The sequence below is a fragment of the Schistocerca piceifrons genome, chromosome 6 (assembly GCF_021461385.2).
Source record: "Schistocerca piceifrons isolate TAMUIC-IGC-003096 chromosome 6, iqSchPice1.1, whole genome shotgun sequence".
Taxonomy (NCBI): Eukaryota; Metazoa; Arthropoda; class Insecta; order Orthoptera; family Acrididae; genus Schistocerca; species Schistocerca piceifrons.
This window is the reverse complement of record NC_060143.1, coordinates 123,503,773-123,647,951: the sequence shown is the minus strand read 5'-3', so window position 1 is coordinate 123,647,951 and position 144,179 is coordinate 123,503,773. Positions and strand designations below refer to the sequence as shown.

The 144,179-nt window shown below is 43.2% G+C and overlaps 1 protein-coding gene and 1 long non-coding RNA gene across 3 annotated transcripts; one reads left to right on the top strand and one right to left on the bottom strand.

The window, feature by feature from the left end:
* The first annotated feature begins 23,057 nt into the window (after positions 1–23,057).
* LOC124803054 lies at positions 23,058–24,321 on the top strand. The gene is made up of 3 exons (XR_007017188.1): positions 23,058–23,547; positions 23,620–23,932; positions 24,006–24,321. It is a non-coding gene; the product is annotated as an uncharacterized LOC124803054 (long non-coding RNA).
* A 27,849-nt stretch (positions 24,322–52,170) lies between these two features.
* On the bottom strand, positions 52,171–139,872 carry LOC124802545 (transcription factor AP-4). Of its 2 annotated transcripts, none has more exons than XM_047263407.1 (6): positions 139,656–139,872; positions 128,490–128,658; positions 66,351–66,507; positions 65,450–65,727; positions 63,774–64,093; positions 52,171–55,228 (listed from the first exon to the last, which is right to left on the bottom strand). In XM_047263407.1, the coding sequence occupies exons 1-6, from the start codon at positions 139,739–139,741 to the stop codon at positions 54,955–54,957; spliced, it is 1,284 nt and encodes a 427-aa protein (XP_047119363.1). In that variant the 5' UTR covers positions 139,742–139,872; the 3' UTR covers positions 52,171–54,954. The 2 variants fall into 2 exon arrangements, with proteins under 2 accessions (XP_047119363.1, XP_047119364.1); XM_047263408.1 differs by having other exon boundaries at positions 128,490–128,752; positions 139,656–139,794.
* Between the last annotated feature and the right edge of the window lie 4,307 nt (positions 139,873–144,179).

Sequence of the window (144,179 nt, the reverse complement as noted above, 5' to 3'; positions counted from 1 at the left end):
GGCCATATTTGCCACGTATCTTGTAGACTTTGCATGTTCTGAAACCTGCTGCATCTTTAACTGGTCTCAGTAATTGCCGGATTTTTTCCAGAGGTCCGAAGATTGATTTGATCTTGTGTCTTTTCAACAGGTACCTTACGTTGCCAAAAATGGATCCACAGGACAAAACAGCAAGTTCATTTTTCTGCTCATCATCAGTGGCCTTACTGTGATTCTTGTTTGAGATCACTTCATTTATTCAGTCAATGTTGTACCCGTTGTTCCTAAAGACCTTGTGCAGCTGGCCCACCTCATGGGGCAGGTTATCAGCACCTGGTATTGTTCTTGCTCAATGCAACAGTGTTTGTAATACAGTGTGCTGCCGTGCTGGGTGATGATGGCTGATGGCATGCAGATACAGATTTGCGTGAGTTGGTTTTCTACAGACACTGTGGCCAAGGCATTAATTTAGTTTGTGGCAGACAAGGACACTGAGGGAGGGCCATGCATTGTCTTTTTATATCTCCACAGTGAAATGGATGTTACTGCTAATGCTCTTGAGATGTTTGAAGAACTTGTCACATTTCTCACGTCCACAGGGCCAAATGACAAACGTCTCATCAACATATCAGAAGAAATAAATAGTCTTTAATGGCATCATGTCTAAGGCAACATCCTTGAAATTCTCCATGAGGAGGAACTGGAGCTACTGGGCTTCCCTTCATAGCACTGTCAGTCTGATCGTAATACTGGTCACTGTATAAAACATAAGAAGATGTAAGTGTGTGCCTAAAAAGGGTGACCATGTCACTTCAGAAAAACTGGGATTTTAGATCCAAGAGTCTTTGACTGACACATTCATAAATAGTGCCACCAACAATAACAACCTTAGTAAAAACAGTGACCTGCACCTCAGCACAACATGGGACCCAGTGATTGCGAAGTTAAAGTGGGCATGTTGAATGCCAAGCAACAGTACTGTCACAGCCAGTGGCTAGTGTATAAAAGGATATAACAGCATTCATACCACTTGACAATGGCCAAGCAATGCTCATGGAATTTTAACCTCTTGATTTGGAAGCACAAGAACTTTCTTATTCAATGTTACCACCATGACACTCTGCATTCTTAGATTACTATCATGTGCTTCTACTTCCTTGTTTTGTAGCATGCTGAGACAACAGTCTCCTCACTGTATTTGTCTCTCCAAGCTGTGCTGCCCCTTTGCACTCTCAGTTAACATCACCTCCCAGGCACAGGACCTGTGCTGCAAGCCAGCCAGGCAACCATATGCCTCTAATAACATTACCTGCTTCCTTGCAGTTGGTGGATCTCCCTGACTGTTGACTGATGTCGCCGCTACCTTCTCTGGAACGTTGAGCTCTTGTATCTATCTGCTGACATGCCTTCCATGAAGTAAACCCACACTGTTGACATATCTTCCCAGCCCATCAGATATTGAACAGCCTCCTCTCTGGAATGGCACACAGTCATGCCTCATTATCGAGCCGCCTCAGGGTGCCTACACACCTCATCTCAGTCTTATCTCTCAAAGCTGTCAGACCTTTCCTGACTTTGGGGTGAGTAGCATCAGAAGTTAACAGCATCCTACATCTGTGCTCAAATCCCAGCACTGTGTACAGACACAGTAAGGCAGTGGCTATCAGACAACCAACAGCTGACAGTAAGGATGCCACATTTATGCCAAACTAACACTTGGCACCAAATAAATTTCATGTTGTGTTTGTAACGCCCTGCGAGCAGACCAGGATGAGCAGTAATGCATACAAGAACACATCAGCAAACCCACTGACAGTTATACCACTTGATAACTGCCAAGTAATGCTTGGTCATCCAACTCGTTCTCCCGATGCCTGAGAATACAACTTGGAAATATTTTCACATAAAAAAACTAGGTGGGAAAAGGGTGAAGAACTCTGATAAATAATGCTCTACCATTACTTGTCATTTCCCCTCCTGTTCCACTTGCAAATAGAATGGGGGAAAAAACGGCTGTCTGTACGGCTCCATAAGAGCCCTAATTTCTTGTACATTATCTTCATACGCACAATGTATGTTGGCGGCAGCAGAATCGATGGGCAGTCAGTTTCAAATGCCAGTTCTCTAAATTTTCTTGATAAGGTTTCCCGAATATAATGCGGCCTTCCCTTCAGAGATTCCCATTAGGGTTCCCGAAGCAACTCCATAACACTTACGTTTTGTTCGAACCTACTGACAACAAATCTATTAGCTCTCCTCTGAATTGCTTTGATGTCTTCCTTCAACCCCCCTGGTATGGATCCCAAACACTCCAGCAGTACACAAGAATAGGTTGCACCAACACCCTATATCCAGTTTCCTTTACCGACAAACCAATTTTTCCTCAAATTCTCCCAATAAACCGAAGTCGACCATTTGCCTTCCTTACCAGTTTTCACATGCTCGTTCCACCTCATATTGCTTAGCTACTTCTTAGCATCCCTGCTGAAGGTGGGTTATTCGTTTACCAACACACGCTGTGCAACATTATAATTCTGACTACTCACTCTTCATCACAGGACTCATTTGCAACAGTGCATTTGTTAATTAGAATGGCAATAGATTCCTATCTGGATGGTGGCATTTTTGTTGCCGTTAGAGATAGTTTGCCTTGTCGTGAAACTGAAGTTGATAGTTCCTGTGAGTTAGTATGGGCAGAGGCCATTCCTGAAAACTGGACTAAAACAATAATTGAATCCTTTTACTGACCTCCCAATTCAGATGATACAATTGCTGAAAGGCTCAAAGAAAACTTCAGTTTGAGTTCAAACATGTGCCCAACTCACACAGTCATAATTGGTGGTGACTTTAATTTATCCTCGATATGTTCGCAAAAATACATGTTTAATTCTGGGGGTGTGCATAAAACATCATCCGAAATTGGCTAAACGCATTCTCTGAAAATTATTTCGAACAGTTAGTTCATGAGCCCAAGCAAATGGTAAACGGTTGTGAAAACATACTTCGCCTCTTGGCAACAAATAATCCTGAGCTAATAACCGGACACAGGGGAATAGTGAACACAGTGTTCTTATAGCGTGATTGAATATTGTAGCCTCCAAATCTCCAAAAATAAACGAAAAACACCTTTTCAAAAAAAAGCAGATAAAATTCACTTAACGCATTCCTTAGAGACAATCACCACTCCTTCCCAATTAACAGTGTAAGTGTAACCATATGTGGGGTGAATTCAAAGAAATAGTATCGGCAGCAACTGAGAGATTTATACCAAATAAATTAACAAACGACGGAGCTGATTCTCCTTGGTACACAAAACGGGTCAGAACACGGCTTCAGAGACAACGAAAAAAACATCCCAAATTTAAAAGGGCGCAATATCTCCAAGATTGGCGATCTTTTACACAGGCTCGAAATCTGGCGCGGGCTGCAATGCGAAACGTTTCCACAAAGAGACTTTGTCTCGAAACGTGGCAGAAAATCCAAAGAGATTCTGATGGTTATTTGAAGCATGCTAGCGGCAAAATACAGTCCAATCCTTCTCTGCGCGATAGCATTGGAGATACAATAGAAGACAGTGTAGTCAAAGCAGCTACTATACACAGCCTTCCGAAATTCCTTCACCAGAATTTGAATCAAGAACAGCTGTCAACATGAGTAACGTAGAAGTAGATATCCTTAAATCACCTAACAAAAGCAAGTCTTCCGGTCCAGATTGTAAACCAGTTAAATTCCTTTCTGAGTGTGCTGATAAAATAGATCCGTATGTAACAATCATATACAACCGTTCGCTCAACGAAATCCATACCCAAAGACTGGAAAGTTGCACAGGTCACACCAATATTCAAGGAAGATTGTAGGAGTAATCCATTAAATTACAGGCCCATATCATCAGCGTCGATATGCAGCAGGATTTTGAAATATATATTGTATTCGAACATTATGAATTACTTCGAAGAAAACGGACTATTGACACACAATCAACACGGATTTAGAAAACATCGTTCTTGTGAAACACAACGAAATCTATACTCGCACGAGTGTTGAGTGCTATTGACAAGAGATTTCAAATTGAAGCCGTATTTCTGGATTTCTAAAGGCTTTTGATACTGCTCCACACAAGTGGCTTGAAGTGAAATTCCGTGCTTATGGAATAGTGGTGGGCAGGAAATCGCGTATCTGTTAGAAATCACAGTGACTGAGAAGTCGCAGATATCACAATAACAACTTTCCAGAATCTAACTGCGATTTCAGTCACAGTTAGCAGTCGCAAGTAGTATTTCACATTCAAAGACGTGAGCCATCTATTGGTCGAATTTAGCACTGCTTTCTGCGATTTCAGTGACAAGTCGCAACTAAGAGGCGCAAGTAGCAACTAAAAAGCGCGGTTAACAGTGGCATCTGTTGGCCAAAGTTTGTACTACGCTCATCTCTGCGATTCGCAGTCGAGTCCAACTGCGATTTCCGTGGCAAGTCGCGACTAAGAGTCGCAAGTGGCAACTAAAAAGCGCAGTTAACAGTGCCATCTGTTGGCCAAAGTTCGTACTACGTCCATCTCTGCGGTACGCTGTCGAGTCCAACTGCGATTTCCGTGACAAGTCGCAACTAAGAGTCGCAAGTAGCAACTAAAAAGCGCAGTTAACATTCTTTTCCTAGTGCCACCTGTTGACCAACGTACGTACTTCGTCATGAGAGCCTTGTGCCTCACGAGATGGGTGTGCTGCGTGTGCATATGAAGGACTTATTTCATTAGTGGTACAAGTCCATTTTTGTTCATTTTGAGATACAGAGTCGTAAAGTTAAATGAGCGCTGAAAAATCTGCAGTTGAGATACCAGAAATATTCAAGCATATGGCTTCTTGCTAGAGATGAACCTTTATTTATGTTTGTTTGGATCATTAATTTCAGAAGCATTATAGACAGAAAAGTGGAGGTAATGGACTTGTACCGCTATTGAAATAAGCCCTTCACATTATATGACGACATGCACATTCAGCATCAGTTATGGTTGGTCAAACACAGCTGTGACTCTGAAAGTATTATATTACTAAGAAGCAACATTGCCTTTTTCTCCTGAAAATATCAAGTAACGTAACAAATGTGTTTGATTCTGCTTCCAATACGACAGTTTTGCTTAATACTTCACATGCCTACAGGACTTTGCAATGTTAACACAGAGGAACTCAGACATCTGTATAAGTGTAGTGAATTGAAAACAGTATTATTGCACTTTTGTTCTGACACAGTTCTAGACTCGGGATAAAAGTTTTACACCTGGTGTTCTACATGGCAACTTCACACACAAGAACTTTTTGCCGACACTACTACCACCTACATAAGTAAGTGTTACTTTCAAGTAATGCACTTAAGCTATTCCTGATTTAAATGGAAGATCTATACTTCCCACTTTCATATCAACAGCTTCAAAATGCATATTGTAGACTTTGGGATATGTTACAGGTCAGTGTCACACCAAGATTGTGGAGACGGGGAGGGGGGGGGGGGGGGGCGGCATGTCACTCTCCAACTAGTGTTTACCAATAAATAAGTGGCGGCTAAATTACGGGTATAGGACGGCTTAAACATGTGGAAAATGAGATTTTCATTATTTACTCACTGTATTTAACATTTATTATTCCTTTAAAATCGCACAACAACTTCAATAAAACACAGTTTAATCACTCATCTGCACACTTATTTCACAATGATGTCACTTTTAAACTGCAAAATCTTCTAAGAGTTGTCTTGAATCTTCACGAGTCTCTCTCTCTACAGCCTTGATGTGGATAGATACGTACAGGAACCAGTAATAAGAGTCAGAACTGTGTCTGCAAAATCACAAGGATTATTAAACAAGTTTTGCTGTCACTAATTACAAATAATATAATTGACAGAGTAGATTGCTAAAATTTGCTCTAATGAAAGCCACTCAATGGGGTATATTTCACATTTGCAAGAACGATCTCACTGAAGTAATTAAGTAAAACATACTTACCAATGACAGGTTTGTTGAGATGCAATTTTCTGTGTGGACAGATGTAACTGTTTCTTACGATGGTTAAGTCGCAGAAGTAGCAGAAATCACAGAAGTAGCAGAAATCACAGAAGTCGCAGAAATCGCGGAAGTAGCAGAAATAGCAGTGGCAGAGGGATACACGACCTAGGTTCCTTAACTGCGACTCTTAACTGCGACAAATCACAGTTAAGAATAACAGATACTGAAAAGTAGCATTCACAGAAATCACTCATATCGGAAAATCGCAGTTTAGCCCATGAATATCGTCTCAGTTATGTGACTGGATTCGCGGTTTCCTGTCAGAGAGGTCACAGTTCGTAGTAACTAACGGAAAGTCATCGAGTAAAACAGAAGTGATTCTGGCCTTCCCCAGATTAGTGTTATAGGCCCTTTGCTGTTCCTTATCTATATAAACGATGTGGGAAACAATCTGGGCAACCGTCTCTGTCGTTCATCGACTAGTAAAGTCATCAGAAGATCAAAACAAATTGCAAAACAATTTTAAAAAGATATATGTATGGTGCGAAAATTGGCAATTGGCACTAAATAACGAAGAGAATGAGGTCATCCAATGAGTGCTAAAACGAATCCGCTAAACTTCAGTTATACGATAAATCAGCCAAATCGAAGGGCCTTAAATTCAACTAAATACCTAGGAATTACAATTATGAACAACTTAAATTACAAGGAACACTTAAAAAATGTTGTGGGGAAGGTTAACCAAAGCCTGCGTTTTATTGGCAGCGCACATAGAAAATGTAACAGATATTCTAAAGAGACGGCCTACACTACACTTGTCCGTACTCTTTTAGAATACTGCTCTGTGGTGTGGGATCCTTACCAAATAGGACTGATGGAGTACATCCAAAAAGTTCAAAGAAGGGAAGCACGTTTTGTATTATCGCGAAATAGGGGAGAGAGCGTAATTGAAATGATAGAGGATTTGGTGTGGATATCATTAAAACAAAGGTGTTTTTCGTTGCAGTGGGATCCTTTCACGAAATTTGAATCACCAGCTATTTCCTCCGAATGCGAAAATATTTTGTTGACACCAGCCTACATAATTATGGAGAAACGATCACCATAATAAAATAAGGGAAATCAGATTTCATACAGAAAGACATAGGTGTTTGTTTTTTCCATGTGCTATACGAGACTGGAATAATTAAGAATTGTGAAAGTGGTTCGATGAACCTTCTGCCAGGTACTTACATGTGATTTGCAGAGTATCTATGTAGATGCAGAACACACACAACATTCAATATTTTGGCCATTACTTCTTTTGTATTATATCAGTGATATGCCACACCAAGTTCAGTCCAGTAATATCCTCTAAACAGATGACTCAACAGCAGTAGTCTGCTGTAAAACTGATAAAGATGTAATCCACATTTCTGAGCAGGCACTTGATAAGGTAGAGGCATGGGCCAAAAATAATAATTGGAAGTTAAACTTTTCAAAAACATAGTATTTTAGTCTTAGATTAAGATCATTGGCTTGCAAATAGTGTTAGAACCGACAAGTCACCTGTGTCACAGTCTTTAATTGTATGGGGCATATTATGTGATAATAAATAAATTAGTTTGACCAACAGTTTATTATACAAAGATTATTAAGAACATCTTTTATGACGTTTGTTTTGATCATTAGCAAAGCTTTTCATTGCTCGTTCCTTAATTCTGATGCTATACCCTGACTTTTTGTATCATGGATGGTGTCTCATAATCTCATTTTCATCGTTGAATGCTGTGATGTTAATTGTGTTAACATTCTGTGTTGTGTAAACACGCCACCATTTGACAGCAACTGTGCCTGCCATTACATGCTGTTAATGTTCATGGTGAATCGGCCTTTGCCCAGTTTACTGTGTACTCTCTACCACAGTGCAACTTTCCACATTACTGGATTGACGACGTTGTTGTATGCCTCCTAACTACCAGCATACGTTGAATATGTCTTCATTAACAGTTTGCAATAGCAACAGTTCAAATGAAATACAAATCAAGGGGCGAACACCCAGCTAGTATTTGCAATTCTTAGCTCAACTTACAATAACATTATCGTGCAACATAAAACCAAACAAACAATGGAAATTCCAGGTAGAAATATTAGAAATGTAGGAAAAGACAGATCGCTACTTACCATAATGAAGACACATTAAGCTACAGACAGGCACAATGGCCCAAGATGATGGAGTTAGCGGTCATGTGTGCGTGGGGTGTGCTTGCTTGTCTGTACAAATGGTGTTTCCCTTTTGCTGATGAAGGCTGCAGCCGAAAGCTTTATGTAAGTGTCTTTTAACTGTGTCTGTCTGCAACTTAATGTGTCTTCTTTACAGTAAGTAGCAGTCTGTCTTTTCCTACATTGTCATTAAAAAATTCACAACAGCATCATTTATACAGAAATTCAGAAATTTTGATTCTCACAGTACCCAGCTGTCAGTGCCAGATTTGAAAGATATGTTCTACATACCTCAGGTCTATGACCCCATTTACATTCCTTTAAAACAGTTACATTAGATTTCAAATTCGGATTGGCCCCTGAAAGAATCAACTTCAAATGTAATCATCAGGGGCTTGAAGAAACACTGTTTAGTATAATTGGGGCAACTCAAAACACTGAACAATAAAACCGACTACCAATTATCACAGACATCCTCGGGAAAAACCACAAGTGCCATTCAACTGGCAACGTAAACTAACATGGTGCTTAAGGGTATTAGCCAATAATGAATAGAAAATAGTTGTGTAATTAAGAAGAGCACCATGCCATTTGACACAAAAAAAACACCCACACAGGCACGCCGAAGTGGGGCCTTCCTGTGGAATCAGCTTTTTGCATGTGTGGTGCTGTGTAGACTAAGAGCCATCTAGTACAGCTCTTCACCTCCAGCCACATGTACTGTGAGAGACCTGAGTGAGGACGACACCGAATACACTCGACATGGCCAATTTCTAGGCACCCAAGGAACATAGAATAGGCACCAATGTATAAACTGATGTCAAAGATCGATTTCTTTCTGTTGATTATATACTTTGTACTTCTGAAATAGAGTGCTAGTGGTATGTAAAGAACCATGAAACCATAACAATAACTTATTTTTGAGTTGTGGGTATAAAATACTTCAATAAATACAAGAAACAGAAGTGGGAGTATCCTGATTTGAAGCCAGCAAGACAACCTGTGCTACATAGCAAAGATATTCCGGTGCCAATATTTATCCTTAAGCAGGAAACGAGTGGTTTTTACCGCTTTCGAGTTCGTTATGCAGTAAGCTGGTTTTTACTGCCATGGCCACACACTAAGTTCAGGGAGTAGGCTCAGGCGATGGTAACTGATCAAACACATGATCAAATAACAATACATTTATTGGCAATTGTTAGTACACTAAAAAACTTGCAGAGGTACTGTTTATAATGTTCGCACTTCGTGGTCGCATGATCGTGATAAACAGCTGGACCACTGATCCCAGAGGCTTCACACTCCCCAGTGATCGAATGCATAACATGATCTCGCGACCGTGGAGAGAGAGGGGACCAATGTCCAGTTGAACGTGCAAATTACCTATCGTTTCACAGGGTGCCACTTAAATCGCAGATACGACGGGGCAAGCGAACGATCGGTACTTATTCAATTTCGCAAATGTGTCAGTGGGGAGTGTGCATTGTACTCGATCCACGCGGTCCGCGGCTGGCAGAATCTGCAGTCGCTGTAGACACCCACAAGGTACAAAGGTTTAGGATGGAATGGCTTTCGTTTTGTTTCTTCCGCGGCCCTGGGTACTGCACCGTTGGCCTAATGGTAAAATGTGCGCTCACAGACAAATATTGGTGCGCCGCTGTCCATGTGATTCGGTGGTGTGGCTGTCACAACCCCATGTTCTGAACTTTCATTTACAAATGTTGAAGAATTGCAGGTTGTTAAAAGTAGCACTGCCATCAGTGAACACGAAGTCACGAATCTCTACACCTCAACAGTTCTTCCAGGAAGACTCAGTCTCTCTAAGCAAGCTTCTTAACTCTTGGCACTCAGACTCAAAGTAATAAACTGCCCAAAGGCAGAAACTAACATTACAGATTACCAGACTGGAGGAAAGTTGCTTCTTCCTTACTTCATTGAATATGACGACATTGTTTACTGCAATGATATCCCCCCTGGGAATACTACTTGCAATTGGTCTGCCAGAGTATCAACCAGAAGACAGCGACTTTTTTTGACAAATCCATAAAATGCTTGAAACGCGTTTTCTTGCAAAATAGGAATCACTAAGCATCTAATGCACTTGCCCATTCCACAAAACTTCATGAAGAGTACAACAGTTTGAAGATGGTTCTGCATAAACTTTGTTTCATCAGCAGGAGTGACTTATTTGCGTTGATCTGAAAATTGTCAACATCTCGCTTGGGCAGCAAAGTGGCTACACAAAAGTACCGATGTTTAATTTGCATGTGGGTTACCTAAGCAAGGCCACTGGGAAAGGAAGTGACATGGCCTCTGAAAGAACGTATGACAGTTGGTGCAGCGAACATCATACATTGGGGTTTGGTTGATAGGGGCAAAATCATTCTCCCTCCGCTCCATATCAAGCATGTAGCGATTTGCATAGGTCTTGGACAGAAATTCTAATTGCTTCAAGTGCATTTGCAGATCCTTCCCTGGACTCAGTCATGAAAAACTTCTGCGTAATCTTTCATTGATTGTATCAATAACCGTTTTTACTGTGATATACTTTGAAATTTCGAGCATTCTCGAGTGGCTTAAACTGAATTGTGCTCTTTTAAAATTTCTGAGAACAGTAGGCCTATCCTCATTTAAAACAACAGTTCTCTAACTTAATTGTACAGTTACGTGAGAAATAAATTAGTTTGAGAATTTCGGACGCTTACAACACTCTATACTCTCTTAAATTACTGGTATAACTTAAGTGTTTTAGATACGTAATTTATTTCGTAACAAATTAGCGTTTGTCGTTCACAGTTCAGCCAAAGAGTACATCACTCCTGAATTTCATAGTATATCAACGCACATAAACGTGCGTTTTTGAGAATTTTCGGTAGCTGCCGTTGTTCTCTGCATAATTTACGAGCAGTCTGAAGCATATAGACTTTTGTGAAGTAGTTACTGCAGCAGATTTTCTAACATATTACGTGACATCTGGTTTTCCCTTGAAGATATATAACTCTATATATTATCTGCATTTATCCTAAATTAAGTCAGTTTTCAAGTCTGATAACGACTATAATTAATATCAAAACGTATTTAGGAAACTAGTAATTTTTACTACAGGTTTTTGTGTTGCCTTAATAGAAATCTCGTTTTGTGTATTTCCGCCAATTATTCTAGGGAAATAGAAACTTCTTAGTTCAACAGTGGGCTTCATTTAAAGTTATTTGTTCACTGCCTTGTAATACATTGCATTAACCAAAACGCAGCCCCACTGCAAATGATGTTCTTAAACACGGGATGATTTAGTTGATGTACGTAAGGAGCTGGAAATAGCCCTGACTAATGTCAAATGATTGACAGCTGCTGTGAATCAGTGTATCGGAAGAGCTCCCAAGAGTTGTGTACCTGTGATACCTGTACCAGACGTAACTCAAGTACTGTCCTCTCCTGTGGATCCTGTCTCCTCTGGCCGAAATACAGAATCTGTCATTACCTGTCCACCTGATTGTGAGTGGCATGTCAATGGTAGATCTAGACATCCTGTATAGGGTGGACGAGGATCAGGAAGGACTCAGGGTGTTGTCTTGACCTCCTAATTGACAAATTTGCTTTCACTGAAGCTGTAACTGAAACTGAGCCACTGGGGTCCGCCTGCTTAGCTGAGTGGTAATGTGCTTGCCTCCCATACAGCAGGTCCGGGTTCGGTTCCCGGCCGGGTTGCAGATTTTCTCGGCTCATGGACTGGGTGTTGTGTTGTACTCATCATCATTTCATCCTCATCACTGGCACTCGAGTCGCCCAGTGTGGCATCGACTAAAATAAGACTCGCACTTGGTGGTGGAACATTACCAGATCGGGCCTCCCAGCCAGCAATGCCATACAATTCTTTCATTTCATTTTGAGCCACTGGGACTCACTTCATCTGTCTTGGAGAAACCTGTCTTGTCTGGTGTCAGGAGGAGGCAAATGCAGAAGGGTAGGGGTCTATTAATCGTCAGCAGTTCAAACGCATGACTAATGATGGTACCCCTTAGGGAAATGGCAGCAAGGGGCAGGAAAGGACACTAGGTGCACTGGTTGTTTATGCCTGGGGGCCTGATGAAACATGTTGAGGACGCTATTCCGGTAGTCATTGAGGGAACAGGGTGCAACCAAGTGCAGATTGTGGCACACGTTGGAACAAACGATGCCTATTGTCTGGGCTCTGAGGTCAAACTTGTTTCATTCCAGCGACTGATAGAGAAGGTTAAGAAGACCAGCCTTTCAACGAAGCTCACAATTTGCAGCGTTGTTCCTAGAACTGATGGTAGCCCCTTGGTTCTCAGTCAAGTGGAAGGGCTGAATCACAGACTTCGAAGGTTATGTGACAAGCTAATAAGAGGCTGCTACTCAGGTAACTGACTGTGTGTATGGCGCACACAAGTGTTTTTTTATGATTAGGTGACTCTCCATTCAATCGAGATAACAAAAGATGTAGGAAACCTAGAAGTACCAGTGTAACATCAAAAGAAATGCCTCCTATGGGTGAGAGTATTAAAATTCTAGTAGTAAACTGCTGAAGCATTCACAACAAAGTGCCAGAGTTTGAAGTGCTCATGAAAAGCAGTGAGGCTCACATAATACTAGCTACAGAAAGCTCGTTGGAACCTGAAATTTATAGCAGTGAGATTTTTGGGGAAAATTTAATTGTATATCAAAAGGATAGGCAAATGGGAAATGGAGGTGGTGTATTTGTCACAGCAGACAAGAAACTGGGATCGACTAGGATAGAAACTGCATGTGAGACTCTTTGGTTGGTAGATTTTAGGGGAGGGAACCAAACAGTGAGGTCATGGGTCCCATCGGATTAGGGAAGGATGGGGAAGGAAGTTGGACATGTCCTTTCAAAGGAACCATCCTGGCATTTGCCGGAAGTGATTTAGGGAAATCATGGAAAACCTAATCAGGATGGCTGGGTGCAGGTTTGAACTGTCATCCTCCCGAATGTGAGTCCAGTGTGATAACCACCTCGCCACCTCGTTCAATGAGACTGTTTGGGCTAGACTCAGTATAAAGGGCAGGCATAAAATGATAACTGGATCCTTCTATCGCCCACCAGGCCCGTCTCCTGATGTAACCGAAAGCCTTAGAGAAAACCTCGATTATCTTGTATGTTAGTTCCCAAATCATACTATAATCATCGCTGAGACTTTAATCAAGCAACAATTAATTGGGAAAATTACAGTTTTGTTAGTCGTGGGTATCATAAGACATCGTGTGAAACTTTACCAGATGCCTTCTCTGAAAACTACCTAGAACAGATAGTTATAAACCCCACTCAGCGTGGAAATATACTGCATCTAATCTGCCTTCTTCAGGGATGTCCACATCAAAACTGGTATGTGACCATGACGCAGTTGTGACAACAATAGTTACAAAAGTACAAAGGACAGCTAAAACAAGCAGAAATATATATATATCTTCAGTACACTAGATAAAAAGTCAGTTATGTCATATCTCAATGAGGAACTTGAAACTTTCAGTGCAAGGCAGGAGCATGTAGAGGAACTCTGGCTCAAGTTTAAGAGAACAGTTGACTGTGCACTGGATAGATGTGTACCCAGTAGAACAGTTCGTAATTGGAGGGAACCTCCATGGTATACAGTCACTGTAAAGAAACTTCTAAAGAAACAGAGATTCGTGCATAATAGGTGTCAAGCAAAGAATAGGGCTATAGATAGAGAGTTGCTGAATGAAACGTGTTTGGCTGTCAAGAAATTACTGAATAATGCCTTCAATGACTACTATAGCATAATACTGTCAAGTGGCCTTTCATAGAACCCAAAGAAATTCTGGTCATATGTAGAGACTGTTAGTGGCACCAAAGTGAGTTTCAGTCTCTTAGCTATTGAGACATGGACTGAAATTTAATGTAGCAAATCAAAAGCTGAAATGATTAACTCTGTTTTCAAATGTTCATTTACAAACAAAAATCCAGGAGAATTGCCCCATTTTAATCCTCATACCACTGAAAAGGTGAATGAAACAAGCGTTAGTGTCAGATGTGTTGAGAAACAGCTAAAATCGTTAAAACTGAACAAAGCTCCAGGACCTGATGGTATCCTTGTCAGATTCTATACTCAATTTGTGGCTGAGTTAGCTCCTCTTCTAACTGTAATCTATCATAGACCCCTCAAACAAAGAACTGTGCCCAGTTCTTGGAAAAAGGCACAGGTCACACCGTCTACAAGAAGGGTAGTAGAAGTGATCCACTAAACTACTGACCAATATCCTTGACATAGATTTGTTATAGAATCTTAGAAAATGTTCTGAACTCAATCATAATGGCCTCCTCAATGCCAACCAATATGGATTTGGAAAACATTGATAATATAAAACCCAACTTGCACTACTCTCACATGACATACTGAAAGCTTCAGATCAAGGCAGCCATGTAGATGTTGTATGTATTAATTTCTGAAAAGCGTTTGACTCTGTGCTGCACCTATGCCTTTTGTCAAAAGTACGATCATATGGGGTAGCATGTGAAATCTATAACTGGATTGAGGACTTTTTGGTAGGATGGACACAGCATGTTATCTTTAATGGAGAGTCATTGTCAGACCCAGAAGTAATTTTGGGTGTGCCCCACACAAGTACGTAGGATCCTTGCTGTTCATGTTGTATATCAATGACCTTTCAGACAATATTAATAGTAAAATCAAGCTTTTTGCAGATGATGCAGATATTTATAATGAAGTACTATCCCAAAGGAGCTGCATAAATATTCAGTCAGATCTTGGTAAGATTTCAACATGGTGCAGAGATTGGCAACTTGCTCTAAAGCTGAGAAATGTGAAATTGTGCACTTCACAAAACGAAAAAAACCTAGTACTCAATTACTATAATACCAATGAGTCACTATTGGAATCAGCCAACTCATACAAATATCTGAGTGTAATACTTTCTAGTGATATATAATGGAATGATCACATAGGTTAAATCATGGATAAAGTAGGTGGTAGACATGGTTTGTTGGTAGAATACCGGGAAAGTGCAATCAGTCTACAAAGGTGATTGCTTACAAATCACTTGTGTGTCCAGTTGTAGAATATTGCTCAAGTGTGTGGGACCTGTACTAGATAGGACTTATAGTGGGTATCAAATGTATACGGGGTAGGGCAGCACGAATGGTCACTGGTTTGTTCAATCTGTGGGAGAGTGTTATGTAGATTCTGAAGGAAAGACTGATTGTTGGGAGATTTGAAAACCTGAACATTAAAGTTGTAAGACAGGGTTATGTGCAAGACAGAGATTACGGTATTGCTAAAACGTAGTGCACGAGTTAATAAGAGTGAAAAGCCAAGTGCATTGTATGTAACAGAGGTGGGAGGGGACGCCAAAAAATAGGCAGGTCAGACAATAAAAAAATGTAGAAAACTAAAATGGAACAAAGAAAGGCCATAACTTCCTAAAATCATGCACTGAAAAGAGATCCATTCTGTCTGAGATTTTGCCCAACACAAATAGAACAGCTTTTCGTTGCCCTCCCAATCTCTGCAATATCCTTGTTAGGCCCTATGCTCCTTCTACACCAGTCTCCCAACCCTATGGCTCCTACCCCCACAACTGTATAACTGTCCACACTGCAAGACTTCCCCTATGCACCCTCCTACAACCGCCTATACCAGCCTTGTAACTGCCAAAACATATACGATGAAAGTGAGAGGCACCTGTGAAGTGACACATGTCATAATCTACTTGTTATGTCGACAGTGTTTGGCCTATTACATCAGCAGGACTATTACCAAGTTATCAGGATGAATGGGCATATGCAGAGAGTGTATACCGGTAACACACAGTATCCTGTTGCAGAGTATCCCCTACAATATGACAGTTGTGACCTCAGTGACTGTTTCACCAGACATGCCCTTTGGATTCTCCCCTAGACTATCAATTTCTCAAAACTCCACAGGTGGAAACTAGCGCCACAACATGTCCTTGGTTCTCGCCACATACCTGGCCTTCATTTATGTTAATTTCTTCTGTCTCAGCATTTCTTCACAGTAATTACAGAAACTACAGGAACGCAGTAACTATATAAAAGCTGTTCTAGGTGTGGTAGGCCATATCTCAGACAGAATGGATTCATATCAAGGCACGATTTTAGGAATTCGTGGCCTTTCTTCACTCTGTTTTAGTTTTCTACATCTTTTATTTTGAGGCCTTTCTATTTTTCGCCTTCCCCCTTGTTATATCCTAGCCAGTAATGCCACCCGAGCCCGCTGCCAAAAGGTTGGCAGCATCAAAGTCCGGCCGCCGTCCGCATAAGCAGCGCCAGCGAGACAGCAAATCGCCGCAAGTCTGCGCGCGCCACCGCTGGCTTCTGGCTTCTTAAGCGCTGGAGTCGCGAGCGCTAGGACAGTTCTGTATTCGCCGCTCAGTTGTATACTCGCCACCGAATTGTGTACTTGCTAGTCAGTTGTGTGTTCATCGCAGCAGAGTTGTTGTTTGTCGTCAGCCGACGCTGACCTAGCCGCTCCGACTCGAACTAGACAGATTTCTGTAGACCCGGCGTTCACTACTGTTTCTGTATCTTCGTTAATAAAGATAAGTACCGACTTTTATTTAATCAGAGTGTTTGGGTTTTCATCTTTCTGTTCACTGTTCCAGCGGACCGGTCGGCCCGCTATTAAAAGTGTGGCGGTGACTTCGTAAGCCGTTTCTACAGCGAATTGCTTGTCGCTACGAACACCGCCACAAAACCCCTCCCACCTCTGTTACATACAATGCATCTAGCTTTTCACTCTTATTAACTCGTGCACGATGTTTTAGCAGTAATCTCTGTCTTGCATTTTACCCTGTCTTACACTTTTAGCCCATTAGGTTTTTAAGTCTCGTCCGGTGCAGTTTCCAATGATCAGTATTTCCTTCTAATCCCGTCCAGTAAAAGTTTCCACTGATGCAGGGTTCTGGGTGATTTTTCCAATCTCTCTCCCTTTTCCTAAACCTCTCCAGTCCTTTTCCTCGCCCTTTTTCGTTCCCCTTCAACCCTTGTAGCCACTGGCTCTGAAAGCTTGCATAAATAAAGCCTTTTTTATATGTCTGCTCCTGCCGCCACTTGGAGCGTAGATTTTTTATTTATGCAGCTACATTGTATTGTCAAAAGTCCATATGGCCATCACTCCATCTTATGTATCTCACTTGTCAGTCTTCGTTGACGTCTGTCTTGTCCAAATTGTCGTCTGTTTTCTTCCTTATGTGCTAGTCCATTCGCTTATTTAACCGTACCACCCAAGTTGTCCAACACTTTGGTGCCATATCTTTTCTAGTACTGATTTCCGTGCAACTAGGCGGGTCCATTGTTATGTACGGTTTTGCATATACCGGTACCAATTCCATTGTTATTTACGAATTTACCTGTAACAATTTATTATGGTTCACTACACTACAGGGCCTTATTTCGATCGTCTTTCGCCAATAATTTGCAAATTTGACAGCTATTTTCTTTCCCACCCTCCACTTTCCTTGTTTATGCGTAATTCTTTCACGTTTTTGTGTGTTTGTTTCTCGCCAAACCGCTCTGATCGATTTTTACTGCCGTCTCCTACATTATTTTTTTTTTGGCAAGCAAGGTAGTTTCCATTTTCTCCTACGACATTCTCTTTATGTTTGCCCAGTTTTTAAAATGTTGTCTCCTTTTACAACAACCGTTCTGGCGAGAAATTTTCTGTTAACCATTGTCCGTTCTCACGATTTTCGTACGAATCTTTCTGATTTTTCCGAAATTTTTGCTTGCTTTTCTCCCGTTGTTTGCCTTATTCCACCCTCTGCTTCTCTTTTATGCCACTTCCAGAATTCCAAACTGTCCTCTCTTGAAATGATGAACTCCATCACGTATTACATCCTTTCTTTTGGAAAATATGCTTTTGCACCATCAAAACTAAGATCAAACATTCTGTTTCTGCTTGTCCCTTGGAGTTACTCCCAAATCTCTTGGACATACTTAGCTAATCAGTGACCTATATGACTCATTTTGCAATTGGCCCTCCATTAGACTTCTCTCTTTCTACAAAATCTTGCTCCTCATATTTCTTTGGATGATATCATCCGCCAAGCCAACTTCAGACTGAAACAACATGCCACACTTCACCTCAAAAAGCTATTCCATCTTCTCATAAACTACCTCAACAATGGCGTTGCCCTTCCTGTCCCTCTGCACCTTCCTAAACGTCCATACCATCAACCAGCACTCCTCTCCTACAAACCGTGCTTGGCCAACCTCCTTAACATCTCACAGCCTTCACCATTGCTTACCAAATCAATAATCACAAGTGTCAGTCATTAACACTGCGGTGTTCTTGATGTTTTGCCTAAAGCACTCTCCCCTACTGAACTATCTGTGGTATCCAAGGGTCACACTTTCAGCTCTAACCCTGCATTTAGTCTTGCTGATTTGGTGAAGGACCTACTTTCCTTCACACATAATGTCAACTGGAAATATCACTTTGCAACCCAATTCTCAAACCTTTCCAACAGCAAACCAGATACTGAGTCCTGCCTTGAATGGTTCTGTCCATGATCACAACTTCATCCGCCACCATTACCTCAAAATCACCCCTTAAAAACCTTCCAAGAAACACTAACATCCAGCACTGAATCACAACCCTTTGTCAGGTCCCTGCAACATGACCCTAACCTGTCCTCTGCAGAACTCCTGGTTCTGCATTCCCTAAAAGCTGATGACTCCATCATTATACTCCCAGTACACAAAGGATCTACCACTATGGTACTTGATCAACAAGAATCAGTTATTTAAGTTCTACGTCCGCAGCTTGTGGTCGTGCGGTAGCGTTCTCACTTCCCACGCCCGGGTTCCCGGGTTCGATTCCAGGTGGGGTCAGGGATTTTCTCTGCCTCGTGATGACTGGGTGTTGTGTGATGTCCTTAGGTTAGTTAGGTTTAAGTAGTTCTAAGTTCTAGGGGACTGATGACCATGGATGTTAAGTCCCATAGTGCTCAGAGCCATTTGAACCATTTTTTGAAGTTCTACATCAGTTGTTTGACACCTCTACATACAGCATCCTTCAATGATGTCCGATTACTGTGACTCAAACCAACTTGCAGATCCTCCTTAGAACCTCAGGTCCCTCACAAGCACTAACTTTTCAGTCCATTAAACTTCTTACCTCTCCCAAACTACACACCCCACCATTTATCTTCTTCCTAAGATCTACAAACAAGTCATCTTGGCCATCTTATAATTGCTGGTTTAAAGCACCCAACGAAGTATACCTGCCTTACCTGATCAGTACGTACAACCCATAGTACCAAGGTGAAAGACACCAACCATTTCCTAGATCATCTGAAATTGATGCCCATCCCACTCCAACCACACACCTCGCTTATCACTATTGATGCCACCCCTTTCTAAATCAACATCACCCGTGTACATGATCTGTCTGCTGCTGAACATTTCCTTAGTCAGCAACCACCTGATTCCAAACCTATGACATCCTTCCCACACACCTTAATCAACTTTATACTTATCAACAACTACTTTACTATTGAGGGGCAAACATAAAAACAGATCTGGTGTAAAGCCAAGGAAACCAGAATGGCTCATTCCTATGCCAGCCTTTTAATAGATCAATTAGAGGGGTTTTCCTGGGATCCATAAGCCTTCAGTCCCTGGTTTGGTTTAGATACATTAATGACATCTTTGACATATGGACCCATGATGAGGCTGACCTGTTAAAATTCCTGAAATCTCTAAATATCTTCTCCCAATTAAATTTCACATGGCCTTATTCCAAGATCCCATGCCAGTTTCCTCGATGTTGATCTCATCTTCACCGAAGGCCAGTTACACACTTCCGTCTACATTAAACCTACTAACAAACAACAGTACTTACATTTTGACAATTGCCATCCTTTCAATGTCAAATGGTCCCTCCTATGCAGCCTTGGCATTTGATGCTAACTTATTAGTTTAGATGCAGACTCTTTACAGCAGTACACCACCATTCTCGCCAGAGCCTTCGCTGGGCATAATTATCCCACCAGACTTGTTCAAAAGCAGATTTCCTAGGCCATAAGATCATATCCTGTTACTGCTGATCCCTCCAAGAAACAACTTCGAAGCACACCACTTGTCACTCAATATTATGCTGGTCTTGAATGTGTTAATCAGCTGCTTTGACAAGGCCATGAATTACTAAAATCATGGCCTGAAATGAGATCCATTCTGTCTGAGATTTTGCCTAACACACCTAGAATAGCTTTTCATCACACTCCAAATCTCTGCAGTATCCCTGTCAGACCCTATGCTCCTTTTGCACCTATCTCCCTACCCTATGGTTCCCACCCCCATAACCGACCACACTGCAAGACTTGTCCTATGCACTCTCCTACCACCGCCTATACCAGCCTTGTACTGCCAAAACATGTACTCTGAAAGTGAGAGGCACCTGTGAAGTGACACATGTCATATACCAGTTGTTATGTAGACCCTGTTTGGTAGTTTACATAAGCAGGACTACCACCAAATTATCAGTTAGGATGAATGGCCATAGGCAGAGGGTGTGTACTGGCAACAAACAATATCCTGTTGCAGAGTATCCACTACAACATGGAAGTTTTGAACTCAGTGCCTGTTTTACCAGACATGCCCTCTAGTGTCTCTCCTGGACTACGGGTTTCTCAGAACTCCACAGGTGGAAACTAGCATTGCAACATGTCCTTAGTTCAAGCCACCCACCTAGCCTTAATTTATTTTAATTCCTTCTGTTTCAGCTTTTCTTCACAGTTACTACTACTTCCGTCACTCTATTTCAGTTTTCTACATCTCTTATTTTCTGGCCTGACTTGTTTTCCCTTTCCCCCTCCCACCTCCGTTACATACTATACACTGCACTTTTCAGTCTTGTTAACTAATGCATAATGTTTCAGCAGTGTTCTCTGTCTTGCATATTACTGTGTCTTCCACCTTTTGCCTCTCAGGTTTTCAAATCTCGTCTGGTACAGTCTCCAACGATCAGTCTTTCCTTCTCATCCCGTCTGGTAAGTGTCCCCTAACATGTGGTTCTGGGTGACTTTTCCTAACTCTATCCCCTTTCCCAAATCTCTTCAGTCCTTTTCCTTCATCCCCCTCCCTTCCCCTCCAACCCTTCCACTGGAAGAAGGAGCCACTGGATCTGAAAGCTTGCATAAGTAAAACCTTTTTTTATGTACGTTCTCCTGCTGCCGCGTGGCGTATAGATTTTTTTATCTATCCAATTACATTATTGTCAAAACTGATTATTTTGTATATACATTGGACTCTCTCTATTTGCTGCATGTGAAGGCTGATAATTTATAACATTTGACTGGCCTGAAAGATTTGAGAAATGTAAATGCTTACTCATCACACTATTCAGAATGATTAACAGAATGAACCTTAGGAAGAGGTCTACCAAGGATACATTCTAGATGAGAATTTTTTCCTAATAATGTTCTAAGAACGCTATGAAACAAGGTTTCGTTTACAATAAGCCAGAAACATTTACAGTGGAAGCCAAGAGATTGCTATGGAGACAGATTCAGAGCAGCAGATGGGCTATGAATAGAAATTTAGGTTGATCAATAGTGCCAGAGGTGTCTGCTATATCATTTAACAATGCTAAGACTTAGAATTTCTACACTATTTCCTTAATTGTCCTCTTCAAATTCCATACTGTGCACAGCTTAAAGCTTGTATCCAGCACCTGTAGGAGTTCTATAAATGGCTCACGCATACTACCACTTACTGAGCGAGTCAACTGAGGTAAGACCCCTGCCTATTAGACAGCGTGTCCTTCGAACTCCATCTCTAGATATGACAGGGGCAGGCGAAAATTTGGTTCCAGGTGTGGGCTTTTGTTAACCCTCTTGGGCCGCGAGGCCCATGTACGTGGCCTGACGCGGCAGTACTATGGGACATGAGGCCCGTACACATGGCCCGATTGTCGTGTCACACACCCAGCACTGTATCTAGGGACTGGCTTGGATTATCGACACGGGACAGCACCCATTCTGTTGGGGAAAATGTGAACTACACGTGGAGCACGGGTGATTGGCACATGCTCAACCCATCTCCCCCCCAGTCTTCCCCTCAGCGCTCTGCTAATTGGTTGCGCTGTTACTAGGGAGCTCGGGTGATACCTGCAGTGGTGTTTATGTTTGCACTTCAGTGATTTATTGTCTTCTGAATGAAGCGGTGATTTTTGTGTTACTGGCTAAGTAATTATGGCTCGTTTAACTAATAAGGACATTGAGAGTTTGCTGATTGACAGTAATGAAGAGTGGATTGTAGACGAAGATGACAGTGACAGTGAGTGGTCAGGAAGTAGTGATGATGACGAAAAAGATGATGAAGAGGAAAATGAAGAGGGAAATGAAGAAGACAATGAGGAAGAAAATGTCGTTGAAGAAAATGAAGAGGATGGTGGTGATTTAAATGACAGCAGTGGTGCGAATAGTGGTACTCCTCAGAGCGGTAGTGTATGGACAGATATTACATGAAAAGGGGAGCTTCCTGATCACTTCAGTTTTCTGCCACAAAGTGAAAAAATTTCTGAAGCAGTGACAAATTGTAGGAGTTTCCTACATTTTTTCCAACTATATTTTTCTGACGAACTTTTGAATGACATTGTGGCCGAGACAAACCGATACACCCACAATAAGATTGAAAAAATGAGCCCCCTGAAACCTCGATGCAGTGGAAAGGTTGGCATGATGTGACTTTGACGGAAATAAAAGCTTTTTTGGGTACCATTCTCAACATGGCGATGAATGAAAAAAGTGACATAAAAACCCATTTTTCTACTGATTGGACAACAAATCAAGACATTTTTACAGAAGTATTTCAGCATGCCCAATTCTTGTAACTTTACCGGGCCTTTAACATTTGTTGTCTGCCTCCTCGGGGCTCATCAGAATTTGCTACTCGAGCCCAAAAAGTGAAGAATGTTGTCGATTTCATTGACAGCAAGTGTCGAGAGCACTTTTCTCCAGGAGAAAAAATTGCAATGGATGAGTCTACTGTCGGTTTCACGAGAAGAACTGCGTTCAAGTGCTATAATCCTCAGCAACCGACGAAGTGGGGCCTACAAGTCTACATTCTGGCCGATTCTGAAACAGGATACATTTCGATGTTTGAGCAATACTACGGGTCTCCTATGACGGAGTCCTTGGTGCGCCCTGAACTTCCCTTTACATCCCGAATTGTCCTTCATTTGTTTGTTAGACTACAGCAAGATTGCTCGGCTCAGGGGAGGCACATGTACCCTGACAGATATTATACAAGCTTACAGCTTGTGGAGGAATTGAAGAAAGAAAAAACTCATTTAACTGGGACAATAAAGGCAAACCGAAAAGGTTTACCGGTCGAGGTAATTAGCTTATTTCACTAAATATTTTGCAAAATAGGACTTTACAAAATTTACCATTTTTTTTATTTGCAGGTAAAGGGAAAAAAGCTGTCAAAACTCAAAAAGGGGCTACGTGAAGGCGTTCGAGAACGAAGTGGCAGTTATTCTAGCGTGGAAAGACAAAAGGTTGGTTATCATGGAATATACTCATCACAAAGATGCTATGCAAGAAGTCACCTGGAAAAAGCAGGGAGGTGGTGAAAAGGTGATCCGGAAGCCATCAATGATTTGTGACTACACGGCAAATATGGGAGCTGTAGACAGAGCCGATCAGTACTGCGCATCGTAACATTTTACCAGAAAATCCCTCAACTGGTGGAGGAAAATTTTCTTCTGGTTATTCGAGGTACAGTATTCACTTTTTTAATAGGCCTTGGCCTACATAGTAAATTTTTATTTTGACAAAAGGGTAATTTCAGGTGGGGATCATCAATGCTTACCTGCTATATGTCCTCATAGGAAAGAAAAGAGGAGTGACACCAAAGAGACATTTGCAGTTTTGGAAGAGTCTTGTCAAGGAGCTTGTGGGCGACCTCAGGGCTCAACCAACCCCATTGAGGAAGAGGCCACACTCTGAGCATGGTGACCTACACACCTATCGCAATAATGGACACCGGAAAACAGGGTGACTATGTCGTTTGTGGTGATCATTCCAAGCCAGGAGGGCGAAAACGGTCCCCATTTTTTTGCGAAACTTGTCCGTCCAACCCTTCTCTTCATGTGCCTGAGTGCTTCAACTGGTATCACAAAGTAGCAAAGTACTGAAAGGACTTGTAAAATATGGTTTCCTAACGAAAAATCGATATGCTAAAGTTGTAAAGTTTGTTTTAAGCAAATTTTGTGAAATTTTGGAGTTTATTGATGTAAATCAAATTTTTCATCCCTCAAAATGAACTTTTTTATTTTTCTTCCCACAGACGTCCCATAAAAGATAAAATTGTATTTTATATGTCGTTTTAAAGCTAAAACTTTAACACTTTGGGCCCTGAGCCATTGCGCATGGGTGTCTACCATAAGGACTGGCTGATTTTAACGTCTTTTAAACTACTAAAACTCATGAAAGGTTTCAGTTATAGCAATAAAATTACTCTTATTGAAAAACATCTACATCTACATTTATACTCCGCAAGCCACCCAACAGTGTGTGGCGAAGGGCACTTTACGTGCCACTGTCATTACCTCCCTTTCCTGTTCCAGTCACGTATGGTTCCCGGCAAGAACGACTGTCTGAAAGCCTCCGTGCACGCTCTAATCTCTCTAATTTTACATTCGTGATCTCCTCGGGAGGTATAAGTAGAGGGAAGCAATACATTCGATACCTCATCCAGAAACGCACCCTCTCGAAACCTGGCGAGCAAACTACACCGCGATGCAGAGCGCCTCTATTGCAGAGTCTGCCACTTGAGTTTATTAAACATCTCCGTAACACTATCACGGTTACCAAATAACCCTGTGACGAAGCGCGCCGCTCTTCTTTGGATCTTCTCTATCTCCTCCGTCAACCCGATCTGGTACGGATCCCACACTGATGAGCAATATTCAAGTATAGGTCGAACGAGTGTTTTGTAAGCCACCTCCTTTGTTGATGGACTACATTTTCTAAGGACTCTCCCAATGAATCTCAACCTGGTACCCGCCTTACCAACAATTAATTTTATATGATCATTCCACTTCAAATCGTTCCGCACGCATACTCCCAGATATTTTACAGAAGTAACTGCTACCAGTGTTTGTTCCGCTATCATATAATCATACAATAAAGGATCCTTCTTTCTATGTATTCGCAATACATTACATTTGTCTATGTTAAGGGTCAGTTGCCACTCCCTGCACCAAGTGCCTATCCGCTGCAGATCTTCCTGCATTTCGCTACAATTTTCTAATGCTGCAACTTCTCTGTATACTACAGCATCATCCACGAAAAGCCGCATGGAACATCCGACACTATCTACTAGGTCATTTATATATATTGTGAAAAGTAATGGTCCCATAACACTCCCCTGTGGCACTCCAGAAGTTACTTTAACGTCTGTAGACGTCTCTCCATTGATAACAACATGCTGTGTTCTGTTTGCTAAAAACTCGTCAATCCAGCCACACAGCTGATCTGATATTCTGTAGGCTCTTACTTTGTTTATCAGGCGACAGTGCGGAACTGTATCGAACGCCTTCCGGAAGTCAAGAAAAATAGCATCTACCTGGGAGCCTGTATCTAATATTTTCTGGGTCTCATGAACAAATAAAGCGAGTTGGGTCTCACACGATCGCTGTTTCCAGAATCCGTGTTGATTCCTACAGAGTAGTTTCTGGGTTTCCAAAAACGACATGATACTCAAGCAAAAAACATGTTCTAAAATTCTACAACAGATCGACGTCAGAGATATAGGTCTATAGTTTTGCGCATCTGCTCGACGACCCTTCTTGAAGGCTGGGACTACCTGTGCTCTTTTCCAATCATTTGGAACTTTCCGTTCCTCTAGAGACTTGCGGTACACGGCTGTTAGAAGGGGGGCAAGTTCTTTCGCGTACTCTGTGTAGAATCGAACTGGTATCCCGTCAGGTCCAGTGGACTTTCCTCTGTTGAGTGATTCCAGTTGCTTTTCTATTCCCTGGACACTTATTTCGATGTCAGCCATTCTTTCGTTTGTGTGAGGATTTAGAGAAGGAACTGCAGTGCGGTCTTCCTCTGTGAAACAGCTTTGGAAAAAGGTGTTTAGTATTTCAGCTTTACGCGTGTCATCCTCTGTTTCAATGCCATCATCATCCCGGAGTGTCTGGATATGCTGTTTCGAGCCACTTACTGATTTAACGTAAGACCAGAACTTCTTAGGATTTTCTGTCAAGTCGGTACATAGAATTTTACTTTCGAATTCACTGAACGCTTCACACATAGCCCTCCTTACGCTAACTTTGACATTTTTTAGCTTCTGTTTGTCTGAGAGGTTTTGGCTGCGTTTAAACTTGGAGTGAAGCTCTCTTTGCTTTCGCCGTAGTTTCCTAACTTTGTTGTTGTACCACGATGGGTTTTTCCCGTCCCTCACAGTTTTACTCGGCACGTACCTGTCTAAAACGCATTTTACGATTGCCTTGAACTTTTTCCATGAACACTCAACATTGTCAGTGTCGGAACAGAAATTTTCGTTTTGATCTGTTGGGTAGTCTGAAATCTGCCTTCTATTACTCTTGCTAAACAGATAAACCTTCCTCCCTTTTTTTATGTTCCTATTAACTTCCATATTCAGGGATGCTGCAACTGCCTTATAATCACTGATTCCCTGTTCTGCACATACAGAGTCGAAAAGTTCGGGTCTGTTTGTTATCAGTAGGTCCAAGATGTTATCTCCACAAGTCAGTTCTCTGTTTAATTGCTCGAGGTAATTTTCGGATAGTGCACTCAGTATAATGTCACTCGATGCTCTGTCCCTACCACCCGTCGTAAACATCTGAGTGTCCCAGTCTATATCTAGTAAATTGAAATCTCCACCTAAGACTATAACATGCTGAGAAAATTTATGTGAAATGTATTCCAAATTTTCTCTCAGTTGTTCTGCCACTAATGCTGCTGAGTCGGGAGGTTGGTAAAAGGAGCCAATTATTAACCTAGCTCGGTTGTTGAGTGTAACCTCCACCCATAATAATTCACAGGAACTATCCACTTCTACTTCACTACAGGATAAACTACTACTAACAGCGACGAACACTCCACCACCGGTTCCACGCAATCTATCCTTTCTAAACACCGTCTGTACCTTTGTAAAAATTTCGGCAGAATTTATCTCTGGCTTCTGCCAGCTTTCTGTACCTATAACGATTTCAGCTTCGGTGCTTTCTATCAGTGCTTGAAGTTCCGGTACTTTACCAACATAGCTTCGACAGTTTACAATTACAATACCGATTGCTGCTTGGTCCCCGCATTTCCTGACTTTGCCCCGCACCCGTTGAGGCTGTTGCCCTTTCTGTACTTGCCCAAGGCCATCTAACCTAAAAAACCGCCCAGTCCACGCCACACAACCCCTGCTACCCGTGTAGCCACTTGCTGCGTGTAGTGGACTCCTGACCTATCCAGCGGAACCCGAAACCCCACCACCCTATGGCGCAAGTCGAGGAATCTGCAGCCCACATGGTCGCAGAACCGTGTCAGCCTCTGATTCAGACCCTCCACTCGACTCTGTACCAAAGGTCTGCAGTCAGTCCTGTCGACGATGCTGCAGATGGTGAGCTCTGCTTTCATCCCGCTAGCGAGACTGGCAGTCTTCACCAAATCAGATAGCCACCGGAAGCCAGAGAGGATTTCCTCCGATCCATAGCGACACACATCATTGGTGCCGACATGTGCGACCACCTGCAGATGGGTGCACCCCGTACCCCGTACCCTTCATGGCATCCGGAAGGACCCTTTTGACATCTGGAATGACTCCCCCCCCCCGGAATGCACATGGAGTGCACATTGCTTTTCTTCCCCTCTCTTGCTGCCATATCCCTAAGGGGCCCCATTATGCGCCTGATGCTGGAGCTCCCAACTACCAGTAAGCCCACCCTCTGCGACTGCCCGGATCTTGCAGACTGAGGGGCAACCTCTGGAACAGGACAAGCAGCCATGTCAGGCCGAAGATCAGTATCAGCCTGAGACAGAGCCTGAAACTGGTTCGTCAGACAAACTGGAGAGGCCTTCCGTTCAGCCCTCCAGAATGTCTTTTGCCCCCTGCCACAACTTGAGACGACCTCCCACTCTACCACAGGTGAGGGATCAGCCTCAATGCGGGCAGTATCCCGGGCAACCACAGTCGTAGTCCGATCGGGGGATGCGTGGGACGAGCTGGCCGTCCTCGACAAACCCCCATCCGGACCCCCACAGTGATGCCCATTGGCAACAGCCTCAAGCTGTGTGACCAAAGCCAACACTGCCTGAAGCTGGGAGCGAAGCGATGCCAACTCAGCCTGCATCCGAACACAGCAGTTGCAGTCCCTATCCATGCTAAAAACTGTTGTGCAAAGAACGTTTGAACTAATCTACTCACATTCGGGAGGACGACGGTTCAATCCCGTGTCCGGCCATCCTGATTTAGGTTTTCCGTGATTTCCCTAAATCGCTCCAGGCAAATGCCGGGATGGTTCCTTTCAAAGGGCACGGCCGACTTCCTTCCCTAATCCGATGAGACCGATGACCTCGCTGTCTGGTCTCCTTCCCCAAACCAACCAACCAACCAACCAACTAATCTACAGAGAGCGCAAACAGATCGACACAAAATTTAAACAGTTATTAAAATACAAGTTTACCTACTAATGCTGCTACTTGCGCACTGCTGACACACTGCTCGGCGGCGGGAGACTACGCGATTTTACACTATTCAGGTACTAAAACGCGATGCTACAACTCTCAAATACTATAATACGCCCGAAATTTATGAATTAAACAATGCAAGTACCAAAAACATGCAAAGAAATTAAGAATTAAACTATGTAACAAATGAGTGAGCTAGGAGTATACGACTTGCTGCTGCAGCTGCTTATCCAACGGTGGCAGGGAGCACACTGACCTAGACTTTCCTGTTTAAAACCATGTATAATACCTTTCTCTTGAATTAATACATACTTTTGACAAGCGCTATTATTATAACATTGTTTTTGAAAAAAGGAAAAGTTGGTCAGAGGTATATTCACTGTATTTTCTAGAAGGAAATATTTTTTATTTTACACAAAAATTGTAATTATGAGGGATACAGTATGTCTTATCTACAGTAACCTCCTGTAACTACACTCCTGGAAATGGAAAAAAGAACACATTGACACCGGTGTGTCAGACCCACCATACTTGCTCCGGACACTGCGAGAGGGCTGTACAAGCAATGATCACACGCACGGCACAGCGGACACACCAGGAACCGCGGTGTTGGCCGTCGAATGGCGCTAGCTGCGCAGCATTTGTGCACCGCCGCCGTCAGTGTCAGCCAGTTTGCCGTGGCATACGGAGCTCCATTGCAGTCTTTAACACTGGTAGCATGACGCGACAGCGTGGACGTGAACCGTATGTGCAGTTGATGGACTTTGAGCGAGGGCGTATAGTGGGCATGCGGGAGGCCGGGTGGACGTACCGCCGAATTGCTCAACACGTGGGGCGGGAGGTCTCCACAGTACATCGATGTTGTCGCCAGTGGTCGGCGGAAGGTGCACGTGCCCGTCGACCTGGGACCGGACCGCAGCGACGCACGGATGCACGCCAAGACCGTAGGATCCTACGCAGTGCCGTAGGGGATCGCACTGCCACTTCCCAGCAAATTAGGGACACTGTTGCTCCTGGGGTATCGGGGAGGACCATTCGCAACCGTCTCCATGAAGCTGGGCTACGGTCCCGCACACCGTTAGGCTGTCTTCCGCTCACGCCCCAACATCGCGCACCCCGCCTCCAGTGGTGTCGCGACAGGCGTGAATGGAGGGACGAATGGAGACGTGTCGTCTTCAGCGATGAGAGTCGCTTCTGCCTTGGTGCCAATGATGGTCGTATGCGTGTTTGGCGCCGTGCAGGTGAGCGCCACAATCAGGACTAGGACTGCATACGATCGAGGCACACAGGGCCAACACCCGGCATCATGGTGTGGGGAGCGATCTCCTACACTGGCCGTACACCACTGGTGATCGTCGAGGGGACACTGAATAGTGCACGGTACATCCAAACCGTCATCGAACCCATCGTTCTACCATTCCTAGACCGGCAAGGGAACTTGCTGTTCCAACAGGACAATGCACGTCCGCATGTATCCCGTGCCACCCAACGTGCTCTAGAAGGTGTAAGTCAACTACCCTGGCCAGCAAGATCTCCGGATCTGTCCCCCATTGAGCATGTTTGGGACTGGATGAAGCGTCGTCTCACGCGGTCTGCACGTCCAGCACGAACGCTGGTCCAACTGAGGCGCCAGGTGGAAATGGCATGGCAAGCCGTTCCACGGACTACATCCAGCATCTCTACGATCGTCTCCATGGGAGAATAGCAGCCTGCATTGCTGCGAAAGGTGGATATACACTGTACTAGTGCCGACATTGTGCATGCTCTGTTGCCTGTGCTATGTGCCTGTGGTTCTGTCAGTGTGATCATGTGATGTATCTGACCCCAGGAATGTGTCAATAAAGTTTCCCCTTCCTGGGACAATGAATTCAACATGTTCTTATTTCAATTTCCAGGAGTGTATTTTAGGATGCAATTTTGCTCTTTGTGTGGTAAATTTTGAAGCACGGCATTTTGCACAATGCTACTTTACATTCACTACACTGGTAGCTTGTGTCTTTTCGCCACACTTTTCCAGTCAGTTTTTTTCCTCTCAGAGAACACACTACACACTGTTTTTGTTTCTGTTTCTTACCTACTTCTGTCTCAATCTTTTCCAGGAAATGATTTCCAGTTGATAGTCTTGAGAGTCCAGATGGACCAGGTCGGGGTACAAGATCTTTGCTTTGTGCAAGATCTGCACAGACAACTGTCATGAAGTGAGATGTTGTGAGGCGTTTTCCATTAACCTTATTGTATAATATGCAGCAATTTACAATCGCCGTTAGTATAACATGGAATGCCAACTTTCTCCATCACTTCACAGTTCGATGTTCAAATGCGCCGTATGACAATTGCCGATCTGATAAGTCAACACCAAACTTGTTTTTATTGTAGTCCACCACACAGGCTGGCTTTCACTTCTCTCTTCCTCTCTGATCAGTGAAAGTGACCATCTCAGCAGTGTGCCTTGTACTTATCATATGCACATTTCTTTTTTTCCTTCCAACACAGTGCTGACATATTTCCTTTACGCCTGAAAATAAGTTCACCTCGCTGAAGGTTTGGATCTTTTATAGAACGAGGCAATCCCTGCCGAGATTTTCTTGTTGTTCCCACAAGACCAGTTTTTGCAGCTTCCAGTTCTGAAGCAAGTATTGGACTTGTGTAGAATCTGTCCGTAAACAAAGTGTAGCCTTTTCCTGACAGATTTGCAAGCAATGTCTTTACCAGAGTCACTGTGTCAGACCTTTCACCCGTGTAAACAGAGAAATTCCAGATGTAACCTGTGTCAGATTCAGATAACATGTACAGTTTCATACTGTATTTATTTGGTTTTTGTGGCATGTACTGTTTGAAATACACTCGACCTTGAAATTTACACATGCCTTCATCTATTGTAATTTTTCGAGATGGTGTATACGCACACTGGAAATTAGCACACACATTATCTAGGAGGGGTCTCACCTTGTGCAGTGGGTCACAGCCAGTTTCTCCTTTCCTCTTAGCTAAGGAATTATCACTAATGTGGAAGTTTCTCAAAATTGAAAGCTCAAGATGTTTGGACAGATATTACACGACACAACAGGGTTCTTGGACCAGTGCTCTCGTATATGTGGCCTCACACTTACACACATATGGACTACAATTGCCAGAAACTTCCTTATTTCCATAAGTGTAACTCCTTTCCACTTTGATAATGAGCAGGTGGGTGAAAGGGAATTTGTGCTTCGTAATTTCCTGATGCATTGTTGAGCATAGATTAGTTTGTTCCTTTATATGTTCCATCATACTGTCTGTCAGGAAATATGAAAAAAATTCTAGAAGTCCACTGTTCTGGTCTAAACTGACAACATTGCATATTCCGGATTGTCCTGAGAATAGATCGATATCTAGTGCGCGATCAGTAGTCGTCTAACCTTCCTCAGAATCGGTGCGGCGCGCAGGTCTCGGCTTCCCCCTCGCCGTCAGTCTCGCTCGTCCTTCAGGCACAATATCGACGGGATTACTTGCTGCTGAAGTGCTTGGACACCTGCTCTCCTCTTCTGAATCTATCAGAAGAGTAGTATTTGCAAATAAAATCATAATTACGTACTGAGAGTTTTTCAGTGAAAATCTGAACAAAAATTATACGTTTTGTTGTCAGAATTCTGTACCTGAACTGCCAGAAACTTCTTCCTGAACATAGTCCACATCATCATCAGAGTGATCTACAATATCTTCCTCTGACAAATCAACATCACTTTCTTCTAAATCACGATATAACTCGCGAGCTATTTCTTTGTCCGTCAAGCCACGCTTCGCCATGTCGACGCTACTGAGACCGCGCGGGAAATCGCCGCTCACAAAACCCGACAAATAAAAAGGGAAGCACACCCTTCCACGCACCATCTAGTGACCAATACTCGAACTACAGTCCATGCAGCGCCTCCCAGACAAGCGGGAGCCATAAGAACACACAAAGGAAGGAAGGGGAAGAACGAGAACACGCGCCCGTAAAATTACGGGCGCCGGATATTCGGGCAGGCCGCGCACACCCGTATTTTTAGGGGCTTCGGTGCCGAAGTGTTAAAGAATATGATGAAACTAATTTTAATATATCTAATTCAATGCATCACCTCTCAACTAAAAAAAAGTAAAAAAAATCAAAATTTTCATGTTTTTCTATTTTAACACCACCACCAAGTCAAAAGGGGCGTGATATGGAATAATGAAAATAGTGTGCCAGTAAAGAGCATGTTTTAAGCTTCATTAAAAAAAAATATACTGATAAGTCAAAAACTGTAGATTTTACAAGCGACGAAAGAAACCTAAGGGATATGGAACCTGCACAGCGCCGCCGAATTGCTCCACTTTGGGGAAACGCGTTCCGTCCCGAAAGGGTTAAGTGGTGTGTTAGCAAAGGCAGACAGAGTACAGGAACAGGTGCAGGGAAGATCAGTAGAAGTAGCCCAGCTCTGACAGGAAATAGGTGCCATTTGATATACAGGGTGACACACGGGAGACGGACGGTTTTTAATGAAATAATACTCGGCCAACTTTAAAATTAATGCATGTTTATTTACACAAATTGTGAGAACTGCCAGAAGAATAGAGCCAGAACCAAGCAACCTCTCCAACTAAAGTATATGCCTGAATTTATATTTGAATGCTGTGACATGGATATGGTAGGCCTCTATCGCAGCAAAATCAGGAAACAGGTATGTATTAACATTTCAAGATTAACTGACTAAGTCTGTTCTGGCCGAACTGATCGACAAAATACACGTACAGCAACAAGGAAAATAGTGGAAAACATTATCATAAGAATCAGAATTCAGACATCATTAGTTAAGCGACATGGGTAGCAATTTCATCAGTGATACAATAAGGCTTATGTGTAAATTACTAAAATACAAACAAGTAACTACCACCCAAAGATGAACAGTGGACCTGAACCATGCATCGGACCGTGATTGAGATGCTATGGCACTGTATTAACAAGGATCAAACCGAATAGGATAATTGGTGGAATTATGGGACAGAGATGCATCAGACAATACAGATCCTGCATCAGTATGCTGGGGACACTACACAACAGCATAAAGAATGAAGTAAGGCATACTATGATCAGCTCAGAATACCGAGATTTTCCGAGAGAATGACCAAGTCCCTTATTCGATGAAAGTGTAAAAAGGGGCCGTTCAGAGAAGTGTGATAGCCAATGGTGAGGACCATACACTGTTATTGACATAAAGGGACCTAATGTAGTAATTAGAATAAAGGGGCAAAACTGTGTGAAGGTCCACACAAACAGACTGAAAGAATTTGTCTGATTACAGATGGCTGGAATGCAGACACTGTGGGGAGTAACAGTTATTGGAAACATTATTGACCTGAGGAGATACTGAATAGAATTGGGGAGAAGAGAAATTTGTGGCCCAACCTGACTAGAAGAAGGGATCACTTGGTAGGACATATTCTGAGGCATCAAGGGATTATCAATTTAGTACTGGAGGGTAGTGTGGAGTGCAAAATTTGTAGAGGGAGGCCAAGGGATGAATACAGTAAACAGATTCGGAAGGATGTAGGTTGCAGTAGGTACTGGGAGATGAAGAAGATTGCACAGGATAGAGTAGCATGGAGAGCTGCATCAAACCAGTCTCTGGACTGAAGACCACAAAAACAATATTGGCCTGCCTAGTGGAACTAAGGATGATAGCACAAGATGTACAAGTGTAATGTTTCCAGCAGCCCCAGGGATTTATTATGATAACCAAGGGATGGTCAGTTTGTGCAGCACCACTCGGTGTACAATAAGTTACTTTTAATTTAAGAGAATTGCATGACAAATATGAGAACATGCAACATGTTGCAACGAGGGCAATATCACATTGTACAACAAGGCTAATGCCACCAAAAATTAAGCACAGCTGAGTGGGAGTACAGGAAACAGGCTGTGAAATGGCACATGGGAAAGATAACAGAGTCTAAAGAGTTGATAGGGCAACTGGCCAGACATGAGCATGCATGTTCGGAAAGAGGTATTTTGAATTTTATTGTAGAAACAAGTAAGATATTATTTTACTTGATGAGGAAGACGTCTCAGTCTTTAAAGCCAAGATAGATGTTCTGGAGGAACCAAAGTGTGAACTTTTGAGGTTGTCACAGGAACTGATGACAATTGTTTGAGCATCCTTAATGCGGTTTAATCAGACGATATATGCAGAGACAAAGAATGAAAAAAATCATAGCAAGGGGGAACCGAAACCTGAGTGCCCTCATAGAGAATTTTGAGAATAGTACAAGTAAGAAAATACAGCACCTGATAATACTAATAACAATCATGGAACAATTAGTACAAATTGTAGTGACGTAACAAGACTGTTACGCCACACGGTAGTAGCCAAAAGAAAGGCACGCTAAACTAACGCTGTAGCCGATAGTGCACGCACGGCAATAAGCATACGGGCGTGAAGTCTGGAACATAAAAACTTATGAATGAATAAGAAGAAAAGTATGTAGATGCTTAGTACTTATCTTTTATTTAGTTCTTGGAATACATCTCTCGTAAGCTATAGGCACTGATACAACTGGCGCCTTGCTAGTTCGTTGCCATTAACTTAGATGGCTATTCTGTCTCTCGGCTAATGAGAGAGAAAGGCTTCGTACAACTGGGCGATAGCTAGGTTCGCGTACAACTGGGCGGTAGCTTGGTTCTCGTACAACTGGGGTCGAGTCCTCTCTCGTATCACGAGACCTGCCTTGGTGGTGGCGCTAGGTCTGCGATCACAGTAGCGACACGCGGGTCCGACATGTACTACATGGACCGCGGCCGATTTAAACTACCACCTAGCAAGTGTGGTGTCTGGCGGTGACACCACATTCCTCCCCCGCAAATCGGCGAACGGTCGTATAATAAGGCTTCCGCCCGCCGTGGGGAGGACCACATGTTGACGTATGCGATGAGGTGGGGAGCCTAACAACAGGCGAGGCTGTGCCACCCGCACCCGGCCATCCGGTCCGAGGGGAGCTAGGAAACGCCTGCAAAACTAGTCCAGGGTGCACGTCAACATGCGGTGTATGCGCCCGTAAAGAGACAGGAGGGACTGAAGGATCAATTTCCATTGCGTCGGGGCAGCCGACGCGCGATGACGTCATGTGGTCCGGAGCGGGCGGGCGTTCCATGGCGGAGGACAGCTGGTCACGGGAAGCGATCGGCGGCGCGTGACCCTGGGAGGCGCTTGGCGGCTGCAACGAAGCGTCGAATGCGGTCGGCGGCGGCGGCGGCTGCTGCTGCTGCTGCTGCTGCTGCTGCGGCGGCGGCGGCGCGTCGCCATGGGGCAAAATGGAAGGCATCGTCGGTAACACCTGGGGATGAGGCGAGCCAGTAGATGGGTCCCCAGGGCGCTGACCGGACGGCACCGTCGCTGAAAGCAGACGGGGAGCGGCAGAACCCGAGCGACGACAGAGGCGCAGCTGATTGAGATGCCGACGCACCTCACCAGAGGCCCCCAAAACCAAATACATCGCGCGGCCGAGGCAGCGAAGAATGCGCCCTGCGAGCCAACGCCGTGAACCGCGATAGTTGCGATAAAATACAACGTCGCCTGGAGCAAAAGCAGGAGTCTGCCGCTGCGCAGGAACCTGATGCGGCGGATGCAGCAAAGACATCAAGGTGCGATGAGGACGACCGTGGAGCAACTCAGCCGGCGAGCGACCATCTCGGGGCTGAGAGCGATACGAAGACAAAAAGAGCAACAATGCGTCCTCCCGAGAATGCGACTCTTTCAATTTCAACATCTGTGACTTGAAAGTCCGGACCAAGCGTTCAGCGGCACCGTTGGACTGAGGCGAAAACGGCGCGGATGTCAGATGTTGAATACCATTGGCCTGGCAGAAAGACTGGAATTCTGCGGACATGAATTGCGGGCCATTGTCGGAAACAATAGTCTGCGGAAGACCTTCAATGCAAAAGATAGCAGACAACGCTTGGATGGTGGCGGAGGACGTCGTGGAAGACATCCGAACAACAAAAGGAAAATTACTGAAGGCGTCGACCAGAACCAACCATCGAGCATTCCAGAATGGACCAGCAAAATCAATGTGCAAGCGTTGCCAAGGGGAAGTGGCTTTTGGCCACGCAAAGACTTTCCGCGGCGGTGCGGACTGTTGTTCGGCACACGCCGGGCACGAAGAACACATATTCGTAATCGCAGCATCGATTCCGAACCAAGTACAGTGCTGACGAGCAAGTTGTTTCGTTCGCACTATACCCCAATGTCCTTGATGAAGAAGCCGTAAAACAGAGGACTGTAACGAACGTGGGACCACGACTCTGGACTGATCATTATCAGAACGCAACAACAAAACACCACGTCGAACAAAAAGTCTCTCCTTGTGAGCAAAAAATCGGCGAACCAACGGATCCTCGATCCGAGACTTTGACAAAGGCCATTGCGTAGCAACAAAACGTAAAACAGTAGCAAGGACAGGGTCAGCAGCTGTGGCTGTAGCGACACGACGAAAATCAATCGGAAACGATTCGACCACTTCATCGGTTTCCGAATCAATGAACATGCAAGCAAGTTCGGAAGAATCGAATGCTTTATCCTCAGCAACAGGCAAACGGGACAACGCATCGGCGTTTCCGTGCTTAGCAGTGGACCGATACAAGATATCGTAGCCGTACTGCGAGAGGAAAATAGACCAGCGAATGAATTTCTGTGCTGTACGTGGAGGGACAGGCTTGGTCGGATGAAAAAGCGATGTCAAAGGTTTGTGGTCTGTGATGATGGTAAAGTGACGACCATACAAGAAATCATGGAACTTAGTAACACCAAACACGAGAGCCAAAGCTTCTTTCTCTATCTGTGAATAATTTCTTTGCGCAGACGAGAGCAATTTGGACGCAAAGGCAATAGGGCGATCATGGGAGCCAACTTTGTGCGCAAGCACAGCACCGATCCCGAAATCCGATGCATCTACCATCAACAAAAGGGGTTTCTGGGGATCGAATGGCGTAAGGCAAGTATTAGCAAGCAACGCCGATTTCAACTGGCGAAAGGCGCGTTCACATTCCGGCGTCCAGACGAACGGAACACCTTTACGGCGTAAGCGATGAAGCGGAGCTGAAATGGAAGAGGCATTGCGCACATATTTATGGTAATAATTAATTTTACCCAACACACTCTGTAGCTGTTTCAGATTGTGAGGGGACGGCAAGTCTTGTATGGCACGGAGGTGCTCTGGACTTGGATGTATGCCTTGGGCATTAATGACATGTCCCAGGTATGGTAAGTCACGAGCAAAAAACACACATTTGTCCTTCCTCAAGCGAAGACCATTTTGCCGCAAGACCTGAAATAATGTTCGTAAGTTCGCAAGATGATCTTCTTCTGTCTGTCCGGAGATCACTATATCGTCCAGATAGTTTGCTGCAGTAGGGACCGACGCACAAATAGTTTGTAAATATTGCTGAAACAAGGCAGGGGCGGATGCACACCCGAATGGCAGTCTTTTGAAGCGATACAATCCAAGATGCGTGTTAACCACCAATACGCGCTGGGATTCGTCGTCCACCGGTATTTGCAAGTACGCATCGGCTAGGTCCAACTTTGAAAATTATTTTCCCGGGCACAGTTTAGCAAAAAGATCTTCCGGGCGGGGCAAAGGAAAAGTAGCAGTCACTAGCTGTGGATTCACTGTGGCCTTGAAGTCCACGCAAAGTCTCAATTTTCCGGAAGGTTTTGGCAAAATGACTAAGGGTGAGGCCCAGAGAGAAGCTTGCACACGTTCAATTACACCCTGTGATTCGAGATCGTGTAACGTTCTTGCGACCTCATCACGCAATGCGTGGGGAACATTGCGCGCCCTGAAAAATTTCGGTTGCGCGTTTACCTTCAGTTCTACATGTGCTTCATAGTTTTTAGCGCAACCTAAGCCCGGTGCAAAAATGTCTGCAAATTCGTCACACAGCCGAGAAACACTGTCCGTAGGCACAGTCTGATTCACTGATAGGACCTGATTTACAATAGACATGTTAAACAACTTAAATAAATCTAGACCAAATAAGTTCACTGCAGAAGAAGAACGAAGAACGTAAAATGACACAAGTTTTGTTTGTCCCTTGTATGTTGCAAGAAGGCTGCACTGTCCTAACACAGGAATTTTCTGTCCGGAATATGTAGTTAGCTTAACATTTGCGGAACGCAACGGAGGTTTGCCCAGTTGTTTGTACGTGTCGTGATTGAGCAATGAAACTGCAGCTCCGGTATCGAGCTGGAATGGTATCACTTTGCCTTCAAAGTCTAAGTCCACAAAAAGTTTATCGGCCTGCTGACAAGAGCGACTGTTTTGTGCAATTGGAACAGACACTGGTACAGAATCACTTGCTAATTGACGTGATTTCCGGCGACGTCGACGCACAGTTTTTGTGGGACGATCACAGTTACTGTGAGAGAAAGTGTCACTGGACGAAGTGGAATTAACGACATGAATGTCCATAGGCGAAGGTCCACGAGCCTGAGTGTCCTTGGTTCGATTCCGGCGCGAAGCAAAGGGCCTGGAATGATTGTGATTGTCTGATCTGAGCTTTTTCTGGCAAACACTTTGAACATGTCCTTTCTTATTGCAGAAAAAGCAAATAGCTTGGCGTGACGGGCAATGTTCACGCGAATGTCTAGTAGCACACCGCGGGCATGATTTCACTGCATTTGTGTGCTGGCGCGGCACACCTGGCGTAGCACGCGGCGGTCGCTGTGCGTCCGTGCGCGAGGCCCGGTTTCCGGGCCGCGGAGCGCGTCCAGCGGGCCGGTTAATGTTACACACGGCTGGCGAAGTTGCAAAAGATTCCTGAGCACAGTCCAGTGTGTCCTGTCTATCTAATATGTCTATCACGTGTTGAAGGGAGGGATTAACTAGTTTCAAAATTTGCTCCCGTATGCGAACATCAGAAACGTTCTGTGCAATTGCATCACGCACCATTGTATCTGAATAAGAAAGACCACAGTCACATTCAAAGGCACAGTCCCTAGTAAGTCCTTGCAATGTTGCTACCCACTCCCTATTAGTTTGACCGGCCGTACGTTTTGTACGAAAGAACGTATACCGTTTTGCAACCACATGAACTGTTTCTTTGAAATAGGCATCTAATGCAGACAAAATTTCCTCGTATGACAGAGTTGCTACGTCGCGCCGGGGAAACAATTTCACTATCACACGGTATGTGGACACACCGACACAAGAAAGCAAAAACGGCTGCCGCTCATTACCTTGAATTCTGTAGGCAGCCATGTGAAAGGCGAACTGACGAGACCACTCTTGCCAGGACTCGTGGTTCGGGTCGTAGTGCCTAAAAGGCGGTGCAACGGCAGGTTGTGGCTGCGGTAGCGGTGAAGCGGCTGCGGCCGCATCGGTGTGCAGCGCACGTTGACCCTGGACGAGCTGTCCAAGGGCATCCAGTAACGCCTGCGTCTGCTGATTCTGCAAGCGATAAAATTCGGACAGTACATCTGGAGAATGTGGCGAAGCCATGACACAATTAAATGTAAGCAATCAGAAAGAAGTTTTTACTCGTCGCCAATCTGTAGTGACGTAACAAGACTGTTACGCCACACGGTAGTAGCCAAAAGAAAGGCACGCTAAACTAACGCTGTAGCCGATAGTGCACGCACGGCAATAAGCATACGGGCGTGAAGTCTGGAACATAAAAACTTATGAATGAATAAGAAGAAAAGTATGTAGATGCTTAGTACTTATCTTTTATTTAGTTCTTGGAATACATCTCTCGTAAGCTATAGGCACTGATACAACTGGCGCCTTGCTAGTTCGTTGCCATTAACTTAGATGGCTATTCTGTCTCTCGGCTAATGAGAGAGAAAGGCTTCGTACAACTGGGCGATAGCTAGGTTCGCGTACAACTGGGCGGTAGCTTGGTTCTCGTACAACTGGGGTCGAGTCCTCTCTCGTATCACGAGACCTGCCTTGGTGGTGGCGCTAGGTCTGCGATCACAGTAGCGACACGCGGGTCCGACATGTACTACATGGACCGCGGCCGATTTAAACTACCACCTAGCAAGTGTGGTGTCTGGCGGTGACACCACACAAATGACCATGATTTTTAACAAACTAGAGAAGAAAGAGAGAGAGTATGATTCTTAATTACTGTAATTGTAAATGTGCGGGAGGGGCTGTTGGAATCACACTTGATCACTCCAATAAAAGTTATAAAATATTAGAACTAATTGAAGACGAACTAAAAAATGAGAAATTTCTGACTGAACTTACCGAGGACCAAAGGCATTAGTTATTACATATAATAGAATTAGATGTATTCTTAGCTGGCATTACTTTAAGTTATGTATTGAATATAAATTTATTTGATAGTAATGAGTATACTCTACACAAAATATGGCCATTACCTGCGGAGTTTGACAAGACTAAGCGATTATTCAGTAACATTGCTCTAGAAAAAGAATTTCTGATGACTGATGCAACAAAGAAACAGTATGCTCTGCTGGTCAGACAAACTGTCCAGTAAAAGTATCAATACAAAACAGCAGGTATGTGTAAACATAACTTCGTGCTCGTGTCCACTTACGACCATGAGAAGTGTGAGCATGCATTCTTTAGCCAGTATGGGAGATACAAGAAGATTGCAATCTGAAACATCTTGTGTTAAACGAAAGTATCTGTATGCAGATAAGGAAGAACAAGTGGTTGTTCTTCGGGCCAAAAGATGAAGGGTTCATGGTATTATGCAATGATTTACCACCCACTGACCTCGTTGCAAGAGTGACAGGGAAGTTGAAGTTCCTGATTAAATGTAAGGGGTATGGAGCACAAATCATGTTACAGTCCGATCACGTGATCCACACAAATACCAATAAAGAGAGACACTAACTGTTGTAGACTAGAAGACAAGAAGCAGAAACAATCTGAGATAGCAGTGATTCCATAGACATGGCAAACATGTCTCATATAAGTGGATGGTGGCGTGCCAAAATCTGTGTAACCAATACTGTTGTGAGCAGAAGTCCATTCAGAAACCTAGTCAGGTATACGCACTCTCATAGCTCTGAAATTTATGATGGTGAGGAGGAGGAAGTAAGGTCAATTAGATTTGCGCCATTCACAGATAAAGCAATGTGGAGGGAGCAAAGTCAGAGGCCACAGCCCCCCAAGGAGATAGGGCCTGACATGCCAATGATAGAATCCCCAAAACTATACACAGATAAAAGATAAATCTCACTCCTAGAGGAATAAGAAAACCAGTAATTATGTAAGTTCTGATATAAGCATGTCAGTTATAAAGGTGTAAAAGAAAAGTAGAACTGTGAGCAAAATAGGCTCACTAAATGATATAAAATTTTCTTGGGGGATGCAAGGTATTATGAACATCAACTGTGCCACACATATTCATTACAAAACTTGAAAACTGCTCCATTAAAGCAGCACAGAAACCAGCCGCAGAGAAGGCACGAAGAGTTGCTCCAGTGTTCGAACAACAGCGACGACGACTTTGTGGCACCATGTCACACACAGGACCCTGTGATCTCAGCATGGCAAGGCTCAGGCAGCACCAAGAGGTATTTTCCAGACCCAGCCTAATATGGTAATGAGAGTGTCCTGTGTGACCAGCCACGCATAGTGCGTCACAATGTTCTGGAAGCCTCCTTGTGACAGTGAGCCTATGGACCATATAAATAGGAGTACATAAACACACAAAAGTTGTTCATCGGATATCATTTGTTTTGCTGGCCTCTGCACCTGTCATTGCTACGGAGATACTTCAGAGCAGCTGATGGGCTACGAACAGGAGTTTAGGTTGAGTGATAGTGCCAGAGGTATCTTCCATTTCATTTAACAATGATGAGTCTTAGAATTTCTATACTCTGCACCATTAAAAGATTGTATCCAGCAATGTAGGAGTTCTACAACTGGCCCACGGATACTTCCACTCATCAATGAGTCGACTGAGGTAAGATCTCTGTCTATTAGCAACGTGTTCTTTGAACTCCCTCTCAAGACACGACAACAGATAATAAAATTCACTGATAAGTACAATGAATTACTAGACTTATTTAAGACATTGCATACTCCACCATCCTGTATCAGTTTTACTACTAAATCTTCTGTTAGATCACAAAAATTGTTAGACCACTAAAGGACAGTCTCAGAAGGCTATGACTTATTTCAACCAACGTACTAGTGACTTAGTAAAAATAACCTCCCCCCCCCCTCCCTTGTTACCAGACAGGCAGTCAAGGTACCCTTGGATGGTGTCTCCTTTTCTTGGGAGTATGCTGTTAATTAGGGTGCATTGCTCACTGTTGCCTACAGCTATTGACACAATATGTAGGTCCTGGTCAGAATCAGTTGTGGACATACAAACTGATGTATAAAGTGGAATGAAGCATGGTTGTAGGGAATAGTGTGCTCTGAAACAATAAGCAAGGAATCAGTGGTTTGTTCAAAAGAGCCTTCAAGGATATGGAACGAGCCAAGATACACATCAACAAAAGAGAAGTGAATGTTTTGTTTCTATATAATTCTTTAAACTTACCTATACCAATATGAGTGTCCAGGATGTAGAGAGCCATGTTGTATTGTACATTTTCATGCTACTTGTTTAATTACTATATTAAAGAATATAGATGGTTGGTAATTGCTCCCCAAATACAAAACAAGTTGGCCCTAAACCTCAACCAGCATGTCATACATTTTGACAAATGTTCAGAGTTAAGGAATTTAGTTTCAAGGCCACCGATGTAAAGTTCTGGTAACACTTGCAAACCCATGTAGGTAACAAGTTACCAGTAGTGTGCATTTTGGAAATGGTAATAATTTTACTTTAAACACAGCTCTTTAGCTTTATTAATGTTTCTTTGGATTAATGCTGTTTTACGGTAGGCACAGCGTTGTATCAATGCATTCTTTCACTGGAATACTACAGCAGAACTGCCATTAATTAGTGTTAGTGCTCCTCTAATCTGTTCACAAATTCTATACTATTTTTAGTACTACTCGTCTGCTATCTGTAGCTGCGATGAATGCACGACAGGGATGCGGCAGCAAGTTGGGTTACGTGCTCTACACCAGTGGAAACTTTTCTACTCAAGAGCCAAATACTGACATTGTGCACCACCACCTCGAGCCCCACATGTACCGATCTTATTATTATTTGGTAGCCTATATTAATTAGTGTGTTATGAGCCCTCAACAGACAAGCTATAGTAGAGTGTGATAAGTTGGCCTCCGATTTCCCACCTACTGATCGTTAAAAGTTGGCGCCATTTGGAACACTACACGCTGACTCTTCTGTTTGCTGCCACCCTCAGTAATCTCAAAGTCATGACACTGTAATTGCCTGAAAGTGTTGGGCTTGTCTAAGTGTGGTTAACTGATTAATAACAATAATATAATAATTTAAAGGCATTATGCAATATGAGACACAATCATAAATGTTTACCAAGTATTTTCAGTGTCACATTTCTTCTACCTTAGCAGCTGGTCGGTATGAATCGCACATGCCGGAGAGTTGTCAATAAGGGAAAAAATTAATACATAAATTATTCTCCTCTTTCCGCCATTGCTGGTCCCAAGCCTGGTTGAGGAGGAGGAGGAGGGTTAGAGGATGAGCCAAACCCCTTCCTCCGTAAAAAAAAAAAAAAGAATCTGGTTAAAGAAAAAGACAAAAGGAAAAGCTGAATAGATCAAAATGTTGACAAAACTGAGTACGTAAATGGATTCTCTGGATTTAGAATTGGAACATGGAATGTAAGGTCAATCATGACAGGGAGAATGAAACAGCTGGGAGAAGAACTGGGTAAATATCAATACCTAGTGACAGCAATCCAAGAAACGATACTTCCGGAGGGTGTTATGAAGACTGGAGATACCCACATGTTCTTTAACAGCAATGAGTGAAGTCAGGCCTGGACTTCGAGGGTTGGATTTTCTGTCCACAATAAAATGATATCAGCTGTCAACAAATGGGCTCCAATAAGTGATTTTAAATGCTAAACCATATAAGATCTCCCTATTGAACTGTCATGCTCCATCAGAGGATGCTGATGAGGAAACAAAGAATGATTTCTACCTTGAACTAGAGAATGTAGTAGACAGACTACCAAGACATTCAATTCACTTGATAATGGGAGACTTCAACGCTCAAGTGGGAAGAGAAGTACAGTATCGTCCAACGATTGCCCCAGATTGAAGTACGATGAATCAGATCAACCATGTTCTCGTTGACCAAGGACGCCACGGTAGTGTTGACCATGTGCGATTTTTCCGGGGGCAGATATGAATTCCGATCATTTCTTGGTGGTAGTCAAACTATGCCTGAAACTTTCCACCAAGTGGCAAAGAAATCCTGAAAAGATGGCCTCCTTAGACAAGGATAAGTGGGAAGATGTAGAAGTGAGACAACACTATAAAGATAATATTGCAGAAAACCTCACAATATCGGAGAACCCTACCAACGTGGAAGACACAGTTGGCGTGTTACAGAGTGCAAGAGGAGAACTTCTTTGCCATCCAAAACGCAGAAATAAACTTTGTTTTGATGGAGAATGCTGAGAATATGTTGGGATGAGATCAGCGAAGAGGATACAATGGTTAGAAAAACTTTCAGAAGAAGCAAGGGCAGCCTACTGTGAAGTGAGGTGTAACACGGACAAACTCAGGAGAAAGAAGAAACGGGAACACCATAACAGAGTGTTGAAAGCAGTAAAAGAAGCAAAGTCATCATGCTTGTTTTTCCAGGCCTCAAGATTTGCCGGAGGTGTCTACCGACAACGTACATTGGTTCTAACGAATGAGACGGGTGAAGTGGTACCGCCAGAAGAGCAGGGAAACCTGTTTAAAAAACATTTTCAGAACCTACTGAATTGGGACTTTCCACTGACGGTGACAACTCAAGATGGGAGCCCGTTTTGATAGAGTAGAAATCCCTGACCCATCAGAGGAAGAAATCACTGTTGCCCTAAAACTACCCAAGAACAACAAGGCTCCAGGAGGTAGTGGTATCACAGCTGAGATGCTTCGCTTGGGAGGGCAACTACTGTTGGATGCATTGAAATGAGTAATATCTGGGCAGCAGAAATAATTCCTGAAGAATGGAAGGGAGCAATTATATGTCCCATCTTCAAGAAGGGTGATGCTACCCAAGTATCCAACTATCGAGGAATTTCACTTCTTGAAATTGGATACAAAAGTCTTTACAACTCTGCTGCTAAACTGAATGAAACCACTAGCTGAAGGAATTGTAGGCACATTTCAATGTGGGTTCGTCCCCAGATGGTCTACCATTGACCACATATTTACTTTGAGGCAGTTGATAGAAAAATTCTATGAGTTCAATCAGGAGCTACATCTCATCTTCATCGATTCTCGGCAAGCTTATGACAGCATTGACCACGTCACATTATGGGAAACATTAGAGGAACTTGGCATCCCATCGAAATACATCCATCTAATTGCAGCTTGCTACTACTAGTCAACTTCTAAAGTACAGTGTGGCAACCATCACCACCTTTCACTATCCAAAATGGATTGAGACAAGGAGATCCATTGGCACCAGTATTATTTAACTTGGCCTTGGAAAAAGTAAGCTGTGACACGTCTCGAACTAGAGAAACAGAGATGGTGGGAGCAGACACAATTTTGGAATTTGACATGATCGTTGGCGACCCTCTAGAGCAAATTTGTGCTGATACTCGCCCATTCCTCCAAAATGCAAGGTAAATTGGGCTGGAAGTGAATGAAGACAAAATTAAATATCTTTGAGTATCACGTCGTCGAATTCTCCCTCCTTCCATTGTTGTAGACAGGCATACCTTCAAACGAGTTGCAGAGTTCCAGTACCTGGGCTCAATATTAAGCAACAAAAGTGGAATGACGAAAGAAGTATATCAACGCATAACAAGAGCTAATAGCGTGTTCTTTAGTCTGAACAATCTTTTTAAATCATGTCTGATATCTCACAAGAACAAAGTCCATCTGTACACGACAGTGGTGAGGTCAGTACTTTTATATGGCTGTGAAACGTGGGCGACATCAGCAACAACAGAAGATTCAATATGCGCATTTGAAAGGAAGACACTTTGGAAGATCTATGGACCTGTCTTCAATAACATGGAAGGTAAATGGGAAAGAAGAGACCTGCACCAGAGGTTTGGAAAGCCACACATTGGACGAATATTGGGACAGAGGTGACTACAATGGTCTGGCAACATCTTACAAGCCGACGGATCCCTTCCTAAGAGCATCCTCCACTCCCAACCCACAGGATAATGCCCAAGAATGCGATGGAAGGATTGCGTGGTGATGATCCTTCAAGAATTGGAACTAGTGGCCATGGACGATTATGCTAGAGACCAAAAAAGATGGAGTGCCATCTGCAGCAAATACCTCCTCTCTTGGGATTGAGAGACATTCCTTTTATTGGGATTTTTGTGTATGTAATGTTTTTTTCCTATTGTTCTTCTGCTGTAGACCACAAAGGTCCGTTAACACAATAAATTATGACGATTCCCCTCATCTAATTCAGCAATGGCCAAGCTACCTAGCCCTCTGATCCTTCAAAACTAGGAGAAAGGATGATCTTCACTACTCAAGGTTAAATCTAACTTTGGCTCAGCAGGGGGTAAATTATGCTGCCACAAAAGTCTTTGGTCACTTACCTAATAGCATCAAAAGTCTGACAGATAGCCATATAGCATTTAAAAAGAGATTAAAAGAATTTCTTAATGGCAACTCCTTCTACTCATTAGTTGAATTTTTGGATATAGTAAGTGGGTAATTTTCCCAACTAAAAAAAAAAAACATAAAGTGTCGTGTAATATTTTGTGTAATGTAATATCTTGTATAGACACCTTTTATTAACCCGACATGTTCCACAGCATTACGAAGTGTCGTATTCATGATCTATGGAACAAGTACTAATCTAATCTGCAATTGAGGTAGGCAGCCAACTTTATTCAGCTCACAGGCAAATTCATCAAGCCAATTAAAATTAATCTCATCTTAAGACAGAACTGTCTTTGTAAGTATTTTTATTAGTTACTAACCAGGAAAACTACACTATTAAGAACCTGTTAATGTTAGCTGATCATTTTGGATTTGGCTGTTAGTTGCTAGATGCATATTATTATAAAATATGGCTGAGAAGCGCGGGCTGCACAAATACTTGATCTGGTCTGTATTCAACAACCCCTCCTCTAGACAGTCATACAAGCTGTCCTAAAAACATTTTCATGATTGCAATTATCAGCAACATCGTAACAGTTATTAGGAGGAAGACGTTTGAGCACTGTAAACATATTAAATAGTTTCAATAGAATATTTCCCTGCTTGCTGGTGTTATACGTAAGGTCACAAATGGCGAGCAACAAAACCAGTGCTCGAATGTGGCCAATAACAGACCACTGGCATTGTATATTGGAAGGGGTACTCCTCCCACTTCACTTCTCACATGCATTTTTCCTAAATGCTTACTGTGCTTCACTTAGAAATTTAATATTGTCATCACATTAGTTTCCAGTGCGATATTGCACATTTGGGTACAAACTGCTACAGCCACTTCACAGACTGGAAAGTTATCTCAATGGAGCTTAACTAAACCATCCAACAGTGCTGCATCAGTCGATCAGTTGTGTCAAGGTGGCTCCTTCTGTTTTGAAGAAAATACTGGTGCACCTGTGTACTAGATGTCTTACTCGATCACTGAATGATGTTATAGAAGCCTTACTCAATTTCTGAAGTTTAGTGCATTCAAAGGGGTCTTCTTCTTCACATATTACACGGGATGGGCAAAATAATGTGAACAGTAGTAATAATGAGATGTTCAATAATGCAGGAAAGGCACATTGTCATGCTGAACTCTGGGTGTTCGGTACAGACTAGGCATCAGTGCAGGTTGTTTACGAGTAGTCCGCACTTCGTATTTGCATTCCATGGCCGAGGTCTACGTGCAATGAAAGACCTAACACGAGTTCCAACGAGGGCAGATGGTGGGGGCCCGATTAGCTGGAGCATCAGTAACCAAGACAGCCAACTTATTGAATGTTTCAAGTGCAACTGTTTCAACAGTCATGACAGCCTCCACAAAACATGGAAAGACATCATCGTGTCAACATAATAGAGGACGCAAATAAAAACTAAATGACAGAGATCGTCGTACGCTAACATGAATTGTGTCAAAACAGCACAAAGCTAGTGACAGTAGAGCTCAACAGCCATCTTCGAGACTCCGTATCTATCGACACTGTCCTCTGAGAATTCCATAAAGCGAATATTCATGGACGAGCTACTATACTGAAACCATTAGTGTCGACAACCACCACAAAGAAGCTTAAAACATGGTGTCAGGAACATAAATCCTATATAGCTGATCAGTGGAAACAACTCATATGGGCTGACGAGTCAACGTTTTCATTATTTACATCGGGTCGGGTTTACGTCTGGAGAACGCCAAAAGAAGCCTACAATCCTGTTTGCTTTATTCCAACTGTTAAGCATGGAGGTGGAAGTGTGATGGTGTGGGCAGCCATATCATGGTATTCCGCTGGTACCATCACTACTCTCAAAACCCGTGTTACAGCCAACACATGTGAACATTTTAGGTGATCAGGTGCACCCCAAGATTCTGTTCCCCAACAATGCTGCCGTATTTCAGGATGATAATGCACACAGCCAGGACAGTACAATTGTGGTACGAGGAGCATGCAACTCAACTGCAGCATCCAGCACACTCCCCAGACTTGAACATTATAGAACCCTAGTGGACGGTATTGGAGCGCAGACTCCGCAGCAGATTTCCACCTCCCTCGTCACTACAGTAGCTAGAAGAGGTTCCGATCGAAAAGTGGCATAACATTTCACAGAGATTATACAATCATTATATTCCAGTATTCCAAGAAGAATCACAGCTTTATTACAGGCAAATGGGGGTCCAACTCCTTATTAATAAAACATTCTCAAGTAAGTACAGGTGTTCGCATTAGTTTGCCTGTCCCCTATATACTTTACCCAAGATCATCAGTCTATATCCTTGTCATTGTGATATAACTTTCCTTCACTTGCCATAGAACTAGAGAAACTCCTTTCGAACGCATGTACTGTTCATTACGTATTTGTATCCCTTTTGGACCCGTATGTAGTTGCGTTCATTTCTACACAGAGTCCATACACACTGTAAAAAATATCTGCTTGTATATAATATGTACGTATTATTGTCTCACTGTCCAATGACCAGTTGAACTCACACTGAAGCAGGATATGTGCATACTGTTTCTTCAGTTCTTGGGTCATCCTGTCTTTCTGCCATCTTCTTGTCACTGCCACTTTCGTGTTCAATTTAATTTTCATGGTTGCATGTTCTAGAGTGATATTTATAGAGTCGACATTAGTTTCTTGAAGCAGACATATTCACAAGCTTCAGTTAAGTAATTTATCAGTTGCCTAACAAACACTTTGAATTATTTACTGTGGCTTTGCTGTGGGTTCTCCAAGCACCGACATTCAATGATAACAAATCATAATGAACAGTACTGATGTAATATTCATATAGAATTTATGGAATGCAGTGAGGAAAGACCAGCAAAGTAGTAATCACAGATGATTTTAATTTTTCTATCTTCTTGTGTTGTCCATGTATGTGAGCCTTTTGATTTCTAGAAGATAAGTAACACTCCAGCTATGCAAGCAGACAGCTATAATACACCGATAACACAACCATTTAATTTCGCTACAAATACTCCATATTGATCAGTAATTCAGATTTATGACAAAACAGCATCACACTCAGTTTCAGTATACGTTCAGCCTGCCATGGATTAACATGAAGAAACATAACAGTTCAACACTGTGTGGAATTAACATATCACAATTTGTTTTCCATCTCTACAGTCACCTTGTGTACATAAAATATGGCAAAGGGTAGAGATGGCTTTAGCATAGTTCACAATCATGTTAAATATTCATACCAGTTTCTCCTCAAAGTAATTTATGTGACCTAAAGATGCTGATTAGGATTGAGCACCTAAATCAAAATTGCCTCCCTTCCGCTGAGACATAAATTCAGTTCTCCATTGCTATGCCATTATGCTACATACTTTAAAACATATGAAATTTGTGTTTCATCATCACCGTTGTTGCTAGAATTGGAGTGGCAATCATTAAAACAAAGGTGTATTTTGTTGCGACAGAATCTTCTCTTTAAATTTCAATTACCAGTTTTCTCCTCCAATTGTGAAAACATTCTGTTGGCACTCACCCACATTGGGAGAAATGATCATCATGATAAAATAAGAGGAATCATGGCTCACACAGAAAGTGCTCATTTCTCCCGCGTGCTGTTCAAGAGTGGAATGGTAGAGAGACAGCTTGAAGGTGATTTATTGAACCCAGGCACTTTATTGTGAATAGCAGAGTAATCGCGTGGATGTAGATGGAGGTATCAGTGGAGGATTTTTAGTCTTTTCTAAGTTTAGCAAATATGTATGTATCTTATAGTTTTGTGTGTACCCTAATCACTGTATATGCTTTTCTTTTCCAAATACCCAAGAAATCTGTACACTAAAGTAAAAAGTTTCGGCTCCTAATCTAAAATAGGTTGTCTTCAAGAAAGTTCACTACAAATTATTCGCCTCCTAAGCCTCTGCAGATTCCAGTGTCATTAGCGTGTTTCTTTATATATCAATCTCAAAAGCAAGCAAGACTGTTACGGAGATTAACAGTAATTATGAAGCACTTAGAAGACTAACTGCATAAAATTAGTGGTTATCAATGGATTACTAGATATAATTAAAAGGATACACCTTTTTAACATGGCTTTTAATGAATATATGAAAAGGTAAAACAGTTTCAATGAATACCACAGGATGTCTTTTGTTTAATACTTGTAATACAAAACTGAAGCCAGTTTTTATGAACAATTTTAAATTAAATGACTCTTAATTAAAACATGATTTAATAAAAATTGGTAGAATTCTGATCTGTATATAAAATCATCTCAGGTAAATTTCATAAGAAATTTTAGTGCTTGCTACAAACACTGTAAAATTAAAACAAATGAAGCAACTGTGGCAATGACCAAGAGGAAACTGTGAAATAGTGTTAAATTGATGTGACTACAAAACCTGTTGTCTTGACAAACTGTTTCAATGGTAAGTATATCAATAATCCACATAATTAATACCCAACTAGTTGTAAAATATAGATCATTAAATGTATGTAACTCTCACCCTGAATGGCTAGCTGATTGGGGGAGGAGGGGGGGGGGGGGGGGGGATATTGCTTGATATCCAGAATTTAGAAAGTAAAGAGAATTGCACATCTCAGTTTAACAGAGATCTTCAATCACTCAAATAAGACATAAATCAAAGAAAGACACAAGGACGGTGTGAAGATTTACAAACTTAATGACAATAATAACCAAATTCTGAACTAAAGCCACATATAACATAACTGAGAAAATAAAGAGGCAACCTGCTTCCTTGTGGATACATAATTTTGAATTAGGGTACTGTTGTAAATCACATTAGCAATTTGCAATTTATAATTCTGGATAATGTAGATATATATGCATAAATGTCCATAAAACATTAGCACTTCAAAATGAGAAGCACTTAGGATCTACACTGAAAAACAGACAAGAATTTTTAAAGATAATGAGTAAATGTTTCTAACAGGAAAAAGCATTAAAATGTGTTCTACAACATGAAACCGATTACTGGTACCTACAGACTTAGAAACTATGTAACATTTCTCAACTGTTGTCATATTCATATTCACAGTTTGCAATGAACTCCAAATGCTTCAGTTGAGTTACAATGTAAAAATCAGAGAAAATACGGTAGCTTATGACATACTGCAATTGCTTTACAGAATAATTGGCTCAATATAACACAAGAAAAAAGAATGAAGTTTTACATGTTTTACATAATGAAAAATTGAGTTCAGATTAAAACAGGCTAATTCTAATTTATCCATTAGACATATTTTTTAGATGCAATTAAAAAGTAATGCTGCTTTCTCAAAAATATCAGAAATGCCATACAAGTATCTAGATTTTCAAACATTGAGCAATACACAATTGCCTGAATTCTCAATTCAACACACCATTCACAACATAGAACAAAGTTGGAAACCCTGTTATGAATCAAACATCACTCTTGTATTTGGCATTCTGTAGAAACAGATTTACATAAGGAAAAGATGGCTTTCGGATGTAATATGCAAAGAAACTGTTGCTTCTCAAATGAGGAAAAAAGTTTATTCGGACTAATCCTGATGGTTCAGATCACAGTAGTGCAAAATGATTATGAAAACATAATACTAATTAGAAAAATTTATTACAATGATTTATTCAGATTTTTCCAAGCACAGCATTCTTTTAATTCCAAAGGGAACACACACACACACACACACACACACACACACACACACACACACACACACACACACACACACACACGCTTAAATAAAATGAAGATATAATTGGTTTCTAAAGCAAACAACAAAGGGTGGTTTTGTACCTCAATTTTGATACACTAGGAGTGCATAATAAATTCATTAAACTGCATCATAAACACTATTCTCAATAATATTACTACCAAATCAATAACCAAATGTCTCCCTTTTCAATAGACTACAAAATTGTTTAATTTACAATGACGTGTGCCTTCAGCAATGTACAAAAGGAACTTTCTCCCTGACACTTGTCTTTTGAGTTGATACATTTCAATTATGAAAATGAAAAACCAGTCTTTTGTGTTAATGAAAATAGAAGTTGATTTAACAATAATACAGAATTTAGAAATGTAACATAAGCAAAGAATGAATAAAAATTTTCTTAATGTTGCAGTAAACTGATAAGAAGTAGCTTAATGGTAATACCTAATTTATCAGTACTGTTCCAAGCACGTGGAACTTTATATTTTTTTATACCTTTTGAAAATCTTATATGTAACGAACCTACAAGTAAACATTTCAACACACACGCAATACTTTACGTAGCACTCACTCTTACATGTTGTGTGTCCATTTCTAAACTGACCTAACAAAAGAAGTAATATATACACAAAGACAGAACTAGCCTTAGTAACGTTACTCTTATGAGATACACGAGGCGATCACCATCAGCCAATGTTTTAGTTCATTTTACAGCAGTTTTTTTTTTTATAGAAAACAAAATAAATCTTACAACATTTCTCAGACGTATACAAATACACGCAAGCTTCAAAACACTCACGCTGAAGAAATAAATCTTATGTACAAAAGAAAAGCGAGGGTCAGCGAACGAGATAACACAACAGAATACCACATATTGACATGTTTAAAAAATGTAAGCTATATACTTATAGCAAATGAGATGGAACATCAAAAATGTTTGTTCAGTTTCAGCCCACAAAACAGGCTAGTGTATGTTTTACTTGCTTGTAACTTTGAGAGAGACAAATATATACAACAACAAAAATTGAAACACCAAAGAAAACTGCTACTTTGACAAGCAACGCCATACAGCATTTCAAATGCACAACTGTCTGTATACTAGCTTCTCTGTATCTATTACTATTTTCTTCTACAGTTTAAACAATTAAAAAAGTCTACCACTCAAAAGACCAGTCGGTATTCAGTCATCCGAAGGTAGCTAATTGTAAACTGGAGGCAACTTCGGGTTCCACAGAGCTTAGGATAACTAAAGCCAGTCACAGCTCTAATATCTGCTTCTCAGTATGGCAAATTTTGATGTCAGACCCAGTATTTAGAAGGAAAACAAAGTTTTATTGCTTGGTTTGCACTTTGATTTAACACAGACCACCATTACATGCTAGGATTCATCGAGTGTTACACCCTAACACCCTCCTAGCACAAGGAATGATATTGCCACATTCCTACACCAGTCTAAAAATGCAGTCGAAACTATGGTATGTATGCAGAATGTGTACATACATACATGTATATATTATGTACATATAGATATATATGAATCCTTAAAGCAGACAGTACAACTTCAGAGTACAGTTTAATGCCTCGCCAGTTACAAGCTAATAAGAAAGTAAAAATCAACTGAAATCAAATCCAGTCACGTCATGCGAGACAGAGCTCTCGTGCAATAATCACGTGCTCTGTTTTACAACGATAACACCAGGACGCTGCTGCTGCAAGGCAGCTGTGGACGACAGGGGCCGCTGCGGCTGAGATGGAATGGGGTGCGAATGGAAATGCAAGAAGCCCTCAGCACTTCCACTAGTTGGACCTGTTCGATGGGTTGTCAGAGCCAGAGGAGCTTCTTGCGTAGGCTCATCACTGATGAACTGGTCACCCTCCAAGTGGCGAATGGCTTCCACAATGGTTTCCAGGTTTTGCCTCGATGTACTTGCAGCATACAGCCTGAGAAAAAGAAGCAGAAGGTATAAATACTGAATTTTTATATGATTTATGTTACTGCCATTACAAAAAACAAGGGGGGGGGGGGGGGGGGGGGGGGGGAAGAAAGAAAGAGAGGAGAGGAAAGATTCGACAAACGGAACAGTGTCACACAGAACAAAAAGTAGAAAACTGAGGAAATTATGTTACGTGAGGTGCTTTGTTGTGTGTTCCTTCCTCCAGTTCTATGTAAGATGTGTCTTGCTAACAACTATATTAAGCAGCAAGAAAACCCGAGCATGCAATCTGTCCATTCTCTTGAGGTCACCCTCAACTATAGTCCACTTGCCTTGTAATATAACAATACCAGATTCCACACGCCTAACGGCAGTTCCAACAGAATTAGGACTATGTGGAAAGAATTTTGTATCTGAAATGGCCCAGAAGGCCCTATATTTTTAACTTCCAATGAAAGTTTTTTGACCCACCATTGACATCAAGCAGTTGATAATCGGCAACCTGTGTGTTTTTGTTGCCTGGAAAGTAGGACACCGATTTAATGCAATGGCACAAAAAGTGTTGGATTTGCCTTTTGCACTTAAAATTCTGCCAGGGACTGCTGATTTTCTATTAGATGGACAGTAAGATCCCGAATTCTACTGTCTACATGGTCTTATCACTTGATGCACATAAATCTTTTGTGGTGCCAGAATCTGACAAATTTATGCAGATCAGGAAATGATGTGGGTCCTGCAAGCCACTTCATGAAAAGGAGTCATCTTCAGTTGTGAAACCCTACTTCCTTAGGCTCGCCTTGCATTCTAACATTCCCGTGCCCAACTGGTTTGGTGCCTTCCATGTCACATACCGCAAATGTTAGCTCACAGCAGATTCCCCTTCAATGTTCTCCCAAACTCTTTCGGTCCACAAATTTCACCATAGCTCTGTTTGGCAAGTTCCAGGTGATGAAGTGTATATAAAGCTTCTCCTGGGCCTCCAACTAGCCTTTTGTGATTCATATTCCACACAAGGATGTTTGTAAGTGTCGAGGATCGATTTCCTACTTCCTTTCCTCCATTTCTGTTGCTGCTGTTCTGCAGATGTCAGCTGGCACTATACCCATAATTTGATAAACTTTGGTGACAGGAGCTAGTCCTAACAAGCCAATCCTGATGCATCCAGTCTCATTCAAGGCTATATCCTCTTATCTGCAGCAGAATACCCAGCACTATAGTGGCACGGCACTTCTACAGAGCACTTCTGGTTGTGAGCCCCAGGTGGTGCCACTAAGTTTACAGATGAATAATGTTTTGCGCAGATGCTTTTAGCTTTGCTTCTTGATAATGATCTTCGACTGTGAGACTATGATCCAACTTTACTTTCAGGTGTTCTGGAGTTTCATAGTGACACAGTTGTTGCTCTCTCCAGGCAATAGTTAACTTCCTCCTGGTTTCCCAATTTCTCAGACGAAAGGCACAGACCTGCATCTCTCTGGGATTTGGGTTTATATTGTTATCATAAAACTTGCTGATATCTCCAAGGGTTGCTGTCAGCTTCATCTCTACTTCCTCGATGGTTTTGCCTTGAGCTGCAGTTGCTTTATCACCTGCATAAGTAATGTTCCACGGTTCATGGGTTGAACATTTGTGTTTATGTTGTACATCAGGGTTGTCAAAACTACCCTGAGGGAGACCATTCTTCAATGCTCTCCATTGTTGTTGTTGTGGTCTTCAGTCCTGAGACTGGTTTGATGCAGCTCTCCATGCTACTCTATCCTGTGCAAGCTTTTTCATCTCCCCGTACCTACTGCAACCTACATCCTTCTGAATCTGCTTAGTGTATTCATCTCTTGGTCTCCCTCTACGATTTTTACCCTCCACGCTGCCCTCCAATACTAAATTGGTGATCCCTTGATGCCTCAGAACATGTCCTACCAACCGATCCCTTCTTCTGGTCAAGTTGTGCCACAAACTTCTCTTCTCCCCAATCCTATTCAATACTTCCTCATTAGTTATGTGATCTACCCATCTAATCTTCAGCATTCTTCTGTAGCACCACATTTCGAAAGCTTCTATTCTCTTCTTGTCCAAACTATTTATCGTCCATGTTTCACTTCCATACATGGCTACACTCCATACGAATACTTTCAGAAATGACTTCCTGACACTTAAATCAATACTGGATGTTAACAAATTTCTCTTCTTCAGAAACGCTTTCCTTGCCATTGCCAGCCTACATTTTATATCCTCTCTACTTCGACCATCATCAGTTATTTTGCTCCCCAAATAGCAAAACTCCTTTACTACTTTGAGTGCCTCATTTCCTAATCTAATTCCCTCAGCATCACCCGACTTAATTAGACTACATTTCATTATCCTTGTTTTGCTTTTGTTGATCTTCATCTTATATCCTCCCTTCAAGACACTGTCCATTCCATTCAACTGCTCTTCCAAGTCCTTTGCTGTCTCTGACAGAATTACAATGTCATCAGCGAACCTCAAAGTTTTTATTTCTTCTCCATGAATTTTAATACCTACTCCAAATTTTTCTTTTGTTTCCTTTACTGCTTGCTCAATATACAGATTGAACAACATCGGGGAGAGGCTACAACCCTGTCTTACTCCCTTCCCAACCACTGCTTCCCTTTCATGTCCCTCGACTCTTACAACTGCCATCTGGTTTGTGTACAAATTGTAAATAGCCTTTCGCTCCCTGTATTTTACCCCTGCCACCTTCAGAATTTGAAAGAGAGTATTCCAGTCAACATTGTCAAAAGCTTTCTCTAAGTCTACAAATGCTAGAAACGTAGGTTTGCCTTTCCTTAATCTTTCTTCTAAGATAAGTCGTAAGGTCAGTATTGCCTCACGTGTTCCAGTGTTTCTACGGAATCCAAACTGATCTTCCCCGAGGTTGGCTTCTACTAATTTTTCCATTCGTCTGTAAAGAATTCGTGTTAGTATTTTGCAGCTGTGACTTATTAAGCTGATAGTTCTGTAATTTTCACATCTGTCAACACCTGCTTTCTTTGGGATTGGAATTATTATATTCTTCTTGAAGTCTGAGGGCATTTCGCCTGTTTCATACATCTTGCTCACCAGATGGTAGAGTTTTGTCAGGACTGGCTCTCCCACGGCCGTCAGTAGTTCCAATGGAATATTGTCTACTCTGGGGGCCTTGTTTCGACTCAGGTCTTTCAGTGCTCTGTCAAACTCTTCACGCAGTATCATATTTCCCATTTCATCTTCATCTACATCCTCTTCCATTTCCATAATATTGTCCTCAAGTACATCGCCCTTGTATAGACCCTCTATATACTCCTTCCACCTTTCTGCATTCCCTTCTTTGCTTAGAACTGGGTTTCCATCTGAGCTCTTAATATTCATACAAGTCGGTCTCTTATCTCCAAAGGTCTCTTTAATTTTCCTGTAGGCGGTATCTATCTTACCCCTAGTGAGATAGGCCTCTACATCCTTACATTTGTCCTCTAGCCATCCCTGCTTAGCCATTTTGCACTTCCTGTCGATCTCATTTTTGAGACGTTTGTATTCCTTTTTGCCTGTTTCACTTACTGCATTTTTATATTTTCTCCTTTCATCAATTAAATTCAATATTTCTTCTGTTACCCAAGGATTTCTACTAGCCCTCGTCTTTTTACCTACTTGATCCTCTGCTGCCTTCACTACTTTATCCCTCAAAGCTACCCATTCTTCTTCTACTGTATTTATTTCCCCCATTCCTGTCAATTGCTCCCTTATGCTCTCCCTGAAACTCTGTACAACCTCTGGTTCTTTTAGTTTATCCAGGTCCCATCTCCTTAAATTCCCACCTTTTTGCAGTTTCTTCAGTTTTAATCTACAGGTCATAACCAATAGATTGGAAATGTCTTACAATTTAAAACCTGGTTCCTAAATCTCTGTCTTACCATTATATAATCTATCTGATACCTTTTAGTATCTCCAAGGTTCTTCCATTCCTATTAAGCAGTGTGACAAGAAAACTGTTTCACTGAAAACACCAGATAAACTGTGTTAAACAGTATCGTATTTACTTGAATCTAAGCCACACTTTTTTTTTTCAGTTTTTGTAATCCACAAAACCGCCTGCGGCTTGGAATCGAGTGCAAAGTAAGCGGAAGTTCTGAAAAATTTGGTAGGTGTCGCCACAACTAACTTCTGCCGTCGAATATATGTAGCGCTACACAGGTATGCTTTGTAGGCACAAAGATAAATACTAGCGCCAAAACCTCTGCATCATTAAAAAAAAAAGGGTGGAAGACTAGCTTTTTTCTCCGCCCCGAGTTTCAACCATTGCATTTTCATACATTATACAACGAAGTAAATACAAATTCCGTATTGTTCATCTTCGAATGTAGCAGCATTTCAATGTACTTCGAAAATCGGACTGGCAAGACTGTTCTGGATGTTTGTCAATATGGCCAACTCTACGTTCTGAATTTTTTCCTACCTGTGAGTAGAGATGGTTGCTAATAGGAACTTTCATCAATTGTGAATCACATGCAGTATTCTCTTCACCATAAGAATAATTCGAATATAAACATTTTGCCATGTATTTGTTGTGTGTTTGCTGCTATCTCATTTAAATTCTGTCTGCCTAATAAACGACGAAACTAGAGCGAGACAACAACAAACGCAGAAGAATATACATATCATATCATGTTTATATTCGTATGCCTAGTAGTGATACAGTCAGAAATGAAGCACGGCAATTGACTAGATTTTTAAATCTATGATGACTGATTTCTGTGCAGAACGTAATGTACTAATGAGGCGTCTGCAAAGATTTTTCAAACGGAGAAAAATTTTCGCTAAACTCTCGTTCAGAACATCTTCTGTCATACGCAGTCTATTATTTGGTTCTTGCAGCAGTGTGAGTAACAACAAATAGCAGTCTCTTGCCATTGTTTCGCTAATGAGACATATATGTAGTACGCGACGGTAGCGCGCACAAAAGCAAGCCATGCCGCGAGCGGCGACAGGCCGTAAACACTCATTATCAGTATGTGACAAACAATGCATGACACAGTACAGTAATGCATTTTCAGTTTAGAGTGACGTAAACACCTATAACAAAGAGAACGGCACTCATCTGATCAAAGAAAAATAAGCAATGAATTCAAACTAGACGAAGCACGTGAAAAAGGAAGGATACCCATATAAATACGGACGGAGCGCTGACGCATAGCAATGGCTACCTGGTAAAGCTTAACTTCTAAGCTTACGACTCGAACCAAACAACTGTAGCTGTATCGTCATTCATTTGACCTAAATTGTGTCTCATATTACAATGGATCAACTTTGTTTCTATTTGGAGGTGCGGCCTAAAACTTTTCTCTCCCCTTGAATTTCGAGTCTCAAATTTCAGGTGCGGCTTAGATTCGGGAAAATTTTTTTTCCTCGATTTTGAGTCTAATTTTTCGGGTGCGGCTTGGATTCGAGTAAATACGGTAGTTCTTTTATGATTAAATATTCCTTTCTAATCAACTTCTGGCACCTGGCTGTCATAGATGGGTGACAGATCTATGAAGGTCCCTGTTTTATCTTTTCCTCTTTCGTATCTTATGACTATGTACTAGAATAAGGATCCAACAACAGCACAACTTTTCTGGGTAGAATACTTTATAAGGTTTTCATGAACATGTTTTAAGATGTGACTGAGGATTAGACTTTCCAAGACTTTAAACAGTTGTCAAAGAAGAGAAAATGCTAGGAAGTGTTTTGGATCCTTTCCAGGGTTCAGAACTACTACGGCTTTAGCTTTGCACCAGGTCTTAGGAACTTGTAATTTTTAAACGCAGATGTCCATTTAGATTAAGATCAATTGCTGTTACTGGCCCAAACACTTTAATTCATTTTGGTTTAGATCATTGAAGTCTGCAGCTTTACTGTCCTCCACAGATTGGAAAACTATTTCCAGTTATTCAATGGTGAAAGCGGTACCAAGGCAATCTTCCACAGGAGAATTTCTTTGGTACTTACTGTTCTATAGTCTTCCCACTCAGCAGTAATTGACGTGCAATATGACTGGGAGTTACATGATGACAGGCTTGGCAGAGCATTTGTTGGAGCACTAAAGTTTCCTCAACTCCCATCACTTACTGGTGTTCAGTTTCAGGTCTAGTTAGGACACTGTACTACAGCATTTCTCTCTTCCCTTAGCTGATACAGCATTCAAAAGATCCTCGTCTGTCTGAATTGTTTCTTCATAGAATCAGTCAGCTTCAAATAGGTGTTTGTATTTCCGAAGGAGAGATCTTGAATTGTGATGGAGTCCACGGATGTAAGACATTCTGCAGCCCCTGGTGAAGTATCTATGAGAGGCAATTCTAATTTGATGAAACTATTATACATCCTTAGGTTCGGTTCAGCATTAATGGTTTTTTTTATTAAGTGCTAGGCAGAACTTTGCCCACTGTGTTAACTTAAAATTAAATCTTCTGAAACTGGACATTTTCAAGCTTCACCGCTGCTGCAGCACTGCAGGTATTGGTCAGGCTGAAGGAGAGGCCCCAAAATTTTCTTCTTTGCACGCTGGGCAATGTGTTCACTGGCGAAGATGTTACCTGGATTATAATTACCACACCATCACCCACTATAAGAGGAGAATAGCAGCTTCGGATATACATCTACATATATATACTCCGCAAGCCACCAAGCAGTGTGTGGCAGAGGGCACTATTCACGCCAAAGTCATATCCCCCCCCCCCCCCTTCTGTTTCACTCGCCGATCAGGCGAGGGAAAAACGACTGACTGAACGCCTCAGTATGAGCTCTAATTTCCCTTGTCTTTGAATGGTGATCATTGCGTGATTTGAAAGTTGGTGGTAAGAATATATGCTCTACATCCTCGGCGAAGATCAGATTTCGGAATTTAGAGAGCAGTCCCTTCTGTTTAGCGCGTCATCTATCTGCAAGTGTCTCCCACTTCAAACTTTCTACGAGATTTGTAACACTCCCACAATGGCTAAATGTACCAGCCACAAATCTTGCAGCTCTTCTTTGGACCTTCTCAATCTCTTGAATCAGACCCAACTGGTAAGGGTCCCATACAGATGTACAATATTCTAAGACTGGACGAACTAAAGATTGTAAGCATATTTTCCTTTGTTGAAGAACTACATCGCTTCAGGATGCTACCAATAATCCACAATCTAGAGTTCTCCTTACCTGTTACTTGAGTAATCTGATTGTTCCATTTGAGATCATTTCGAATAGTCACATCCAGATACTTGACGGGTGTTACCACTTCCAATGACTTTGCGTTTATTTTGTACTCTTACATTAATTGGGATTTTCGCTTCGTTATATGCAGTAGGTTACACTTACTAATATTGAGAGATAACTGCCAGTCATTACACCAGCTACTTATTTTCTGCAAATCCTCATTGATTTGTTCACAACTTTCGTGTGTTACTATTTTCCTGCACTACGGCATCATTGGCAAACAGTCTACTGCCGCTGTTAATCCCATCAATCAGATCGGTTATGTAAATCGTAAAAGCTGTGGACCTATTACGCTGCCCTGGGGAACACGATGTTACGCTTGTTTCTGTTGAAGTCTCCCCATTCAGGGCGACATACTGCTCTCTGTTAGTTAGAAAACTTTCTATCCAACTGTATATGCCATCAGATAGACTGTAAGCGCCTACTTTTTGGAGCAAGTGACAGTGCGGAACAGAGCCAAACGACTTTCGAAAGTCTAGGAATATGGCATCAACCTGGGAGCAGGTATCTAGAGCCTGTTGTATATCATGCACAAACAGAGTCAACTGTGTCTCGCATGACCGCTGTTTCCTAAAACCATGCTGGTTTCTGCAGATGAGCTTCTCAGACTCTAGAAAGGTCATTATGTCTTAACACAAAGTATGTTCCATGATTTTACAACAAATCTATGTCAGTGAAATCGGCCATTATGTGCATCCGATTTTCTACCTTTTTTACAAATTGCTATGACCTGGGCCTTCTTCCAGTCCCGTGGAACTTTTCGCCTTTCCAACGATTTCTGGCAGATGATGGATAAGAATGGAGCTATATTTGTAGCATAGTCAGGTATCAGTATCAGCCCAGTCTGTTCAGGCCATTCTTCGAGATTGTCTCCATTCTTATTCATCTCCCAGTAACCTTTATTTTTGGTCTTGAGTTCTGTGGTGCTCCTGTATTAGTAAAATGACAGTTGAAGTCACCTGTGCTCAGCTTGAGATTGAAAATTAGGGTATTCCACAAACTTGAACTCTCACATTTGGTAATTTATACACTGATGTCAACATCCCAGCCATTTCCTTTATTTTTGGTCATGAGTCCTGTGGTGCTCCTGTATTAGTAAAATGTCCAAGATGTTCAATTGCAGGTGCCAGACAATTTAACTTCTTTATCACATGGCATGCCTTCAATATTAACTGATATTTCTATGAGAGTTGGCGCTCAATAATTAATGTTTACGGTAGATTAGCTTAACCAAATTCGACTAAAGATCACCCACTGAGATCAAAAATGTCACAGCAACTTACAGATTGGGTCAGATTATAAGAAGGATCTGGAAATATAGTATGTACCTGGATTGTGGTGTGACATCATCAGAGGCAGCAGGCGGTGACGGAAGTCGTTCTACTTCCACCTTTGGTTCTGCTTTGATGGCAGCTTCCAGAACACTCGGTAGCCTCTGCGGCTGTGGAGTTGGGGGTGGTGTCGGTTCACGCACTTGTGGTGCTGGAGGTGGTGGTGGTGGGGGTGGTGATGGAGGTGGCAACCCTAAGATGGGCGACGGGGATCGCGAGGTAACCACTTGTAGGTGTGCAACAGCAGCTGCCGTTTCCTGGAGATCCTGGATAGTTGCACCAATAACAGGGACACTGCCACTGCCACTGGTGACCACCTGCACAGAAAAATACCAGTGTCACTCCATTTTAGCAACAGAAATATTAAAATAAATTTTTCTCGACCACAAAGTTAGCACTATTTCACAAGACAGACGTATCTGCACTTGTTGACATAGGATTCCTAACCCTCCAGTAGTTGTGCCAAGACTCATAACATTAGTAGTTGCTGCAGACTGTCAGTCAGCTTACAGTTTTATAAGTAAAAATCAACAACATAACTTTAAATATATAAATTAGTACATTTAAATTTTAATGACAGGATGGAATTCCATGTGTTCCGAAAAAAGCTGATAAGACAATAGGTACACAAAACCTCTTCGTCTACTCCAGCGTCTTGGGTTGTCAGCAGCATGTACTACTAAAGCATGGATACCTCCAATATTCAGTAGGAAATATGGCCATAGGCAATCATTGAGTGAGTGCAGAGGAGGAGGAGATTAGTGTTTAACGTCCCGTCAACAATGAGGTGATTAGAGACTGAGCACAAGCTCGGGTTAGGGAAGGGTGAGGAAGGAAATCGGCCATGCCCTTTCAAAGGAATCATCCCGGCATTTGCCTGAAACGATTTAGGGAAATCAGGGAAAACCTAAATCAAGATGGCTGGAGACGGATTTGAACCGTCATCCTCCCGAATGCGAGTCCAGTGTGCCAACCACTGCGCCACCTCGCTTGGTAATCAGTGAGTGTTTCTGCCACTTTGTCAATCTCTTCATTAATTTTTCATCATGGTGGGTACTGGGTAGAAGTAAAACATTTTTCCTGTTCTTAGGAGTAAATGATACAAGAGTACAACATTTTCTGAATGCAAATTTGAACCCTCTGGATGCTTACTTGGTTTCGTGAATTCCAGTGACAATGCCATTAACTGACCTGTCCCTAGCAAAACAGTCTGACATACAGTAACACCACAATAATAAGAAACTCCTAGAGAAATGAGTATAATTGGCTATAATGGCTCCCTTTTACTGTTTCTCCAGAAGTCAAAAATGCAAATCATATCAACTGCTGCTGCTTGTGCAGGATAGTCACTCCACTGTTCTTGATTATTTCACCACTGCTGCTCTAAACAAAACAAACAAAGGAGTAACACAGTACTGCTGACAACAGGAAGGTACTCAGGTCATGTGATTCATAGGTCCAAAGAGATGAAAAGAAAGGGAATAAATCCATTCGTGGGGAATGAACATGCGAATACTGCAGGGTTAAAGATAATGTTTAGACTGTACTGCGAAGAGAGAAATTCACAGGATGACAAAATACCAGCTCAAGATGAAAATAACAGATTTCACACAATTTAACAATGATATTCTGTAGTCCGTTCTGTGTAATGTTTCTGGTAATTATCTACTGACCTGGTGAGGGGTGGGAGATTCATGATGATAGTGAAGAGTAACTTGATGTGAGAGATCCCTCAATTGTTTGGGATACAACTGACTTTCCAGTGCGCGGACCTGGTCCTCTAGACGCATTCGAAGTTTACGCTCTCTATCCAAAGAGAGCCTCAGTTCTATGAGGTCGCGTTCGCGACTTGCTTCGGCTGCCGAAACGGCGGCTCCTCCGGGGACTGGTGCTGGCTCTGGAGACATGCTACCGATGCCTTCATCTGATGACTCACTGACAACGACCATACCTGTAGATAAAATGAGAAGGTGTTGTAGACAAATACATGCTTTGGAAATACAGTTTCCTAAAATACTGTTCATTGAAAAAATCTTTCTAGGATACATGTTTCTTACGTTTTGTCCATTAACTAATTAATTATTTGCTAAATGAACAAACACTATTTTTAAATGATTCTAGACACAATTACCTACTGATGATTATGATTAGAAGAAGAAGAAGAACTCTGAATTAAGAACACTTGTTTTATGAACAGTCTTAGTGAAAGCCAGGCATTCATGACCATTATAAACTGAAGTAACTCCTTCCAGTTTTAATAACTATACGGAAACTTTCATTTTCAGCTACTATTACAACAATGCTCCCCACCCATCTGGCTCTGAGCACTATGGGACTTAACATATGTGGTCATCAGTCCCCTAGAAATTAGAACTACTTAAACCTAACTAACCTAAAGGCATCACACACATCCATGACCGAGGCAGGATTTGAACCTGCAACCGTAGCGGTCGTGTAGTTCCAGACTGAAGCGCCCAGAACCGCTCGGCCACACCGGCCGGCCCCACCTGTCTACATCAAGTTCTGTCAACTTTAATTCTAGAGTATTACAATACCAACCAAAGTTATACTCACTCGATTCAATTTTCCTGCGCTTGACTGATGCAGTTTGCTCATGCTGACCCTCCTGCCTATTCAGTAACCTTTTCAGGTGGCAATTCTGAGACAGTAGGCTAGTTTTTTCCTGTTCTAATTGGTATATATACTCTGCTGTCTGCTGAAGGATGGCAGCCTAGAAAAATGATAAAAAATAGGTCAGATTTATGGATCACAGAAAACAGAAATATTTGCAACAGCATCTTTTTCACGAGCGGTAAAAATTTCATAAAGTCAATTCAATTGCTTTATAATCTCGAGTACAATACACCAGTATGAAAAATTTAACATTAAAATGATATACATGAAAGATTAGTACCAGAACTGATTAGGAGGTACTCCACAGTACTTCACAACACGAAGTTCACATTATATATGGATGAAAGATGCATTCTGTGGCTGCCTGTAGTTGTATGCCAGATTTTTTGTTTACCACTAAATGGCAAGCATGTTCGTGCTCAATTTGTACACTGTTTTTATTATGGTCTTGTGTTTTTTTTTTTTACTGTAACCTGTAAATTAATTTACAAACCCTTGAAAACCAATTGACTTTTAAAACAGGTCCTGTGACACTTCATAGTAATTCCCCTTAGACATCAGCTTTTGTTTAATTACTTTTAACATCAGATGACTGCCGAGTATCGATATAATGCAGCTGTCAGCAAGACGATGCAGCTTCCATCTAAACTGGACACTTTTTTTAATGATCTTGTGTTAATGGCACAAGACTTCATTTCTGCTTCTGTACTCCACAAGCTACCTGGCAGTGTGTAGCAAAGGCTACTTTGTGAAACATCATCAATTCCCCATTTTGCTTGTACCAGTCGCATACGTTTGTACAAAGAGTTATTGCTGGTAAACATCCATGTGGGCTCGAATCTCCCTAATTTCATCTTTGTGGTCTTTTGCAAGATATATGAAGGATGAAGCAATAAATTGGTTAACCCTTCTCTCACAATTTTAAAGTAGACCATACTATGAGGCAGATAGTGTCTCTTGCAGCATCTGCCACAGGAGTTGAATGACCATCTCAGTGCTGCTTTCGTGCTTACTAAATGAACCTGTAACAAAATGTGATGTTGCTCTTTGGATCTTCTCTATTCCTTCTGTCACTCTTGCCCGGTACGGATGCAAGACCGATGAGGAATATTCAAGTAATGAGTTTTGTAAGCCACTTCCCTTGTCGATGGGCTGCACTTCGTGAGGATTCTTCATTTTATGCGGTTGTTCCACTTCAAATTAACCCGCAGTAATATTCCTACAGATATGGGAGTAACTGCTTCCACAGACTGCTCTGTAATCGTGTAATCATACGCAGGGTTTTGTCACACCAGTCAGTAAGCCTTCTTAAACCTAAAGAGAGCATGACGTGTAGAGGAGAATATTCTTAGTACATATAGGAACGATGTGTGCGTGCGTCAGGTTGTGCCCACGGGGGAACAGCTGTCGTAAGAGGTCGCAGCTGCACTCGCTGTAGAGGCAGGTGGCTGCTTCCTCCTCCTCACTTGCCTTTGCCGCCAGGTGTGAATCTCCTCTTCACTAAAGCCCCCCCCCCCCCCTCCCCCCAACGGTTTTGTTACGCATTTGTTAGAGATCGTCGAGACTATTAGATGTATGTTTCGAGCACTCCAAACCATGGCAAGCTACAAATAATTATTCTCACTTTTTAAAACCAGAAAATTATTAACTGTCGACATCGCATTCGTTCTTGCCAATGAATAAAAAAGGAATAGATTTTCAAATTTTATTACTGATAAAACGAGAATTTCTTTTGTTTGGCTGGCCCCTTTAATGTCGCCATCGAATAGTTGTATCCTTTCGGTTACCAAAACCAGAGAGGTAATGAATCCACTATCGTGATTACTTGAAATACAGAAAAGCTATTTTCATCTGTCTTCAACTTTCTTGATGTCTTGTATTTCGGCTTAGTCCGAGTCTTCGTGTCTCGACATCCACGCGGCGGGTGTTCGAGGCTGTTGAGGAACCAGATACCGGTCCTGGGGTTGAGGCTTAAAGCCAAGCGGCAGGACACAGTTGCGAGGGTCGAACCGCGGCCTTCCGCCCAGTTTCAGTTGCTCGCCCGACCTTGTAGGGCGACCGCGTCACATACACGGCGACGCAGCGCTCCTGTGACCGCACGCACGCACGCACGCACGCACGCACACACGCACACACACACACACACACACACACACACACACACAAGGGTCTGCAGCTCAATGGCTACGGTCGTATAAACGAAGTTGACACCGAGTGGGCACTGAAAAATTAAACGGGGTGTTCCGACAATTTCTTTATTTTTTTAAATTTTTATTCTGTGAATAGGCACACAACAAACGACTTTACCTGGACACACGGTGTACTGTAAATATTGTGCGGAATTCACTAAACTTATGAACAAGTGACTTTTACAACACAGCTGCCGCATATTTCGAGTACAACCATAAACCATTAGTAGCCGTCATCGGTCGAATATCATATCATAGGTGGAGTCAACGAGGAAACCCAACACGGGTTTCAAATTTCTTGTGAACGTAATAGTTCATGGTCTCAATAAACCTGCGTACATAGATTGTCTGTGTTTTGGTTACCATGTTCCGAGCTACCGCAGACCAGTTAAACTAAGTTTATTATCGTCGCTCTTATACTGTAACATTTTGTAATTATATTCAGGCTGTTCAATTGAAGTAACGCGGTATGCGTCAGCGAATCCAAATAGGACACACTTTTAACGCGACTTCAACGGTGCACGTGTAAATCTAGGAGATTTGAAATCACCCTATAATTCTGCACGAAATCTACAGCAGAAAGCAGTATCGCGTATGTGCGTTGCGCGTAAGTAGCAGTATCGCGCATGTGCGTTGCGCGTAAGTATCTGACATGTATCACTACGTGGTAAAGGTCTACTCTATTAAATCGTGCTCAGTGTCTTGGGAATTTCCAACTATATTTCAGCACAAAATTCAGAAAAGTGTGTGCCGTATTTGATTTGATAATCATTCCGCCCTCCGGGAAAATCACACCTCTCACGCTGCGTCTGTTTCCAGCAAGGCAGCGGCGGCCCTTGTCAGAAGAACTCTGCGCACCGCCGTGACGACTGAGTGACACGCCGCGTGTCACAAAGGCGGCTGCGCCCCACCCTTCAGGGGGCAGCGAAAAAAATACGGGCCGCGCGCCGTAGCGGCAGGTCAGGGAGGCCGGGCACAGCAACTCATTCACGCCGGCGACGCTCGGCTCGACACGGCTATCCGGCTGCACCCGCACCCCACGCCCTCACCCGGCCGAGGCAGCCAGGAGATTTTTCCGAACGCAAGAATCAAGCGCACGCGTTGCAAAGTAACGTAATGATCTCCTCCGTGGCAACCAACATGTGTTCAGAAGACACCGATTACGTGAAACCCAACTCGCACTTTTCTCACGCGACTTACTGAATACTCTAGATCGAGGCAGGTCAGTTAGATGCAGTACTTCTAGATTTCCGAAAGGCATCAGCACCACATCCTCGCTTATATGCAAACGTACGATCGTAGAGGTCGTCAAGTGGAATTTGTGGCTGAAATGAGGATATTTTAGTCGGGAGGGTGCAGCACGATATCTTGGATGAATGTCAACAGATGAAGCTAACCTCGGGTTTGCCCCAGGGAAGTGTGTTAGGACCCTTGCTGTTCATGTTGTATGTTAATGACCTTGGGGACAATATTAACAGTAACCTCAGACTTTCTGCAGATGATGCAGTTATCTACAACGAAGCAGTCAGACCTTGATAAGATTTCGAAGTGGTGCAATGATCCAGCAGCTTGCTTCCTTAAAGGTTTGAAAATGTCAAACTGTGCACTTCACAAAAAAAGTAGCATCCTGCGAATATAACATTAGTTAAGAGTAACCTGGACACACTAAACTCGTACAAATACTTGGACATAGCACTTCGTAGGGGCATGAATTGGAATGATCACATAGGCTCAATCTTTGGTAAAGCAACTTGCAGACTTCGGTTTGATAGAATGCTGAGGAAATGCCGTCACTCGAGGGAGATTGGTTACAAATCACTCGTCCGGCCCATCCTAGATTACTCTTCGAGTGTGTGGGGACCCTTACAAAAAAGGGACAACGTATACGGAGAAGAGCAGCACGAATGGTCAACAATATGTCTGACCGGTGGGGGAGTGTCATCGAGATTCTCAGCCACGCATTCCACAGTGGTTTGCTGTGGTACAGATGTAGACATTTCCCGCAAACTTAGTTATTGACTTTTTCCTTACGCAACTAACGCTGCAGCTATGTAGATGCAAACGTACATGGCAAACACGTGGGCGGTTTCGCACATAAATAGGCTTCAGGTATATGTAATTCAGTTTCTCTAATAAAAATGAAATGAACGTGTGGCATTGTTGGCCGGGAGGCCCCATGCGGGGAAGTTCGGCCGCCGAGTGTAAGTCTTATTTCGGTCGACGCCACATTGGACGTGCCGGTGATGAGGATGAAATGATGATGACAACAACACAACACCCAGTCCACGAGCGGAGAAAATCTCCAACCTTGTTCGGGGCGGATGTCCCATGACGCTTGCTGTAGTTCATCGCTGATCCATTCACTCAGTTTTTTTTTTAATTACAGAGGGCAGATAAGGCTCTGACCGAACACGCTGAGCTACCGTGCCCGCGCCACCCATCTAAGCAGACGGACAGTTTTTCTGATGTTGGTACACGTCAGATAACAACGAAAAGTTCGTCGCCAACACAATTGCATCCTATATTGTTGAAGGTTTATTTGGGGATCATCGTTTTAATTTCAACAATAAAACATGCTCATATTTCTCTTGAAGTCCTATGTGAAGGTCATCACAAGTGGCACAAAATTGCATATACAAGCTCATATGGTACTGGATAAATGACATTTAAAGACTTATGAAAGATTATTGCATTTTCACAAGAACTTACACTGAAAATTCTGGGCGCCAGTTAATCAATCTGCATTGAATGCACACTAAAAATTGACCTTTGCAGCATTTGGAGAACATTATGCAACTGATTTTCTGCGTAGCCTTGACACTGTAGCTGAAATGAACGCCCACACAAAAAAACAATACAAGTATTTTATAGAAAGCATTGCGTGAATAAACCAAAAAGGGCAATATAAAGTACTTGTCTCGCCTTAAAATAGTGTTACACAGTTACATTTTATTCTTTTTTTGTAGGGGTGGGGGCGGACTGAGGGCAGCGTGGCTCCTTGTGGTGCGTCACAGTACGCAGTAATTTAGTCCAGTGACGGGTGGTTCAGTGACTGGTCGTTAATTATGCTTTGTGCTGAGTATTCGATACAGTGAAGTGAGAAGTACAGCCCATCCTCCCCCCACCCTAGTACGTGGTTCGGCGAAATGAGCCGTCGTCACAGATAATCACTGGCTGCTACTGCTCGAGGTGGACGTAAAATTACTACTGTCCAAAACGGCAATGCTGCAGGGTAGAATGCTTGATACGCACATTCGCGCGGCAGTCAACACTTGACCAATAACTAAACCATTCCGCTCCACTTGTTGCTTCCTCATATTCAGACACACTCAGTTACTCGCTACTGGATTCAATTACTAGCCTAGTGTGCACTGTGACTTCCACTTACCCTTAGGATTCACAACGGCAATGGAGCGTTAGGCAACTCTTCTGTACATCGACTACAATCAGCATCGTGACTAAGCTTACTGTAGCATATCTGCTGTTAATTTGGGATGTAAGTGTATGACTTATCAGACTCAAATGACCAAAGGTTTCTGAACGTAGCACGGCATTTTCCCAACGGTTCCAGCTCTGATTTTGTGTTCGTGTGCGGTGAAGATATCTTGGTGCGTAAGACTTTGTATATTATGTTTACACAACGTGGACCTGACGTTTTACTGAGTCACATCCCTCAGAACACCCCAATTGTTGATCACAATGTTATGGGGAATTAAAAAAAATTATTTGGGGCGAAAATGTGATGGAAAATGCTTCTGGCTTTGTCGCCTTATTTGGTTAGAATATATTCTACGCACTTGCTGTTCCGGCTGTATGGCTTCTTTTGAAAGGATGATCTTGAACTAAAAGCTCTGTGGCCCTGCCAAATGGACAAGTGATCTGATGGCAGACCTCTCCCTTAAGATGTTTGGGAAATGTGTGTTCGGTAATAAAAACGGAGTTAAAAATTTTAAAAAATCGGGTATCATCCTGTTTAAAATGGCATAACAGACATCCGTTTTACATGCAGAGCACGGCGCGGGCGATAAGGCGGCACGCCCTCCTGTTGCTGGTGGAATAATTAAGTAACGGTATTATATGGAAACAAAACAATGTACCAGGAATTTTGAGCGTGACGATCTGCACGAGCCTACTGCATACTGAGTCGTAAATATATTAGCAGAAGTTACTCATGACACTGAACGCGCCCGGCACAGTTTAACCACCTATTATGGGAAAGTATACGGGCTGGCGCGTCTGTTTCCGCGCTATCGTAATCCACACAGCTCATCCTAGTGGGACTGCAACCTCACGGCCACTGCTGCCAACCGCACCACCTGACTCTTCCCCGCCGCGGCGGGCTGGCGCGCCAAGGTCACGGGCACTATTGATAACGGCGGGGAGGCGGTCGTTGGCGGCGTTACGCAACGGCCAACAGCGGCGGCACGGCGCACCCAAACAGCAAACTGCGGCGGCGGCGGCTTGCCTCTGCTCTCGTGGGCCCTGCCGCCGCTCCTAATAATAGCACGCGCACTTCCCGTTCGCTGGCTCCTATGGGCTCGGCCCCTTTCATGCGCCTTACTGCGGCGCCCACGCTGACGCGGTACTCTACGAGTCTCTAATGTTTTTGTATCTCTGAGAAACCGCCAACGGAATAATTTTCTTTGTTAGGAGGCCTCCACTCTTGTTACATCGATTCACGTTTCCTACATCCGATCAGTTCTGACCGATATCAAACCATCATTTAAGTCTGCTCATTAACGTCGCAAACAAAAAGAGAATCTATTCTAAATTATTCTTCGAGTGAAAGTATGGTAGACAACGAAAATGTTTTGCGTAATAGGAGCCTATTAATAACGAGAAAAATTTACATTTTGCTTCATTATAATGATTCAAGGGGTGAAATAAGAGTAGAAGAAATAGACATGAGAACACAGATGTACAACATTTAACTGTCCACAAAGTAACTGGCGGACTTTTACAATATACATTGAACATGAGCAGCTCGGTGGGGAGCAGCTAGTGTGGGGAGGCACGGAGAACTTCATCCAGTAGAAGGAAGGGCGAGACTAATATTGCCATATTTTATACAAATAATTTGGCCAGTCTTTAACCATGTTATGCCACAAGCACTAAATTTTATACGGGACATAGCAACTTCTTATATTCCAGAAACTTGATGTTATCCATTGTGTGTAAGAATTCTGTAATAATAAAAACTCTGTGCTCCACATTCCAGGGGTAGGAGGGTGGGGCCAACAGCGCGAGGGTGCTGCAAGTACCCACTTTGCGTCCTGCGTCCCTCCCCCCTTCTCAGCCACCCACGTGGATTACATGACGCCGAACCTCATGGTTGAAACGATGCCAAGTAAAAAAAAAGTCATTTTCGGTGACTCCCTGCCCAATCCCCACTCTTAACAGCGAAGAAAAAAACTTAAACTTTTTTAAAATTATAGTCTCTGGCGGCAGGCTAGCACGAAAAGCCTTACACTTATTTACTTTTTCGTTTTTTTTTCCTTCACTTCTGTCCGCAACTAATTCCTCTCACTCTTAGCTGACTTTAACATCCGTCAACTTTTTTCATCCGGAGACATGATGCGAATGCGACTCATGAAGACAGGAGTACAGCCGACAACACCAATACTCAAATTTTACCACCTGTCGTCTTCCTAATACAAGTTTACCAAATTTTACCTCCATAAGTCCCTGCCTAGTCTCTCTCTCTCTCTCTCTCTCTCTCTCTCTCTCTCTCTCACCCTCACCTTACTTCAGTCAATTTCACTACCATAGAATATGAATTGTTAGTCGTAATTACATTTCTATTGGCTCCGAGAAAAAAACAATTATTAAAATTCAAACATCCTGATGATCGGCCAGTCAAACAAGTGACAAGTACTTAACCCAAGGCTGCGTACTCTTTTCAGAGTATTTACCGAATATTTTCATCGCTAACATTGAAACGTTAATGCGAGAAATAAAAAATAATAATTTCCGCAAGGACCTTGCGTGAACACAGGACGTTAACTTACCGAAGATGGGGAAAACTAACTCGCCTTCGGTGGAATGTTTTTTCCTTGCGCTTTTAAATCAGTTTCTTAAAACTAGGTTAGTGCACGTAACATCGACTTCTAAAATGAGCTACTACTACTAGTGCACTTGTCTGAAAGTATGGACTTATTTTTAACGCGGGGGCCTAATGCAGTTTGACGGACGGTGACTTTCCCTGGACAACGGATTGGCGAGGTCTGACGATGTCAGCCTATTTTACGTTGGATATAACAATAAACAGACAAAAACGCCCATCGATTAGGGAAAAAAACCAGTTCACATGCACTAGGAGCATAGCAGTAGCAAGGAAATTAAATCCACAGAGCTTCTGTGCAGAAATGAGACAGTGATGCAACTTTGCTGAAATAATCAGACTACTTTCAGAGGAAACGGACGCTGCGCTCCTTTCCCACGCGGCAATCCCGGCGCGCACAGCTGTGCTACGCGCCCGGTCAGACTCGGCGCCGGAACACAGCGTGGCGGCCGCCCGCTGCTGGCTGCGATGTGGCAACGGCGGCGCGGCGCCAGGTGAAGGAACTAACGTCCTTCTGCGGCCGTCCCGTCCCTTCCCTTCCCTTGCCATCGCTTCGCGTCGCGCTACACTGCAGTCGGCCGACGCCGCAGCCGTTGCACCGCCCAGGCGCTACGAACCAAGGAGGTCGAACGTTTGCCGTTCTGTGAGTGCATCCTCCTGCGAGCACGCCAGGTGCTGCAACTAGACCGAGAGTTAAATGACTACCCAACATCAATCGCGAGGGAGTTTCACCACAGAGAGGCACCCTCCCGCCCAATTTTTCAAATGAAACAGAATATTTTAAAATGTTTCAAATGGCTCTGAGCACTATGGGACTCAACCGTCATTAGTCCCCTAGAACTTAGAACTAGTTAAACCTAACCAACCTAAGGACATCACAAACATCCATGCCCGAGGCAGGATTCGAACCTACGACCGTAGCGGTCTTGCGGTTCCAGACTGCAGCGCCTTTAACCGCACGGCCACTTCGGCCGGCTAGAATATTTTATTCTGTATCACTACCACACATAACTGCAGGTGTGATTTAAACTGGTGTTCATGAAGGTAGCTATGGAACCAGCTGCGCTTTCAATCTGACACAATTCAAACTCTCTCACTCTCTCTGGTCATTTGTAGTAGTACATGATAGATTATCTTGCGACGGGACTTACTTTTAAGAATGATCAACACCGAATACCGCGCTTAACGGACAGAAATGCGTCGCAATACTCTATTTCCTAGGTACACTTAAAATGAAATGAAAGACGCTCTTGAATGTCCGTTGGGGTAACTGATTACATACCGGTGTGGAAATAACTAACGCTGGCAACCTCAGACTACACACAGCCCTCTCACTGACTATATTAATCACTTTATTTATTTATGTACAGCAATTATTGTAAGAGAAAGTTATATACGGCAAACGTTGATACAAGGAAGTGCCTTTGCCAAAGTAAAAAGCTCACATACACACGTGAATACACAATTTCTTTGGTCTGTTAAACATGGGCAAGTGCACGATGCAGTTGTGCCGTACTCGGCTCGTACTCCGCTAGTAGTCGTGCCACGGTAGTGACGTCAGGCGCCGGGTCGATGGGCGCCACGAGTGACGTCACGGCGCGGGCCACGCCTAGGCCACCGCGGCGGGCACCTGCACCCGTATCGCCGGCCGTTATCGCCTGGGCATCCGAATAGCGGCCAGCGCCAAAACACCGCGGAGATTAGTAAGGCCTTCAAATAATTTGTGCACATATAGCGCCAATGTGTAAATTTTACAGCCCGAGGGAAGATTATAAGCCTTCTTTAGGCGACGTCAGCTGATCATCTCGATATTTTTTTTTTTTGGGGGGGGGGGGGGGGGGGGGGGGAGAGAGACAAAACAGACCTTAATGTCGACAATGCATTTCCTATTACCCGAAGGTCTAAAGTATGTGCTAGGTAGTAAATTTAGTTTCATGCAAATATATAATGGCACCAAGAAGTTAACTACAGAAGTAGCATTAATATATTAATGCCTTTCACCTTATGGCTGTCTGTGGAGCTGAATAAATGCCTTTTACGTTTTGTCAGACGTGTTCCGCCTCAATAAATAAAAAAAACATTACTATTTAATAGCAACTTATAATTGTCAGAACAACATCATTAAAGAGGAGGGTGGTTTTCGATTAAAAAGCAACACTCCCCCCCATGTACACAACGAATGCTTTCTCTTTTTCAACATTAATGCTGAAACTATCAAGTTACATGAAGATTGAGTCACTCGGATAAGACGCCCATTAGAAGTAGAGTATACGCCATCGTAGTAGGGGTGGGCAAGTTACAACGTGACTGTTAGGAATAACAAGTTAAATATTAATAGTTATCGTAGAAAGTTGTCGGTATCTGGCTCCTATTTCAGTGACAATAAAACCTGTGCGCCGTCCGTTTCCGTTTTAAAGCATTCATACTGCCATTGAAGTCACATATTTCGTTTTCCTCAACAATACTATAATAGCGAAATCTACCCGTGTGCATGAGTTACTGGAGTTACACGAAGTACCTTTTTGAAATAAAAATAAAACTATACTTTTCTTAGAAATTTTCTTATACGAAATACTGTACTTCAGTCACTTTTCTACACGATTCCACCAATATTTAGCGTGTTTATGTTTGTTTGTATCTCAAATGCTTCCTCCGATTGGGAATCCCGCGGACTGTGAAATACGCTGCTGAAATTTATCGTCAGATCAGTGAAGTGTGTGGAGAAAACATGAGCGATTGGATGGTGTGGGAATTGGCTGTACGAATGTTCATCACGAGGAACGAAGTCGACGGCCTTCAGTCATTACCGACGATTTGTTGCAGGAAGTTGATGTTGAAATGGAATACGCTTTACGATTACGACGTTATATGGTGAGTTTCCCCAAGTATCAAGAGATATGTGCTTTATGCAACTGTTGCCGAAATCAGGTGGCAGATTTCAACTACGATGGTATCCAAAGGTAGGTTGTGATTTCATATTTAGTATACTGCATCTTCAGTCACATGTTATAAAGTGAAACCAATGTTATGCTGACAACAATACAAGTTTTCACTGACACCTCAGACCGTCCTCAAATGAAGAAAGGTTAGTTTCTTAGTTTGTGGGTGATCTTATGTGACATTGGTAATTTGCTTGTATCATGACCTCTCACTTTTACGCACCATATTGTTGCTATTAGTCAATATTAGCAGGGAAGTTTAATACTATTTGTAATCTTCCAGAAGCAATCCTACGTATCTGCATCATAATCGAGTAGAGACCATGCTTAGGACCGTAAGAAACGCTTGGAGAACTCAGTTTAAAAAATGGTGTACGATATGAGAGTTCAAACTATATTTTGAGCAGTGTCTTTATGTGACCTGACAGGAATAATGAAATGTGGAACATATTGGGAGAGACTTGTTCAGAATAATAAAACCAATCTGTCTCTTGCTTGAAAGGCATCCTGTACCCATAAGTCTTATGCCATTTAGTTATCAATAATGAGTTATGTGCGTTAAGGTTTATCATATGCAAAAGAAGAAAGTGAAACATACAGATTATTCAGTTTAAGACTTTGACATTTGGAAGTCATACTACTGTGGAAAAATCTGATTCCCAAAAATGACAGTAGACTACAATGGATGAACAAACTGATTAGTATCCATACGATGTATGTATAAAAACTGTAAATACTACAAAGCTTTTCTGATTACAGAAACTAATTCGTTAGAGAGTACCAGTCTTTCTAAACATTAAAGAGATTGTGGTGGCTTATATTATCCCTCGACTGAACTGCTTGCACAAGTAGGAACGTTATTTTTGTGACGAACATATTGCTGTAGCAATGCAAGCTAAATGATTTCTTTACCGGTCAGCTATGTGTAAACAACCAAAGTGTAAGATTTACACTCAAGCATAGTTTATACTGCTGTCAACAGATTAATGAACAATTTTACAAATTACGTGAATGGTGCTTTGCAAATAAAAAAAAAAGCAAAGTTAAAAAATGGTTCAAAGGGCTCTGAGCCGTATGGGACTCAACATCTGAGGTCATCAGTCCCCTAGAACTTAGAACTAATTAAACCTAACTAGCCTAAGGGGATCACACACATCCATTCCCGAGGCAGGATTCGAACCTGCGACCGTAGCGGTCGCGCGGTTCCAGACTGAAGCGTCTAGAACCGCTCGGCCACAACGGCCGGCAAGCAAAGTTCTTCGTAAAATAATAATTTAAGTAATAGAACACCAAATTTTGCTAGTATGGTTTTCTAATGGGCTATGGCATAAAAGCAGTTTCATGAAACAAGATGTTTTTCGAGTTCAGCTCCTGAAAGGTTTAAATATGACCTAAAACAAAGGTTGCATGTATTGTTACATGATACATAGGCAGTTACAGGCGCGGGGCGGTATGTAGATAAATTTTTTGTTTTCAGTTATAAACAATGGCGCAAAATACCGGGTGATCAAAAAGTCAGTATAAATTTGAAAACTTAATAAACCATGGAGTAATGTAGACAGAGAGGTAAAAATTGACACACATGCTTGGAATGACATGGGGTTTTATTAGAACAAAAGAAGTTCACAAAATGTGCGATAGATCTCTTGCGCGATCGTTTGGTGATGATCGTGTGCTCAGCCGTCACTTTCGTCTTGCTTGGCCTCCCAGGTCACCAGACCTCAGTCGGTGTAATTATTGGCTTTGGGGTTACCGGAAGTCGGAAGTGTATCGTGATCGACCGACATCTGTAGGGATGCTGAAAGACAACATCCGACGCCAATGCCTCACCGTAACTCCGGACATGCTTTACAGTGCCGTTAACAACATTATTCCTCGACTACAGCTATTGTTGAGGAATGATGGTGGACATATTGAGCATTTCCTGTAAAGATCATCATCTTTACTTTGTCTTACTTTGTTATGCTAATTATTGCTATTCTGATCAGATGAAGCGCCATCTGAAAGGACATTTTTGAACTTTTGTTTTTTTTTGGTTCTAATCAAACCCCATGTCATTCAAAGCATGTGTGTCAATTTGTACACCTCTATCTACATTATTCCGTGATTTATTCAGTTTTCAAATTTATACTGACTTTTTGATCACCCGGTATGTCACCGAAAATTAACTATAACCGCCATAACTAATACCGAAAAATAACATTTTAGCCCATCCCTACATCATAACAACGCCTATTTGTTACGGAGATTTCATCTAGTTTACAGTTTCATCACATAGATATAGGAGTAGTTAGGAGCCGCGACTGTTCTTCCCCCGTTAACATACACGCTCACGCTCGAAACAGCAGTCCAATGCTCGCCGTGTAGTAGCTCGGTCGTGTTCGGCTCTGCTCGGAACGAAGCGGCCCATTCACTGCAGCAAACGGCGGCAGGCTGTTCCCACCGAAGACCCGCGCCCCCTTCCTACACACCAGCCGCTACTTGGACTCGAGGGGAAGCTGACAGTCGGCGGGAACGGCGAGAAGCTATTTTTGGCTCTTGCTGCGCCAACATGCCGCCTCCTTACTCTGAACAGCTGCGGAGGATCTCCCCCTCCCTCTCTCTCTGAGAGCTTTGTGATGGAGATCGCTACAACTCAGAAATGATTAGCATTAGTAGTTCCCTCCACAGACATGGTGGCAACGTCGAGCTTCTGGAATAGGGACAGGACGAGTCAGTGCCGAAGATGTTAATAATGTTTTCTGGGAGTCCAGCGGTGAGCCATAGGCATTCTGAAACAGAACGCCAAGGGCGATTGCTGCCACTTGCTGGGTAGTAACACACACGATCACGATTCAGCACCGCTCGAACATTGGGATAAGATTAATTACCGTCGTTATAAAATGCAAGATTATTCCTTTTTGTAGCCGACCAAAGCTACTCTACCCCCTGCCCTGGAAACAGGAGTATATTTTTTACCAAACCTGAGAGAACTTACGAACACAAACGTTGCTTGGTGTCAGGAAGGCCACAGAAGATTTAATTTTACTATTCAAAATTCTCCTAAATTTGAAGTCGGCGTGGCGCATTACAATCTCTGCATGAAATTTAACGACGAAGATCTATTTCCACAAGACACAACATTTCGTATTCTGTACAATATGGTCACAGCCGTTTGGAAATTTCATTAAAAGCACCATCATGCGAACAGAATAAGTTCATTAGGTGAACATGTCTTGTGGCAGCAACTGAAGCTCCAGTAATCGTCAATCTTTTCGATAAGAGAATATGTGACACGGATCATTATGTCCTCTGGCAGGAGGAAGAGACTGGAATAGCAAATACTATCATCACACTACTTCGTCATAAAACGGCGTAATGTAAGCCAAATGCAGCATATCAACAGCAACAGGATGATACCTACGTAATACCCTCTCTAAAACAACACTGGTATGAGTTGGGCATTACATCCCAAGAATAAATGTGAAAATAATAGCTGAGGATACGGGTTGGGATGAAAAATTGGAAAGTAAATTTAGAGAGTATCGACAACGATGAGCTCTCGCCACTCAATTCAACATTACGTTTACCTCTATGACGCACCGGATTATATTAGTTCTTAACTGGTCGCTTTAAAGTACGAAACTATTCGTGGCTTCGTATCAGCTTACACGCCGGCAATCAGAGCATGAAAGTTCGCCGAGGTGGCGCGTCGTATCTATTTGTGCATCTGTCACGTGACCGTCTGGCAGGGCAGGGTGTGCGCGCGCAACATCCGACGCTCAGCTGGCGTGACGTCAGAGCAAACATGGCGCGCGCGTGGCTCGCCCTTCAATGGAAGGATGTATACGAAAACACGTTGCGTAACGACCGCGTGCCCCATAGCCATATAGAGAGAGTATTTACAGAAAAACTAGAGCGGCAAAGACAACACTCGTGGTTACCGAGCCACACTGCTTCCACTACGACCGTGATAACTAAAAGAAGTTTTGCATAATCTAACAAGAGCTGCAAACCCGCAGAAGTGTTCACGCTAAACTGCGCCTGTATGATTACCCGAAAACATATCATTAGTACCAAATCGAAACATCGAAACACACACACACACACACACACACACACACACACACACACACGTATGTGACGGAACAACGAGAGGTCCCCAATAGTTACGATACACAGCAGTCAGGAGCAGCTCCATGCTGTTTTCAACACAACGAGCACATACGTTTACCGTACGAAAGCACTAGCTGGTATCGTTGCTTTAAAAAGTCAAGCAAGAGCCAACGATTTCCTAGTGTTTCATATTACGTAAGAAACTTGAGAGAAACATTACACAAAAAAATATTAGGAGTAGCGTCACAGTCTATTTTTAAAAAAGAAAGAAAAAATGGACTGCTATTCTAGTAACAGCCACTGCACAGGCGCCCGTAGCTGAGGTTCAGAGCGTACGGGCGGGGCAGCGGCAGCACGGCTCAGACAGCAGCGCCGCCACCGGCCGTCGCCAGCAGCTGCGTTTCGCGCGCTGCCTGGCAGCCCCCTTCCCTCCCTCCCTCCCCCCCCCCCCCCCCCCACCGACATCTGGCTCGAGGCACACGGGACAGCGAGCGCTTGGCGCGCCATAGGCTCAGGAATGCGAACCGCCGCCGGCGATGAGTACTACCAACCTTAGGCCACCACGTGGGCGCTCGACAACCGGCTCAGCTCTTACGGACTACAAAAGCTGTATAAAAAAAACCCAGCAGCACGCAATTAAACCGAGAACCTACTAAAACTACCGCTGCTACTAGTGTCTACACGACACAGTCGCAACTGCAACGTTATGCTTCCGGGATATCTGATCGTCCATTCGCAGTTACACAAATAGTAGAAAAGTTTGAAATGATTAAGTACTTAAAGAGCACTACACTGTAGGAAATACTGCAACAAGCCACAAGCGACTGGTTGCAGAACTTCCCACAGAGTAATTTACGTAAACAGTTGCGATGTTCTCTAACCAAAACGGATAAATTAACTTACAGCACGCATACGTCTACCACTATCTGTTTCATCTAACCACTTGTGCAAGTAACAAATCCGCTGACAATTGCACACCCGTTTTACGAAATTAATCTTACAATATTCGTAAACTTGAGACAGTATTTACGCGTTGCATTATCAGAAATGCGAAAGTAAGACCTTATGACAGGTGGTCCGCACTTCAATGTACAATCCCAATGAACTAAGACACAAAACTGCACATTTAAGACGAATGCCGATTACAGCTGTTTTCGTGGTTGCTGCGGTGGACTCTGACGTGCAATGGACCGAATGCATTTAAAGGAACCCTTAATTCGTATTCATTAGTTCCTATTTCCACTGCTATCAGAAGACGTTAAGTTCGACGCCACTCCCCGAACTGTTTTGTTGAGCCAATAGCACTACCGCTGCAGACCTCCAACCTAGTCGGGCGCACAGCTACGCAGCTGACTGGCATCAATGGCGCCCAGTGTGGGAACGCCAGTGTCGCAATGCCCAGCCTGACGTCAGGCCAGCTACAGCTGACCACTCGGCCGTTACATAACGGCTTCCGCCCAGAATCATACCATGGACCGCCGAATGGAGGTGGTGCGCGGTTATGTCACGCCTACAGTATTAGTTTTATACCAACTCTTGCCTTCAGTACATTATCTGCAGAGATTTTATCGCAAACTACCTCTATCTCCCAAGCAATTATTTTCTTGTTGTCAACATCACGTTAACGCCTGTTGTCACTAGCTTTCACATCTCTCTCAAATTCAGTTTCTATTTGTCCATGTCAACGGATATATCCAACAAAGTGATGAGATTTCGTCAAGGAGGATTATTCGACTCGTTAACACTCTTGCAAGAATGAAAGCAAGATTAGACATTACGTCCCGTCGTAAGTGTCTGGGGAAAAGGAAAACTATAGTCTGAACGACTGAACACGAGATTTTAACCGCCGTTCTCCCGAATGAGAATCCCGCGCTGAACACTCCGTCACCTCGCTCGGTACCATTCTTCGAATCTCCTTCTGTCGTACATGTTCAAGTTGCTTGGAATTCGTAATTAATATGAATCTACAGTTCTACACTACAGGAAACGGAAAATATTTTCGCGACGGTTACCGTCATAAAACTAGGCTTTCCCCCCAGAGAATCCGACAGTTCATCGCTTCCGCAAAATATTGATGTAATGAATGTTGCATTGAAAACCAGGGACGCCAGTTTTTCCTCGTGGAGATTTGAAACTACAGTAATATCAGTAGCAGTATGAAAAATTGACACTGAGAAGAGACTAAACAGAAGAGTCACTACAAACTGTAACAAATGCATAAATTCGTAGACAACCTTGCGCTCTGTAAGGAGATTGCTAAAGAGGAGTGTACACACAATTACCAACACCTCACTGTCAGCTATTTACTAGGGAAGCACTCAAATGTAAATTTTACAGTCGCTACAAACTGTAACAAATGCATAAATTCGTAGACAACCTTGCGCTCTGTAAGGAGATTGCTAAAGAGGAGTGTACACACAATTACCAACACCTCACTGTCAGCTATTTATTAGGGAAGCACTCAAATGTAAATTTTACGTTTTTCGATCATCACCAACAATCACCCGCTGCCGGATCTACAGATATTAGAAGTTAAGTCACCCACCATGTTTTCTTCTGCCTGTATGTGAAGGCTAGCCCCCAGGAACCGCTGTAGGGATTTTGTTACGATTTTCTCTAATGGACTGAATCACCAGGGAGATTTATGTAAACAGTGTGTCCCAGGAAGAATGGCCAGTATTCAAGGATATGATAACGATAATAGCTTGAAGTGAAACAGCCCAGCGAACATGGGTCCTAAACTGCATACCTTAAAGAGCCCATTTTTACAAGACTTTTTCCTTGTTTTGGTCCATACTGCTACCTCCCATTGTATGTAACGTCAAGACTTTGCAGTAGAAGAGATTTGTTTCACAGTATCGAAGATTACGTGCGCTCAGCTCTCAAGGTATGCAATTTAGAACCACGTTTATTAAACTTTTTTGCTTCGAAGATAGTTCCTGTCGTATCCCTGACTATTCTTCCTGGGACTCCACGTCTAATTTATAATTACTACACTAGACACCAGTTGCGGGAGAAGATGGCGCGGGTTATTAGTCACATATACAACAATGATGGAATACATGTCTAATACTGAATCTACGTTCTTGCAATACTCTGCCTACCGTGTCTGTAAGCACCTGCTTATGCCTCTCCTGTTTATGCTACAAATACTTTATTATTTCATGGCAGAATGAGGGGATTAGTCTGGAGATGAAAAAGAAATGTCTAAAATAGCGCAATTTACAAGAGACAACAAAAAATTTCGATATATTTTTATTAAGGAGTAACGAATTTGCTACGTCAGCGGACACCGCTCACTTCCATATATAACAAAAGGGCAGTACGAAGAAAACTACTAGTGTTCGGTATTAGAATAACTTACGTAACTAAGCTCCGGAAGGCCGAATCGATATAAGTAGTGCTACGCGGCTCTGACGAATAAAAAACAAAAGTGAAATTAAAATGTATACAACTCGTTTCTGTTAGGCACACGAATCTCCCTACTTCGCGTCATATGATAGGTCTACAAACCCACAGAACTTTGGCGAGGTTACGAGAACGTGGTAACAATGGAATCCACGGGTAATAAATACGCAGGGAAGCTTCTAGCTTAGACTGTACGGTGCCGGCCTTCGCCTCTGACTCACCGGCTACGGGTGACGCGTCGTCCCTCTCGGAGCCACGTCACGCTAAGATTAGCCCATCATGGCGCAACATTCCAAAATATTTCCACAGCATCCACCAACATCTGTCGTGCAATTTATGCGACATACGACAAAAAAGTCATATGATATCGAACTCTACAATGCACAGAAACGCACGCGACCGCTACGGTCGCAGGTTCGAATCCTGCCTCGGGCATAGACGTGTGTGATGTCTTTAGGTTACTTAAGATTTAAGTAGTTCTAAGCTCTAGGGGACTGATGACCTCAGAAGTTAAGTCCCATAGTGCTCAGACCCATTTTGTTAACACTCAGTACAGAAATTTAAACGTGGAGAAGTGCAAACAGCATGTAGGAACTTTTAAAGAAATAAGCACCGCCACATGTCGAGGTGAACATAAGGTCTTTCGCTGATCACCAGTATTTATTTTTAAGGGGCTATGCTAGATACAGTTATGTGGCTTCTTGTGAATGGTAGCTCAAATCGTCAATTTTTTATGGATATAGTGCTTTCCGGACACATTGATCGATAAAGACAGTCCAAAACCATGGCCACCAAGGTCATCAGACCTTACCGCTCCCAACTCTTTTTGAGGGGTTACGTTAAACAGAAAGGATTGAATTTACCGGTTTCCGATTTTCAAATTCTTACAGTACGAATACGAGATGCTGTAGAGGCGGTGACGGAACAGTTGTTGCAAAAAACAAGGCGAGAAATTGACTAACGCCCTGGCGTTGTACGGGCAACAGACTAAGCTCACGTGTAGATTCATAAAAACCTGTTTGCAAAACACCGCATGGCAATATCTAGTATAGTTCTTCGGGTATAATTTTTGTAATCAAGAAAGACTTTACGCTCACCCAGTACATCTACATCGGTGTTCTGCAAATCATATTTAAGTGCCTGGCAGAGGGTTCATCGATCGGTATTTCAGACCTATGTGGGTCTATTTTACGTTATAGTAGATAAACGTGGAACTCGGTAAGTAATTTGTTGGGCGGAGACGACGGCCTTGTTGTGCAAACCTTACAAGGTCAAGTTATCACAAGTCCGCATAAATAGGCCTCCGGGCAGTCAGGTCCTAATTGAAGAGTGTTTCTTACAGTTTTTAAAAGCTAGCTGAGCTCGTCTTATGCAAGCCTGTTTACCATTTTTATGGTGTCCCGTTGTTTGGTACTTAACTCAGACAAACCAGTATGCATTTTCACCGAATTACAGGCAAGCCCAACAAACGGCTTTTCCCGTTTAACGAAATCGATCAAGCGCGATAATCGAACATACTTAAATTACTGCAGGTTCTAATGAAGTTACGTCGCAAGTTTGTGACTACATGGCAGTCAACTTGAAGCGCAGAAGCAGCCTTCATTCACACCTTCCGGTGGCCACGAGGGCACACGAATGTTAAGATTCAAGACGTGTCTGAATATAATTATATTACAATGACAAATAGATTGTCTCCTGTCGTATCTTCCAAGAATTTATTGGCACTAGCAAGTACTGCCGAAAGTTTTACCGCCGCAAATACAAACTGTTGTTTACGACAGTTGGGCCATACAAACCGAACACGAGTTAGAAACAAGAAGTGTAGAATTTTACAGAGCATACACATATACAGCAGCTACGATAACGATATTAATATATGCGCTTGATGTGAATATAATCACAAGTGTAAAACGCAAGAGTAAGCCATGTGCTTAAATCTACAACCAAACGCACAATAAAGACTGTGTGGTATATGTTCCAAAAGGAGGTTCGTTGCCTTTAACTAAATAAATCAACATATGCACATAACGAAGAAACCTCTTAGCGTTAAAAATCTGTTGAAAAGAACAAGGATCAAATTTCAAATAGGAGGTATTTTGTATTTACGTAACAAACACGGAACAAAAGGATATTAGGTCATGAAAGAAATCGTCATTATGGGGATACGAAACCGCGTTATACATGGTAAACAACATTTTCGAAGGGTATTTGAGAAACTATACAATATACTTCGAGTTCAACCTATATGCACTCCTTTATCGCATTCTACAGTTGACATTTCCGGAGTATCCCGCGAGAAGCACACAGCAGGCCAACGCTGCCAGTTCGGTGCAGACGGCCCACAGGCAGGCGCGAGAGCTAGGTACGGACCCGTCGACAGGGCAGCCAACCTCACACAGCGTGTCAGCCAAGCGCTGAATCACTGGGCCCCAACCACGCTCCCGGAAGCTCTGTATAACAAGTGAAACTTTTTTGTCGACTGTTCCACACTAATAATGAGGTATCAATCGCTTTACTGTCTCATGGCGTAGAATTGTGGCTGGTTACACGTTCTTATCACGAATTCATTATCTGATCAGCAGTAGCACTGATTGCGCGGAAGGGTGCGTGAAGGTCGATAAAGCTATTTCAACGGTGAAATGAGCGTACTGCCACGATGCGCAGTAACATCTGCGTGCAGGATCCGGCAACTAAACCTTATGTCGACCTTACACTGAGCCTGTGACAGAGACAGCAACCTGTGAAGTGACGCTCGCACTCGTCTGGCCGTTCGCGAGCGCGGCAAGAGGCGCACAGGCTGGGCGCATTCCTGGGTCCGGCGGCTGCGGCGGACATTCCTGCCGCATGTCGTCAGCCTCAGCGCCACTACCAGGGATACGAGTCAGCACTCACGTCGCCACGTCCACGCCTTAGCTTTTCCTGCTGCCGCGTTCCCTGTCGTATGATTCGCCGCTGACGCACGTGTCTGATTTTCTTAATGGGTGGGATGAATAACGGCGAGGCAGGCACGATTTGTGCAGAACTTTTCCTTCCACATACGACAGTCTGCGGATGCAGCAGCCGAAACAGCAGTGTCTCCTCGCGCTATCTTTCTGTAACCACGTAATGTTATTTCCTACGGGGACACTGTTTTCGATCTGTCCTCGGACAGACGAGCCTGCTGTAGACGCAATTGTATCTTCGCCGCTGCGACGTACGCAAGGCGGCTGATAGCGGTCACTGGTTCTGCTTACGCATGGCATTCTTTAAACACCTTATCGCGTACCTTGGCTATCTGCCAGTCGCTGACAGGTATTTAGCGGCAGATGTAACTGCCAGTGCGATGCTGTGTGTGCCGAAGAGAGAGACCTGTATTTATGATACAGGGTGGGGAAAATAGACATGGTCTGGAGAACAGAGTTCCAGGGTACAAAGAAAAATAGCACAGGAAAGGGAATACATTAATAATCTGGCTACAGCAGGTGTTGAAAGAGACCAACATTCATCTTTCAGCACTTTTGGACCCCGGTCAGCAAGCTGCTGAAGGTGAATCAAAGCGGGATTGTTGGAACTGTTGCAATGTCATCTGAAATGTTTTGCTGCAGTTCTTTAATACTACCGAGGGTTGTTGCGATACACCCTACAATTAGACTTCAGGGCTCCCCAGACAAAGTAATCGCACACTAACTGATTGGATGACCTGGGTGGCCAGCTACGGCCACGACCAGATTGACCTCTGACAACACCTCTTGTCGGGCGTGAAGACTGAGTAAATGTGCTCCAAGGTTCTGTGCGGATCACGTAGCGGGCGTACACGTGGTGTGCGCGTCGCGGGGTCTGGTTATATGCATATATTCACATCCAATCGAATCCACTCGTCCAGGCCACTTATTTGGCCCATCCTGTGCGTATCAGACCTTCACTGTTTATGACACTCCCCACTGTTTAATTCGTCGGATAATTCAGGTTATGTTACATAGCATCCGTAGCACCGTGCCACAACGACTTCATGTATGAATTATGATAGGAAACATTTCGAATGTACAATAGTGCGAACATGTGAAGTTACACAAGATTGCATCAATCAAATATGGTTTTCTTTTAAGCCGAGTGTCGCTCAGACAAAATACTTGTCATAAGAGTTTCGTTTCACGAATTTTTAAAGCCTCCGAAGATGCATTCAACATGACAAATTTTACACGTATGTAAAACAATTTTGAATCGTTAATATTTTACAGACAACTGTCTGTCAAATCGCGAGAAAAAGCATTACAGCTACCAAGATTTAAAAACAGAAATATTTGCTAAGTTTTTTTTAAAAAATCCTCAGACCGGAGAAAATAGTCAACAATGATTACATCAGAATTTAGCACATATCTGTATATAGACCTCGTTACCACCTAAAATATGTGCAACGTAAACTGACTAATTTTATCTGCGCCTGCGTATTTCTTGAGAAACTTAGCTGAGGTGAATAAGCGGACACAGGAACAGAGATTCAAGATACCTTGCGAAAAGGAAAATCCCGCTATAGGCTGCTTCACAGAACTAGCTTTTTGTGGAGTGGTGAACAATAGCAGCTCTACTAAATGAGATAAAGGTACGTTGACAACTAATTTAACACACAATTTAGTTAGTGGTTATGAGCCGTTTGCTCTACAGTGGAGCGTCAAAAGAGAGGAAAAAAGAAAACGGGATCGAAAAGATTTGCACGTTTCGCTTTGCTGCTTGCTGGACGGTGCCCAGTAGTAGGCCCCCCGCGGCGCAGTGCGGCCCCGCTCGGCTCCGGCTCCTGCTCTTCCCCGGGCAGACGGGCTCACCTCTGACCTTCGCAGGTGGGGGCTGCAGCCCCGCGCGGCGCGGCCAGGGGCTGCTTGCTGGCTGCTGCTGCTGCTGCTTCTTGCTGCACACTCGGCTGCAGCTGCGACCCTTCACTGCTCGGCTCCGCTCCAGACTTCCTTCCGGCCGCCTTTGTCGTCGGCGCACAATTCCCATCTCTCGCAGGTGCACTCCGTCATGGGAACACGTTCGCGTAGCAGACAATTCGCGGTCTACAGGCACACGGCGTTACGAAGCGACTGTGGTACGGTACGTATGCAGCCTGCAAACCCATTCGGGTTGCCAATGGAACGATTCGGGTCGAGCTACACAAAATAAACAAACGAACCGGAGTGCATGTTTTCGCTAATCTAGTCTTTAATTATGATGGGTGTAAAATATCATTAAACCCTGGTTTGCACACACCCAACAGGCTGATTCATTTATATTTACCGCTTCTTGAACAGGGGTGACACGTATTAGACTGGCAAGAAATATTCTCTACCAATATAATTATAATAAAGGCATACATTTTACTTCGGAATATACTGCGGGGTTTCACAAGTGAATGTAATGACGAATGAATCAAGACAGGGCCTCCCATTGGAGTACTAACAATCAGAATATTGATGTGTAAGAAATTTGTGCGTCCATGGAACTATCTAAAATACAATGAAAATTACGACCGAAGCTGTAACAGTCAACGTTATGCACTTTTATCACTGAAATCTATTCACTTCTCTACGCGGTAGTAGGCACTGAAGACGGAATACGATGAGAAAATGCCTGAAACACAGTTCCGGTGTTTACACTGGTTCTACTCAAACGGAAAATTAAATATACAAGAAATGGTATGAAACTGCTAGTGGAGGTCGCGATGTGCTCAAACACCGAAGGTACAACGTAAGATCTAAGAAAACACGATCTTAATAAGAAACCGCAACAGTACACACACACGAAGTTAGAAAGAAAGATTGACCAACGATTATTTAAACGTAATAGGCCATCCGCAAGTTAGCCCGAAACCTATAATGCCTTTAAAAAACCGACACCTAGCTCCTGATGCCAAGAAGAAAAAAGTTTGACAGAGGAGCCTCAATATGTCTCAACTGCATCGTTTTCACTGCACATACAAGCATATTTTTACTTTGTAGCATTGTAACTTTATTACAAAAAATATTTTAGTATTATGAAGTTAGATGTACAATAACCAATAGTCAAATTCTTTACACAACTGTAACAGTTATTAAACAATGCGACTTAAATAAAACACTGTTCGACTTTGAAGTTACTTTAACATTCAAATAGTTTATACTGTAGCATTTGTTTTGATCCTTCACGCCGAGATATACCCCAACTTGGAAGGCAGTGTTTTGTTTACAAGCGATTACGCCACGCTTAACATGAGTAAGAGTAGTGGAAGATATTGTCAGACGATTCAAAAAAGGAGGACCGTATTGACTCTATACCTCAAATGGGCTAACGAAAGTAGTTTGATGCACGTGACAAGACGAATCTAGTACGAAAAATAAACTATGATCCTACACTCAGAGCACCTAACAAGTGAGCTTCTGAACGAGACTGTAAAGACTGTACATCTTCAGATGATTCGCAGATCATTGAAAAATAATGGCTATAATGGATGAGTGGCTAGGAAGACACCGTATGCGATAGTACAGAATCTCGAAAGATTCGATTTTGATAAAGAGTTTACTACGAAGGATGAAACGTGGTGCAACGACCTCATTTTTTACCGACCAAAGTAAATTTTAAATTTTTGGATCGGATGGATAAAGGACGGCATGGCGGAAGGAGAATGAAAAATTTAAAGTCACAGCCCCTTTTCAGCATCGAGGCACGTCTGCGCTGTATAGCCACACCTGTACCGGGCGAATTAGTGTACCCGGCGAATTAGTGCACATAGACCGCATTACGGTTAACTGTATCTGGACATACTGAAAAACAGTACACGCAAAAGTGCTGAGAATATTTGAATATGAAAAAAGTTGAAGTTTTACCAAGACAATGAACCGAAACATTAGCCTCGCTCTGTGCAGAAATATTTTTAGTGCAACTGCCAGTCAGTCTTACAACCACCAAAGCAATCACCAGACCTTAACCGTATACAGAAAGTGGGCGGAGAACTATAGCGATGTATTAGAAAAACACTGTCAATATCTTCAAAGAAACTTTTAAGTGTAGATTAAAAGAAGAATTGGGCGATCTATGTACAGTCTATTTAAAAACATTATTAGTATTATGCCGCAGCGTTTGTAAGACGTCATACGACAGAATGGCTACCTGACAAGTTTTAATTTTTTGCGAAAAACAAATACTTCGATATGGAAATAATTAGTTCTGAAAAGTGTCTGACATCAATGTGAAATACGTCCGAGTTCTATTTCAACATTAAAGAACTTTTATAAATTAACAAAGTTTGCGCTGTTATTTACAAGGCAAGCAACTGATTAGAATTGTTTATGTTTTTGTTGATTAATATTGAAGTTCTGATGCCACAAATTAAAAAGCTCATAGTGTCCGAATATTAACGTTACTCACTGTACTCGTCAACGAGTACTGATCAGTAATACACGATATTACTCGATAAAAGAATATCTATGATTTGAAACGTTTGAGCTACATGAGGAAAAGCCAGTGGACAAAATTACTCGTTCGAACACCAACAAAAATATCGCCACTTAAAAATATACTGAGCGGATACCCCCTATAATTACGTAGGCAAAGGCAGCGCCGGCGGACAACCTGCGGTGTGGCGTTTCACAACACCGCCGCGCCGCCTCCAGCGCGGGCACGGTGCGCAGCAGCTGTTCCCGCCGACCTTGAACCGAGTGGAAGCAGCTGCCACGTACCTCGCGAGGCTCAAAAGGGAACGGCCGAAACCGAGCGCCGAGCAATTGGCGAGCTGTAACCAGTCGCTACGAGCCACCGACAAATGTTTACAAATGGGGACGATGTCAAGGGCAGTAAAAATCAAGTCCAATCAATAATGCACATTTGTCGAGGCAGGATTATTTTCAAATTATCGACACGTCTGTACTCCTCCGGCCTTTCCATGGAAGAACAACGAAAATTGTTTCAGTATTTAGGTTCCCTGCAGTCTCGCAAAAGAAGTGCACGACTTGCTGAGATTGCTAAAATGGAAACCAAACAAGTAACTAAAACAATACACTTGCCAACCGGGCACGCACACATCCGAACTGGTGTGTTACTGCCATTTTTCATTCCGAAGCTCTCCACGCTAGCCCATCCAAGCACGCCTCTCCGTCTATGCGTAGCTGGTGAAAACTAAGGTTCACCTGAGCCTGTTCGCTGTAATCAAGCTTTGGCCTCTCGCAGAAATTTTTTGTCCCCCCTCCAATCCCCGTACATTCCCTCCATTACCATACTACCGATTCTTGGCCTAAAGATTTGTCCCCTCCCAACCGATTTCCTCTTAAAGTCACGTTGTACCATACTCTTTTCGAACCAATTCGATTCATTAGTTATCCAAACTACCGAACTTCAGCATTCTTCCGTAGCACCGTATTTCGAAAGTTCCTGTTCTCTTGTCTGCAGTGCTTATCGTCCACATTGCACTTCTGTACAATCGTACACTACACAAAAAATGGTTCAAATGACTCTGAGCACTATGGGACTTAACTGCTGTGGTCATCAGTCCCCTAGAGCTCAGAGCTACTTAAACCTAACCAACCTAAGGATATCACACACATCCATGCCCGAGGCAGGATTCGAACCTGCGACTGTAGCGATCGCGCGGTTCCAGACTGTAGCGCCTAGAACCGCTCGGCCAGTTTGGCCGGCTACACTACACACAAATACCTCCAGCAGCGATCTCCTACCACCTCACCTCACCTCCTACCGATCGTAACAAATTTCTCTCTTCCAGAAATGCTTTTTTGCTACTGCAAGTCTGTATTTTAAAAGCGTTTCTACTTCTACCACCATCTGTTCTCAAATTTAACTTTCTCAGCATCGCCTGATTTAATTAGACTACATTCCATCATCCTTGCTTTCCTTTGGTAACTGGCCAGTTTACACGCACGGTTGTGGTGTAGACATATTTCTGCATGAAGACTGGCTGATTCCGACTGCGTTCGGCTCGGTATTTCTATTTCCAAGCCAGTAGCATTCATCTAGCAGGGGTGGTTCTGGTGGTACCACCTCTGTTGTTAGCAGCCAGAACAACTGCTTTAGTTTTTACTGCATTATACATGCGCTTCGCATGACCAACACGGCAATGAATATTACAATACACACAGTTACGGAAGAGGTGCCAAATATAGCACACATTTCGGTAGTTCGACTTTCAAAGTCACAATTTTCATAGACAAAAAATCTAAGCCGGAAAGTTTTCGTTTTGGAGAATATGGGACCGTTTCGGCAAGTCATTAAGCGTATACGGTGTGGCGGTTGCAATGTTAAGGAGCCCTCAGATGCCCAATATTTATTGCACGATGATACAGACAGCTCAATACATTGTACGTGCAAGGGTGATACTGCGCAACACACGGAGCTCTTGCCGAGACTTAGTGATTTACACAGGAGCAAATGATATAGCGAAACCATATGAGTATGAAAACATCAGGAAATACAGACGATTCGTTTCATTACTTATTCAGTAATCAGCTGTAGAAACATTCAACGAAAGTTTCCAGGGACATATTACAACCAGCAGCTTACTCGTTCGTCGCAGGAGATTGAATTTATATATTGCACAACAACATAACACAACATACCAATCCTCTACAACAATGTATCTTACTCTTCCCCGGTTTGTAGATTGAATCCAGCGTTACGGGAATCTAAATCCGACGATTGTGTGAGCAGTATCTTTTCTGTGTACAGTAGGTATAACGAGGTTGAAAGATTTCTCGTTCACCATCAAAAAATTCCGTTAGTCATTTAGCTATACTTACAAGTTCTTTTGGAATGTTAGTATGCCTGTGTGCACAACGGCTTCCAAGCCACTTCTCGCCCACCGCCGCTTACTCTGCTTTCCGCAGCATCTCTGTAATCTCAATACATGCACATCATCATCAAGCACAGACATGTTCGCTACGAACGCAGAGTACTAACTAACGCGTCCCAGGCATAAATATTGCGCAATAATATTTTGCCGTTTTTAGCTTCACACTTTCGCGCAACACTGTGATATTATTTCGCAATAAATACTGCGTGTGTGGGGTGGGGGTCCCTTTCGTCTATTATCGAAGCTATATGCAGGTATACTTTCTGTTCCTGTGCTTCTTGCCACGCAAGTTCACCGCCGCCACAAGCAACACATTTAATGCAAGCTCTTTTCCCTCCGCCAGTCTTATTCGCGATATTTTTTATTCTCTACGACATGGACTGGCGGAATCAACTATTTGTATACTTCTGTACAATCTGTTTTTTCACTTAAGATTATATTTGGTTTTTGGCGGGTGATTCTGTGGGCAAAGAAAGCTGGTGTTCCGCATTTATGTAGCACACAGCTTTCACCATCGCAAATGCGCGCTAAAATAAATTTCTGTAGGGTCTAACGATCCTAGCATCGTACAGTGACAAATCGATAAGCGATGGAGCTGGTAGACAAACTGCACTCCAAAAAAACGAGAGTACATCCAAAGTTCGGCGACTCCAGACGGACCGACCCATTTTTCAGAGATGCATTGACCTATACACGAGAGGCCAGCAACGTAAAAAGAGGAAGAAGAAAGCCGCCGCCGCCGCCGACGTCGCGCGGCCGGGGTGTGCGGCGACCGTGAAATCGATTGCCGGCGCCGGCGCCAGACCCGCCGCCATCGCCGCGCCGTTTCAAAAATAAATGCGCGGGGGACGGACGGAAATAGCGGCACCTCTGGCCGGCAAAAACCTCACGCTGCGCCGCCTGCTGCTGCTCACTGTCTCGCCGACGCCATGACACATCGCACTGGGAACGGACCCAGTCTCGTAATTATCTACTCGGATCCGACCTCGTAGTAATAAAAAAATTGTACACAGCTCATTAATGCGCCGTTTGAAACGTAATGAGACTTGTCAGAAGGCAACGTAGACTAATTTATCCAGTGGTTACGGTTGCTTAGCAGCTCCTCGACTGCGAAGCCTCTGCAAAATAGCGCAACCTCTAACAGGGAACCACGGGGAATGGAAGGAAGCTAGCTACTCCTATAATATTAATGGCACGGTTACTTGTCTTACTCAATAGATATTAGATATAGCCACTCTACGAGTGTCTAGCTGGAAAGATTTCATGCAAAACTATTACTTGGATAAGCGCACTCGATTAAGATACCAATGCAATGTTACTGAACGCGTAGCAATCGTCCGAACAACGCCCTACGATATTTTATGCTTCACAAGAAAACCGTGCCAGCTGTGAACAGAAGTGCTATTCTGATGCGGGTTTCGGGGCACGACAAACTGCAGAATATAGGTCGAAGCGAGCACGCCACATCGCGTGCTGTCGGCGGGCCGTCACTGGCTGCCGAAGGACACCCGGCGAAACTGCCCAGCCAGAAAATGGCAGACATCGGGAGGTAACGAGTGGGGTTGAGGAGTGACACATCGAGCACCAAGGGTACTTTCCACATGCTGACCTTCGCCTACTCATCTCAACTGTTCGGGAAACAAAGACGCAAAAACGAAAAGAAAGAGTACAGGAGTTACTGCAAACTACGAAGTATTTCCGTACATACGATATCACTGGTGCAGATAATACCGTTACAAGTTACGCATGCCTTTAAATAAACGAAATGGCGGTGCTGGATTTTTCAACGGTCCAGTCTCGAAATGATCTCCTGTGCAAACAAATATTCCACATATTCGGTCAATGGACACACAGTTCTACGTCAATGAACTCATCCCACGTTAGAGTGTCACCCGAGAATGCTTTACACACACACACACACACACACACACACACACACACACACGCGCGCGCACGCACGGATGCGTTCTAACACTGCCCAAAATCAAATCATTATAATCTGTCGTCACTCATCTTCTCGAAGAGTGAAACTCTCACTCAACAATTAACAAACAACTGATGGAAATGTAGTGAGAGGTCAAGTTGAGCGATTGATAAAAGCTATTACTGTACGATATGTGCGGAGCTGGACATAAAACATCCCAAAGTCCAAGGTTACGGTTCAAGGCATGATTGTGTGCTGCCACCTTCATCCTTCATGTGAACCAACGATATCTTCCACTAATAGCTATGCAAACCATCACTCATCAATCTTAGAACAATCAACTGACTTCCAAAATAGAATCGGTCTATTGACAGAATACCCGATCTCAGAATCTAAATTAATAAAAGTTGAAGCCGTTGGATTAAAGCGACGTGAAAGATGGCTTTCATATGCGACGTTCCACACTGAATCTATCGTGAACTAGTAAACTGTGCTAACAGACACCCGCCAAAACAGATTATCTAACTACGCGTTGGATGCCGTACCAATATCTCCTGTTTTCGAGTGGAAGAAACGACGAAGCACTATATCGCGATAGGTACCTCAGTAATCTGTGGATAGTCACTGCAAAGACGGCGGCGGCGTCTGGCTGCTCTGAAGTTATCTTTCCACAAGGGCGATTATTAGTTTTCTCTCCAAGACCACTGCTGCTCCTTAAAAACTGTTCACCTTGTAGAGCTCCCATTGATGGATTTAGGTAGTGTTTAACTAATAAAAGGTATAAGCTCTCACTGAAAAGATCTAAACACAAAGTTTGCGGGATATCCGCAGCAGAATTGGCATAAAATTACATTCATTATTTAGAGTATCTGACAAAGTGTAGCACATTTTTCTTGTATGGTCTCTACTTAACATTCATACAGGGCGTCACTGCCTGGCGGAATGGAGTGGATAGATTGCTCGCGGGAGGCCTCAATAAAAAAAATCTCATTAGAGGAATATGTAGCAGGAAAGTTTGGACTAACATTTTTTCTTCTCATACATAACAAAGGGTCAAGGAAATGAGAACGTTTATCCATTGCACACTCCCAAGATGTTAGCGAAAAACTAATCCGTGTACAGAAAGAAAGGCAACCACTGAGGGTAGCTTCCTCCCATCTACTACAGCCCTGAGGCCATGAGAATAGTCAATACCTACGAAGTAACAACAGCACTAATAAGGTATTTTCACAACAGCTCCTCCACCACCTCAGGTCCCTCCTATCATCTCTGCGGAATTACTAGTTCGGAGGTTTCTAACAAAATTTCAAAGAGTCTTGTAGGAACGACATACGGCAGTAACTGACCTGTACTTTTGCAGTTTCTTAAAATGCTTACGAACGGGACAGGTGTAAGTGTAACGACAAACCAAGTGTCCGGAAACAGTTTGCTATATTCACAGAACGAGTATGCTGGTGGACAAAGAATGGGAGGAATTTTATGTTTAGTCGATAAGAGGTTGCCACGGCCTCTCTCTTAGTAGCTTATTTTGCAAATTACATGCTAAACCATCATTATTATCCGAGAAGAAGTACACATCAGTAGTTTAGTATGTTGAGCTATGAATGGAGATAAACAGATAAGCCTTTACACTTTCAGCATCTGTTTATTAGTTGTTCCTCCTCTGAGCTGCGATGAAGCAACGACTCCTTATGCCATGGATTCTACGAGTCCTCTGTGGGCTTCGGGAATTATGTAAAACCACATGTCTACGCGTAGATGGCTAGCGCCCCATCGTGTCCGTATCAGACAAATTTGGTGCCCGGGACATCAATGTTAAGTTCACTGTCATGTTCCTAAAACAACTGTAGCACGATTCCGGTCTTGTGCTATACTGGAAGACGGTATCTCCATTTGGCAAGGCGGCAGTAGTGTCGTTTCACGTGGCCCCACAGCTGTTGGTGTGCCTTCGATTACTACAAAATGCTACGGAAGGCCGGGTGAATGAGCGCCATGTTGTCATATTGACGCCCCCCGCGCACCGCCGCGGCGAAGCGAGTGCTTAGACCAGCTTTCACTTTAAGACGACGGCGGGTCCCAGGGGGTAGTCATTCTCTTTTACCTATCGCCCACATTTGAATCTCTGTTAATAGAGAAATTTTCTAATCGTCTACTAGTTTAATGGTATAAAACCTTTCTCATTGCATTTGTAACTGGCGATGTCTTTGGGTCAACATGGGAACATGCACGTATGGGTCATCTGTTGCGGAACCACATATTCATCAATGTGCGTACAACAATGCGCTCTGCAACACCTCTCTGCCTACACCAACATTGCACTCTTACCACCAGAAACGCCACAGATCGCCGCTTATCCAGTTTTAAAGAGGCTCCGACATAAAAAACGTATTCTGTGAAGCGGCCTGGACGTCAAGTACCTTACTTGTCGCGTACCGCGGTTTGATCGTGATTCAACCACTTCCCATGGAAGCTCAAGGTAGTAGCACACGACCATCTTTCATCTTTCCGTGCTGCTCGTTCCCACGCGCCGGCCTTAACAATGCACTCGTCGCCAAAGTCGTCGGTGTCACTGAAATTCCCCATTTGTTGTCCGTATTTTCGCTAGAATGTTTCTCTACTAGTCTCCTACTCGGTTATTCAGTATACTTTCGACCACGGAAAAAAAGGTTTTACAGTACCGCTTCACTAGTGAAGTTTTAAAAACTGACCAACATATGGCGCCGGACAGCAACACGCCAGTGACCCCGCATCACAAGTGTATAAAATTAGCTGTAGTCAGGAAGGAAATCAGATCATCCTAGACTGGCTGATAACACCTGCTGGAAGGCACGGCTGTTATGGAGGGTGAAGGATGTCTTGCGCACATCGTGCGGGGAGTATCGTGTGGTAAGCCGCCATGTCCGCGATGCTTGGCCTTCGCGTCCTCAGATATCAATTCGTGCAATTACTGTAGTGGCGTTACTTGAAGTCTCAAGTCTACCGCGATCGTCCGACCTCATTAGCGATTTAGAGACAACATCGTACGGCAATTTCTCACTATACCTAATACTATGCTGTTCGCAACACTGGCCCACGATCACAGGCGGTGTTGATGAATGACCGCCGTATGCTGTATAAGGAAAAGTTAGTTCAGAAAGGACGAAAAATTGCCCAGAGTCAGTGTGCAGCCAAGTTTGTTTCTACTTCAATCTCCGCCGACAACGAAGGAAAAGCAGAAGTTTGCATAAAATGTAAGCAAGAGGCAAAGAGCACTACGCAAATCATACGCCAATGTTTTAAGGAAACACTGTTTTTAATCTATAAATACCAGAATGAAGTGACTTCGAAAATTATTTGTCGCTAACTTAATACGTAAACCGAATAAAAACTGCATTCATTTGTTAAAAATTTCTTTATTTGTTAGGTCCTTAGATTAACAGTTTCAGTTAACAAAGACCGAATAACTGTCACTTATCTATTTGCTTTTTAATAATCTTAACTTTAGTTGTGTTTTGAATTTACTGCATTTTATAACTGTAATAACTTATACACCGGTACGCCCACTATAAACCTTATCTGTTGTATTATTTTTACTGCATTCCGTATACGAATGTGTGCACGCTACAGTAGCGACATCAAAACGAGTTCACGACACACACATCCTGTGGCTACTACAGTAGTTTGTTGTCAACAGTATCACTGTTAACAAGATGACTCCGCCAACGCTGTGTCCTTATATATATATATATCATATTTTAAATATGTTCGACGATGCTACGCTGATTTCTGTGTTTATCTTTTGACGATGCCACTATTGTTTCATTACATTGGGACAAGTTTTATAACGTGTGTTGCCTTATTTAAACCAAGTACGTATAGTTTGTACGTCAGTAGTATTGTTCATGATGGGCTATTTAATTAAGATGTAGATAATCCCTAGTTACATTTGTGTGTTTTTCATGTTTTGCTGCACATCTAAAGACGATCGTTGCCGACGGAAACCGGTAGTGTAAGGACCTAAAACTTTTGAGATCACAGACGGAAATAAAGAAATTTATTTATACTTTCTGGATCACTGTTTTATTCGCGTCCAAGCCGCAGGCTGCGAAGGCCTTCATTTGTATTTAATAGATAAACCTGACTAGTCCTCTTAATGTTCAAAGCAAAAATCAAGAGCAATAATTGCGCTGTAAAATCCAGTTCAATAATTAATGTGTCGAAGATTCCGAGAAACGGAGCCAACAGCCAGGTGACAAGCGGCCGAAGGTACGAGGAGGAGGAGGTGGAGAAGGGAGTAGGAGTGGCGGAGGAGGGAAGTAAGGGAAGGTCGTAAGTGGCGGGAGGCTGCGCGGCAGACAGAAGCGGCCCATTCAACGGCCGAGCAGTCAATGGGCCTGCTGCGCTTACTATCAGCAGCTGGCCGGCCGGCCCGGCACACGCTATCTGGTCCAAACAACGGCTCAGCGCCTGCCGATAAGCGAGCGCAGTCAAACGATAATTACCTTACAGTCTGACCACGGAGAAAGCGAGTGACCCAGCAATCTCATGCGACGGCAACAACAACAAAAACACACACACACACACACACACACACACACACACACACACACACACACACACACAGTTGCGAAACGGTCCTACGGTATTTTAGGGCCCGCATATATGCGAAGGTCAAATCAACTTGTTTGTGCATGAGAACCGTACATAAATGAGCGAGCGATTTCAGTTTCCAAGAGATGAATCGACGGTTGGCCGGAGTTCCCAAGTCAAATTGTCGACTGGACGCGCACCGAATTATTTTTCATTACAGTACCTACCACCCGACACACTGTTAAATGCTGACTTTTTTCCAAGGTCCACTTCGCGCTACAACTGTTACTGCCGCGCACTCCACTGTACCGTTCAGCCAGTCTCATCACACCAAAAATTCTTGACGTTCACTGACTACCTATATCCAGGTTATACAGTGACGCAACGCTTGAAGCAAGTCCTAGCAGAGTACAACTGGATTTGATACAATTAACAGTGTAATGAGATATTCATGAGTACACTGATTTTAAAACGGTTCTGTTGCTCGACTCTGAAACGGCTTGAACTCCAGCGCCACTGACGCGCGAACAAGAAAAACTGACGTGAATTGGTCGCACCACTTTAGTACATAAACACAAGGCTCCCTCAAATTTAACTAACGTGACTGAAGAAACAAGAAGATACTTGATTAGCAGCACGTTGAAATCCTATTTTAAACACGGCATGAAACAAATTCCATGTAGAAATTCCGGCAATTCCAAGACGAACAACAGATTGTGTTGCCACACGTAAAGAACTTAACAATGCTATTTGCGATTGCAGGATGTCGTAGGTTAGCAGCCACGTAATAGCGTCGTACTGACTTGATGTTTCAAGATACTCATCCTCATGAAAGACGTGCTGGTATACTGATATAGTGAGAGGTTAATTCTTTCGATATTCAGCGTAAAATTAAATATAGCTCTCAAATTACTACCAACTAAAGAGACATGTGCCTGGAAACACATAATTTGTAGCAAACTGTTAATGCACTTTCCGACATAACATTACCCAAGCGCGGTGGAAACAGCTGACAATTTAGTAGGAATAATATCAGGAATCAATGATACGCAGGCCAAAAGTGACAAAAAAGTTTCTTACTGATTTAAAATAAAATACACTTGACTTTTAAACCATAAGGCCTACTTGCTAGCACCCAACCTATGCTGCAGTCTGAACAGCAAATTCATGTCGTCCTCTTATTCTACAATAACAAAGTTTGCGCAGGCTTTTTCGTTAACCCATTTCCCAATACCGCTTCTGATTGGTCGTGTACGCGTGTCACTATCAGTTCTGCAAATGCGTACTTCATTTCCAAAAGTACAACGTAAACGATTCGGGGATTCCAATGGGAATCCCTGGAGAGAAGGCGACTTTCTTTTCGAGTAACACTATTGAGAAAATTAAGAGAACAGGCATTTGAAGCTGACGGCAGAACAATTCTACTTCTGCCAACATACATTCCGCGTAACGACCACTAACACAAAATAAGAGAAATTTGTGCTCATGCAAAGGCAAGCCTGGATCCGAAGAAGTATCCAGCATGTAGTGCAAGCGATGTTCCTGTGAATCGGTGCGCATATTAAGCATCAGCGTGACAGATTTCCGAGTGATACAAAGAACGCACCAATCAATACATTAGTGCGCCTTTAACGTAGACTTCTGAAACTTGAGAAGACCCAAACCACTATCTCATCGGGATGTCAGCTCCTTTCCAACACGAACAGTAGTTTCTCCCTCGCACTGTTTGCGAGTGGTATAGTACTACGCACAGTACTGTGGCTTGAGTAGTTTTTGTACGTCGATATAAATGAAAATTTCAGTATCTAAAACTTTTTCGCGCCATGCAAACGTGCTTAGACTGTCGTGTTGCAAAGCGCTTAATAAAACTTATGTTAATGTGGACATGATTTTGGGCGGACTGAAGGGAAATAACCCAGGGTAACTGCCTCACATACTTCATGTCGTGAAGCCTCTCTTTACGGTCAATGGATGATGACAAAACATTCGCAAACTCTGTGCACAAAACAATCATGTTATCTAGCCACTACCTCCAAAAGACTGAAATACAATAATGTACCACTCATTAATTCGTGAAGATAACATCTTTTAATAACTTTTCATGGTTGCCTCATCCTCGTGTTTCTGAAGAGTACACTGAAATTCATAAGGCACTCTCACTTTACTAAAAAATTTACGAGGGCATTGGTAATCTAAGTTCACGGCGGTGCTTAATTAGAAAAGCTGATTTACGGACTCCATTCGTGTGAAACAAGATGTTCGGTAAACCTATATTTGCTCGGACAAGCAAATATGATAGTGCAGAAAATGTTAACACGACTGTGGAAGTCTGACTCGTTAATCAGTTTCTCGTCTCCGTCAACACGTGTCGCCTGTAAACATGGCGAAAGCGCGTTGCTGCCGCACTCCTTTGTTTGGAGCGGCAGATGGCGCTGTGCTGCGCGGCGCGGCAGCAGCTGGTCGCCAGTTGGTCAGCCGGCCGGCCGGCGGCCCGCCCGCCCCCAAGGACACGGGCTTCCAGCTCCAGGCTGCAGCCTCTCCGCGCTTTGTTCCCGCCTGCCTGGGCCAGCTCCCGAGCCCAGTCACAAGGCCGGCTCTTTGTTTAGGCCTCCACCGGCCCTTTGTCAGCTTTCGCGGGCCAACCTGCTGGTTGACCATGCCTCTTGGCTTTGTTCTGCGTGCTAACTACGTAACGAACACATTATGGTTTTGAGTCTGCGTCCTACTGGAAGTAATGCTCATTAACGAGGCCAGAAACTACTCTTAAAAGGCCTCAAAACATGAGTAGAATTTGCGAAATGTTAGATTTATTCCTACGCCAACAAATCCCCTTTTCAGCAACAATATGAATTTCCTGGCGCTTGTTATCCCAGTGTGACTTTCATATTAACTCGTCAGAATTAACTTATCCATACTCAACATGAATTAACTACATTAATGCACATTGCAAACTATATGCGAGACATAGCTTTCCCTTCGTTATAATTCTTTGCATCTCGTAGCTCTCCTCAGACGTGGATTTTCGTGGGGAGAAACCTCATTACAATGGCAAGTCGTGTACGCGAACTGCCTGTGAATCGGAGCGAATTTAATCACCAGTGAAAACAAATTTCCGCGCGATACGAAGAACGCTTACGGACTTACGTCGCCAGTTAACCGATCGACCCGTCAACGTGCTTTTAACGTAGATTTTTGAAATGCAGAAGACCCAAACTATAACCTCATCGGGATGTCATCTTTATCCTAGACGAACAACCTCCCGACAACATGTGTGTTTCGTATACAAACAACAGGTTTCAAGTCCCCAAAGCAACCGTTACGTGTTGAATCCAAACCACAAGTGCTAAAATAATACTCGATGGCTATGTAAAACAAACTAGTTCTAGTCTAAACTAAAACGCTATCTACTAGACTTTTACTGACTAGCCTGTCATGTCCACATGAAAAGACAGAAGGCAGGACATTCAGCACTCATAACCTACCTACTTCGTAGTGCGCCGAACGCTCAGGATGACAAATTTTTAGGGGCAGACATTCAGTTCACATATTCACGTACGCAAGCCGCTGTATGATGTACGGTGGAGGATATTATCCGTAGCATTGTCGTTGCCCCATTCGTGAATGGTGCACGGGAAAAAAGCAAACTGTTTACGAGTTCAAAATTACTCCAGCTTCTTCCGGTAAAGAAGGCGAGGGAAATTGTTTTGAGTAAGGAACAGCTGAAAGCCAAATGCATTTTCACGTGAACATGGTGAGAAGACGATTTGTGCAATATCTCTCCAGAGTTCAGCATTTTGTGCCAAACCCTTTTGTATGGGAATTCTATCCAATGTATGATACATATTTCTTGTACATAGGCAATTTCCGTTGACTGAAATCCCGCAGAACATCATTATTTTTTAATGACGCCTACTATCAGTCTCTACATTACACGAAAACTGTCTTGCACTTCAGAAAATATCCACTAGTTTGACCACATCAAGTTATTCTACTGACAATATAAACATGGCAAAAGTTTAGCAAAGTAATGGGTATGACATTAAGGCACAGGAGGTTACGTCATACACATCAGATGCAGCAACTGATGCTATGAAATAGCATGGCTACCCAGAAAGTGATTTGAGGTGGGGGGGGGGGGGGGGGCAACACGAGGGGTGTATAACAAATTCCTCCGCACGACTCCTTCAACACACATTTAGTTCCAAACTAGCAGCAATTTGTAGATATCAGCTAGTCTCTTAATATCTCGACAATAAGTTCGAGAACATCCTGAGACCTCTTCAAATCCATTACTAAAACAGTCGGTACATATCACGCACAGCAACATATGAAAATCTTTTGCTGCGAACACTACCTGACATCCTGTTCTCTATTAATACTTTTCACTTTCATTCTTTACCCTCATAAATTTTCCTATTTCCTACGTTTGGGGTCCGTGGCATAGTCCCCGCTATTCATAAGGCGAGACAAAGGTAGCTCACACCCCCGTGAGCCGGTTTTTTCTTAACCTGCAATCGCTTCTCTCATTGCGTCTATCCACACTATGAAAACCACTGCGAAGTAAGTGGCTGAGGCTACTTCCCACTGTACCAGTTGTTACAGCTTTTTCTAGTGTCATTCCCACATGGAGCGCGGGTGAAAGACTGCTTCAACGTACCTGTGCGCACAGTAATAATGTCTAATCGGCGACACGGGGTTGTAGCCTACCAATCAAATGAAGTCTCCCACTCGTTTTACCCACGACTGGGCCTATGTGACCGCTCTAGTTCATATCCCTATAAATTGTTACACCTAGGTTGTAATACGAGTAGACCGATTCCAACTGTTACTGATTCCTACTGTATATGAGAAAGACTGGACGTGAAACCGAGTGCTGAAGAGTTCAACACTGAACGTTAACTACTTATGGTTCTATGAAGTCTACCAACACTACCTAGACCGGAAGCAAGATTAAAAGTGTCGAGACAGTCTACGTACAAGAGTCGCGCGCTGTGACTCAGCCGCACGCCACCCCGCGTCCCACGCCCGCGGCCAGCCGCTTCGGCGCTCTGCCAGCTGCCACCGTTACTTCCCGGACAGCAATAGCTCAGCTCAACTCTGCTCTACTCCAGTCTTCACACCACGCCCACCCGTCAGCTGGCCCGTAACCTCGGATCTTACTAACCGCCGCATTGCGCATCCGCCTAACTACCTGACACACAATTTAGGCGGAACAATGGGCTGTGAATGGTGAACCCGTGAATGACGCAGCTCACTGAATGCAAGCGTTTTAAACGGATTAAGCAAGGGCACCAATGATTCCGACAGATGAATCAATCATTGCGAAAATTGTTTTGCTGTGGTTGCCTCTCCGTTTTCACTACTTTTCAATTCTGTGCAATTTTTTCACCATAGGTTTCCGTAATTTTGAATATATATGCAAGTCTCTGATTTCTCTTCACGCTCGTCATCAACAGAATATTGAACAGCAGCCTTGTGAACAAAGCTAGCGTTAATGTGAAAGCAGCTATGAGGACGATCAGTGGCACAGTCAGATCTACACCTACGTGATGGCCGCCAGGCCCTGTAAAAGCTTTGCTAGTAATTTTCTAAAAACGTTTCACTTCACGAAGATTTACTCTCGCTGCCCTAGGAATTGCCTCAAATCCACGAGACAACCATATGAAGAAGTTCAAATGCCCTCCACTGGGTTCAACTGCAAAACTGAGTGGAAGCGTGAGCGGGAAGCCACGGAAATCCGAAGCCACGAACTTACAACACGACTGTTGCAGTCCCAGGCTTTCATCATTCGAGGGAGGGGTTGGTACAGCTTAACAGATGACGGACCGAAGATGGTATGTGCACATACAACATGCACAAGTGCGTCTTTTGCACTGACAGTACGTGTGAATGTAGTGACACCCAGGTAATGAGACTAACAGACATTTCTCTGGTGGCATCGGCATCCAACGTGGCACACCACTCCAACGGATTCAGTCTTACATAGTAGCACATGTGTGTATTTTTTTTAAAATGTGTACTGGATTTGTCGTAATTATGCGTAAGATGATGATAAACAGAATTACCTATATGATTAGAGTCCCATTCTGAAACATGGGGCGCCCAGCCTGCAGCTACCACAAACTTTAAGCACTGTCTCTGCGAACAATCCGCTTACATCTTTGGAAAATAATGACGCAGCGCTGCAATTTTCTGCGGTACCGAAGCACATTGTTTTCTTGACAGATCTTTGCGCACGTTTCTAGTACATGACAGTGCTGCAATGAATGATAAGATTGTTGTTTGAGCAATGCAAGGCCGTATTGAAGTGGTATTGGAAGTACGAAAACACGATTGGAGGGGGGGGGGGGGGGGGGGGGGAACGGCGGCAATGGCGTAATGTGTACGGAACTCAGGCACCAACACGTACAACAATTTATCGTATTCGCAGTGATGCTGCTGTGTTGCAACATTCTACTAGGCCACCTCGAAAATAGGTGAGGCTGCGTAAGTCGATAAAGCGTACGACGAATTCTGAAGGCTGCAAAGTGGAAAGTGTGCATTCCAAGATTACCTATTTTTTCTGGACACTACACGCAGTGATCTAGGGCGACCCGGATCGAAAGATGAGTACTGCGAGTGATTGGAAGGGATGCTTTGAGTGGATGAAACGGTTTTTGTAGGTATGGTTATCTGGTCAGACGACACGCGATTCAAACTGAACGGTACTGTAAACCGCCGCAATCGCATGTACTGGGCTCCTGAAAATCCTCACTTTCACATGGACAAACATATTAATCTACCGGAAGTTAATGTGTGGTGTGGTATGTCATCGCGCTGTTTTACTGGCCCGTTCTTCTCTAAAGGTACCGTAACTGGTGACGCTGCAAACATCGATTTTACCTGCTACTCGAGAGGTGTTTGGAAATGAAAGACTTTACTGACAACAAGTTGGCGCTCTGCCTCAATACCACAGAGATGTCACAGCCTACTTGGGTGAAAATCTACCTGGACCACCGATACGTCGAAGAGGAGAAGTTGAGGATCTACCACGATCTACAGACCTTACACATCTCCCGATTTCTACGTATGCCGAAACTTGAAAAATGAAATTTATCAACAGAAGCCAGCTACAATGAAAGAGCTACGAAAAACCATGGAGGCGCCCTGTGCGGCTATCACACCGGCAACACCTACAGCCGTAGTTTGGTCAACAGTTCAGCGTCATCAATGTTTGGCTGCTAATGGGGGTAACACACAAAATAACCTTCCCCCCGTGCAAGAAATGTAACAGTATGTCATTTTGTTCCGTTAACACTGATTATCTAAGGCCGTCTACATTTTTCTGGACCCCTCTGTAGTGCCAGAGTCAACTAGAATGAAGTCACTTAAGCCTTAAAATAAATCCATTCAGTTAACTTCAAATTTCCAATATAAATGGTACAAGGAAATTATGGAGCTTTGATTTGGAACTGAAGAGTGGTAATGCCTTATCCACGATTCGCCGATTGCTCACTAAAAATTAGACAGTTTTCTCAAACAGTAATGGTACAAGGCAATGCTCATCAAAAGGAGCAGTGTCTGGTTACAATAAGTGTCATATTTCCGGAGAGGTTCACACAGTTTAAGTACCGACAGGCAAGTATGAAAATGGAACGAAACGCTAGCAGGGAAAGAAAATGCTATGTTCCGAAACCAATGAGAAAATTTAGAGAACTGGTATTACACGAAGACAGTGCGAAGTGTTCCCTTCTTCTGTTGTACATATCGCGTAGAAGTCAAGACAATAAAATAATAGGCAGACATGTAATGAAGCAGGCAGTTAATTTTCCTTTCGGTCTACTTGAAAATTAAGTGGGATACTAGTAAGTAGCATCATCTGCCTTGACAGTGTGATAAGTATAGCTTTAGATGTAAGAATGAAGTAATAGCGATTAATGATACTAACTGATGACTGCTTGTAGCAAAGCCGCCTGTGAGAACAAAATATTCCACTCAAAGTGGTACACTATACTCCTGCTAAACCGGCCACTCCTCGCACGTATGGGTGCCGGATTAGCAGAATGCCGGGTTGTTGAGTGTGTCTAAAATTTAGTATAACACACAGGGATTGTAGTTTATCAAATCAAAAAATACATTTATTTTTACAGAAAACTTAGTCCTTGAGTGTTTACACGCATATTAGTATCACTCGACATCCACTATGAAACATGCCCCAAAGTTTTGGTTGTCACCATGACGATACGCGCCGGTAGTATGCCTTATCACACAACTGCTTTACAATCATGTCATAGGTCCTGCCATGTTCCTGACTGTTGCATAATGTACTCCAGGACGACGTCTCCAGCTCCAGCACCAGCAGTTTGAGATATGTGAGCTTATGATTGCCCCTTTTCTGCTGAAGTTTGGTCGTAAATAGTTGCTCATCCAAAACTTAAAAAATGTTCAAATGTGTGTAAAATCTTATGGGACTTAATTGCAGAGGTCATCAGTCCCTAAGCTTACACACTACTTAACCTAAATTATTCTAAGGACAAACACACACACCCATGCCCGAGAGAGGACTCGAACCTGCGCCGGGACCAGCCGCACAGTCTATGACTGCAGCGCCCCAGACCGCTCGGTTAATCCCGCGAGGCCCAACACTGTTGCCAGCAACAATGGTTTTCTGCGAAGAACCTCAGTTCGGCTTACACCCAATTTCGAGTTTCTGTTTTGAGGTCTAGCATAACGTGTTTCCCTTTAGAAGCCACGATAATGATCCGTAAGGAAAGCCACAATTTCAAAGTGTACAGGAATACTGAACATTATAATTAACTAACAACATTTTTGCAGACGAAATTTCATTATTGTAGGTGTCATTTCACGATGAACGACTAGAACCTGAAAGTGTGCCGGATTACTGAGGCCCGTATTAGCGAGAGTTCAGTGTAATCTACGGCAGAATTTCGCCGGTTCGAGTGCCCTAGAGCTGCATGGTGCCACGCGGGTACGGCTAACGTGCCCGCGTAGTACGGCGGGGCGTGGTACGCTAGTACGCGAGGGAGAGTGAAAGCCGGGCGGGCGCCATCGACCGCGGAAAGGTCAGCAGACGCGCCGCATCGACCCGGCGGGATGCAGTCGCCATGGCGACCGCCCACCAGGAAGACGCCGCGGCCGGGGCGGGGCCGCGCCGCGCTCCCGTCGCAGCGCCACAGCCGCGTCGGCCTTCGCCAGACTCTACACGCGAACCTATTTCAAAGCAACGTAAGTACATTACATGCCTGAAACCTTCAAACGCCATTTTCCATTCGTCTAGTCCCTTCTGTTGTTGATGGATTTAGGGTGCTCAACAGCATGGTCATCAGCGCCTTTACTCGTTATCTGCAAACCCACCGCGTGGTCTGAACTATGTTTCTCACAAGCGAAATTGCTGAGACGATCCCTGCAGAACACGCGCTAGCATGTTTCTTCATGAAGTCTGGCAATCTTGGAAAAAGTATGAGGTACGTGCGTATTAAAAACGTTTGGAAAAACACCTTAATGACACAGCGTGTTACACAGATGGCTGACCAGTTACTTACTGTTTATGGATGGCTGACTAGTTTAACAAAAGTTAGGCGCCAAACCTTCCACTGTGACCTGACATTTTAAAATGAGCTTTACACAGTTATCGTTGCCAAATAGGATGGTATTTACGTATCCAGCTACGTAGAGGGTCGCATTTATGACACCATATGAAACACAATCTCTGTTGGTCCATCATGATCAGTGGACATCGGCTGGTTAAGCAATTGTTGGTAAAGTCAATATAATTCACCAACAGCCGTGTACTTTAAGACATTTTATTTTATTATGAAGGCTACCAGTTTCAACATTTCATTATGCCATCTTCATGCCCCATAGGCATCTATCCAAATAAACGAACTTGTCGTACAGCGCCATATATCTCTGGATATCGTGAATTCGAAACTGATAGCCTTCACAATAAAATAAAATGATATCTTAAAGTACACGGCTTGTGGTGAATTTTATTGACAATATGGAACACACGTTATGGCGTAAGGTGGTGATTTGGTTAGCACACTGGACTCGCATTCGGGAGGATGACTGTTCAATCACGCGTCCGGCCATCCAGATGTTGGTTTCCCGTGTTTTCCCTATATTGTTTCAGGCAACTATCGAGATGTTTCCTTTGAAAGGGCATGGCCGACTTCCTTCTCCATCCTTCCCTAACCCGAGCTTGAGCTCTGTCTCAAATGACCTCGTTGTCGACGGGACGTTAAACACTCATCTCCTCCGCTCCTTAAAAACATGTTAAATTATTTCGTATCGTGAGTGGTATCCGACAGGCTTCACATGCTGGTAGTTCATCCCACCAGAGAAGGAATCATGGTGTCGATGGACAATGTCCTCTTGTTAACCTAGCGAGCATAGCTCTCCACGGTAGTCTATATCGGATGCAAGTCCCAACGACTGCTCAAAACAGACACCCATTTTAACTACAAGGCAATGGTGTTCGAAAAATTCTAGTTTTGATGCGTTACAAATTACTTTCCTCTTAATTTCTTTAAATTCTGTTTATAATTTCTCAAGACCAGGTAATTCAATAATCTGGAACGATTCAGCGACCTCAAAGTTACGAAAGTCTCGTATGTCAACGACAAAGCAGTAATTAGCAGTTAAGGTATCAAGCGAATATTTCATCGCAGTAACGCCGGAAAAGAAGTACACGAATCAAAACGTTGCATCTGTCGGATGTTCTCTTTCATCCCGCGGACCGCCTGAGTTACCGGCGGCGCGCCGGCCCAGCAGACCGCCACACTGAGGCAGGAAGGCGCAGCCTTGCCCCCGGCGCCGCAGCCGCTGCCAAGGTCGGACTGGCAACCCGTTTGTCCTGTCGGCCCACGGCTTGCAAAAACTACTCGCTCACGGTCACATAATCGTCAGTAGCGACCGCCAAGAAACATTCCCACACTGGGCCGACGACGCAAGAACAAAGTAGCAAACTATTCTCATACTGCGGCAATACTGCTCAACGCCATGCTCGATAATGCACAGTAAAATTTTCGATTCGATCAAAATTTTGGGCCCTCACTCCGAGATACAATTCAGTCATATGGAAGGCTAGTGCCAGAGCAGGGGAATACGTATGACAGACTTAACGACACGTTATCAAAACCCCACGTATGATCACATGCAGCACGTATTCACGAACAAGAACGAACAGTAAACCACCAGTCACGTCGAAGTGTCAGCTATTTTCCTCACTAGCTTCTTTGTGTTAATTTACACATAACACGAACATCGCGCTTAATAGGTGGAGGCAAGTGCGCTAAAATGTTCCATGCAAGTGCTATAATTAGGGATCTAGGAAACAAAATTTACTTTCGTGGTCTAAAGTTACACTTTATCGAGGTCCAAAGTGCCCGATTCTGAGGGTAGTTTTAACAAATTACACTTCCCAGTAGAACGGCTATTGAAAATTCCTTGTTCACGCACGTAGACGTCTTCAGCTGCAAGCAGTGAAAGTGCTACGTTTGGTGCGATAAATGACGTTGCAGGTCGTTTCAAAGTATTGCAGACTGGCAGAAGTAAAAGCGTCTCTATAGATGGTATGCTCTGCGTTTGTCACGCGAATCTGTTGCCAATAATTCTACTTGAACCCAATACTCGGCGTTAAATTCTGCAATAAATAATTATTCTGAAGAAAATAATAGCTATGGATTAAATGAAGCGTTCGATATTGCTTCACTAAGTCGTGTTTCAACCTAACCTAGACTTGGGACAAGACTACAGATTAGCATGTCACAACCTACATCCCGCGCACTGATACAAACGTAACACTTAGGATCGGTAGGTCCGGATGACGTACCGAGCTCTTTACTACACGGTGACCTGCCTACAACTTGCCACCCGCCTTAGCGATTGCCTTAAGCGCGGAATCAAGCACGCGCCACAGAGAGGAAGGGGTCTTTGGCCGGCGTGGGTGGCCACGGCCAGCTGCTTACGTCACCGCCGCCGCGGTGGCACATCACATCCCGCTCTAAATACGGCGCCGCTGCAAGCCTCCCGCTATTTATAATGCGCGCACACGCCGACACGCACTCCGCGGGGAGGATCGCAAGAGTCGCCAAGGGCAGCCTGCTGCAGTCCTCCCCTGCAGTGTCCGAGATAGACAGCAGCACGGGCAAAATAATGGAAAACCACGCACACGGGTTGTACGCAGAAGCAGAGCGACTGCGTTGGTTCTACTTCAGTTTATCGTCACTGAACTTGTTACACATACAGAATGACCTAGTTAGCTATTACACTGTCATCTATTATTACCAGTAATGAGAAACAAAACTAGTTCGTACTAGAATGCACACTACTACTCACAGACCCCTACTGCTGAAATCAACCAAGGTGAAGAGAGTGTTTCTTCTTTTTTGCTCAAAGCACTTCTAAGAAAAGCAATCATTCATCACCTGTGTATGTTTTATTACATTCGTATGTTCCAATAGTTGACTAGATTTAAGAAATTTTCCGCTGTAATGCTTGATGGACCAAAACATGAAATTTTCTAGAGGCCTTTTTTTTGCATTTCGATAGCTGTTTTGTCCATTTAGAGTCTTCATTCTCTGTGTTTCATGCTCAATTTACATGTATTATACTGCTTTACATGATTCGCATACTCTTGTACAACAAGACGAAATATGGCTATCTTAAATTAAGCAATAATTTCGCCTTCTTCAACATAGCAAGAGAGCCGATAACAACAATGACCTTAACGAAGTTCCAATCACAGCATCCCGTCACAAGCAGTTGTAATGCAGAATCACGTTATTCTGGTAGTGTACTTTTGAAGTGTGAGGTATGCCGCGTTGGGATATTCTACTGCTCCAATCTGTGTTCTTTAGCGATGTTTTGTAAATGCGCAAATTACAAGGGTGACTAATGGGAAATTATAACGAAATACTTACACTTATGGAAGAAAAAGATCTGCGATAGCCGCAGCAAGTCTACTTCACAGCACGTCTACTTTTAATATGAGAGAACGAAAAAATATCCTCACGACGAATTTCGTCAAGGCAGCTTGGACATCGACACCTTTTTGCTTAACTTAATTTTTATCCTCGTGAAGTGTTTTCAAGCTGGTACGTTTAGTGAACCGAGGGAAATTATTTTATGTACTCATGTGTTCAGTCCACTGTACGTCTAATGTAAGAAGAATACTAATGCTCCTACAATTTCTTTTGCTAAGTTCTGAAGTGGGTATTCTGCAGCTGACAACACCGTGTTTCTCACAGATTCTTCTCAATAATTTGCGTATGTTAATGACTATGCTTCTTTATTACAGGCTGCACGGACCAGTTCGATGGTGGCAGAAAGGGAAAGACAAATGATTTGCAATAGGAGAATGTCTTGGAAATCACACTGGTTTTCCAAACCAATTCTGGGTTGCTTGCAGCTTTACTTTTACTATAATATTTTAAAGAAATTATATTGTGTCTAGTGCACACATATTCTTTTATGGAGATAAAATCTGTGTTTACAGAACACAGCTAGACAAAATTTGCGATTTAAATGCTTGTTATATCTGTAGGCCTTAAGTTACCAACAAACTATAAAAAGGACCTCACAGATACACGATCTCTTATACGATTTGAAAAGGCTGAACCCGGAATTGCCAAAATAGATTTAAACTGATAAGATCTAAAAACCTTGTACAAGTGCAACAACTGGGTAAGAGACTGTGAGGTTCTCTGCAGTGACCAGAAATAATTACAAGCTCGGCCAATAATGTGTAGACAGAGGAAACTGGGAAGTGAAAGCACGTGTCAATATTCGCAAACAACGTGAATGGGCATAATACCGCTCGTAATGTTGATTCCATCAGGGCAGATGTTCATTCCATCAGGACAGAACAGTTAGTGGGAAATGAGTCAAGTCATGCCACCACTCTTTGGCCTATAGACTCTTGGGAAAAGTCAGAAAATTCAGTTACAAGGGGGGACTGAACATAGCGTTGGGCCTACACTGGGACTACATGTAGAGCTGTTACCATCGCCAGGTCGAAGATTTGTACTGAAGTGGTAGTGTCGTACCACTGCGTCGGGCTCCAACTGCCAAGAACCCACAAATGACGCATAATGGAGCTGCCGCAATGGATGGCGACAAAATCTAGTAGTATCAGCTTGTTTAAGTGATGATTGTTATCTGGCAGCCAGCACTACCGATCCAACGGGACAAAAGCGGAAAGTATGGAGCTGTGGGACGCCACGATGCGAACGAGAATTGCACATATTGAGGGTAACTTTATCATCGTGCACTCCGTCGCAGGTTTCAGAACCAGTCATTTCCATCTTTCGATGCATCCACGTGCTGTATTTCTCGAAGACAATTCTGTAATCCTAGTTTGCGTTATGAGGTCCTCTTCAATAACATGTATACCGGCTGATTGGTGCTGTAAAATGTTGATGTTTTGATTCTGAAACCTCAAGAAGAATTTGCCGTACATTTGCAGCAGGCCTACGGAAAATCCACTGAACAGCTTTCTAAAGGAAATGATTAAGTTGCGATTTTGGGTTGAAGTCTGCACGAGCGATTGCTAGCGAGTACAGCTGCTTTAAGCAGCGTATTACAGCACATGCAAGGTCGTGCCCCGTGCGACCCGCAACCCGCGGACCGGTCTGGCCGCGTGGCTGAGGAAGCAGAAGCCAGACAAGTACGGCGCACCGGCTTGGCCCCATTTCGCCGGCGCCGCACTTCCGCGAGCCGCCTCCGCGCGTCTGGTCTGGTGCAGCGCGGGCAATCGATGCAGCGGCGGCGGCGGCAGCGGTTGGCGTACTCGCGGCGCGGCGTGTTTGTAATTTTCGCGTGCGTCTGGGAGCGGCGCGCCGGCGGTGGCGGTGCCGGATCGATGTCGCCATGGCGACGGCCGGGGGCGGGGGGACACGTCACCCCCGGCCGGCGCTTTTATTGAAAAATCGAAGGCGAGTGGCGGCGGCGGGCGCGCCGGCCCAGCCTGGCCACGGCCAACGCGCCCCGCAGCGCCCGCCACAGCTGGCTCGCGGCGTAACCCAAGTACCCGCCGCCTCTGGGGCACGACATCCGGCCGAGACAGAAACCGGGGGGCTATTATAATAAACGACACTGCCCGCGGCTCATCGCCTGTCCTCTTATCTGTTCGTATGGCGAGGCAACACACGCTTCCATTCGCTGTACACTACTGGTAATACCATACATTTTCAAACAGCCGACGAAAATCAAAGGTTATAGAGAATAAAACTCTAGCCGTGACTTGCTTCGATGGTCATTGTTTCAGCAATTAGCTCAACAACAAAGGAATAGTTTTTCTACATTTACATCTACATACCTCAGCCATCTTAGAGAATGCGGAGGCGGGGTACCTTAAACCACTATTAGTTGTTTAATTTCCTGTTCCACTACCAAATAGAGCGAGTGAACAACGACTGGCTACATTCCTCCGCACGAGCCCTATTTGTCTCACTTTACCTTCACGGTCCTTACACGAAATGTACAGTCAGCTTCAATTGCCTATTTTCTAAAACAGTCTCAATGCTTGCCTCCTGGGATTGTAATTCGAGTTAGCGAACCACTTCCGTAATACTCGTGGGACGATCAAACCTACCAGTAACAAATCTAGCAGCCCGCCTCTGAATTGCTTTGATTTCTTCTTTTGAGCTTCCCTCGTGCGGCCCAGCACTCGAGCAGTACTCTAGAATGGGTCGCACTTTTACTCTATACACGGTCTCCTTTATAAATGGGCTACACTTTCCTAAAATTATCTCAATAAAACGTAGTAGTGCATAAACCATCGAGGACAACGTACCGGGTTTCGAGCCACTCGAATACCTGGGAACTTAATCCGTATGCTTCGGTTTCCATTAACAGTCTGCAATCTGACACTGTGTTAAACACTTTCCAGAACTCTAGGAATATGGACTTCCCTTGCCCTTCATCCGTAGTTTGCTGTGTATTTTGTGAGAAAAGGACAAACTGTTTTTTGCGTGAGTGATGCTTTCCAAATTACGTGCCGATTCCTACACAAACTTTTCCATCTACAGGAAATTAATTGTATTCCAATTAAGAGTATATTCAAGAACTCTGCGACAAAAAATGTTAAGGACATTCGTTTGTAAATTTGCCAGTCTGTTCATTTGCCTTCTTGCATCTGGTAGTCACCTGGGCTTTTTTCCAGTTGCTTGGAACTTTTCACTGGGCCAGAGATTCGTGATAAATGCAATCCATGTAAGAGGCCAAATACTGTATTCTCTGTACAACCAAATAGGCAACTTAGTTGTTTTCTACCTCTTTCAGCTCCTTTTACATGCCAGGGAGATCTAGCAATTACTTCGTTCAAGACTGATTCGTAATACCCCTGTAACTCCTGCAAAGGAGCAGTTTCAAATTCATGTCCTTATATGCACGAAGAGGGGCTATAATACTGTGTATTGTCACCAGCTGGTGGTGCTGCTTCCCACAGGTGGCATATTGCCACAGTAATTGTTCCGGTGACTTGCAACTACACTGGTGGACATTCAGAACACTATATGGAAGCAGCAAAGCGCAACAAAACAGTGGACAGTGTGGTTTCTCTGAAGGATAGGAGTGACCACTTCTGATATCCGCACAGGTGAGTCACGTGTGACGAATAAGGGAAGACTATAGTTCTGTAACAGGGTACCTTCCACATCGTCATGCGTGAGGATCTGAAGACGACGTTAGTGCGTGCATAATGGGTGCCCTACTTCCTCATCACGGAATAGAAACAGAAGTGTGTGAAGCAATGCCAACAGTTGGTGCACAAGTACAGTGCGGATCCAGCGGAGTTCTTTAAGGGTCAGTCACGGTCGATGAATTGTGGTTTCTCCACTAGAATCCATAAAATAAAGACCAGTCTATGGAATGGAGACATACTGGGTCCCAAGAAGTCATGGCTGGGACAATTCATACACAAACAAATGAAGACTGTTCTAGGACCAGGAAGGGGTACTGTTGATGGACTGGCTTCCTTCCAATACAATCTTCAACAATAATCAATGATGTAGTTCATTGCACCAACTCCGCCGACACATTCAACTGCCACGGCTTACGGAACTGTGGCGTTCTACTCCAATACGATAATGCGTGACCACATGCCAGTCGATAGAGACCATTGCCACCATGAGTGAACTAACATTTACAGAGGTGACACCTTCCTTTTCGTGAATCTGGCTCCTAGTGACTGCACTATTCAACACATTGGATGAGGTCTTTTGGGGTAAAACATTCACCACCACCAATGAACTTCACGCAGTTGTACATCAGCGCCGCCGGGACACCCCCAAAGAATAGTATGAGACACAAATACAGAAGCTGCCACTACGGTGCCAAAAATGCACACACACTGGCGGGGGAATACCTATAATATATTCTGAATTCGTTTATTCATTAAATGGTCTCTGTGAACACAAAATTTTTGTAGTGCCAATCATTTTTGAAAGCCACAGTTACCATGTCCTCCATAATGGAGCCTGTGCGATGGTTATGTTTGTACAATGCTTCTTTGTCAATGATTTAAATTTCGTGATTAAGGAAACTTCTTTCCTTCTGCTGTTTTCTACTGCAACACCAGACTGGTCAACAAGTGACTTGACAGAAGTCTGCTACACTCGTCAAGATTATTGTAAAACAATAATCTGTACAACCAAATTCCGACTGACAATTCTATAGACCAATTTTAGATCTTCATGATGATTACCAACATGATTTTAATAAAATAATAGTAACAGAAATAATAATTATTGTAATTTTCACTGATACTCTCCAACAGCAAAGGACCAAGCCAGTTCACTATTGGTACGAATACCTGCACCTATTCACATCAACAAGCTGGAGAGCAACTTTGACATGTCCCAGCTATCTCCACAGAAACAAAATGTTAAAGCCAACACGGGCTTGGTAATTGCCTCTCTTTCCTGTAATCTATAATATACAGATATTGGAACATGTAAGCATTCAAGAAGAAACTTTTCTGCAACTACGAAATAGCGCAAATGGTGAATGTGTGTCCTTAATATGAGGCAGTGTCATTTGACGAAATGGGATTAAGTCCAGTAGTTATATGCTTCCTATTTAAACATAAATGCATTAAGTGCTTAATGGATATAGTTTAGAAACAAGAGGCGAAACGTTCGACAATATTATCCCATGAATCAAACAAAGACTTATATATATATATATATATATATATATATATATATATATATATATATATATATATATATATAGAGGCAGAAGAAGTGGAAATCATAGGGATAGAAATTTAGCTACATGCACTCACGTAACTAATAGAGCAGAAAACATTAGAAATGGGAAGTCTGTACTTCAAGACCGTGCAGGAACTTATCAATCTAAAATTGACCTGTGGTAGTGCGGCTTGTGCTTCATACCCAAATAGAGCCACGGGGCCGCGAAACCGAACTAACACCTACTGCTAATTGGTGTGTTACACCACGGTGTCGGCTGCGAATGTTTGCTGCGTGTCAGCTGTAGGGCGAGACAGCATGAGCAGCAGGGATGACGTTACACGCTGAGTCAACGTCTCGCGACATCTGGCAACTTGTATGTGCCCGCGGTGCGCGTGCTCTCCCAACACAGCGACGTCATGTCATCAGCTCATTTCGTAACCATGGAAACGAATGAAGTTAGTTCAGCCACGGAATATAAGGGAAGGTCCATACGACTGCAAGTCGCAACATCGTGTAACATTCTTCAACTGCCAAGTGTTACGATTCCGGCTGCATAAAGCTTATTCACGCTGAACACCACGAGGGCAAATTTTTGCAACAGAACTTCGTCACGCTCGCAGTCGTCAAAGTGGCCTCGTATTAAATGACAGACCCCAGGTCATTGAGCCACACGAAATAATAGTTATACTCAGAGAACCAACTACACGCTATCATTGTTTGAAGTGATTTAAGAGACAATGCCATGTACAGAAACCGACTACGTACCAACATGAATCGGATATTCCTGCAAATGACGTGCAAATTACTGAATTGTATATAAAGCTAGGAACACCGAGTCACATGGCAAATCTCGTAGCGACCTCAACACTCTTGTTACCTCTCGCCGCCACGCCTACACCATTGCAACGTTTAATATCTATGGACTTTTAGTGGGACCATCAATACACGACACGTCGCCACAGCTGGTTTGCTTTCCAGCCCGTTCGTTGGAACTTCACGCAAACGAGACGGAAGGATACCGCCTAGCGTCTCTTCTATGAAGTTTTGTTACAGACGGAGGAAGTAGACTGATCTAAAATTAAAGTACCTCAACCCATTACTGTACATATTATAATAAAGATAGGCGTGGCCGCAGTGATCACGAATGAGCTGCGCTTATATCACACATGTTTACGTTGTAGATTAGTTTTGTTAACGTGAGCATATGTGAAATCGTGGCCTTTGTGCTTTTAAATGCCGTTCTTCAGTACAATTAGCGGCCTGACTCGCAATACATCATCTAGTAATTTCTTAGCAGCACAATTTATTTCCGCTATATGCTCAGCACCTATGTTAGTTAATAGTACAACGTTCTTGATAAGGAAATTACAGTGCTTAAACAGCCACTTTCTTCAGAGTCAGTCGCAGAGTGCACGCAGACAGGCGAGCGCCTCGTAATTTGGGGCAAGGGCCCGGGCGGTGCGGCAGCGCCGTAGTAAAAACTCCAGCAGGCAGTAGTAATGACGTCAGCAAAAAGAAACGTCGATTGTTCCGTCCATCAGGCGGGGAGCAGGCGCGGCGCTGTGAGCCCGCTGCCGCAGGAGTGGGGATACAGCAGAAGGGGGAAGGCGGGTGGCAGGCAGCCGGGTCTAATGGCGGCCGCCAGCTGACGACGCACGCGCGCCACGCCATGCCGCGCCGCGCCACGCACGCACGCACGCACGCCGGCCCACGCCGCGCAGCGCCCTGCTCAAGCTTCGCCGGTCCGAGCAGCGCGGCACCCATTGAGGGGCACGTAGCATGTCAGCCCACACAGGTCGACTATGCACTGAATCCGCTACGCAGCAGTGCCACTTAACTCGAGGAATGACAAGAAATGCGCATAAATCGTCGTAAAACAAAAAAGGGCTATACTGCCTGATTACACCCTTGCGGGCTATTACGTAACCACTACACAAATCAAGTTGTCGCTAAGGCAGATGTCATACAGATAACTGGGAAGAATTGGCTGTGAAACATACCCACAAAACACCCTCTTAGAAAACAAGCGCCCGACCAATTTTTGAAAAACGTATCGGCCTGTTGCCAACTTGGACTGGGGAGAGAGACAGTACAAAGGGCTATTGCAATGACCTATAGTTCGCTCACCAATTGTCTAGTGGAAGACTGAACGAGAAAATGTTAATACATCACATAAAGATGCATCATATAATTTAGAGACCGTACATTTACAAACTCGTCGTCCTAACGACATCTGAACAGTGCGCAGAACCTGAAAAATCTGGAATTTCTGTGAGTCGTAGCGACAGTCTGCTGCCGTACGCCATCCATGAATAGGGTGTAAAGCTTGTGCATTATGAGCTGCAAAATACAAATATGAATTTGAGTACGAATGAACACTATACAATTTAGCCACGAATGTGTATCTTCAGAATGGTTAGAAATGGACCTTCACTGAACACAACTGCATTAAGAATTACTGTCGTGGATAAAGCAGCAACAGAAACACCAACTTGGGCAACAATAGTTACTCTAATATCACAAACGTACAACGGTTATACTGACGAGACGTAGTCTAATACCTAATGCATTTTTAGTCAATTTGCAGCAAGGTATTTCCGACATACAATTCAGAGTTGTCATAGGTGTCATCTCTTTACGAAACGACATGCAGGCAGCCTTTGCGAGCCGCACTCGCCACAGCCTTCAACTAGCAAAGTATGAAGGTAGCATATGTGATGGTTTGAGCAATTGTCCTAATTCCTTACTAGATGGAACTTTCCTAAATGCGGGGATAAAGTGTCGAACTTTTCTTGGTATCATAAATGACATGAAATACAAAAACCATACTCTCTGTGACGTTTCTGAGGAGGAAAATGTGGATCTCGTTATCTGGAAGGTAATTAAATGGCTGTTTACTGATTATACTTCGGTAATCGATGCCTAGTTAAATTTATACTGATACGACCCCTTCTAGCGAAGTTTTTCATGGTGCGCACTGCCCAGTGTCTGCCAAATTTGCAAGCAGTTTTATTAACCGGCAGTGCTCAATTTGGAGAGCAAACGTATTGCACCGGTATTTTAATGCAAACGTATTAAATGGTATTTTAATGCAGCGACCAAACCATACGTCGTATATAGAAATGGAGGTTGGAAATATAAGGGAGATGCGTCACGCGTCGCCCTTGTTGCGGCCATACCACGGCAGGTAAACAAACGGGGGGTGAGTGAGGGAGGGGTGGAGGGGGTGCCGCCTGTAGATCGATGGATGGTGCGGAAGCTGCGGAAGGGTCGCCAGGCGTGCCCTGCCCTCGGCTGACCCGTGACCTTTATCCCGGCCTCCCGTCCACCCACATGCACGATACGCACTCGACGCTGACCAGCAAACCGCCGAAGGCCAAAAACTATGCGAACTGCCCACTATAAACCAATCGGTATTCTTCATATATGAGGTACAAGATTATCCAGCATATTCTTCCCATGCAGGTTTCATAAGCGGACACCAATTCAGTATATCAATATGCACTTAGTTATACGAATTGTTAGCGTTTTCCGAGTTTCATTGTAAATGGCGACCTGAGTACCTACAGTGTTGAGCACACAGTGTCGGGTGCACGGGGACGCAAGAACGATACAGATCGGCAATGCTGTAAAAGAGAATTTCGCGCCCAGCACTCCTCCAAAAATCAGAATTCTTTGTTAGGGCAAAGGTTCTTTGCAATTTAAAGGCGAGAAACCCGTGTAGCCGTGGTGAAACTTGTAAACAAATCCCAAAATAGCTCAGCGTAAATGATTCGCCGAACTTGCAACCCAACCCAGCACAACGTGCAAATATTTGCGAAATATTTTCAATTTAATTATTTAGGCCAAACTAGTCACTGAGTTGAGTAACGAAAACATGCAAATAAAAATGACTCTTGTACATGGTGCTTTATGACTGATGAGTGAGAAAATACACTTACATGAACGTGCAGTTTAAGTCCGATTCTTTAATTTGAGTTGCGATGTTCTGCTGGTATATCAGGACCCGTGTACTCTTCCAGGAATGGCTTTTTGTGACCTAAAGCTAGCCCTGCCAGTCGACTTTGGGTTGCCAGGATCGAAATTATGTTCCATCAGTGTACTAGAATTCTAAATTTATGGAACGCACGAGATTTCTCTAGCAGCTAGGTGGCGTTATTTTTAAGTACGTCATTACGACGCATGAGGTGTACTGGAGAAATCACTGTATTACACATACGTGTTGATAATACCTCATTCAGAAATGCTCCCTCTCGAAACCTGGACAGCAAGCTACACCGCGATGCAGAGCGCCTCTCTTGCAGAGTCTGCCACTTGAGTTTGCTAAACATCTCCGTAACGCTATCACGCTTACCAAGTAACCCTGTGACGAAACGAGCCGCTCTTCTTTGGATCTTCTCTATCTCTTCTATCAACCCGACCTGGTACGGATCCAACACCGATGAGCAATACGTAAGTATAGGTCGAACGAGTGTTTTGTAAGCCACCGCCTTTGTTGATGGACTACATTTTCTAAGGACTCTCCCAATGAATCTCAACCTGGCACTCACCAACAATTAATTTTATATGTTCACTCCACTTCAAATCGTTCCGTAAGCGTATTCCCAGATATTTTACAGAAGTAACTGCTACCAGTGTTTGTTCCGCTATCATATAATCATACAATAAAGGATCCTTCTTTCTATGTATTCGCAATACATTACATTTGTCTATGTTAAGGATCAGTTGCCACTCCCTGCACCAAGTGCTTATCCGCTGCAGATCTTCCTGCATTTCGTTACAATTTTCTAATGCTGCAACTTCTCTGTATACTACAGCATCATCCGCGAAAAGCCGCATGGACCTTCCGACACTATCTACTAGGTCATTTGTATATATTGTGAAAAGCAATGGTCCCATGACACTCCCCTGTGGCACGCCAGAGGTTACTTTAACGTCTGTAGACGTCTCTCCATTGAGAACAACATGCTGTGTTCCGTTTACCAAAAACTCTTCAATCCAGCCACACAGCTGGTCTGATATTCCGTACGCTCTTAGTTTATCAGGTGTCAGTGCGGAACTGTATCGAACACCTTCCGGAAGTCAAGGAATGTGGCATCCACCTGGAAGCCTGTATCTAATATTTTCTGGGTCTCATGAGCAATTAAAGCGAGTTGGGTCTCACACGATCGCTGTTTCCGGAATCCATGTTGGTTCCTACAGAGTAGATTCTCGGCTCAAAACCCGAAAATAGCCAGTTAACCTGAGATTAAACGAACAATACCTTACTTCATAGTTCCGCAAAGGTTTTAAATATGTTCAATAGATACTGGCTACAGTTTCATCAAAAGGACGTTTTGGAGCAACTACAATAAATTATGGATGTCTGCATATGACGTGTTTAGAAAACTACACGTCAAGTTGAGCTGCTTCGTGAACGACAGTGTTAGTGCATTCTATTACACTTTTTTTCGCTGCACTGATAAAATCGAAGGAATGCAATGCAAGGAGCGGTTCGAATCTTGTTAACTATTCTGCAATGCTATAAAGAAAATCTTTACTAAAATACTATCCAACAAATTTCAGTTCACATTGCAGACATGGCGACAAAGGTAACTCTTACCGTGTAACCTAAACATCTAATAACTTACAAACAACGAACGAATGGAGGGACTGTTAGCTGGGCAGGAGTTAGAGCGGTGAGGGCAAGGAGAGTGTTTACGACGCACAAGCCAAGTGGGTCGACAGGTGCGCTCATTCAGCACCTGCCAAAAACAATACGTGTCTAGTCGTTTTCGCCGCCAAGGCCGACGAGCACGATCAGTAGATGAGGCCACGTGCCTTTCTTTTTCATATACCAACACAGCCGATGTCATCAGTAGCGTTCTCAGACTACTACTACTACTACTAGTAGTAGTAGTAGTAGTAGAAACTTGCGTTATGCAAATTGAACCCACTTACAGGTACCCCTCCCCCCTCACATTATCTATTACCTAAAAAACAGTCTCGTACGACGGATTAACTTAGCTTTACCGCTCCATCATCCACTACTACCCATTCGATTTAGAATTTTCTCATTGGAAGAAATCGCGCTCAGACAGTCTTATTTCGCTAGCATCAAGAACGTACTAGGGTACTCCGCACAAAACGTACACTCTTACGCAGCTTCTAACTTCAGGCAATTACTCTTCATTTACATGGTTGTCAGTCCCAGGGCGCGACCTTCCACTCATCTGTGACCAGTAACCTAGCAACCATTTACTTGGAATATAATTAAATAGCTAATGCGAAGGAAATGCGAGAAATACAATAAAAATACCCTTCACGTATAGTCGAGGGTGACATTGTAACAGGTAAATGTTTCCAGCGGCAGACTGGCTGGCGCAGCGCTGCGCGACACGCCCCCGCAGGCCTACGTGTCGTGGGCCACGGCGAGCCTATCCTTGACACGGAGGGGCGGAGGCAGGTGCCCGTTCCTCAATTAGAGAACTCGCACTCAGCCAACCGACCTAGTAGCACACTTGCTGTGATCACCTAGGCGACAAAAATTCCGACGACACTGCCTTGCTACCCGAAACTGCTTCTCGGTTATCACCCACGGTGGCGCATGTCTTCGTCAGAATTCTACATCGCCGCCAAACCAAACGCTATTTCGTTCGACGTAAACTATGAGGGTGTAACGCTATCTTAAAGACGTGATAATTTTATTAACAAAAACCTAGGCACTTTCATATTGCGAGGGAGTGTACGCCGCAATCTTGCATCTTCGGTGTAATAGCCAGGGTCTGAAGTTTTCTCCGCCCTTTCGTAACATGTATTGAAAATATTGGCGGCGGTCTGAGTATCTTCACAATGCCGCGGTTGCTGAAATTCTATTATATTCAAGGCCTTGGTGCTGTTCATCGAATCACTGGTCAATTACCCACGTTAAGGTAGTCATATGTCTACACAGGTTGACCGAAGAGGAAGTGTCAATATTCAGGGATATGACACGAACTATGCACCGAAGCAAGAAAGTCTAGAAACCAGCGGCTCTAAAATTTATACCTTAAGAGCTATGAGCAATAAATCTTCGATACTGTGAAACAAATCTCTTCTACTACAAGCTCTTTGCTTTCCATACTTTGGGATAACGTAGTATGGGTCAAAAGAAAGAAAAAGTCAAGTATGGGCTCTAAAATGCATACCATGAGAGCGATTTTTATTTTAAATTTTATTCTATTGGCTTTAAGTACGCGCCAATACAGCCATCCCAACAGTGGCACGCCAATTATGGCGATACGGACATAAGGACAACACAACAACCAGTGCTTAGGAGATATGAGCGCTTGTTCAGTAGAAGCGATGCGTATCACAGTATCTAAGATAAATGCTCACAGCTCTAATGGCATGCATTTTCAGAGTCCATGTTTACACAACCTTTTTGCTTGCAATGAACATTCCTATCATATCGCTGTATAATTACCTTCCATAATGTGATATCCTGTATACGCTATTAAGATGGCTGAATAAGTAACGACAGGTATGCTGCTTAGGCCGGTATTTCATGTTTCTTTGTCAAAATTGATACGTCAAATATTTATGTCAAGGAAATTTGATCGTGTAATAGGCAACTTTGTGAAATCTCGACCGTCGTCAAATAAATATGATCAAACCTAGAGCCTCGCCGTAGATTTGATCATAAAAGTCGTTCGTCTTCTGTTCACTGCAATGTGAAATGTAACCGCTTGGAGTGCTGGTGTCGCTACAGCTATCTGGCATTCTGTAGTGTATTTGTAAACATGCTTCAAAATCGCTGTGATCCTTCATTTTTTTTGGAACAAAACTACTCCGATTAGGGAGGGGTGAAGGGGTGGGGGTGAGCAAGAAACACAGTGCATGCTATGAATTGTGTGTTGATGAACAGGTGGAATTTGCTGCAAGCGACATCTATCAAAAATCACAACTACAGCCATCCACCACTAGATCTGGATACATCCAGGCAGCTTTTCAGCAAGCGGGAATAGAGGATGTGCTCACACACTAAAATAAAAAAAAATCTTTCTTAGCTTTGCATTCTACTTTGTCGATTTTTGAACTCTGGATGCCACAAGTTCAAAAGTACATCATTTTCCTGCTTTTTTAAATTTTGTCGTTGTTGGAACACCAATTCCAGTTATTAAATTATTCAAAAAATAAAAAGTTCTTATTGCTCATACTCTCCTGTATCAAGAAATCCCAGTGCCACAGTTTGCCTGTCTTCCACGGGTATAGCATTTCTCGAGAGAAAGTATTCTGTTTTGTAATACGAGAAGCCCCTTGACGGAACTAATACTGAAATACACTTTCATCCATTGGTAAGTTGACTTGACGTCCTCCACTTGCAGCTCGCGTAACAAGTATTGCTGAATGATTTTATCATCTCGACGTAATACCTATGGCTTAAAGTGTTTCCTTTTTTCCGCTGCTTTTATTCCAATTAAACGCACAATGCAACTGTGGTACTACTAACTGCTGTGCACAATAAGTTGTTACCCGCTATCTTGAAATTTGACGAAAAATATGACGACAGTGTAAGACCTCTGTTCCGCGCCACATCAAAGACCTTTGACAAAGAAATATGATGGTGTAATACCGGCCTTAACAATACCAGATTTTGTGAAGGTCATAGCCGCAGCGTCCCTGGGAACAGCACGCTGTGGTGCGTAAACTATGTTGAAAGGTCGGTCCCCTTTGTCGGTCGCCCAAAGATTCACCAACCCCGCTCAGTGACTGTGTCCAGTTAACGTAGTTCCCTAGGGCTTTCACAACCTCACAGTTACGACGACTTTCTTCGCACTAAAGAACCAGTTTTTGAGTTCCGCCAACAGCCAGTAATCCCTCTACACCCAGAATTCCAGCGTGTAGCGTACGCGTGGCCCCCACATCCCCCCGGCTCGGCGCAGTACTCACCTTGGACAGCTTCTCGCCCTCGTGGTGCGGCAGCAACGTGCGCAGCGACTGGAAGCCGGCGTTGATGCTCTGCATGCGGCGGCGCTCGTTCGAGTTGGCGATCTCGCGCCGAATGCGCTTCTCCTGCTCCATGTGGCTGGTACAGGGGGACGACGCCCGCTCGCTCAGCCTGCAAACAGCCGCCACCTCAGCGCCCGGCTCCACTCCGGGATTCTACTCGGCGCCTGATGCACCTCCGTGCTCAGAGCGCCGCACCACTGCCTCTGTAAATAGTGGGGCTACTAACTTAACCAACTCATTACCGTTTCACTAACTCAACCTACTCATTCATTTCGTCGGCAAAAACGTAATGATCCGCGAGATAAATTGTGGCGACATTTCCCGACACGATGCGTAAAATCACGCGTTTAACATATTCCCCAGCCACGCCCGTATCCTCCTGCGGCCAAGGCAGCTGTCTCCGGCCTGGAGATAATGCGCCAGTCCTCCCGTAATCCTCCCAAATGGATTGTGGAGGCGGCCTCAAGAGAGAATTTTCTCAAAATATCAGGTGTTTCACAGTACCAGTTTCGGAATGAAATTTTTGAAACTACCTGACAGAAGACAGCATTTTACAGTCTAGTGTCATCAGCACCAGCGGGAAATTACCTACTTGCAGCTACCGAATTTGAATGGTCAAAGGATCTGAACGCTGAAAAAACTTTCGCGGACCTCTTGAGAGAAATCTTTCGGCTGTAATCCTGGATGTTGGAAGTCGTCGGCTCTCTGCTTAGGTGGTGCTGATTCGAGAGTAGTGAGGTGTTGATTTCTGGTTCAGACATTTAGTGATGTACCTTGATCCACGAAGCATTTCCACCAATACGGTAAACAGAATTAGTAAGTGCTTATTCTTTAGAATTCCCATTCCGGACTGTATGTGAGTGTTGGATCTCACTGAGTGCGCACATGTTAAATTGGCACAGGCCATAAATTCCATTCGCTTCTGTCGAAATCTGAGAGTGATGCATCGTGCCCTACTGACGCTTGTATTCGTGTTTTGGTGGTTGTGTGGAGGATCGGCGGAAGATGCTACGAGTCAGCTGGAGGCGGTGTGTTAACTGCCTGCGGTGTGCATTTTCCATTCCAAAGGTCTAATTTCGGAATCCTTATGAAAGCAGTTAAGTAACTACAGTACATTCAATTACAAATTCTGGAGTTGTGGGAACTCAACTCTTGTCTCGTGGACCGAAACGAAATTGGCGACCATATTACACTGATTTTAAGAATGCAGCAAATGGGATACACCCATTTAATTGAGGTCACGTGGCATGCTGTGGAATCCCTCTGAGCAGATGTCGCCCTCGTTGCTGCCTGTGGAAAATTATCAAACGCACGTTATGAAACGCGTGGGAATTTCATGTGAACTACAGACTGCCGTCTGGCGGTGTCTGCGACGCACTGCAATACAGGGACTACCAGATAGCGAGACTTACCCACAATCTGACCAACTGTGTTTGGCTCAAGGCCACTGGAAAAGGGACGGTTATTCAAACCAATGAGAAGTTAGCATCCTATGGCATGAAACCTTAGCCCCGATGGAAATTCTAACACGCCTGCACCTCGACTTCGAGAGCAGAATGATGGGTCCCACTTCGGAAGATGCGAACAACAGCTCGTCACGGGCGAGGTCCGAAGCTTGGTTATAGGTACTGGACTTTGCGGGCTTCTTAAAGGCAACCGAAGCTCGGCAACAAACTGCGCTTGTGCTGTTTAAATAATTTCGACCACAGTCTTTAACAAATATGAATTTTTATTCGGGTGTACCACACAATCGTAATGTATGTAAATATAACGCAACTTGCTCTGATCAAATGCATTATCAACACACGCTATAGGAACTGTCAGGGTACCATATTTTATGTTGCGAGACAGTGTCAACAGAAGCTTCATTGATTGGCAACAGGTGTTTTCGCCGATAAAACGCTATGCTTCAAGACAAAATTGTCGCTATAACACTTCGTTGATAAAAACCATGCTGCTAGTGAAGAAAATGTTCAAATCCTGTTCTCGTGTTGAATTACCGGGCTGTGACATGCACTGCAGTTAATTTCCTTCTTAGGAAATGTTGGCGTTTTTCGTTTCCTACTGTACCAATTCAAGCTAAGTGGTACTTCTGGCGCCAATACGAAACAATTTTGGTTGTACCAGCGACGAATCCCATGCTATTTACTGTACGAGGGTGTGCTGAAAAGTTAATACCTCCGAATTTATGTGAAAATTCTTAATTAGAAGTGTTCGTCCAATTCTGGAGCACACTGCTTCAGTACAACAATGCTAGACCACAGACGAGCACAGCGGGAACTGCAACAATCCGACGCCTTGGGCTCACTGTCACCGAGCATTAGGGCCTTGCTAAGGGGTTTTGCCGCACTAGACGAAAACTGAAAAATGACACCCCCCCTCCTTTTACATCATTGGTTTCCTCGATGGTCCCTTCCCCACTCATCACCACCAACATGCAACGGATCAATAATGTGAATCTCGTTTTATAACAGTAATCATCAAAAAGTGACCGGAAGTCCTCATAGTCTCGGGACTGTCCTCAGTTTTCATGCCTTTTCCTCAGGCCCTTTGAAATTAACTGAGAACAACAAATGTCCTCATTTCTTATTGTTGTCCTCAATTTCTGGAATTTCCCGAAACAACAAATAGATATCCTGTTTTTTTTCTCATTTGCTGAATCTTTTCGCTGTTTGATTTGAAATAAACCTTTTCCGCACCAGGCGGCCGCCTATTCTTGCCTAATGGTAGAAGTGGCCCTGCCGTCGACTTTCATCTGTTTCCAAAATTTACAGAAATCCTTCGACGGCTGAACTCTAGATAGCGATAAAGCGGTGCAAGCAGAGGCGAGGTTGTGGCTCCGTCAACAAAGTCAAACGTTCTGCAGTGACTGTATCAATAAATTGGTCTGTCGCTGGGAGACAGGTGTTCGTCGTTAGGGAGATTATGTTGAGAAATAAATATGGAGATATGAAGAATAAAGATATGGAATGTTAGTATAGTTTTATCAAGAGAGCTTTAAAGAGTTTTCACATAAAGAAATCGTTGGCATTTTTCAGCACGCCCTCGTAATAGTTATGTTGTCTCTTTAAGACAAGCGGCCAATCAGTCCGTGATGTGCGGAAATGTGCTTGTCGCTAGGGCCTCCCGTCCGGTAGACTGGCCGCTCGGTGCAAGTGTACTCAGGTGACGCCACTATGGCGAACTGCGTGTCGCTAAGGATGAAATGATGATGAAGAGAGCATAACATCCAGTACCCGATCGGAAAAAATCCGCGATCCGGCAGGGAATTGAAGCCGGGCCTCTCGCACGGCATTCTGCCGCGCTGACCACTCAGCTATGGAGGCGAACTGTCCAAACGGCATTATGGAGTTCTTTGGGACACTATTTCACGTGGTCCGACACACATTACTGTTGGATGAATAAGTCCACAAATGCCAAATATTCTCCCTGAAGCAAGATACCTTTCGCCTCGAGAACGAAATAACGACACGCCTACAAATAGTTATCTGAGCAGAAGAGCAGGGTCAGTGCCGCTCGTGTGTTCAAGCCGCCACACCCCGCGTCAGGCACGGGGGCGGGCTGGGAGCTTTCTCTGGGGAAAGCGGAGACGCGGCGGCGGGCTGGCGTTACGTAAAACGGCGCGGCGCGGCCGTGCGGTGAGTCAGGCGCGCGCGGGCGCCGTATTTATAGCCAGCGCTTGGTCGCGCCGCCGGCCACAAGGCCGTCTGGCCGCCATGTTGCGGCTGCCGCTTATCTCGGCCCCGCGCGTCCCACGCGTACGAGCTGCTCCTACCCGCGCCTTCACTCGCGCCGTGGGCAACGGACGGTTCCGGCAAACCTCACACTTGTCTCCATACTCAAGTTTGATCTAGGAATTTAAGTCATGTATGAAGCAGTCCAAATGGCAAAATGATGCCAATAACTAAATGTCCGATGAATCCCACCGTCGAATCGCCACACTATTTTTCCGCCACAGCTTTTATCATCTGCAACGAGCGAAATAATGTTCGCACCATTGTTATCAGTACGAGAATGTGCAGGAGCTTTATTCCTGGAAGATAAAGTCCACACGTATCTGGTGAACAACTGGCCTGGATGTCATTTACCAACAAAGATTAATGTTTCTCAGATGTCTGTCTTACCTTACTGACTTATTATCTGTGAACCACAAAGGGAACGTTTCGTTACGAAGCATTTACCAGTCAAACTTTTGGGTGAAGCAGATTATAACCTGTAGCAACCCTGTCATCAAAATAAAATTACCCTGAACATTAAAGTACGAGAAGAAAAAGCTTTAATTAGTATGCAGGAGAGCTTCTCTTCGGCGAAAACGTTGGAATCTGTAACCACTGATGTCTACGTATCGCCTGTACACGATTTCTCAAACTATTCACGAACAGTTGTAAACACTTCTCGTGGCAGTTTTATTTTGGGTACCTTGCATTGTACGTGCAAAGTTGACACTCGGCGCGGTGGTTGATGGGAGCAACTGCAAAGGCATTTCCCATTTACAGCCGCTCCCATCGGCCAGCACGCCGAGTTTCAACTTATGTTTGCGTGATTCATACGCATTTACTGCGAACTTATATCCAGTTACACGAACTCTAACATAAAAACACAAATTACTCTCCATTTTTGTCCTCCATGTCATCACAAATTCTTTCTCTAATACTTCAAAACATGATAAGTTACGATAAAGGTCGCAACCGATGTCTAGAAACTTAAAAGGACACTTTCCTGCCTAAGTCAACATTTTGTTCGGTACGACGCCTTTAGGGAACAATCTGTAACCAGGTTCCTATTGCCCACAACGTCGTCTGATTCAGTTTGCCACCAATGTGTTTTTTTTTTTGTTATTGGTGGGTGGGCCAGTGACAAAACATCGCAGCGGCAACAAATCCAATCACACAAAATAATGTGTGGTTAATAGAGGGGAGCCTGATGGCAGTACGCTACCGCAATTCGCCGTGCCAAATTAAATACCGATATTGAAACCCAAGTGATGTTAAAAAGTTTGTCAAATTTGAGAGACAGTAACAGACTTCATCTAGTTCCATTTAAAATGTCCACATTTCAAGCGAAATATTGTCGCCTACTTAATCTGTTAGTTACTGCTCTGTTAAGTTTTCGCAGAATGTAACGACCAGTAGTTATAAAGCGCATCATCGTAAAGACGTAGAAAAAAAAAAAAAAATCACCTCCACTGAAATTCTACGCACGGAAATTTTTAGTCTGTTCTCAATGCTGTGTGTGTGTGTGTGTGTGTGTGTGTGTGTGTGTGTGTGTGTGTGTGTGTGTGTGTGTGTGCGCGCGCGCGCGCGCGCGCGCGCCCCCGCGGTCGTGTTTTCGGATCACAGCTGTTAACCACCTTGGTCATGGATTCACCGAAGGGCCGAATGTTAGGCTGGGACGTGCTTGGGGCAAGCACTAGTGAGCATACCGATATTTCTCCCCTTCTGCGCTTTCCTGTCAAGCACTCGGACAGAGGTGTTTCTGGATTCTCGAGCCGTGGCGCAGGTGCTTCCGTGCACCTGCCGCGGCAAACGCCCTACCGGGCCCGCGACGCGACGCCGCAGCCACGAGGCCGCAACGACGCGTCCTCGACACACATTCGGCCGTCTCCGCCTTCCCTACGGTCTGCCCGACAGACTCGAATATTTCAACTATCGCCGTCTTAATACGTGCCCGCGGTAAGTAAGGCACCGTTCAGGCCTCGCATTTAAAGGGCAGGTCTTCACAACGAGAAGTTAACTTACTTCCACGAAACCTGCTTTCAGATGTCGCCGGAATCGTGAACTGAAAAGGCGAGAGATCAATTTGTAAACCTTAGCCTCCACCTATCAAAATTGGTACTAGAAACAACATTCCGCTGTTTTCTCTCTCCCTCTGAAATGCTGTCTTAGGCCATGCGAACGAAGCTAACAGAAACTACTACGCAGCCCCATGATGGTGATAGTGAGCTCGTATTTTAGTTGACGAGATTATGCTTATTGACAAATTATTTGGACCCACCGATGATACGCACGGTGTCCCGGCAGGAATGGCCAATATTCAGTAATAAGGCAGAACGATCATCATCATAAGAAGAAGAAGAAGTAGTAGTGGTCTCGTAAACCTGGACTCTGAAACGCATACTTCAAGGACTATGAACACTTGTTCATCGTCGCTACAATGAATCATCTCTTCTAATGCAGAAGTGTTCGTGGCTCTTAAAAAGTGCATTTTAGAGCTCACGTATACGTGACTATGCTTCGAATGATCGATCCCGTCATATCCCTGAAAACTGACTATTCATCCTGGGACACCGCGTATAGAGCAGTTCCTTAATATATTACTTGGTTGGTCCTAATGGTACCAACTTTTAACTGTAAAATGATCACGTAACAGTAATTCTGCTTCAACACCAGTGGCTTTCTTTGAGCCAAGTGCTGTTTGAGGAGGCAGTCTCATCTTCCTGAGTAGTAGCTGTGCACTTTTACCAATGTCTTATTGCTATATGTACTTACTATTGGAACATCAAAATAAACTTTTTGTACTGACAGGGTTGTTGTTGGGTACTGCAGCAACAGTGCATTCCATGCTGTGCACATCCAACGAAAATTTTTGTGCCTTTCACTATTCTGACACTATTCGATGGAGTAATGATCACGACTTTGGATAAAAACATACAAGTCTTGTATTTACATAGATACCTGTTCTCTCAAACGAAATCGCTGCATCAGTTCCTCAGAAACACACAGTAACCGTCAAAGTGACACTTTATTGACAAATTCACCCTATGTTTATAGTCTTCTCACTTACAGGATCTTTTTATCCATTTGTGAGGTGGCTGCGGGCAGAGCGACGGGGCACGGTTTTAAACTCAGACTGTGGCACTAGGTTGAGGCTCTTTAGAAGGTTCCTTTTCATTTCATTATAGTCAGGTGGTGCATATTTCTAATGTCACGTACGATATGTGCTAGTTCAACTCTGTGGTACAGTTGTCCACTACAGTGTACAGCTGTTGATGATGTCCCTTCTCTGGGGTTTTTTAATCAGTTCTGACGCTGCAAATGTACGCAAAGGTAGACCTATAAGAAACATTCACGTGTGCCCACAACCGTTTGTATACAAACATATCCAACTACACGTATTACCAATCACAGCGAATCTAGCAAAATAAAGATGGATACTGCGTCATTTACTAAATATTTGCCTGTGTTTCTTTGGCCGGGATTTCGACTTCTTTCTCAGATCGACATGCAATACCCGTTGTCTCGTCAACGATTCTCTCTTCAGTCGGACAAGTGGCCAAATGACTGGTACTTGAAGCGAGATCACTTGAACGACGAAGAGCTGCTACCGGGAAACAAACTGCCATACGACAAAATGTGGGGTAAGGTTGCGATTTTCCTGCCTTCTTCCGAATTTTAAAAAGATTTATCCAACCGGCTATAGAGGCCTACCATTTACTAGTGGATTCTGATCCACTGTGCAACGGCATTTACAAACAGATCTGAAAAAAACCATAAGCAACAGAAGATCTTAGAACTGATTTGCGATCGAAGTCCGGATCTTCAGATTTGCAGTCTTACACTGACCAGCGTGCCATGCATCAGTTCGTTTCCCACTTCGTCTTCGTAACAAATATAGGTGAAAACCTCGAATTTCGCGAAGCTCATATTTAACTTGGCACCTGACATCTACGTCGGTAGCGAAAGCCCATTATGCACGTAGCCTGCATAATCGTCGGAAGTTAAGCTGCACGACCACAAAGTATTTAACCAATTGAGCATACATCACCGTCAGCAGTATAATTTGCTGATATGTATACTCACACACAGCACTCTATACGTACGTAGTCATTACCTCGCCTTTACCAAAAGCAGGCCGACGATTAGTATAGGACTACCTACGAGTAACTACGTTTGTTGGGGGACGCCATCAGAGAATGGCACACAGTTCGATGACAGCTACGAGAATGACCCCATGCCCCCTGAATGTCAGCGTCTTCTTAAGGGAAGTATGGGTGCACGGCGAAACTGAAGTAACCCAAATGGCAAATGCCGACATAGGACTGCACTAATAACTGTAAAACTGGGAGAGCACTGGTTTGGGTAATTATTTTCCGTTGCAGTATAAAAGTTTCACGAAAATGAACACTCCTCTATGCCTAACATCAATACGTGCAAGAACGACGAGTCTTCGAGATATAAAAATTGATATGTATTCTGGGTGGCTACTGAAATTAGAAGAAAAAAATTCCCTTCGAGTTCCATGTATGGTGAGGAAGATTCAAAATTAATGGTGAGCGAGTCGTGGTGGTGGTTTGAGCGTCTAAACAGTGATGAATTCTTTCCTCTCGGCTGTCGTACAGCCAACGTTTTTAACCGCCGACGATTAATTTTCGAATGATTAAAACTTTTAAATATTAAATTCTTTCAAAATTTGCAATTTCTAAAGCTAAATTAAATTCCAATGTGAGGTCAAAAACACGGGATTCCTTGACATCTGATTTTTCCATGTGAAATTTAAGTCCCCGATAATACCGGGTTTTTCAGAAAGCCAACCCGGTATTATTTTCTATTTTTAACGACGAAATTTCTAATGAATAAATTTGGGGACTAGTATTGGAGACAAAACTTCAAACCCAATTATTTAGAATTTAGTTCCCGAATTCGCACACGGTAGGTCCCATTGCAAATGCTTACGCCGAAATGACAGCCATATCTAACAGACTGTCTTTGAAAGCACAGCGGAACAACACGCCTTACGATCAAATCCCACTAACATTTTGCTGCACCCACTGGAATGGAAGGCAAGCGTGGTGCCGCTGTACCCTACCGCCGGTCGGACAGACCTGAGTCCGCTTACAACGCACGCGCGCCACCAACAAACGCCCCGACCTGGGCCAAGCGGTACCAGCCGCCTGGCTTCACAGTGGAATGCAGCCCGAGCATACCGCTGTCGTCTCCGATGGCAGTGACCTTGACTACAGGGCCCCCGTATCACTGCTTGAAATTATCGTAACTGCTCCAGTTAGTCTCAAGCTCCGTTTAGACATAGTAGGCTGTTCGCGAGTATATAAAATCGTCAGATCCCACTTTTCTACATAACACAGACCCAAAACCGAAGTTTTATAACGTACGAAAATAACTGAGAAATTAAAACTGTCGCCCTTACAGTTCTCCATGAAGAGGCAAGAAGTAACCCCGCAGGTCGTCTATATAGTTCCAATACCGGCGTTAAACAGCACGTCCTACATTTGGAAACTGTCAATGAATTGGACAAGGCAAGTCGATACTGTGGTAGAGAGCTGCATATGTACCTCATACAACCAATATTATTAGCAGGTGCACAATTTTAATTTCGTGCTACATGTAGTATTCTTGAACCACGAATGGAGAACAGCTGCTAACGGACACCAACTGCCGTGGTTTCTTAATACAGGGCTGCCGAATGGGTCAAAATCTCAGCAGCACCGAGCAAAAAATATTGGCTTCATTCTAGGATTCAGCTTATTTACAGCTTAATGTAAATCACATTTAATTATGTCTGTCAAAGTATTCCCACAAGAGCTAACCATCAACAAAACGGTTCGAAACTGGAAACGTGACTTAGGCACCATCAGCACAATTACCAATCCAACACAAATTGCCACAGGACAGATTATGAAGAGGTTCAACTAAAACAACACACCTGACATGTAGCTTTTAATTCCGCAGTGCGTGTGGCAATAAAGAATCGTTCGTGCAATGATGAAAGAAACAATTTCAAAATCTGAATGTTCAGATAGTACCTAATCCAAATCACGATGGGGTTTCTAACTAATGCGCCTTTCGACCATCAGGCGAAGAGAAATTACTACCGTTCCGTTGAGACTTATTTAGTAAGAATGGCTTTATACATAAAGCAGTATACTACAGGACCAAATTGCGGCGCATTTTCTTTGTGGCACAAATAACACGCAAAATGAAGCTCCGCTACCCTGCCATAAATATAAGCAGATCTGATACACACGAGAAAGGTACCGCATGTAAACGTAAAAATGAAGCAGCCGATAGATTGCGCTAAAAACATGCAGACAATATGCGACCCCTAACACAAGCATAATTTGTTTACAGGGCAGGACGGCAGTCAGCTGCGACATTGCATGTGTTACACAAATCAGTATTCGGCTGGGCAATTCCCTTGCCAGCCTTATTTTCCAAACCACAGGTATTTAAGAACCTCAGAGTTTGCTTCTAACAATTCAACGATCACCTTCATGAAAATACCGTAAGTGCCTAATGAGCCTACACACACACACACACACACGTCAAAAGCTAGGCATTCATTGACAGTGGGCACAGAGGTAACATTTATAAATAATTCAATAAAGCCGTATTCTCATGCATCTCTACGGACTGAAAAACAAAATTTATAATTCATGCAACACAATCATCTGTGTATGAGTTGTATCTCCGGTTTGTGATTACCAGTGTCAGTACATTTCTTAACTTAGGTTTCAACGAGATCCACTAATATTAAAAATAGCAATTAACTATCGAGTCGCCATGTCACTGTATAATTAAATCGGACTTAAAAAATGAAATAACTGGAAATTTTCAGAAAATTATCTGGGTAAAAGACCACTATAAAGACCAAAGCTTTCGTTAGACATAAAAAAATGTTCAGTTTGTCTGCAGATTTGAAGGCACAATTCATATTACGCCGAGCTGTAGTCAATACTACAAAAACCCACGTGGGTCTGTCCGCAACACGCAGGTGTAAAACTAAGTCTCATGACTACCTGATGTGCGGGAAATCATAATCAGCTACACACAAAAATGACGTAGTTATCTTACATTAATAATACTCTATTATCATCTGACTACTGCAACATGGCGAGTTAAAATCAGCTGTGATGATTACCGGTACGCATGGCACAACACGTTCCTCCGTAATAGTCAAACGGGAAGCGGCTTTATATTAAATCCCTGCACTAGATCTGTAAATTCAGTGATTCGCTCGACAAACACGTTACACACATCTCCGATAATGTAATATTCAAACACATACACCAAGATTCGACATCTTCAACTTCAAAGAGACATACCGCCCACTCCCGCTATGGCGCGTCATATGGCGGGCGGTTTTGCTTACCTGCACAAACTGCCAATAACTTCCTTGTCTTGGTGTCGCAGTCCTTCTAAACAACGTTGCTCTTCACTCCGGTTAAATACTGACATATCTCGTATATCGACACTATTGTTGCCTATCAATTGTCTATGGCAATAAACGGAAAAAAGTTACACCTCTTGATCACAAATTCCTACGCCAAACCACACACGCAACGCCTCACGTTTTGTAATGGCGATCTTTGGCGGGAAACAGCTGAAGAGTTCACGTTCGTCACCGAATATTCATCCGCATCATACTTTGAAAGTGACAACACGTTCTTGAATACTGAATGAATTTCTTGCTTTAGTACGAACAAATATAGACTTTGCTTCAACAAATAACATACATAAAGTCTCAACACGTTACTAATTCCATAAAAACATGGGAAACATACGGCACTACATTCCTCCGCCAACGGCATCGAGCGCGTATGACGACGGTGTTGCCGGGCTGGGCGGGAAGCAGGCGATAAACATCTGCCAGCTGTACCGGTCTGCTCTGCTAGACTGGGAATACAATGATGGTCGGGAAACTGTATTTTGAAGTAATAAAACGAGATTTATTCGTGCAAACAGACAATTTATTATTTAAAATAACTGCCGAAAAATACGATGACTCACCTAACACCAAAAGAGACACATTATAATGGATACAATTATATATATATTTGATTTTAATAGTCGAATTAAACAAATGGCATTGGTCTCAATCCCCGTTTTCATTTACGCGATAAATAATCCAATGAAATCGATAGCACATATAACGAGCATCTACTAACCTAAGTATGAACTGAACGCTCCTGCCATCTAGCGGTTATCGTAGAATGTCATCGCTGTGGATATGTCTTGCTCCCCGTGCGTTCATTTAGCATGATTTTGAGTGTCCGTGTCCAATAAAAACAACCCGCACAATAAATCGTATATACTTTGGGAAAAAAGTTAGCCTTTGGTGTTTTTTCAGTATCTTCTAGAAAAAAAGAATTCACAATACTGTTAACTGTATATCTGCCAAATCTGTTCCTTAAATCAACATAAACCAAACATAGTTTATGCAATCAGGTGGTATACCTGCATCAGTACAGTTTCATTAGTTGTCTGTCGAAACGCTGTTGTAATTAAATACCTGGTCAGTAGACATTGGAACTTTTAGTACACTACAAACTGAAATAATTGGATAACCAACCCTTTTGGCAATAAATATTTAAAATGCAAGATGCAAAGGTACATACCAAAGTTTTAATTTCAGTCTGTGTAACATGCAACCAATGTTTTCTTGAGCCCAATAACAGCTGAAAAATCCGAAAGAATGCATCATGGAATGCAAAGAGCTGCAAACATTTTGAGGCAATGTCTGTAAGACACACAGGTTAAATACAACAAAATATACACAAAAACTGTGGAAGGTAGGACTGCAAGAGACAGCAGCAATAGGAAATGCTTGTATTATCCACATTATCTGCATAAACAAATTTTTGTTAGCAGGAAATATGAGAATTATGTATAGAATGTAATAGAAAAGGTGCATAATTACCAAACGTCTTTTGTAGACATGCAATGTTAACTGAATGGTGAGGGAAAAAGTAAGATGAGAATACACTCACCCACTATGACAATGCTTAGTTTAGTTGCATCAAAAGTACTGCATGTCTTACTTTTGGCAACAATAAGTAGTACCTGTAATTAAGAAACTTAAGTTTCATCAATTTGTCTGCAACATATATTAATCACTGTTAATAATTTCATGTCCGAGTTACTGGCGACTTAGTGTTCCTAAATCAAACAGTTCTTTCTCTCTCCAGTTTCTGTTACTATTATGGGTGTTCACTGACAAGATGGTGCCATTTTAGCAAAACATTTTTAAACTGTAAACTTGGTACTTATTTAATATCCTTTCTTTCTTTGCAAGTATTCCAGTATTCATTGTGACCTATATTCTAGCCTATTTATTTATCCAGCTATTGTTCCACATAAAAACGAATCCTGATTGCTTTCAGTTTCAAATGTAATTTGCCATTTATAGCATTACCCTTGATGAGTGGAGGGTTATAAATACAAAATCAAAGTAATGCAGGAGTAATTCTAATGAATAAGAAAATACAAATGTAGATAAGCTACTATGAATGGCACAGTGAACAGTCTGTCATAGCCAAGACAGAGATGACTCCACCACCAACCACAATAGTACAAGTTTATACGCCAACCAGATGAAGAGACTGAAAGAATGAGATAAAGGAAATCATTCAGATAGTTAAGGGAGACAAAAAAAATTCATTGTTATTGGGGCCTGATAGTCAACAGTAGGAAAAGCAAAATAAGGAAACTTAGTCTGAGTATATGGACTGGGGGAAAGGATTGAAAGAGGAAGAGAAAGCTGCTTGGTAAAATTTTGCAGAATGCATAATTTAATTGGCACCAACACTTGGTTTAAGAATCACAAAATAAGGTTGTATCAGTTGAAAAGACCTGCAAACAATGGAAGGTTTTAAATGGAGATTTCAGTTTAATATTTTAAACTGTACGACACTTCTAGGGTCACATGTGGACTGTGACCACATTTTATTTGTTATGAATTGTAGATTACAACTGAAGAAATTGGAAAAAATGTAGGAAATTATGAAGCTGGGACATGGATACATTGAAAGAACCAGAGGTTGTCGAGGGTTTCAAATAGAGCCTTAGGAAACAATTGACTGAAGCAGGGTAAAGAAAAAAAGTAGAAGATGAATGGGTGCCTCTGGGAGCTGAAGTACTGAAGGCAGCAGGTGATTAAATATGTAAAAAATACAAGGTCTAAAAGATCCTGAATTTAACTGGAAAATGAAGGAAATACAAAAGTGCTGTAAGTGAAACAGGCAATATGGAATAAAGAAATCTAAAGTATGCAATTGACAGACTGCAAAATGGCTATGCAGGAATGGCTAGAGGACAAATACAAAGCTGTAGAAGCCTGTGTAACTACAGGAAAGTTATAGACTGCTTACAGAAAAATTAAACGGGCCTTTGGTGAAAAGAAAAGCAGCTAAATGAATATCAAGAGCTCAGATGCTAAAATCAGTCCTAGCCACAGTAGAAAAAGTTGAAAGATGGAAGGAGTATTCAGAGGGTCTGTACAAGGGAGATGAACTTGAAGGCAATATTATAGAAAGGGCAGAGGATGTAGATGAGATGGGAGATATGATGCAGCAATAAGAATTTTCAGAAAGACCTAAGTCAAAATAAGACCCATGGATAGATGACAATCCCTGAGAACTACTGCTATCTCTGGGGGAGCCAGCCATGTTCCAACTGGTGTGCAAGACATATGAGACAGGCGAAATACCCTTGTTCTTCAAGAAGAATGTAGTATTTCCAGTTCCAAAGAAAGCATGTGCTAAAAGTGTATTATCAAACTATCAGTTTAATACGTCAAGGCTGCAAAATACTAATGTGACTTCTTTACAGAAGAAGGGAAAGACTGGTAAAATCTGACCTCGGGGAAGATCAGTTTGGATTCCGGAGAAATGTAAGAACATAGGAGGCAATAATGACTCTACGACTTATCTTAGACGATAGGTTTAGAGTTTAGGAAAGGCAAACCTATGTTTATAGCTTTTGTGGGATTGGAAAAAGCTTTTGACAGTGTCTACTGCAATACACTCTTTGAAATTCTGACGGTAAAATGAGTAAAATACAGGGAGCAAAAGGCTATCTACAACTTGTACAGAACACAGGCAGCAGTTATAAAGAGTCCAGGGGCATAAAAGGGGCCAGTGATTGAGAGGGAGTGAGACTGGGTTGTAGCCTATCCCTGATGTTATTCAATCTGTACAATGAGCAAGCAATGAAGGAAACCAAAGAAATATTTGGAGCAAGAATTAAAGTTCAGGGAGAAGAAATAAAAATTTTGAGGTTTGCCAATGACACTGTAATTCTGTCAGAGACAAAAAGGGTCTTGGAAGGGAAAGTAAACAGAATGGACACTGTCTTGAAAAGAGGATATAAGGAAAGAGCAAAACAAGAATGATGGAATGTAGTTAAATTATATCAGGTGTCACTGAGGAATTATTATGAATTGAGACACTTAAAATAGTACATGAATTTTGCTATTTGGGCTGAAAAATAACTGATGATTGCCAAAGTAGAGAGATCATTAAAATGTGGACTGCGATTGGCAAGGGAAGTATTTCTGAGGAAGATAAATTTGTGAACATAAAATAAAAATGTAAATGTTAGGAAGTCTTTTCTGAAGGTATTTGTCTTGAGTGTTGCCTTGTGTGGAATTGAGATGTGGACAATAAACAGTTCACACAAGGCATGTATAGAAGCTTTTGAAACATGGTATTACAAAAGCATGCTGAAGATTAGGTACTGAATAGAACTGGGGAGAAAAGAAATATGTGGCACATCTTTAGTAAGAGATGTGTGTGTGTGTGTGTGTGTGTGTGTGTGTGTGTGTGTGTGTGTTTGGGGGGGGGGGGGGGGGGATTCAGAGATGTAGAAGCTCGCACAGGATAGAGTTGCATGGAGA

Excerpts from the sequence above, each read along its gene's own strand:
- LOC124802545 (XM_047263407.1), bottom strand. The coding sequence starts at position 139,741 with ATGTCAGTATTTAACCGGAGTGAAGAGCAACGTTGTTTAGAAGGACTG. Across the intron at positions 65,728-66,350 it reads GCGCAGGAAAATTGAATCGA|GTATGGTCGTTGTCAGTGAG; the intron begins GTGAGTATAACT and ends TTTTATCTACAG. Across the intron at positions 64,094-65,449 it reads AATCTCCCACCCCTCACCAG|GTGGTCACCAGTGGCAGTGG; the intron begins GTCAGTAGATAA and ends TTTTCTGTGCAG.